This window comes from Eubalaena glacialis, chromosome 19 (assembly GCF_028564815.1).
Source record: "Eubalaena glacialis isolate mEubGla1 chromosome 19, mEubGla1.1.hap2.+ XY, whole genome shotgun sequence".
Taxonomy (NCBI): Eukaryota; Metazoa; Chordata; class Mammalia; order Artiodactyla; family Balaenidae; genus Eubalaena; species Eubalaena glacialis.
Window position 1 is genome coordinate 7,849,712 of NC_083734.1, and position 124,917 is coordinate 7,974,628.

General features: G+C 50.3%; 1 protein-coding gene and 1 pseudogene across 1 annotated transcript; one reads left to right on the forward strand and one right to left on the reverse strand.

Annotated features, from left to right (window-relative positions):
* The first annotated feature begins 12,662 nt into the window (after nt 1-12,662).
* LOC133080451 (myosin-13-like) lies at nt 12,663-120,615 on the forward strand. Its single transcript, XM_061176352.1, is given in 42 exon segments — nt 12,663-12,866; nt 17,330-17,473; nt 17,559-17,715; nt 19,540-19,567; nt 20,361-20,472; nt 21,516-21,608; nt 23,436-23,499; nt 23,591-23,689; nt 23,794-23,897; nt 26,656-26,820; nt 29,466-29,549; nt 30,261-30,410; nt 30,529-30,699; nt 31,636-31,945; nt 35,485-35,558; nt 35,654-35,741; nt 37,704-37,821; nt 49,593-49,620; nt 49,622-49,717; nt 50,812-50,948; nt 52,907-53,198; nt 55,322-55,467; nt 55,575-55,665; nt 56,577-56,646; nt 56,713-57,041; nt 59,045-59,171; nt 59,258-59,376; nt 61,073-61,269; nt 61,602-61,750; nt 61,753-61,784; nt 62,172-62,244; nt 62,247-62,333; nt 112,793-112,877; nt 112,879-112,915; nt 113,694-114,002; nt 114,083-114,286; nt 115,896-116,021; nt 116,323-116,493; nt 118,598-118,702; nt 118,797-118,815; nt 118,818-118,888; nt 120,352-120,615. Coding segments are annotated over 42 exon segments (5,529 nt in total).
* LOC133080497 (UBX domain-containing protein 4-like) lies at nt 14,481-16,126 on the reverse strand (annotated as a pseudogene).
* Nucleotides 120,616-124,917: the final 4,302 nt, after the last annotated feature.

Below are 124,917 nucleotides of genomic sequence, written 5' to 3' on the forward strand. Positions count from 1 at the left end.
GTGGGGAGAAGGTTTGAACTCTTTCTGTTGTTACCAAGAGCCGAAAGGAGGATCAAACATCCTGAAGTTACAGAGAGCCAGATTTCAGTTTAAAGCAAGAAGTATCTTTGGCCTGCAGAAACTACCCCAAATGATTTTCCAAAATTTCCAAAAGGGAAAAAAGTCATCTTGAAGGCATTTGAGTAGGCTGGACAACACATTTGCAAGAATATCGCTGAGACAACTCATGCATCATCTAGGCAGTAAAAGTAGGAGATACTGGATTCTGAGTCATGGTTAGAGCTATGGGCGGAAGAAGAAAAATCTCCACCTCAACACACGCAGTGACTTGAATCCCAGACGGAAAGTCTTGTTTTTCTAAGAGACATAAAGGTGTAGTTTGACCATGAGTCATTGTAGTCTTTCCCCAACTTCAGACTTCATTCTTATACTACTATCACAAATTTTGCAATACCCATTTAAGACCAGTACTGCTAATTCACTTAATATTTTGATTTACCTTGATTCCTTTTTCTTCTTAGATGTGTTTTTCAAAGTTACCCTATATGCTTGCTATGAAAGTCTGGACCGTCTATCTCAGCATCAGCTGAGACATTTAGATATTCAAAATCTCAAACTCTACTCCAGATCTGCTGAATCAGAATATCTATTTCAACAAGATTCCCAGTTGGATTCCTATGCCCACCAAAGTTTGAGAAACACTGCTTTATATCACTACTATAAACAGATATTTCACTGTCTCTAAGTGGTTAGCACATATTATTCTATTTTATTCTAACTTTCTTCACATTTTCACAAAATATTATCTCTAAACTTGGGATGCATCTTATAATCAATGAAAGGAGTACTGTAATTAGCAGGGTGTTTTCCTTTATTAGTGGGACACAAAATAGGTTATCTTACAATCGATGGCATCTTACATTTTGCTAAAATAAGGTAATAGACTTTAAGATAACTATTAAAATTAAGAAATAGTTGCCTAAAATCATTTTGTATTTGACCATTGGGACTATGCCATGGTTTTGGAAAGAGTGGCTTTATAAAAGCAAAATAATGCTCCCAAACATCACTGTGTTTGAGGCCCTTGAGAACAATTCAGTTTCCTCAGTCCCAACCACAGAGATTCTGTTGCAGATGATTTTGATGTGGATCAACTTTCAACACTTTGGGTAGCAGGCTGAACACTAAGTCAAGCTAAATGACATCAGATCATAAACTTGCAGCCTGATGAGATTCCCTCACACTATAGTGCAACCATTCTCAAACTGTGGCCCATGGATCCTTGGAGATTCCTAAGAACTCTTCAAGAGGTACATGAGGTCAAAACAATTTTCATAATACCCAGATGCCATGTGCTTTCTTCACTGTGTTGACTTAATGATGCAAAAGCAAGGATGGATAGAAGATCTGACACTTTATTACAAATCAAGACATGGCACCAAGCTGTGCTAGTAGTCATAGTATTCTTCACAGCCATACACTGACAGTGAAAAAGAATTTTTTTTAATTTAAAAAGCCAGCTTCGGGACTTCCCTGGTGGCACAGTGGCTAAGAATCCCCCTGCCAATGCAGGGGACACGGGTTCGAGCCCTGGTCCGGGAAGATCCCACATGCTGCGGAGCAACTAAGCCCGTGAGCCACAACCACTGAGCCCGTGTGCCACAACTACTGAAGCCCGCACGCCTAGAGCCCGTGCTCCGCAACAAGAGAAGCCACCGCAATTAGAAGCCCGCGCACCGCAACGAAGAGTAGCGCTCGCCGCAACTAGAGAAAGCCTGCACGCAGCAACAAAGACCCAACGCAGCCAAAAATAAATACAAATAAATAAATAAATATTTTAAAAATCCAACTTCATTGAAAAATGACCTAAAATTTGCAGCAGTGGAAAGTATTAATTTGATTACATCTCAATTTTATCCACATCTTTATAATATTCTACATGATCAAACAGGAAGTCCATGAAAAGCACTCCTTTTGCACACTGGACTTTGACATTTGTCTCAAGGAAAAACACATGTGAGGGAGGGGCAAGATGGCGGAAGAGTAAGACGCGGAGATCACCTTCCTCCCCACAGATACATGAGAAATACATCTACACGTGGAACTGCTCCTACAGAACACCCACTGAACACTGGCAGAAGACGTCAGACCTCCCAAAAGGCAAGAAAATCCCCACGTACTTGGGTAGGGCAAAAAAAAAAGAAATAACAGAGACAAAAGAATAGGGACGGGACCTGCACCAGTGGGAGGGAGCTGTGAAGGAGGAAAGGTTTCCACACACTAGGAAGCCCCTTCGTGGGCAGAGACTGCGGGTAGCAGAGGGGGGAAGCTTCGGAGCCACGGAGGAGAGCGCAGCCACAGTGGTGCGGAGGGCAAAGCGGAGATTCCCGCACAGAGGAGCGGTGCCGACCAGCACTCACCAGCCCGAGAGGCTTGTCTGCTCAGCCGCCAGGGCGGGCGGGGCCTGGAAGTTGGGGCTCGGGCTTCGGTGCTAGCCGGGAGGGAGTCCGGGAAAAAGACTGCAGCTGCCAAAGAGGCAAGAGAATTTTTCTTGCCTCTTTGTTTCGCGGCGCGCAAGGAGAGGGGATTCAGAGCGCCGCCTAAACGAGCTCCAGAGACGGGCGCGAGCCGCGGCTATCAGCGCGGATCCCACAGCAACAGGGACGCAGAGGGAAAAACGGAGAGATTCCCGCACAGAGGCTCGGCGCCGAGCAGCACTCACCAGCCCGAGAGGCTTGTCTGCTCACCCGCCGGGGCGGGCGGGGGCTGGGAGCTGAGGCGCGGGCTTCGGTCGGATCCCAGGGAGAGGACTGGGGTTGGCTGCGTGAACACAGCCTGAAGGGTCTAGAGCACCACAACTAGCCGGGAGGGTGCACGAGAAAAAGTCTGCAGCTGCCGAAGAGGCAGGAGACTTTTTCTTGCCTCTTTGTTTCGCGGCGTGCAAGTAGAGGGGATTCAGAGCGCCACTTAAACGAACTCCAGAGACGGGCGCGAGCCGCGGCTATCAGCGCGGACCCCAGAGATGGGCATGAGACGCTAAGGCTGCTGCTGCCGCCACCAAACAGCCTGTTGGCGAGCACAGGTCATTCTCCACACCGCCCCTTCCGGGAGCCTGTGCAGCCCGCCACGGCCAGGCTCCCGTAATCCGGGGACAACTTCCCCGGGAGAGCGCACGGCGCGCCTCAGGCTGCTGCAACGTCACGCCGGCTTCTGCCGCCGCAGGCTCGCCCCGCCTCCTCCGTACCGCTCCCTCCCCCCGGCCTGACTGAGCCAGAGCCCCCGAATCAGCTGCTCCTTTAACCCCGTTCTGTCTGGGCGGGGAACAGACGCCCTCAGGCGACCTACATGCAGAGGCGGGTCCAAATCCAAAGCTGAACCCCGGGAGCTGTACGAACAAAGAAGAGAAAGGGCAATCTCTCCCAGCAGCCTCAGAAGCAGCGGATTAAAGCTCCACAAACAACTTGATGTGCCTGCATCTGTTGAATACCTGAATAGACAACGAATCATCCCAAATTTAGGAGGTGGACTTTGGGAGCAGGATATATTAACTTTTCCCCTTTTCCTTTTTTTTGTGAGTGTAGATGTGTATGCTTCTGGGTGAGATTTTGTCTGTATAGCTTTGCTCTCACCGTTAGTCCTAGGGTTAGGTCCGTCCGTTTTTTTTTTGGCTTAAAAATTTTTTTTTCCCCTAATAAATGTTTTCTTAATAATTTTTTCCTTATTTTCTATTTTAAAAAAAATTTTTAATAAGTTTTTTCATATTTTTTATTTTAAAAAATTAAAAAAATTTTTTTCTTAATAAATTTTTTCTAAATAATTTTTTTCTTATTTTTAGTATAAAAAATTAATAAATCTATTTTTAAAAATTAAAAAAAAATTTTTTTCTTAATAAATTTACTCTTAATAATTTTTTTCTTATTTTTTATTATAATTGCTTTATTTTATTTTATTTTATCCTCTTTTTTTCTTTCTTTCCATTTTTTCTCCCTTTTATTCTGAGCCGTGTGGATGAAAGGCTCTTGGTACTCCAGCCAGGCATCAGGGCTGTGCCTCTGAGGTGGGAGAGCCAACTTCAGGACACTGGTCCACAAGAGACCTCCCAGCTCCACGTAATACCAAACGGTGAAAATCTCTCACAGATCTCCATCTCAACATCAAGACCCAGCTTCACTCAACGACCAGCAAGCTACAGTGCTGGACACCCTATGCCAAACAACTAGCAAGAGAGGAACACAGCCCCATCCATTAACAGAGAGGCTGCCTAAAATCATAATAAGGCCACAGACACCCCAAAACACACCACCAGACGTGGACGAACCCACCAGAAAGACAACATCCAGCCTCATCCACCAGAACACAGGCACTAGTTCCCTCCACCAGGAAACCTACACAACCCACTGAACCAACCTTAGCCACTGGGGACAGATACCAAAAACAACGGGAACTACGAACCTGCAGCCTGTGAAAAGGAGACCCCAAACACAGTAAGATAAGCAAAATGAGAAGACAGAAAAACACACAGCAGATGAAGGAGCAGGGTCAAAACACACCAGACCTAACAAATGAAGAGGAAATAGGTAGTCTACCTGAAAAAGAATTCAGAATAATGATAGTAAGGATGATCCAAAGTCTTGGAAATAGAATAGACAAAATGCAAGAAACATTTAACAAGGACGTAGAAGAACTAAAGAGGAACCAAGAAACGATGACAAGCACAATAAATGAAATTAAAAATACTCTAGATGGGATCAATAGCAGAATAACTGAGGCAGAAGAACGGATAAGTGACCTGGAAGATAAAATGGTGGAAATAACTACTGCAGACCAGAATAAAGAAAAAAGAATGAAAAGAACTGAGGACAGTCTCAGAGACCTCTGGGACAACATTAAACGCACCAACATTCAAATTATAGGGGTCCCAGAAGAAGAAGAGAAAAAGAAAGGGACTGAGAAAATATTTGAAGAGATTATAGTTGAAAACTTCCCTAATATGGGAAAGGAAATAGTTAATCAAGTCCTGGAAGCACAGAGAGTCCCATACAGGATAAATCCAAGGAGAAACACACCAAGACACATATTAATCAAACTATCAAAAATTAAATATAAAGAAAACATATTAAAAGCAGCAAGGGAAAAACAACAGATAACACACAAGGGCATCCCCATAAGGTTAACAGCTGATCTTTCAGCAGAAACGCTGCAAGCCAGAAGGGAGTGGCAGGATATACTTAAAGTGATGAAGGAGAAAAACCTACAACCAAGATTACTCTACCCAGCAAGGATCTCATTCAGATTTGATGGAGAAATTAAAACCTTTACAGACAAGCAAAAGCTGAGAGAGTTCAGCACCACCAAACCAGCTTTACAACAAATGCTAAAGGAACTTCTCTAGGCAAGAAACACAAGAGAAGGAAAACACCTACAATAACAAACCCAAAACATTTAAGAAAATGGGAATAGGAACATACATATCGATAATTACCTTAAATGTAAATGGATTAAATGCTCCCACCAAAAGACACAGACTGGCTGAATGGATACAAAAACAAGACCCATATATATGCTGTCTACAAGAGACCCACTTCAGATCTAGAGACACATACAGACTGAAAGTGAGGGGATGGAAAAAGATATTCCATGCAAATGGAAATCAAAAGAAAGCTGGAGTAGCAATTCTCATATCAGACAAAATAGACTTTAAAATAAAGACAATTACAAGAGACAAAGACGGACACTATATAATGATCAAGGGATCGATCCAAGAGGAAGGTATAACAATTGTAAATATTTATGCACCCAACATAGGAACACCTCAATACATAAGGCAAATACTAACAGCCATAAAAGGGGAAATCGACAGTAACACAATCATAGTAGGGGACTTTAACACCCCACTTTCACCAATGGACAGATCATCCAAAATGAAAATAAATAAGGAAACACAAGCTTTAAATGATACATTAAACAAGATGGACTTAATTGATATTTATAGGACATTCCACCCAAAAACAACAGAATACACATTTTTCTCAAGTGCTCATGGAACATTCCCCAGGATAGATCATATCTTGGGTCAGAAATCAAGCCTTGGTAAATTTAAAAAAATTGAAATCGTATCAAGTATCTTTTCCGACCACAACGCTATGAGACTAGATATCAATTACAGGAAAAGATCTGTAAAAAATACAAACACATGGAGGCTACACAATACACTACTTAATAACGAAGTGATCACTGAAGAAATCAAAGGGGAAATCAAAAAATACCTAGAAACAAATGACAATGGAGACACGACGATCCAAAACCTATGGGATGCAGCAAAAGCAGTTCTAAGAGGGAAGTTTATAGCAATACAAGCCTACATCAAGAAACAGGAAACATCTCGAATAAACAACCTAACCTTGCACCTAAAGCAATTAGAGAAAGAAGAACAAAAAAACCCCAAAGCTAGCAGAAGGAAAGAAATCATAAAGATCAGATCAGAAATAAATGAAAAAGAAATGAAGGAAACAATAGCAAAAATCAATGAAACTAAAAGCTGGTTCTTTGAGAAGATAAACAAAATTGATAAACCATTAGCCAGACTCATCAAGAGAAAAAAGGAGAAGACTCAAATTAATAGAATTAGAAATGAAAAAGGAGAAGTAACCACTGACACTGCAGAAATACAAACGATCATAAGAGATTACTACAAGCAACTCTATGCTAATAAAATGGACAACCTGGAAGAAATGGACAGATTCTTAGAAATGCACAACCTGCCGAGACTGAACCAGGAAGAAATAGAAAATATGAACAGACCAATCACAAGCACTGAAATTGAAACTGTGATTAAAAATCTTCCAACACACAAAAGCCCAGGACCAGATGGCTTCACAGGCGAATTCTATCAAACATTTAGAGAAGAGCTAACACCTATCCTTCTCAAACTCTTCCAAAATATTGCAGAGGGAGGAACACTCCCCAACTCATTCTACGAGGCCACCATCACCCTGATACCAAAACCAGGCAAAGATGTCACAAAGAAAGAAAACTACAGGCCAATATCACTGATGAACATAGATGCAAAAATCCTCAACAAAATACTAGCAAACAGAATCCAACAGCACATTAAAAGGATCATACACCATGATCAAGTGGGGTTTATTCCAGGAATGCAAGGATTCTTCAATATACGCAAATCAATCAACGTGATACATCATATTAACAAATTGAAGGAGAAAAACCATATGATCATCTCAATAGATGCAGAGAAAGCTTTCGACAAAATTCAACACCCATTTATGATAAAAGTCCTGCAGAAAGTAGGCATAGAGGGAACTTTCCTCAACATAATAAAGGCCGTATATGACAAACCCACAGCCAACATTGTCCTCAATGGTGAAAAACTGAAACCATTTCCACTAAGATCAGGAACAAGACAAGGTTGCCCACTCTCACCACTATTATTCAACATAGTTTTGGAAGTGTTAGCCACAGCAATCAGAGACGAAAAAGAAATAAAAGGAATCCAAATCGGAAAAGAAGAAGTAAAGCTGTCACTGTTTGCAGATGACATGATACTATACATAGAGAATCCAAAAGATGCTACCAGAAAACTACTAGAGCTAATCAATGAATTTGGTAAAGTAGCAGGATACAAAATTAATGCACAGAAATCTCTTGCATTCCTGTATACTAATGATGAAAAATCTGAAAGTGAAATTAAGAAAACACTCCCGTTTACCATTGCAACAAAAAGAATAAAATACCTAGGAATAAACCTACCTAAGGAGACAAAAGACCTGTATGCAGAAAATTATAGGACACTGATGAAAGAAATTAAAGATGATACAAATAGATGGAGAGATATACCATGTTCTTGGATTGGAAGAATCAACATTGTGAAAATGACTCTGCTACCCAAAGCAATCTACAGATTCAATGCAATCCCTATCAAACTACCACTGGCATTTTTCACAGAACTAGAACAAAAAATTTCACAATTTGTATGGAAACACAAAAGACCCCGAATAGCCAAAGCAATCTTGAGAACGAAAAATGGAGCTGGAGGAATCAGGCTCCCTGACTTCAGACTATATTACAAAGCTACAGTAATCAAGACAGTTTGGTACTGGCACAAAAACAGAAATATAGATCAATGGAACAGGATAGAAAGCCCAGAGATAAGCCCACGCACATATGGTCACCTTATCTTTGATAAAGGAGGCAAGCATATACAGTGGAGAAAAGACAGCCTCTTCAATAAGTGGTGCTGGGAAAATTGGACAGGTACATGTAAAAGTATGAAATTAGAACACTCCCTAACACCATACACAAAAATAAACTCAAAATGGATTAAAGACCTAAGTGTAAGGCCAGACACTATCAAACTCTTAGAGGAAAACATAGGCAGAACACTGTATGACATAAGTCACAGCAAGATCCTTTTTGACCCAGGTCCTAGAGAAATGGAAATAAAAACACAAATAAACAAATGGGACCTAATGAAACTTAAAAGCTTTTGCACAGCAAAGGAAACCATAAACAAGACCAAAAGACAACCCTCAGAATGGGAGAAAATATTTGCAAATGAAGCAACGGACAAAGGATTAATCTCCAAGATTTACAAGCAGCTCATGCAGCTCAATAACAAAAAAACAAACAACCCAATCCAAAAATGGGCAGAAGACCTAAATAGACATTTCTCCAAAGAAGAGATACAGATTGCCAACAGACACATGAAAGAATGCTCAACATCATTAATCATTAGAGAAATGCAAATCAAAACTACAATGAGGTATCACCTCACACCGGTCAGAATGGCCATCATCAAAAAATCTAGAAACAATAAATGCTGGAGAGGGTGTGGAGAAAAGGGAACACTCTTGCACTGTTGGTGGGAATGTAAATTGATACAGCCACTATGGAGAACAGTATGGAGGTTCCTTAAAAAACTAAAAATAGAACTACCATATGACCCAGCAATCCCACTACTGGGCATATACCCTGAGAAAACCATAATTCAGAAAGAGTCATGTACCAAAATATTCATTGCAGCTCTGTTTACAATAGCCAGGACATGGAAGCAACCTAGGTGTCCATCATCGGATGAATGGATAAAGAAGATGTGGCACATATATACAATGGAATATTACTCAGCCATAAAAAGAAATGAAATGGAGGTGTTTGTAATGAGGTGGATGGAGTTAGAGTCTGTCATACAGAGTGAAGTAAGTCAGAAAGAGAAAAACAAATACAGTATGCTAACACATATATATGGAATCTAAGGGAAAAAAAAAAAAGAGGTCATGAAGAACCTAGTGGCAAGATGGGAATAAAGACACAGACCTACTAGAGAATGGACTTGAGGATATGGGGAGGGGGAGGGGTGAGATGTGACAGGGTGAGAGAGTGTCATGGACATATATACACTACCAAATGTAAAATAGATAACTAGTGGGAAGCAGCCGCATAGCACAGGGAGATCAGCTCGGTGCTTTGTGACCACCTAGAGGGGTGGGATAGGGAGGGTGGGAGGGAGGGAGATGCAAGAGGGAAGAGATATGGCAACATATGTATATGTGTAACTGATTCACTTTGTTGTAAAGCAGAAGCTAGCACACCATTGTAAAGCAATTATACTTCAATAAAGATGTTTAAAAAAAAAAAAAAAAAAAAAAAAAAGAAAAACACATGTGCAGTTGTCTGAGTTGCAAGATGAACCAGCCACTTGATTCATGAAGCACCATTTTTACTTGAAAGAATGACTAACGGACAAACTATTGTTTCTCAGACTTGTATATCTGGCAGACAGTTTCTCAAAAAGCAGTGAAGTGTGTTTATCCTTTCAAGGAAAACTACTGAAAGTATTTTTTACTAATGATATAGTTGAGTTTTCAAGCAAAAATTAAAATTTTGGAAGACTTGTATCTACTATCATTAGCTTGACAACGTCCTAATATTTGAATTTTCTAATGAGATCAGTACTGATATTAATGATTGTGATTTTTTATACTGTATAATGAAACGTGCCAATATTTGGAAGTTCTGTATAATTCAGTGAACAATATTTTCCAAATGATCAATGTATGATGTTTACACATGGGTAAAAGTTTCATTCAAAGTTCAACACAGACCAACAGATCATAATGTTTGTTGATATGGTTTCAGATTCCACATTGCAACTAGCCTTTAAGGAACTACCACGTGTCAAGTTTTGGTATAGTATCTAAAAAGAATATCTGCAAAAAAAAAAAAAAAAAAAAAAGAATATCCGCAATTATTTGAAAGGGCAATTAAAATACTCTTTCCTTTTCCAAATTATATATCTGTGAAAGATTTTCTATATCTACTTTAACCAAAAAACAAAAAAAACCAAAAAACCATACAGCAACAGACTGAATACAGAAGCAGGCATGAAAATCCATCCATCTTCTACTCAGCAGACATTAAAGTGAGTTGCAAAAATGAAAAACAATGGTACTCTTGCCACTAATTTTTTTGTTTTGGAAAATATAGTCATTTTCATAAAAATATGTCATTAATGTTAACATGCAATGAATTTGATAGGAATTTTAAATGAATTAGATTTTCTCAATTTTGACTTCTAATATCATAAATATTGGTAGATATGACCTGCATAAACCAAACTCACTGGGTTCTCAATGATTTTTAAGAGTGTGAAGGGGTTCTGATAAAACAAAGTTTGAGAACTGCTGCTGTCATAAAACTCACTTAAGCCACAAAAGTAGGGACTATCTTCACAGATGAGGAAACAATATGGATGAATTCTTCCTCTCCACCAGGCAGTAACTGAGAAAATTTAAACCGCATGAAGCCTGCAAGCCAGAGGTCCTCTTTGTGGTGCTATATTGAGTTCCAATCTCTTAACTATGAAAACTTAACCACGAGCACACAGATGGTTCAGCAGAGCCGCTGGCCAAAGTAAAATCGAAATGCAACTTATCCTGAATAAGATCCAGAGGGAAGCAGTTGCTCCTCTTTCTGTAGGACTAGATCCCCCCAGAATCTCAAGGAGGGATATTGAAACAACAGTCAGTTACCAATGAAGAGTAATTTCATAAAGTGTAAGATTGAGGGCGGGGGAAGTTCCAAGAGACAACCATAAAATGTTCAATTTTCCCACTTTTAATAGGAAACATAAAAGGCTTTATTCAAAACATATGAACTATTTCTTAAGAGAGATATGGGGATACATGTGTGTAATTGAACTCCATTTTATGGTCACTTACAGAAGAATGTATGGAAAAGAAAAAGCAGAGAAAGAAAGGGATAAGGGGAAGAGTTGTGGGGAAAAGAAGTAGAGGGTCAGGAAGGATACGGGAAGAGGTCCAGAGGGAACAGGAAAAGCAAATGCAGATGAGGAAAAGGAACCAGAAAAGTCACACAACCTGCAGGGGCCTTAGAAATGAGCTAGGCTTGCTTCTTCATTTTAAGTGAAATTAGTGGCCCAAAGAAGTTAAGTGGTTTGCCCAAGTTCAGTGCTGGGACTTTAAGCCAAATTTTCTAGCTTCTAAGCAAGGAAAACACATAAAGAGAAGGTCTGTGAAAGGGGATGGTTTGGAAAGAAGTGACGGGAGGGATGAGCGGGAGGGTGGACAGAGAGAGAGAGGCAGAAAGATACATAAACACACCATACACGCACATGCACACACACACACACGCTAAGCAGTGAGTTCTAAAGCAGGTATTTAATTAAACACTGTTTGTCACACCCCGACACTGCTACACATAACTAAAGTTTGGAGACCCCTGCCTTAAGCCCAGTACTTCTCAACTCTACTATGCCTAGAAATCACCTGGAGATCTTGTTAAAGTGCAGATTCTGGTTTTGTAATGCGGGGTGGTTCTGAGATTCTGAATGTCTAACAACTCCTCGGTGATGCTGATGCAACATGTTCAAGGACCACTCTTGGAGTCAGAAGGCCCTACACCAGCAGTTCTCAGAGTGTGGTCCCTGGACCACAATGATGAATTCACCATCAGCTGATGAATGCACCACCAGCATTGCCTAAGAACTTGCTAGAAATGCATATTCTCAGGCCCCATCCCATACCTACTGAATCAGAAGCTCTGGGGGTGAGGCCCAGAAATCTGTGTTTTAACAAGCTCTCCAGGTAATTCTGGTGCATATTAAAGTTTGGAACCATTGCACTAGGCCATAATGTCTCCTATCACCTTGTTGCCTCTAATTGGCTAAACAAGTGTGGCAGTACTTTATGTTCAAGTCATTACTTTTCACTGGGCTATCTGAACTTTCTACTAGGAATTATCAACATTCCAGTAATTCTTTTCAGACACCCTTAAGATTTGGGAATGACACCGAGATCATGAGGCTCAAATGTGATGTGTAATTAAGGAAGTATTTTCTGAGGCCTCCTTTATTAGGCTCAGCTTGGCTTCCTCTAATTGGTTTAGACTTCCACACCTGGAGCTGGACTAAGAGATGTCCCCTCAAACTTTTTTCTTGGAGTAAAATATCCCCTTTAGCTCACCCCCACTTGCCCACTCTAGGCCCCTATACCAGGTCCTGGATTCCTCAGAACGTAGGTTAATCCCAGGAACTTTTGAATCTGGCCCCCTGTCTGAATGGAAATAACAGGATGGAGCTCCCCAAAGCTCCAGACTCAGCAGCCCTGGTCTTCCCAGCCCCTGCAGTCATGAGCGCTGATGCAGAGATGGCCATTTTTGGAGAAGCAGCTCCCTACCTGTGGAAATCAAAGAAGGAGAGAATCGAGGCTCAAAATCGCCCATTTGATTCTAAGAAAGCTTGCTTTGCAGTGGATGATAAGGAATTTTATGTGAAAGGTATGATCCAGAGCAAGGAAAATGACAAAGTCACAGTCCAGACCCTCGACGACCGGGTAAGTGTTGATCTCAGATGTCCTTGCTAACATGGGCATCCCCCTTTGCCTTTGGAGTAGAATAGTAGAAATTGCATATGCTGGTCCATAGGAATCTGAAGATAGAACAAGACTCACATTGATCTACTCTGAGTGAAGTCGCAGGTAAAAACTGCCATGGCACATACCTTTGCTCTGGCTCTTTCCTTCGAGGACTTGGGCTTTGAGAGTTTTTATGATGTTTGCTTTGGAGAAAGGGGAAGGTGGTGGTGGAAGAGTTTGGACTGTTTAAGGGAGAGATTGATACAGATTGCTGCTGGATGGGCGAATATACCAAATAGAACTCTCTAGGCTGCAGAGTGACTTACAGAGGGAGCGCCAGAGGCAATGCCTAATTTAATGCAGAGAATTACAGAGCACCATTCAATTCAATCCTTACTGGACACGCACCATGTCTAGGTCACAGTGTCTATCACTTTGAAAATATGAGCAAATCTCAGTCCCGCTTCCCCAAAGTTTATCATCTAGTGTAGGAATCAAGAGTACATGGTGGGTATGGGGACTTCCCTGGTGGCACAGAGGTTAAGAATCCGCCTGCCTATGCAGGGGACACGGGGTCAATCCCCGGTCCCAGAAGATCCCACATGCTGCGGAGCAACTAAGCCCGTGCACCACAACTACTGAGCCTGCACTCTAGAGCCCGCGAGCCACAACTACTGAGCCTGTGCACCACAACTACTGAAGCCCGTGTGCCTAGAGCCTGTGCTCTGCAACAAGAGAAGCCATGACAATGAGAAGACCGTGCACCACAACGAAGAGCAGCCCCCGCTCGCCACAACTAGAGAAAAGCCCGTGCGCAGCAAGGAAGACCCAACGCAGCCAAAAATAAATAAATAAAATAATTTTTTTAAAAAAGAGTACGTGGTAGGTATGAATCGCAGTTCACAAATTCAAGCATACAAGACAGATGACGATGATGATGATGATGATGATGATTGTTATTATTAAACTTAACCTCTGGTGTCAGCCTCTTTTCACAGGGCCGGAAATAAATTTTCTGGAGTTACTATTGGGGTCCCCTCCCCAGAGCCATGCCACATTTTCAGTAATACCACATGGGGTGTCACTGCCCCCCTGAAGGATGTGCTAAGAAACAAGCCCCAGTTTCTTTCTTTTTTTTTTTTTTGGAAAAGATTTTTTTTATTCAGTGTTTAAGTAAGATTAAAAACTACAAGATTTTGCTTGCAGCTGATGAGCAAGAAGAGAAAAGTTAAACCCAAATTATCATCTGATTGGCTAGTTAAAACGCTCTGACTCAAGATCAAATTATTCAGTGACACACCAGTTACTTTGTGTGGGCTGAGGAGTTCTGGAGCAAAACAGCCCTAAACAAAACATATCATCTGAGAGCACAGGGCTAATGGGCATATGAAATACTAAACAAGAAAGCTGATAAAGGGAGGCTGTCGCAGACCTTTTGTTATTTTAGGCTTCTAGCAGTTGGTTACCATATACAAGGACCTAGCAGCCAGTTATTTTATCTCTTGACTTATCTGAGGTTAAACAACTTTAACCCACTAAGCAGGAATAAAGAGACACTTTGTAGATGAGTTGGAAAACATAAAGCAATCCCACTTCTCCAGTAGAATTTTAGTTGAATTAAATCATAAGAGAAACAATGATTACTGCACATATTGTACTTGTCACACTACATCTGTTGAGTAGAATTTCCATTCCAAGTGTTGTTTTCATCTTCACCATCGTCTTGAGTCCTCAATCTGTATATCTTGCCCTCCTTTTTAAAGTCTTCCCCCCGTTTCTCCAGCACTCTTTTTCTGACTGGTTCCCTTTTTTCTGAGTTGCTAGACGATGCAAGGTTTGAGGATTCCAATGATGCTGCTCTCACCGAGGTCTGTGCAGGAGGAGGATTACTAAATAAGAAGTTGCTAATCAATCTCCAGATGGCAAGGTAAAGTACTGTCCCCAAGAATGTCCAAAAGTCGCCACTGGAAGAATGTACCATGGATGTAGTTGGTCTTCCCGCTGGCAACAGTACCACTGAAGCACTTGGGGCAAGTTCCAAATCCAGTAATTTTTTTATAATCTTCTTTGGTAAATTCCCTCCTGGGAAACATTGTTGCTAATGAAAAATTACCGTAAGTGTTGCCAACAGTCTGTGCAGCAAACTGCCTTGCTTCTTCTAGAGGAGCATCAGAAGGGAACTGATTTGTGAAGGAAGAACCATCAGGAAGACGGAATTGAATTCTCGCAACACTGCTTCTTTCTTTTGTGGAAGAGTCTCTCTTGACTTCCATTTCTGCCTGTTTGGCCAGCAGGGCAGCAGCTTTAGCAGCTTCTACTTCTTCCTTTGTCTTTGCAAAACGAGCAGCTCTCTCTGCACGGTCCAGTGCAATCTTCTGTTTTATACGCTCTCGAGCTGCCCTATCTTCTGCCTTTTCTCTGTTTCTTTCCTCTAACATTCTTTTTGTTAATTCTTCTTCTTGCTTTCTTTTATAATCCAACATTTCTTTTCCAGTTTTCCTCCTCTCAATTTCCTTCTTGATCTCTCTCTGTTCTTCCTCTTTACTTTTCTCTTCTCTCCTTTCTTCAAGTTTTTTGGTTAGTCTTTCCACTCTGACGGTGAGCTCCTCTGTAGGTCTCTGATTTGAACATCCACCAGACTCTGGAGACACGGTGGCCTGGCCTGAAATTTCTCCTCCTGTTGCAGAATCTGACTTTGTATCAGAAGTGGGTGGTGTCTCACAGAGCTCTACATTTCTGGACTGACAGTTTTCAGAAGTGTTGTTATGATCAAATGAGGTGGATGGAGTAGAGACTGAACTTTCTCACTGGCCACTATTTGCCACTGATATTTCACCTTTTAACGAGTGCATCTGCCGGACTTTGTGCATTCTGGTAACAAGTTCATCTGCAGGAACACTTCCTGCTATTACTTCCAAGGGAATTCCACTGTCTCCAATAAAGAAACTGGATGGAACACACTACAGGATAGATCTGTGAAAATTGTAGGCAGGCTTCACTTTTGGTATCGATTTTAATAGCAACAAAACTGAAGATGCTTCTGTCACTTTCTCATCTTCCCAACTTACAGCCATCTGTGTAGACTGCTATCATCACCTGCCACGAACACCACGAAGACCGCGCCGCTCCTCTTGGCCGACGCGATGGCGGCCGGAATGGCGCCCTGGAACCACAGCATCGCTGCCCTCGGGCACAGGCGCTCGCTCGGTGTGTTGCCGCCTCGGTCCCGGAGCTGGCCCCGCCCTCTCCGTCGTTGGCCCCCACGGCCCGCCTCCGGCTCCGCACCGGCGCGCAAGCCCGTCAGCGGCCCCCAGGACGCGCGCAAGCGCGCAGGCCGAGGCGCGCCCCGCGACGCATGACGCCACGCGTCGCCGTTGGCACCGCGCCTCCGTCTTTTGTCTCGTGGGCAAGTCGGTGCGTGCGGGAGCCCGGGAGACCGCAGGCCCTGCAGTCCCGGAAGCGGAAGGAGCGCCCCAGTTTCTGAACCTTCAGGACACACAGATTTTTCCATCTTCCTTATGCTATTTTGGATGTCTCTCTCTCTCTCTAGTGTAGGGCAGTGGGGCAGAAGGGCTTCCTTTCCTCAAGAGATTTGGTCTATATCAACAAATCTCCTCCCTTTTATCTTTTCGATAAAACCCTCAAAGCTCTTCGAGGATTCGGGCTTTTGGAAAACAAACGCTAGAAAGGCTTACAGGCTCTGTCGCTTTTATGCCCTATTTTCTACCTTTCCTGAGTAATGGAGTGCCAGTTGTATGCTTAAAGGGGAGGGAAAGCAGAGAGGGGAAAATTAGGTAATAGTCTCAAAATACTGTTCAGGCATGGACCATGCTTCAAGTCCAAATGTTTTAACTCTTAGGGCAGCGGTGCAAGGAATTCTGGAAGCCTTGAAAAGACAGGGGAGAGCAGAAACAGGTCATGGAAGAGGTGGCACTTAAGAAGAGCTTTGAAGGTTGCTAGATGTAATTTCAATGTAGATATATTCCAGACAAAGGGACCCACATGAGCAGAGGTATTGAGGTGGAGATGCACAGAATACACTGGAAGAGTTTTTTCCAATATTCCAAGCTTGATCTCGTTGCAGCACTCATAGCAAATGGGGTAAACAGAGGCAAGCTGCTGTGGCCTTGGCCATCCTGAGTTCCACCTGGCCACCCTGAGGCTGAAGGGCTCTATAACTTTGCACACCTGTAACCCTCTTCTGGCACACAGAATGGCATGCTGACTTGGGGGCATCAGACCAGAATTGGTTATACAGTTTGACCAGTCTTAGATTTATCAAGAACAGTTATTTACGGATCATCTCTGGGCACAGAAATGATCCATAAAGTTAACCACGGTAATGGGGTAATCTCACCACAATATCTCACCATTTTCACCCCACTGGTAGGTCACCACATCGGCTCTCCCACTCATCATGTGATTTTCCTCTCAATATCCAGACACTCACTCCGAACAGTGACCAAGTCTTCCCCATGAACCCTCCCAAATTTGACAAGATCGAGGACATGGCCATGATGACCCACCTACACGAGCCAGGAGTGCTGTACAACCTCAAAGAGCGTTACGCAGCCTGGATGATCTACGTGAGTACCCTTCAACCTCTCTTTATTCCATTTCCTTCTCTTAGTAAAATCAAGATCCATAGGTTGAATTTTCTGATTTTCTCAGACCTACTCAGGCCTCTTCTGTGTCACCGTCAACCCCTACAAGTGGCTGCCGGTGTACAACCCTGAGGTGGTGACGGCCTACAGAGGCAAAAAGCACCAGGAGGCCCCGCCCCACATTTTCTCCATCTCTGACAACGCCTATCAGTTCATGTTGACTGGTGAGTAATTTCTTTAATCCATATTTTAAAAAATAGTTTTAGTGAAGTATTCAAGTCCTTTAACTGCACTGGTTCTTAGTTAATTACTCAAGCCCTTCACCGGCTTTGGTCATCCAAATGGTGCAATGACCAAAGTGACCTCAGAAGATTCAGAGGATGTCAGGATGGAAAGCCAGGGGCGCAGTATCTTCCATTACCAGTCACGGTTCTTAAGCCAGAGCTTGGGACTGAAGCCACACTAAGTACATGCTTCTCTGGGGGTGGATGTGAAGCACAAGGAGATGTGCTGCCCCCACCTCCAAAGAAACCCCCAACAGGAACACACTTGGAAGAGAGACTATATTAGTAGCCACTTAGGAATGCAAAGTTGGAGAAATGGGCACAGCAACTTCCCTTCACCTGTTTTCTCAGGCTCCCTCTTTCTCCTCCTTAAATTTCCAGAATAGCAGATGAAATAGCAGAGATGTGGTAATACTGTCACCCTGTCATGCCTAACATCACTTCGGTCTGTTCAACTTTCACCTGATTTTACTTGGTGCAGAGAAAGGAAGTAGAAGCAAGCATCTGAGATCTGAAGATGCTTAAAAGTCATCCAGGACAATGTTGCCCAAACTTCAGCCATTCCAATTTCACATTCGCAATCCTGGCCATTTCTGCACATTTAAAATCTTTCCTTATAGTGACTGAAGTTCCGTCCATTTCAAAAAGGAAGAATAGGGAATTCCCTGGCGGTCCAATGGTTAAGACTCTGTGCTTCCACTGCAGGGGACACGGATTCGATACCTGGTCAGGGAACTAAGATCCCACATGCCACGTGGCGTGGCCAAAAATAAAAATAAAATAGGAACCGAACAAATCTGCCCTTTGATCTGGAGGAAAACTATTTTTTTAAAAAAGGAAGAATAATATCACTATTAGTATTAGTTTCTTAGGACTGCCGTAACCAAGTACTACACACTGGGTGGCCTAAGCAACAGAAATGCATTGTGTCACAGCTCTGGAGCCTGGAAGTCTGAGATCAAGGTGTCAGCAGGGTTGGTTCCCTCTGAGGGCCGAGAGGGAGAATGTGGTCCAGGCCACTCTCCCAGCTTCCGGTGGTTTGCTGGCCATCCTTGCCATCCCTTGGCTTATAGAATCATCACCTTGATCTGCACTTTCATCTTCACATTGTGTTCTCATCTGTCTCCAAATTTCTCTTTTTATAAGGACACCAGTCATATTGGATTAGGGGCCCACCTACTCCAGTATGACCTCATCTTAACTAATTACATCTGCAATGACCCTATTTCCAAATAAGGTCACATTTTGAGGTACTCGGGGTTAGTTAGGGCCTCAACATGTTAATTTGTTGGGGGGAACACAATTCAACCTATAACACTCTTGTAAATGGAAAACCACGGTCACTATCCACAAGTAGAAAGTAAAGGTGAAAGAAAAATGCAATGACAACAAATCAGTGTTCATAAATTCTAATTAGAAGCTGTGGCTTCTTACAAGTTCTAAGTCTGAGACTTGCTTTCTTTGTTGAAAAGGGAGATGAGAAGGTGCTATCGAGGAGGTAAAGATCTGTGAACACGAATAACTTCCACACTGTGGGACTCACCGTTCACTTCCCATGCTGCCCACGTTACACATCCAGCATTTGGGAAATCTGCACAAATTGTCTCAAAGAAGGTTAGACATGCCCAAATCATCACACCACTAGTTAATGGCAAAGCCAGAACTAGAACTCATGGGCTCTATCTACCCCCAATGTTGCCTGATTTGTATATCCTGCCTATATGTTGTTTATTTATTCTGTCCTGCTTCCTTCTGCATTTCTAGATCGAGACAACCAGTCCGTCCGCATCACATGAGTAACCTGTGTCTTTGCCGTGATGACTTGGGAGGGGCTGTCCATCCCTTCTGCTCTCCTTTAGCTCACTTACTTTTTAAAAAAAATTTATTTGATTGAAGTATACTTGATTTACAATGTTGTATTAATTTCTGCTGTACAGCAAAGTGATTCAGTTATACATATATATTCCTTTTCAGATTCTTTTCCATTATGTTTTATCACAAGGTATTGAATATAGTTCCCTGTGCAATGCAGTAGGACCTTGTTGGTTATGCATTCTGTATCTAACAGTTTGCATCTACTCATCCCAAACTCTCCTCCATTCCCCCTTTCCTTGGTCCCCTTGGCAATTACAAGTCTGTTCTCTATGTCTGTGTATCTCACTTTATTTTATTTTATTTTACTTTATTATATTTTATTTATTTTTGGGTGCATCGGGTCTTAGTTGCAGCACTTGGGATCTTTTGTTGGGGCGCGCGGGCTCTTCACTGTGGTGCACAGGCTTCTCTCTAGTTGTGGCGGGCGGGTTTTCTCTTCTCTAGTTGTGGCACGCAGGCTCCAGAGTGCGTGGGCTCTGTAGTTGTGGCACGCGGGCACCAGAGAACGTGGGCTCTGTAGTTTGTGGCACGTGGGCTCTAACTGAGGCGCGCAAGCTCAGTAGTTATGGCGTGCGGGCTCGGTTGCCCCGCGGCATGTGGGATCTTAGTTCCCTGACCAGGGATTGAACCCGCGTCCCTTGCATTGCAAGGCGGATTCTTTACCACTGGACCACCAGGGAAGTGCCTCTCACTTACTTTTAAATCAACAGCGGAGAATCCAGGGCTGGGAAGACAGTGAACACCAAGCGTGTCATCCAGTACTTTGCAGCAATTGCGGTCACTGGGGAGAAGAGGAGGGAGCAGCGTCCGGGCAAGATGCAGGTGAGCAGCTTCCTGCACCTGGAAGGCTTGCTGGAATAAGTATAACTGAAACCCCAGGTGAGCACCAAGTGTCTGCAGGGCTTTGTGCTCAGCAGAGATGCACAGCACGAGGTCCTGCCCCAGGGGGTGTTTACGGGGCAAGGCAGGAAATGGCTCCACCTTGTGGACTCGGGCTCTAGCACCAGCTCCATCAGCAACAGCCGAGTGACCTTGAACAACTCCACATCCTCCTTTGGCGAAGGAACGGTTTAGGCCAGTGGTTCTCAAACTGCAGTGCACGTCAGAATCACCAGGAGGGTTCGTTAACAACGGATTGCTGGTCCCCAGGCCCAGAATTTCTGACTGAAATTCCTATCTCACATTCAAAATCCTGGCATGTTGCATTTCTGTCATGTTCCCATTGTTCATGCCCTGTCCAGGGATCACACTTTGAGAACCACTGGGCTGGACAGTAGTTTCCAAACAGCTCTGAAGTCAGAAAGGCAAGCAATCATGTGGGGAAGGGGGAAAGGTGAAAACTCTGCTTTCTATAAGTGGATTTCTACGTAATAATTCTCACAAAATATTTTATGCAACTTAAAAATTTTTTTGAGAACCACTGATTCTATCATATGGGTCACTTTCATTGCTCACAGTCTATTTCTACTTCTGAACCCGAATATCTGTATAAATGGGTCCTGGTGCATGCAGGAACAGAGGTCTATATTTTACAAATCCATGATTTATAATAAAATGTTATCAGAGAAGAAAGGCCATCTGGGAGATTGAGATGTAGCGGGTAGGGCTCCAACCTGGAATCTCATGTGGCCAGAAGCCACTTTGATGCTGTGCTAAGACCCCTTCTACGATGGGACCTTGAAGCCTCCTTGGGTGGGGTGGGGATAGGCCTGTGGGTACTCAGCACAACTGTACCTGCCACCAGCCTGAGCTGGGCGACATCTCTCCCTGGGCCCTTCCCAGAGCATCCACACTTTTGAGTCACTGGGAAGTTACTTCAGAAGACGTCCAAAGTCCTCTCTTTTCCTCTTCTCACTTATTATTAGGGAACCCTGGAAGACCAGGTCATCCAGGCCAACCCCCTCCTGGAGGCCTTTGGAAATGCCAAAACCGTGAGGAATGACAACTCCTTGAGATTCGTAAGACTCAGTCCAATTGTCAATGACCCCCAGAAAGAAAACCCTCTCCTCCAATGCTGAATATGAAAAATGGCCACATAAACTAGGATATACCTGGCCTTAGTCTACCCCCAAGCGCTTCAGATCAAGCTGCCCAACCGGGATATTCTGATAACCCTTCAAAGAACATTTTGTCTTATTCCCAGCCGAAGGAAGATTTAGCTGTCCTTCCTCGACTAATCAGCATCACCTCAGAGCATCCTGAAGTCACAATGATTCAAGATTCAAATTCCACAAGTACAAAATGACTTCTCTATGCTAAAATTGGCCTCTTCAGGTGGAAGCATTTTAAAATACATAAGTCCATTGAACAGTATCCACTGACTTATTAGCCATGAAAACCTTAGTGTGTAGTTAGCAGATCTGACCTTCTCCAAGTCAGGAGGTGCTGGGAGGAGGGAAAACCTGGTGGAGGCAGCAGAGCTCAAAAACTGGGAAGAAATTGGGCTTCCCTGGTGGTGCAGTGGTTGGGAGTCCGCCTGCCAATGCAGGGGACACGGGTTCGAGCCCTGGCCTGGGAAGATCCCACATGCCGCAGAGCAACTGGGCCTGTGAGCCACAACTACTGAGCCTGCGCGTCTGGAGCCTATGCTCCACAACAAGAGAGGCCGCGATAGTGAGAGGCCCGCGCACCGCGATGAAGAGTGGCCCCCGCTTGCCGCAACTGGAGAAAGCCCTCGCACAGAAACGAAGACCCAACACAACCAAAAATAAATAAATAAATAAGTAAATTTTAAAAAGAGAAGATGACTACTATCTTAAAAAAAAAAAAAACCCAAGCACTCTCTAATGACTTTAAATGGAGTATAATCTAGAAAAATATAAAAAAAAAAAAAATTGGGAAGAAGTTGATACTGAAGATATTGAAGGATATGTCCCATCCTTCAACGTTTCACTTAGGATTAGCTCAACCAAAGAGGCATTTACTTCCAACCCTGGCAAATAAACAAGTATCCAGTCTCCTATCTAATTTCACTGGCCAGTAGAGCAAGTACCCAGAGGCACTTCCATTCAGCAGCTAGAACTCCTGAAGAGCGAACACATAATTCACATAAACCTCCACTGGTCCTTCATTAACTCTTCTTAGGCTTCATTCAGAAAATACTGAGAATACTACTGAGTACGTACTACATTCCAGGGTCTGTGGGTGAACAAGCAAGGCAATATTTTTGCTCTCAAATTGGCTCACAGAGTGGTAGCGACCAATTAAGCGGATGATGTAAGAAGGGAGTATACACACACACACATATACTATATATAATTTCACCCCTCACTCCCCAAGATTGGGGGAACCCAAGTGCTGAGTGGGTCTTTTGGGAGCCAGGAGGCCTGGCCTGGGAGCTAGGTTTGCATGTAGTAAGTAGTAAGGAAAACTGAGGCAAGAAATCTCAGAAGTAACATCCAGAGGCAAAAAAGAAGTCAGATAGTCCAACCAGGTTATCAGTTCAAAGGTGTTACAAAGAGTTTGAGCAGGATAAAGACCAAGGAGACAGTCAGGTGTGAGGTGGTCCCAAACAGAGACTTGAGAGGGAGCCTGTAGGCATCCCCAGAGCTGTAGGAACAGGGCCAGGTGCTTTGGGCAGAGCTAAGCACCAAGACCTGAGTCTTGGCTGAGCCGGCGTGGGGACCAGATGCCAAGCAAACAGAGAGGAGGAAGGTCCTCATGCTTCTGGCATCACCTCCTCCGTGATCCTACACATCCCACCCATCCTCCGTAGTACCTAACAGAAGCTGGCTACAGTACCATATAAAGAAAATAACTGTGTTTTTCAATCTGTCTTTGGACAGGGGAAGTTCATTCGCATTCACTTTGGAGCCACAGGAAAGCTGGCGTCAGCGGACATTGAAACCTGTGAGTCCAAACACTCTATCTGGTACCTTGAATTTGGCCACAGAGGCATCTCCTGGGGACCCTAAAATCACATCGTTTTTTGTTACCTTAGATCTCTTAGAAAAATCCAGGGTGACATTTCAGTTATCCCGTGAGAGAGGCTATCATATTTTTTACCAAATCATGTCAAACAAGAAGCCGGAACTTATCGGTAAGTTCCTTGGTTATCATTCTCATCTTCCAAATCGATCACATTGGAAAAAAACTCAGAGTCAGTTGGGCATAAGATGCTAAAGGGATCCTTCTGCTTCACAGACCTGCTTCTCATTTCAACCAACCCCTTTGACTTCCCCTTTGTGAGCCAAGGAGAGGTCACCGTGGCCAGCATTGATGACAGTGAGGAACTGTTGGCCACTGATGTAAGTATTTTGTGTGTTTATTTACTTAAGTAAGGAATTGTTGAATTTATGAACTGAGAGGTACCCGTGATCTCAGGAGGAAGCTGGGATGCAGGGATGCTCAGTGATCAGACCCAAGAGCTCAGAGAATTAGTACAGATCACACCCCTCCCCCACTTGGTTCCATTTCAGAAGATTCCAGAAATGGGAATATAGAAAGTTCTCCAAAATAGGCCTTCAGTTCCATTCTCCAGCTTTTTAGAGTAAATGTTTGCATGGATAAGGTCCTTAAAGTTTTTGTTGGAAGTTTTCAGGGTACAAAACCATCTACATGGTTCTTTAAGAAAATCTAGAAAATACAGAAAAGTCTAAAGCAGGAGAAACACAGTCCCGCTCTGCAGCAGCCGTTCCATTCCTCTGGCTACCTGCCACCTCGGGCTCACAGTAGGCACCCACCTCCTCAACACACCTGTCAGGCCTCTGGCCTTTAGCTTTGGGGAGTATCTCCAGGGTCAATAACTATAATATTAACTAAGTGCATTGAGCACTTACACATGCTAGGAACTGAGAAAAGAGCTTTGCCTCAACAAAACCTCTGGGATCAGCACCACTGTTAGCCCCGTTTCACAAAGGTAGAAGCTGAGTCTTAGAAAAAAAACACACAATTTGCTCGAAGACAGTTTGTAAACGACAGTCTGAACCCAGATCTGCCCAACCCCAGAACTTGCATTTTTAACTAAAATACACCATCTCAGTGCAATTAATCTCTACCCCTGCTGGCTCTGCCCTCAAGGAAGCTGTAAAAGCTTTTGGAAAGCGGTCTCGCCCAACACCCCAGGGGCTCCTGCCCAGGGCCCAGCTCCCTGGCCTTCATTTTGTGACATTTCCAGGTGATGCTAATTGTTTTAAGGCAAGGAGAAAATGTTCATGATCAGATAAACTTCATTTGACATTAGTCTGGCTATTATAAATTCTTAACCAGCTTTCCCCAGTCTTTACCAACTGGGGAGGAGGGTTAGTGACTGATACAAGGCCTCCAGCCACCCTCCCCCACCCCTCGAAAGGCCCTCCTAAGGAATTCTAAAACTCCCCGAAGTATCTCAGGTCCTCACCAGAGATCTCTGCCATCAGGGCCGCTGTTGTTCCTCCCTCCCACGGAGCTTCTCCAGGGTGATGGTTTATGGCCAGATGGAGGGGGATGGGTGCCTCCGAGTGACTGCATTCTCCAGAAGGCTCCCCCGCAGTCGCGCTCTCACCTGCTTCCTTTCAGCACTTAGCGAAAGAAAGTTCTTTCTCTGTTTACCCGCAGCCGCCCGTTCCTAGGACACAGATATGCATCAGCTGGGATGGGATACGGATTCAGGGCCTCAGAATCTCTCCTCCCCTCTGTCAGCTCCTGGCATGGACTCTCCCTCCCCCACAAGGGGGCGCCACCCCAAGAGTGCCTCATGCTTCAATACCATGGTCCGTCCCGCCAGCTTACCTGACACATCCAGACGTGTTTCAACTCCACCCCTGGGCATTGCTTAGGCTTGGGCTGCATTCCCTGCTACACAATCATATGTATACCCCAGAGAAGGGTTTTCCAGTTTAAACCATTGTGGTAGAACAAGAGGTTATAAAACCAAATCAGCATCTGCTATAGGCTTTGAAGTGACCCAGCGCTGCTCCGGTCCCCTTTTTATCACATCCTCCCTGCAGGGAGGTCCCTCAGAACCTCAGTTCTTCACCTAGAAATTTGGAAAAATCTGCACACCTATAAGGTTCTCATAGGGACTTAATGAGATAACATAGGGATGGTGCTGTCGACTTAAAAAATATTCACAACCTAAAAGTTGAGAGTTATGTTTTATTTGGTGGGAAATTTTAGGAGTTCAAGCCCAGGAGGCAGCATCTCAAGTAACCCTGAGAGAACTGCTCTGAGGGGGCGAGGGGGGAGCCAGGTTATACAGAAGTTTTGCCACAAAGGGCAGGTAGTCTGAACATCAAAAGATTACTGTTAATGAAAGAAAACCAGCAATCCCAAGTTAAGGAATTTATTAGCACTTTTCTATGTGTGGGAAGATGCAAGAGTCTGAGCTCACTGAAATCATTCCTTTGATATGCACCTCAGCCATCTGGGGCCAGTATCCCGTGTTTCACATCCTGAGTTTCCTCAGGGCTCACCTGGGGAGTGGCTGCCGTCTGATGGCTCCTAGATGGCACGTATTCTCTCCTTCCTGAGTTTCCTCAGGGCTCACGGCTCTCGTTGGAGGGCTGCAATCGCTGATGACTGACATCCTTTGTTTACTGATATGGCAGGAAGTATTCCATTTCTCAGTGCCTACCCCCCTACCTAGCTCCTTTCTCATTTGAAAAACATCTTCCCTTCCAGTTCTAATAGTCTACGGTGCTATATTATCTCCATGCTGAACTACACTGTAATTCCTGGGTTGCGATGCAAGGTTCGCAAGCTCTGGTATACTGCCCGTGAAAGTACATCCTCCCAGCATCACACAATGTTTCCCAGTGTTCTCGTCCAGAAAACAGTGCCCACATCTATGCACAGTGAGAAAGGATTAAAATCAGATTATTCACATTTTCTTCCCATACTCTTCACCCACCCACACAAACATGTTCAATTAAGACATGGTTTTTAAGCCCTAACTTGTCATACCCCACCTGTCATGCACTTACTGGGGTAAATGCTGTCTCACGTGCTATACAAAATGCCAGGGAAAAGCAGCATTTGGGTCCCTGAGGCCTGCTGTGACGGCTGTCCTTTTTTTCTAATTCCCAGAATGCCATTGACATCCTGGGCTTCAGCTCAGAGGAGAAAGTTGGGATCTACAAGCTCACAGGCGCCGTGATGCGTTACGGGAACCTGAAATTCAAGCAGAAACAGCGGGAAGAGCAGGCAGAGCCAGACGGCACCGAAGGTACCACATCTGGGAAGGGGACAGAGGTTTGACTCTCCCCCCTGCGTTCACGTGTGGACTGGACCACAGGAGATAAACTTTGTGTTCATCTCAAGAGCTGCTCTTGGAAAACCATGCAAACTGAATTTGGGTTGTCCAAAGCTTTTGGAACATGCGCTGGGGAAGTCCATTCACTTGGTCAAGGAATCATTTAGTGGAGATTCCTTAGAAAACGAGAGCATCGCCTCGTAAGTGAATAATTGCTGTCCACTGTCTCTCACCATCAGTTTACCTGTTATTTTAGGGCGGACATTTATGAGAGGTTACGGTGAGTGAATTTCCCTTTCTTTCTGTGCTTACATATCATTATTAATATCCAGAATATTGTCCTGATCACTGAGCCTAAAATAAGAACCTTGGTTAGGCAGCTATTAATTGAGGTGAATAAATTAATTAACCTAAATTAATTAATTAGCTGCCAATTTAGGTGGCAGCTAAATTTCTCCCTCCTATCACTTTCTCTCCCGCCTCCTACATCTGTTGAACTGACCCTGAACCAAGGACTGGTGAACAAAGCTTCCTCCCCATGACTCTCACCTGGATGATCTCACCACCTGCCTCTGCCTCATCCCAAAGAGGCCTGGAAACAGAGTAGAGGGCAGTGTAGGGGCTGACCAACGGCCAGACCCACCGCCATATACCCTGCATGCCTCATGCCTGTAGTACTTCATCTTACAAGCTCCCAGAGTAAAAGGCTGGCTCATCCCTAAGAATTCTACCTTTTGATAACATCCCCACACTGCATGAAGCAGCGCGTCTGGCACCCCAGATGATAAGAAGGAACAATAGCCAGGAATTAAAGGCCAGGAATTAAAGGCCAGGAAAATATACATGACTTTATCAGTGTCCATAAAGGCTCTCCTGATCAGGTTAGGTTTGTCCAGGATGGTCTCCCTTGTTATTAACTCAAAGTCAGCTGATTAGTAACCTCGTCATGGGAGTGATATCTCATTACGTTCACAGGTTCCACCCACACTCAAGTGAAGGGGATTATACAGGAAATGTACACCCACGGGTGCATTGTCCTCCCAATGGTGCATGCGAAGTAACGGGAGAAAAATTCAAAGTGTTCAGAGCAGGGAGCACTTCTGATTGGGGTAATCAGGGAAGGCTTCCTGGGGGAGGTGGGGACATTGACTTGGACTTTGAAAGATGGGTAGGATTCTAAAAGGTGGGGGGGAAGGCAGTCTAAGCAGAAGAAATGATGAGCAAGGGGGCTAAGGAAGGGATGTGATGGGGACAGAGAAGCAGAGAGTGGTCCACTTTGGCTACAGAAGACGATATGTGTAGTGGATTTGTAAGAGATGGGAATTAAAAAAGCGATTATTTTGGCATCGGTTTGGAAAGGCCTTGAGTGCCAGGATAAATGGTTTAGAATGTATGTGATAGACACCAGAAGCCGCTGACGCTCCAAGCAGCAGCAGAGTATGTGTGACAGCCTGGAATTAATCTGTCTGTAGTCATGCTCACCCAGAGTGTGGAATGTGTAGGAAAAAAATGTATCCGGCTCCTCAGCACAGGCAGACCATATGGATATGTATCACGGCAAGGTCCCAGACCCTCTTCCAGCCCTGGCAGCCACGTGTTCAGTGTTTAGAAGCAGAAAGAGCCTGGCAAAGGGGAAAACGGTGGCTGTAACCGGGGCCTGAGCTCCTCTGATGATGCTACCAACCCAAGTCAGTGTTTGCTGAGTCCTTACTATATACCAGGACTGCTTCACAGCCACCCAGTAACATAAGTGCTGTCACTGTCCCCCAGTTGACAAATGGCAAGACTGAGGCATAAAGGAGCAAAGCCTAAATTTGAACCCAGGCTCTTTGCCACTTTACTATCCTACAGTCTTAGAAACCATAGAGATGCAAGCTATTTTTAAGGTGAAATGAGCAGGACTTAGATGCCTTTCTCAACACTGCATGTCAGGGGTGAAAAAGAAGGATGTACCACCCCAAGCTTTCAAGTTTAAGTAACCAGAAGAATAATGGTAAATGGGCAAAGTAGGAAGAAGGGATGGTTTGAGCAAAGAGTAAAACACACAATTGGTCTCTTACTAAGTCCTTAACAAACACTGCACTGGATTTTTATTAACTTGGCTCCCGAACCAGCAATGAGGCAACGGTCCCAACCAAGGAGGAGCTCTCCTTGGGAAGCAGCATTTCTCCACCTTTTCTATGAGCTCAATGCAGGCAGCCCGGTCCATCCCACAGTCAACTGAACTCCTAGTGAACTATATGAAATTGCCCATATTCAACTGAGCTTGACCATCTCCAAATACTTGCAGGTGGGATGAAGGTTTCGTACTTCTCTCTCAGCTATTAGCATGGCACCTTGCAGAAACTAGGAAGGTGCTTAACTTATATTAACTGTCCAGATGGTACTTCCTTTACTCATATACCATGTTGCTGTATTATCAGACTCCAACAATACTATGTAACAATATGTTTTTTAATGAAATTTAAATATCAGTAAGTCAAGATCAACCTATTTCTAAAGATTGTATCTAGAAGGCAAAGTGAAAGTTCTCGAAAACCCAGGACCCTGGATTATGGGGTTGAAACTCCATTAGTCAAGTCCAGGCCTGGGGCGTGTAGGAAAACATAAAAACATCCAAAAGGGTTATAGAAAATACTTCTAGGAGGACCCAGGGCTGAAAGGCCTGTGCTGTCCAAGGGTGAAGGTTGGGAACGAATATGTCACTAAAGGGCAAAATGTCCAGCAGGTAATGGAGATGCTCTGAATCCGAATGACTCACGTATTTTGCTATTTGAACCGCCATCCTAAAGTTCTTTCGGTTGCAGGAATCAGAAACACATATGAAACTGGCTTCAGCATGAAGGGGGAATTCATTCTTAGGCCCCAGGGGTAACTCAAGGAGTGCCTTGGGTGCCATGAGGGTCTGGAGCCAGGAAGTGAAGAGCCCTCCACAGCCAGGCAGCCTCTCTCCAGCTCCTTCTTGGGGCGCCGTGGGCTGTCTTCTCTCTCCTGCTCTGCTGTGTTCTCACTAGGTGGATAAGCTTTCTCCACCTCTCCTGCCCGTGGCCACCCCAGAACTCCCAAGTTTACATCTCCGTGGTTCCAGCCTCACCCTGAGACTGAGACCAGCATCCTTTGATCCCAATTTCAAATTCTCAGGAGAGACACTCTGTTTAGCCCAACTTGGACCAAATGTCCACCTCTGGTTCAATTAGGTGTGGCCGGGGCTAGAGTCACGTGTTATAACCAAGGTTGGTAGAAAACGATCTTTGTAAATGGGATAGACCTCATGGAACTGAGCAGATGTCTCAAGATAGATTTAATATTAGACTGAAATATATGAAACTGCCAATCTCCAGCTGCTTTTGACTTTCAAGACGTGAACTTTGTATGTTTCAACTTAATACAATCATAAAAACATTAATTTGAGGGTTGAGTGGATGTTCTTTTTTTCAAGGTGACCAATTCGGTGGGTGCTCTGGCCAAAGCCATCTACGAGAAGATGTTCCTGTGGATGGTCACCCACATCAACCAGCAGCTGGACACCAAGCAGCCCAGGCAGTTCTTCATCGGGGTCTTGGACATCGCTGGCTTTGAGATCTTTGATGTGAGTTGTTTGCATCAATGACAAGCCTCAAAGCACCCTTCCGCTTTGTGTCTGCTTTGCTGAGTCTCCACTGGATTTTCCAAACTCACTCAAACTCTTTGGTATTCGAAATACCCAGTTCAACAGCCTGGAGCAGCTGTGCATCAACTTCACCAACGAGAAACTGCAACAGTTTTTCAACCACCACGTGTTCGTGCTGGAGCAGGAGGAGTACAAGAAGGAGGGCATCGAGTGGACGTTCATCGACTTCGGGATGGACCTGGCCGCCTGCATTGAGCTCATCGAGAAGGTAGAGAAACGCTGCTCTCCAGGGACAGCTCCATCTTGGTTGGACCACCACCTCTTTGCTCTAACTCTTCTCTGCTAATAGATTGGCTCCCCTAAACCCACTCCCCCAGGCTCTGAGCCTTCAGATAGCTGAATTCCCTGTGCAGGAAGGGTAAATGTTTGGAAAGCACACAGAATCTATTCAGACACTTAAAGAGGTGTGTGGGTGATTAAGATCCAAGGGCTCAGTTATCCCTGAGAATGTGCATGGAGCCCAGGGGTGACTGGGCACAAGGTCTGGGAGGGTCCCAAGGGCAGGAGCTTCTGTCCCCATTGGGCTGGCGTGTGTCCCCCTATCAGTATGTGGATGTGTTCTCCAACCCGGAAGCTCTCAGAACCACCTACAATTGGGATTTTATGGAGGCTTCCTCATGTAGGCACGATCAATCATTAACTCCATTTCCAGCCCCTCTCCCCTCTCTGGAGGATGCGGGGAGAGGACTGAAAATCCCAAGCTTCTAATCATGGCTTGGTCTTCCTGGTGACCAGCCCCCATCCAGGAGCGCACTCAGAGTCACCTCAACAGAACAAGAGATGCTCCTAGTACCCTTATCACTAAGGAAAATTACAAAGGCTTTAGAAGCTCTGTGCCAGGAACCAGGGACAGAGACCAATATACATATTTTCTATTACCTCACAATGAGCTACCTTTATATACATGCAATTCCATTCCATGCTCTTTTGTTCAACAAATACTAAATTAGCACCTACCATATGTCGAGCACTGTTCTGTCATCGCACCAAACAGACCAACAGCCTTGTTCTCACAGTGCTGACATCCCAGTGTTCCTAGTAACAGAGTGACAGCACCAAAGAAGTTGTCCTTGCCTCCTACAGGTGATGGAGTCATTGGGATGTACTAGTAAATGCTGAGGATAGTCTGTTATCCTCCTTCCAGCCTATGGGCGTCTTCTCCATCCTGGAAGAGGAGTGCATGTTCCCCAAGGCCACAGACACTTCCTTCAAGAACAAGCTGTATGACCAGCACTTGGGCAAGTCCAACAACTTCCAGAAGCCCAAGCCTGCCAAAGGCAAGGCTGAGGCCCACTTCTCGCTGGTTCACTACGCGGGCACCGTGGATTACAACATCGCCGGCTGGCTGCACAAGAACAGGGACCCCCTGAACGAGACCGTGGTCGGGCTGTACCAGAAGTCTTCGCTGAAGCTGCTGTCCTTCCTTTTTTCCAACTATGCTGGTGCAGAAGCAGGTGAAATTTTTTTTTAATTCCCCCTGTGGAAACTCTGTGTAATTACTCGTAACTCATGAAGAACCAGTAGTTGGACATGAGCTTCAGGTTGAGCTTGATTTATTTGTCTGTCTCTGATCTCTGTTTTTCTTTCTCCTACTTCTATTCTTCCTCTTCCTTAAGAGATTAAGCTCTAACCATATGACCCAGCAATTCCACTCCTGGGTATATATCCAAAAAAAAAACAAAAACACTAATTGGAAAAGATACGTGCACTCCAGTATTCATAGCAGCATTATTTACAATTGCCAAGGTATGGAAGCAACCTGAGTGTCCATCACCAGATAAATGGATAAAGAAGATGTGAGATATATATATATAAAATGGAATATTACTCAGCCATAGAAAAGAATGAAATTTTGCCATTTGCAGCAACATGGATGGACTTGGAGGGCATAATGCTAAGTGAAATAAGTCAGACAGAGAAAGATAAATACTGTATGATATCACATATATGTGGAATCTAAAAAATACAACCAACTGGTGAATAAAACAAAGCAGACTCACAGATATAGAGAACAAACTAGTGGTTACCAGCGGGGAGAGGGAAGGGGGAGGGGCAATACAAGGGTAGGAGGGAAAAAGAGTGATTATGGGATTATATGAAATCATGTTGTGAAACTTGTGAAAACTGTAAAGCACTGTAGAATTTAAAGAAATTTTCATTCAATAAAAAATAAATTAATTTTTTTAAGTCGAAAAAATAATTTTTTTAAAGAGATTGAGTTCTATGGAGGTGAACAGGGCCTCCCAATAGACACAGTAGCCAATACCACATTCTTTAATAGTTTTTTTTTACTGAGATATAATTCATATAGCATAAAATTCACCCTTTAAAAAATTCAGTCGTGGGACTTCCCCGGTGGCGCAGTGGTTAAGAATCCGCCTGCCAATGCACGGGACACGGGTTTGAGCCCTGGTCCGGGAAGATCCCACATGCCGCGGAGCAACTAAGCCCCTGTGCCACAGCTACTGAGCCTGCGCTCTAGAGCCCGCGCTCTGCAAGGAGAGAAGCCCACGCACCACAATGAAGAGTAGCCCCCGCTCACCACAGCTAGAGAAAGCCCGTGCACAGCAACGAAGACCCAACACAGCCAAAAATAAAATAAATAAATTTATTTAAAAAAAAATTCAGCGGTTTTTGCTATATTTATGGGTTGTGCAACCACTACCACTACGTAATTCCAGAACATTTTCATCACGCCAGTAACCCTTTAGCAGTCACTTTCCACCTGCCTCCTTCCCAGCTTGTGGCAGCTGCCAAACTACTTTCTGTCTCTATGAATTTGCCTATTCTGGATGTTTCATATAAGTGGAATCATACACTATGTGGTCTTTTGTGTCTGGCTTCTTTCACTTAGCTTAACGTTCTTCAGGTGTCCATGTTGCAGCAAGTGTCAGCAATTCATTTCTTTTTATAGGTGAATAATATTCCACCGTGTGGATCTTACACAATTTTGTCTATCCACTCATCAGTTGATGGACCTTTACGTTTTCTCCACTTTTGGGTACTATGAATAATGCTGCTATGAACATTTTATAGAAGTTTCTATGTGGACACTGTTAATTCTTTTGGGTACATACCTAGGAATGGAACTACTGAATCATATGGTAACTCTATGTTTAACTTTTTGAGGAACTTCCAGACCATTTTCCCAAATGGCTGCACAAGCCAGTATCACTTGTTAAGATTACCTATATATTTTTTAAGTAATTTCCAGAATAAGGTTTAAAAATTATGGACTATTTTAAATGCATTAATTTAACAAATTAATGCTTTTAATTCATGCAATATAATCATTCATTAGATAATTTTTTACAGTTAATGTCTAGTGTATTGGGCAGTATAATATAAAAATGGGCATAACTTTAAACTTGAATGATGAACACCATCTTCTTCAAATCTAATTAGGGCATCTCTGTAACTGTATTGCATAACCTCACTTAGCAATGATGCCAGGACTCTAAACATAAGCTCCTGTGTAGGCATGAACCTGGGGAAGTGGCTTTCCTGCCTCTCCTCCCCACCCAAACACATGGTCATGCTAGACCCTGGGGACAAAGAGGGTGGAGTGAGAGGAGGGTGGGGGAAATGAGACATGAAATTTCCCCAAGGGCTGAATCTTGATTACATATCAGAAGCTAAATCTGAAATTGAGCCATTCAGAAAAAGTAGACCCAATATCACCGATGCCACATTAAACTGGGTTGTTCCTTCTAGACAAGAAAAAAATTGACTTGTAGAATATTCTGAGAAACTTCAGTTGTATTACTTTCAGTTACTTCCTCATGAAGAGATAAACAGGGACTCAAGAATTTCTAAAAGGGACACTTATGAAAGAAACCACACTCACCAAGAGGAACATCTCAATCTTGCCAACTATTCAGTTGGATTTCATGTCTGGTGTCTAAAGGAAAAGATTCTCCTTGGATACAGAGAGTCTAAATTATACTCCCAGTTAAATGCCACCCATATCCCACCCCACTCCGTTCCCACAGTGATAAAAATCAGTGTTCCCAAATCTGAGTAGTTTAGAGGAATTTTAAGAATCAGAATACAGAAATGAACAAACCAAAAAACCTCAGTTCTCCTATGTCAAAAGAAAACCAAACTTTCACTTCAGGGTTTGGAGGAAGCGGTTTAGAAAGGCCACCACTGACAAAACGGTGCACTGTTAGTGGAGATGTAAATTTGTGCAGCCACTACAGAAAACAGTATGGAGATTCCTTTAAAAATTAAAAATAGAACTACCATATGATCCAGCAATTCCACTTCTGGGTATATACCCAAAGGAAATGAAATTACTATCCCAAAGAGATACCCCCACGTTCATTGCAGCATTATTTAGAATAGCCAAGACATGGAAACGATCTAAGTGTCCATTGATGGATAAATGGATAAAGAAAAGGTCATATATAATGGAATATTATTCAGCCATAGAAAAGAATGAAATCTTGCCATTGGCAACAGTGGACCTTGAGGGCGTTATGCTATGTGAAATAAGTCAGACACAGAAAGACAGATCCTGTATAATCTCACGTATATGTGGAATCTTAAAAAACCAAACTCATAGAAACAGAGATCAGATCTGTGGTTGCCAGAGGTGGCGGGTGAGAGGTGGGAGAATTGGGTGAAAGGGGTTAAAAGGTACAAACTTCCAATTATGACATAAATAAGTTCCGTGGTTGTTAAGTACAGCATGGTAACTGTAGTTAATTACACTGTGCTGTATATTTGAAAGTTGCTAAGAGAGCAGAGCTTAAAAGCTCTCATCACAAGAAAAAGAAACTGTAAGTGAAGGGATAGATGTTAAGTAGACTTAATGCTGTGATCATTTTGCAATATATACATATATCAAATCATTATGTTGTACACCATAAACATATACAGTGTTTTATGTCAGTTACATCTCAATAAAACTGGTGGGGCAGGTGGGTAGGAAAGGCCACCACTGTGTCCTCAGGACTCACTGGACACACCCTCTTGTGTCTGTCTCCAGGCGACGCCGGGGTGAGCAAGAAGGGTGGGAAGAAGAAGGGCTCCTCTTTCCAGACCGTGTCCGCTGTGTTCAGGGTTTGTTTTTTGGCAACTTCCACATGCGGTTGTATTTCTGCCCAGTGCAACGGCGTTTGCTAAGGTTAATGTGCTTCTTCTGGTTTGTGTCTCAGGAAAATTTAAACAAATTGATGGCCAATTTAAGGAGCACTCATCCTCACTTTGTGCGATGTCTGATTCCCAATGAGACCAAGACTCCTGGTGAGTAAGAATCCATCAGAACAGGACTCCCTGAAATGTATGCAAAATTCTGTGGGTGTGGGTGTGGGTGCACACGTGAGTATGTACATGTGTCTGTGTGCACGTGCATGTGTGTTTCCCTGAGGACAGGATCATGATAGCCTTTATCACTTCTCAGTCTATGAAATAGGGCTGCCAGATTTAGCAAATTAAAAGAGACGCCCCATTAAATTCGAATTTCAGATGAGACAATGAAAAATTTCTTAGTATAAATATGACCCATGCAATATTTGGGATATACTTATACTAAAAAAAAAAAAAAAGGATTTACTGTTTCTCTGAAATTCAAATTCAACTGGGCATCCTGGGCATATTTTATCTGGCATCCCTACTATGAAATTATATCCAAAATATTATGTACATATATAGGTACATTAAATCCATACCTTTCATAAGATTCTTAAAAACCTTTCCCCCCAAAGTGAAGAGCCACTATATTTGGCAAATAATCAGCTTAGGTGTTCCATAATAAAAACAGCATCAATAACAACTGTCTTCTGAGCCTAATGCAGTCCCATTATTATGTTATCTCTACTGTTTACAACAGTTGACTGCAAGATAAGCATAATCATCTCCATTTTATAAATGAGAAAACTGAGAGTCAGAGACCAGATATATAGACATAGAACACCATGTGGTACAGTAGACCTTTAACCATCACCAATCCTGGATTCACAAATATGGCTGAGTTTCAGGGCCATTTGTCACAAAGGAAAGAACAAACCATCACACAGACTGGCTACGAGGCAGCTCTCTCACCAGCCATGCTGTTGAATCCCAAAGGCTGGGCTTCTGGCATCAAGGTCCTGCTTCAGCAATGTTACAGGAGAGCAGAGGAATTAGATGATCAAGGAAAAGACCCCAGCCCCACCTATTACTACCCAAGGGACCGCAGCTGAGTCCTTTAGCTTCCTGGTCTATAAAAGGAGGATTAAAATGGCATTTTCTTTATGCATTCACTTAGTTATTAATTCATTTATTTATTGAGTGAGCGCTTATAAAGTGTTGGCTCATTTTGTAAATATTAACTCATTTAACCCGCCTTAGAGGGCTGTTGTGAGAATTAAATAAGCCAGTACACGTAAAGCATTTGAAACAGGTCCCATCACAAGAACAAAAAAATTGTAACTATGTATGTTGACAGAGGTTAACCAGACTTATTGTGGTGATCATCTCAAAATATATACAAATATCGAATCAATATGTTGTACACCTGAAACTAGTAAAATGTTATATGCCAATTACACCTCAATGTTTTTAAAATGCTGGTAGATAGCACTACAACAGTAGTTGTAGGTGAATTTAAATAAACTCTGTCAGTTCATGATTAATGAGGTAGACCAAAATATGTAAGAGTGCATGCAATATAATAAATTATATGGTCAGTCTGATCAATAGATCTCAAACACAATACTCTCATGATAGAGAAGACTTCTTTGTGTATTCCCATGAAACTCTTACAACTGATTATTTATTAGGCCACCAAGGAACTAATAAAATAAAATAAAACAAAAGAAAATAGGGCCAAACACATTGTGAACACTCAGTAAATGTTGGCTGTCAATTATAGTAATAATAATATGACTATTATTATCATAAGAAGAATAATAATTATGAGAAGCATTTCTAGATGGAGACAACCATTCCATCTTCATCATGGTCAAGGGCCATGAACAGGGCAAAGATTAATATATTGGTTTTTAGTCCTATGGTTATGGGGTGCTAGAGTCTCCCCAAGGCATTGAGATTATTTCTACTGTGAGACTGTAGGCAGGGTCCAGCCTCCATCCCCATCCCTCTGGAAAGGAACTGGCCTCAAACCTTCCCACTCAAGTCTGGGCGTGTTGGGGTGTCTCGTTGTGCCCAGATAACCAAAGGAAACAAGGAAAAAGCCAAACACGCCCCGGGCCATTCTCTCCCCAGGCGTGATGGACCAGCACTTGGTCCTGCACCAGCTGCACTGTAACGGGGTCCTGGAGGGCATCCGGATTTGCAGGAAAGGGTTCCCCAGCCAGATCCTCTATGTTGACTTCAAACAGCGGCAGGTCACCTGTCTTTGCAGCTCTCTCCTTTTGAGGGTACCTTTTGCATTCCCCACAGGCACTCCTGGAGCTGGGTGTTTGGTGAGCTCACAAGCCTGTCAGGGTTTCCCTGGGATTCTTGACTTTTTTTTTTTTTTTTAATAACCTTAGTGAGACCTTTTATTTATTCGTTTTTTCGGTTATGATTTTTTTTTTAACATCTTTATTGGAGTACAATTGTTTTACAATGGTGGGTTAGTTTCTGCTTTATAACAAAGTGAATCAGCTATACGTATACATATATCCCCATATCCCCTTCCTCTTGGGTCTTTCTCCCACCCTCCCTATCCCACCCCTCTAGGTGGTCACAAAGCACCAAGCTGATCTCCGTGTGCTATGCGGCTGCTTCCCACTAGCTATCTGTTTTACATTTGGTAGTGTATATATGTCCATGCCACTTTCTCACTTCGTCCCAGCTTACCCTTCTCCCTCCCCGTGTCCTCAAGTCCATTCTCTACGTCTGCAAAGACCTTATTTTTTAAAATTTGTTTCCAGTTTTATTGAGATGTAATTGACACACAGCACTGTATAAATTTAAGGTTTACACCATAATGATTTCACTTGCATATATCATGAAATCATTACCATAATAAATGTAGTTAACATGCCTCGTCTCATGTAAGATACACGCCCCCCCCAAAAAAAACCCAAAAAACAACAAAAATTTTTTTCTCTGTGATGAGAACTTTTAGGATTTACTCTCTTAACAAGTTTCCTATACACCACACAGCAGTGTTAATGGTAGCCATCATGTTGTACATTACATCCCTAGTGCTTATTTATCTTATAACTGGAACTGCGTACCTTTTGACCACCGTCATCCAATTTCCCCTCCCCCAACCCCCCCAACCTACGATAACCGTAAATCTGACCTCTTTTAATATGGGTTGGGGGGGGGGTTGGTTTTGTTTTTTCAGATTCCACATATAAGTGAGATCATAGAGTATTTGTCTTTCTTTGTCTGACTTATTTCACTTAGCATAATGCCCCCAAGATCCATGCTTGTCACAAATGGCAGGATTTCTTCCTTTTTATGGTTGGATAATGTTCAATGTCTATACATATCATGTTTTCTTTATCCATTCATCTGTTGATGGACACTTAGGTTGTTTCCATTTTTTAGCTATTGTAAATAATCCTGCTGTGAACTTGGAGGTGCAGATATCTTGTCTGCATAATGTTTTCTTTTCCTTTGGCTATATTCCCAGGAGTGGGATTGCTGGATCATATGGCAGTTTAATTTTCCATTTTTTGAGGCGCTTCCATACTCTTCCAAAATGGCTGTACCAATTTACAGTCCCACCAACAGTGCAAAAGTGTTCCCTTTTCTCCACACCTTTGCCAGCATTTGTTATTTCTTGTCTTACTGATAATAGACATCCTAACAGGTGTGGGTTGGTATCTCATTGTGATTCTGATTTGCATTTCTCTAATGATTAGTGATGTAGAGCATCTTTTCATGTACCTTTTGGCTATTAATATATCTTCTTTGGAAAACTATCTGTTTGGGTCCTTGCCCATTTTTTAATCTGATGGTGATGATTTTGCTATTAAGTTGTATGAGTTCTTTACATATTTTGAATATGAACCCCTTATCAGCTACATGGTTTGCAAATGTTTTTCCCACTCAGTAGGTTGTCTTTTCGGTTTGTTTGCTGTGCATAAGCTTTTTAGTTAGATGTACTCTCACTTGTTTATTTTTTACCTTGTTGCTTGTGCTTTAGGTGTCATATCGAAAAAGTAATTTCCAAGACCCATGTCAAGGAGTATTTTTTTTTTAATGTTTTCTTCTAGGAGTTTTATGGTTTTGGGTCTTAATGTTTAAGTCTTTAATTCATTTTAAGTTAATTTTTGTTGGTGGTGTAAGATAAGGGTCTAGTTTCATTCTTCTACCTGTGAATATCCAGTTTTTCCCAGCACCATTTATTTAAGGGGCTGTCTTCTCCATTGAGTATTCTTGGCCCACTTGTCAAATATTAGTTGACCATACATGAATGGGTTTATTTCTGGTCTCTAGATTCTGTTTCATTGGTCTATGTGTCTTTTTTTATGGCAATACCATGCTGTTTTGATTTCTATAGCTTTATAATACAGCTTGAAATCAGGACGTGTGATACCTCCCTCTTTGTTCTTCTTTCTTAGGGTTACTTTTGCTATTTGGGGTCTTTTTTTTACTTCTTTTAAAAATGTCATTGGACTATTGATAGAGATTGCCTTGAATCTATAGATGGCTTTGTGTAGTATGGAAATCTTTTTTTTTTTAAACATCTTTATTGAAGTATAATTGCTTTACAATGGTGTGTTAGTTTCTGCTTTATAACAAAGTGAATCAGTTATACATATACATATGTTCCCATATCTTTTCCCTCTTGCATCTCCCTCCCTCCGACCCTCCCTATCCCACCCCTCTAGGTGGTCACAAAGCACCGAGCTGATCTCCCTGTGCTATGCGGCTGCTTCCCACTAGCTATCTATTTTACATTTGGTAGTGTATTTATGTCCATGACACTCTCTCACCCTGTCACATCTCACCCCTCCCCCTCCCCATATCCTCAAGTCCATTCTCTAGTACGTCTGTGTCTTTATTCCCGTCTTGCCACTAGGTTCTTCATGACCTTTTTTTTTTTTCTTCTTCCTTAGATTCCATATATATGTGTTAGCATACTGTATTTGTTTTTCTCTTTCTGACTTACTTCACTCTGTATGACAGACTCTAACTCCATCCACCTCATTACAAATACCTCCATTTCATTTCTTTTTATGGCTGAGTAATATTCCATTGTATATATGTGCCACATCTTCTTTATCCATTTTTCCGATGATGGACACTTAGGTTGCTTCCATGTCCTGGCTATTGTAAATAGAGCTGCAATGAACATTTTGGTACATGACTCTTTTTGAACTATGGTTTTCTCAGGGTATATGCCCAGTAGTGGGATTGCTGGGTCGTATGGTAGTTCTATTTTTAGTTTTTTTTTTTTTTTTAACATCTTTATTGAAGTATAATTGCTTTACAATGGTGTGTTACTTTCTGCTTTATAACAAAGTTAATCAGTTATACATATACATATGTTCCCATATCTTTTCCCTCTTGCATCTCCCTCCCTCCCACCCTCCCTATCCCACCCCTCTAGGTGGTCACGAAGCACCGAGCTGATCTCCCTGTGCTATGCGGCTGCTTCCCACTAGCTATCTATTTTACATTTGGTAGTGTATATATGTCCATGCCACTCTCTCACCCTGTCACATCTCACCCCTCCCCCTCCCCATATCCTCAAGTCCATTCTCTAGTAGGTCTGTGTCTTTATTCCCATCTTGCCACTAGGTTCTTCATGACCTTTTGCTTTTTCCCTTAGATTCCATATATATGTGTTAGCATACTGTATTTTTTTTTCTCTTTCTGACTTACTTCACTCTGTATGACCGACTCTAACTCCATCCACCTCATTACAAATACCTCCATGTCATTTCTTTTTATGGCTGAGTAATATTCCATTGTATATATGTGCCACATCTTCTTTATCCATTCATCCAATGGTGGACATCTAGGTTGCTTCCATGTCCTGGCTATTGTAAACAGAGCTGCAATGAATATTTTGGTACATGACTCTTTCTGAGTTATGGTTTTCTCAGGGTATATGCCCAGTAGTGGGATTGCTGGGTCGTATGGTAGTTCTATTTTTAGTTTTTTAAGGAACCTCCATACTGTTCTCCATAGTGGCTGTATCAATTTACATTCCCACCAACAGTGCAAGAGGGTTCCCTTTTCTCCACACCCTCTCCGGCATTTATTGTTTGTAGATTTTTTGATGATGGCCATTCTGACCGGTGTGAGATGATACCTCATTGTAGTTTTGATTTGCATTTCTCTAATGATTAATGAGGTTGAGCATTCTTTCATGTGTCTGTTGGCCATCTGTATATCTTCTTTGGAGAAATGTCTATTTAGGTCTTCTGCCCATTTTTGGATTGGGTTGTTTGTTTTTTTGTTATTGAGCTGCATGAGCTGCTTGTAAATCTTGGAGATTAATCCTTTGTCAGTTGCTTCATTTGCAAATATTTTCTCCCATTCTGAGGGTTGTCTTTTGGTCTTGTTTATGGTTTCCTTTGCTGTGCAAAAGCTTTTAAGTTTCATTAGGTCCCATTTGTTTATTTGTGATTTTATTTCCATTTCTCTAGGAGCTGGGTCAAAAAGGATCTTGCTGTGATTTATGTCATAGAGTGTTCTGCCTATGTTTTCCTCTAAGAGTTTGATAGTGTCTGGCCTTACACTTAGGTCTTTTTTTTTTTTAATTTATTTATTTATTTTTGGCTGTGTTGGGTCTTCGTTTCTGTGCGAGGGCTTTCTCTAGTTGTGGCAAGTGGGGGCCACTCTTCATCGCGGTGCGCGGGCCTCTCACTATCGCGGCCTCTCTTGTTGCGGAGCACAGGCTCCAGACGCGCAGGCTCAGTAGTTGTGGCTCACGGGGTAGTCGCTCCGCGGCATGTGGGATCTTCCCAGACCAGGGCTCGAACCCGTGTCCCCTGCATTGGCAGGCAGATTCTCAACCACTGCGCCACCAGGGAAGCCCTACACTTAGGTCTTTAATCCATTTTGAGTTTATTTTTGTGTATGGTGTCAGGGAGTGTTCTAATTTCATACTTTTACATGTACCTGTCCAATTTTCCCAGCACCACTTATTGAAGAGGCTGTCTTTTCTCCACTGTATATGCTTGCCTCCTTTATCAAAGATAAGGTGACCATATGTGCGTGGGTTTATCTCTGGGCTTTCTATCCTGTTCCATTGATCTATATTTCTGTTTTTGTGCCAGTACCAAACTGTCTTGATTACTGTAGCTTTGTAATATAGTCTGAAGTCAGGGAGCCTGATTCCTCCAGCTCCTTTTTTCGTTCTCAAGATTGCTTTGGCTATTCGGGGTCTTTTGTGTTTCCATACAAATTGTGAAATTTTTTGTTCTAGTTCTGTGAAAAATGCCAGTGGTAGTTTGATAGGGATTGCATTGAATCTGTAGATTGCTTTGGGTAGTAGAGTCATTTTCACAATGTTGATTCTTCCAATCCAAGAACATGGTATATCTCTCCATCTATTTGTATCATCTTTAATTTCTTTCATCAGTGTCCTATAATTTTCTGCATACAGGTCTTTTGTCTCCTTAGGTAGGTTTATTCCTAGATATTTTATTCTTTTTGTTGCAGTGGTAAACGGGAGTGTTTTCTTAATTTCACTTTCAGATTTTTCATCATTAGTATATAGGAATGCAAGAGATTTCTGTGCATTAATTTTGTATCCTGCTACTTTTCCAAATTCATTGATTAGCTCTAGTAGTTTTCTGGTAGCATCTTTAGGATTCTCTATGTGTAGTATCATGTCATCTGCAAACAGTGACAGTTTTACTTCTTCTTTTCCGATTTGGATTCCTTTTATTTCTTTTTCTTCTCTGATTGCTGTGGCTAACACTTCCAAAACTATGTTGAATAATAGTGGTGAGAGTGGGCAACCTTGTCTTGTTCCTGATCTTAGTGGAAATGGTTTCAGTTTTTCACCATTGAGGACAATGTTGGCTGTGGGTTTGTCATATATGGCCTTTATTATGTTGAGGAAAGTTCCCTCTATGCCTATTTTCTGCAGGGCTTTTATCATAAATGGGTGTTGAATTTTGTCGAAAGCTTTCTCTGCATCTATTGAGATGATCATATGGTTTTTCTCCTTCAATTTGTTAATATGATGTATCACGTTGATTGATTTGCGTATATTGAAGAATCCTTGCATTCCTGGAATAAACCCCACTTGATCATGGTGTATAATCCTTTTAATGTGCTGTTGGATTCTGTTTGCTAGTATTTTGTTGAGGATTTTTGCATCTATGTTCATCAGTGATATTGGCCTGTAGTTTTCTTTCTTTGTGACATCTTTGTCTGGTTTTGGTATCAGGGTGATGGTGGCCTCGTAGAATGAGTTGGGGAGTGTTCCTCCCTCTGCAATATTTTGGAAGAGTTTGAGAAGGATAGGTGTTAGCTCTTCTCTAAATGTTTGATAGAATTCGCCTGTGAAGCCATCTGGTCCTGGGCTTTTGTGTGTTGGAAGATTTTTAATCACAGTTTCAATTTCAGTGCTTGTGATTGGTCTGTTCATATTTTCTATTTCTTCCTGGTTCAGTCGCGGCAGGTTGTGCATTTCTAAGAATCTGTCCATTTCTTCCAGGTTGTCCATTTTATTGGCATAGAGTTGCTTGTAGTAATCTCTCATGATCGTTTGTATTTCTGCAGTGTCAGTGGTTACTTCTCCTTTTTCATTTCTAATTCTATTGATTTGAGTCTTCTCCCTTTTTCTCTTGATGAGTCTGGCTAATGGTTTATCAATTTTGTTTATCTTCTCAAAGAACCAGCTTTTAGTTTCATTGATTTTTGCTATTGTTTCCTTCATTTCTTTTTCATTTATTTCTGATCTGATCTTTATGATTTCTTTCCTTCTGCTAGCCTTGGGGTTTTTTTGTTCTTCTTTCTCTAATTGCTTTAGGTGCAAGGTTAGGTTGTTTATTCGAGATGTCTCCTGTCTCTTGAGGTAGGCTTGGATTGCTATAAACTTCCCTCTTAGCACTGCTTTTGCTGCATCCCATAGGTTTTGGGTCGTCGTGTCTCCATTGTCATTTGTTTCTAGGTATTTTTTGATTTCCCCTTTGATTTCTTCAGTGACCACTTCGTTATTAAGTAGTGTATTGTGTAGCCTCCATGTGTTTGTATTTTTTACAGATCTTTTCCTGTAATTGATATCTAGTCTCATAGCGTTGTGGTCGGAAAAGATACTTGATACGATTTCAATTTTCTTAAATTTACCAAGGCTTGATTTGTGACCCAAGATATGATCTATCCTGGAGAATGTTCCATGAGCACTTGAGAAAAATGTGTATTCTGTTGTTTTTGGGTGGAATGTCCTATAAATATCAATTAAGTCCATCTTGTTTAATGTATCATTTAAAGCTTGTGTTTCCTTATTTATTTTCATTTTGGATGATCTGTCCATTGGTGAAAGTGGGGTGTTAAAGTCCCCTACTCTGATTGTGTTGCTGTCAATTTCCCCTTTTATGGCTGTTAGTATTTGCCTTATGTATTGAGGTGTTCCTATGTTGGGTGCATAAATATTTACAATTGTTATACCTTCCTCTTGGATCGATCCCTTGATCATTATATAGTGTCCTTCTTTGTCTCTTGTAATAGTCTTTATTTTAAAGTCTATTTTGTCTGATATGAGAATTGCTACTCCAGCTTTCTTTTGATTTCCATTTGCATGGAATATCTTTTTCCATCCCCTCACTTTCAGTCTGTATGTGTCTCTAGGTCTGAAGTGGGTCTCTTGTAGACAGCATATATATGGGTCTTGTTTTTGTATCCATTCAGCCAGTCTGTGTCTTTTGGTGGGAGCATTTAATCCATTTACATTTAAGGTAATTATCGATATGTATGTTCCTATTCCCATTTTCTTAAATGTTTTGGGTTTGTTATTGTAGGTGTTTTCCTTCTCTTGTGTTTCTTGCCTAGAGAAGTTCCTTTAGCATTTGTTGTAAAGCTGGTTTGGTGGTGCTGAACTCTCTCAGCTTTTGCTTGTCTGTAAAGGTTTTCATTTCTCCATCAAATCTGAATGAGATGCTTGCTGGGTAGAGTAATCTTGGTTGTAGGTTTTTCTCCTTCATCACTTTAAGTATATCCTGCCACTCCTTTCTGGCTTGCAGAGTTTCTGCTGAAAGATCAGCTGTTAACCTTATGGGGATGCCCTTGTGTGTTATTTGTTGTTTTTCCCTTGCTGCTTTTAATATGTTTTCTTTATATTTAATTTTTGATTGTTTGATTAATATGTGTCTTGGCGTGTTTCTCCTTGGATTTATCCTGTATGGAACTCTCTGTGCTTCCAGGACTTGATTAACTATTTCCTTTCCCATATTAGGGAAGTTTTCAACTATAATCTCTTCAAATATTTTCTCAGTCCCTTTCTTTTTCTCTTCTTCTTCTGGGACCCCTATAATTCGAATGTTGGTGCGTTTAATGTTGTCCCAGAGGTCTCTGAGACTGTCCTCAGTTCTTTTCATTCTTTTTTCTTTATTCTGCTCTGCAGTAGTTATTTCCACCATTTTATCTTCCAGGTCACTTATCTGTTCTTCTGCCTCAGTTATTCTGCTATTGATCCCATCTAGAGAATTTTTAATTTCATTTATTGTGTTTTTCATCGTTGCTTGGTTCCTCTTTAGTTCTTCTACGTCCTTGTTAAATGTTTCTTGCATTTTGTCTATTCTATTTCCAAGATTTTGGATCATCCTTACTATCATTATTCTGAATTCTTTTTCAGGTAGACTACCTATCTCCTCTTCATTTGTTAGGTCTGGTGTGTTTTGACCCTGCTCCTTCATCTGCTGTGTGTTTTTCTGTCTTCTCATTTTGCTTATCTTACTGTGTTTGGGGTCTCCTTTTCACAGGCTGCAGGTTCGTAGTTCCCGTTGTTTTTGGTATCTGTCCCCAGTGGCTAAGGTTGGTTCAGTGGGTTGTGCAGGCTTCCTGGTGGAGGGAACTAGTGCCTGTGTTCTGGTGGATGAGGCTGGATCTTGTCTTTCTGGTGGGCACGTCCACATCTGGTGGTGTGTTTTGGGGTGTCTGTGGCCTTATTATGATTTTAGGTAGCCTCTCTGCTAATGGATGGGGCTGTGTTCCTGTCTTGCTAGTTGTTTGGCATAGGGTGTCCAGCACTGTAGCTTGCTGGTCGTTGAGTGAAGCTGGGTCTTGATGTTGAGATGGAGATCTCTGAGAGATTTTCGCCGTTTGGTATTACGTGGAGCTGGGAGGTCTCTTGTGGACCAGTGTCCTGAAGTTGGCTCTTCCACCTCAGAGGCACAGCCCTGATGTCTGGCTGGAGCACCAAGAGCCTTTCATCCACACAGCTCAGAGTAAAAGGGAGAAAAAATAGAAAGAAAGAAAGAAAGAAAGAAAGAGGATAAAATAAAATGAAATAAAATAAAGCTATTATAAAGCAAAGCTATACAGACAAAATCTCACCCAGAAGCATACACATATACACTCACAAAAAAAGGAAAAGGGGAAAAATTAATATATCCTGCTCCCAAAGTCCACCTCCTGAATTTGGGATGATTTGTTGTCTATTCAGGTATTCAACAGATGCAGGCACATCAAGTTGTTTGTGGAGTTTTAATCCGCTGCTTCTGAGGCTGCTGGGATATATTTCCCTTTCTCTTCTTTGTTCGCACAGCTCCCGGGGTTCAGCTTTGGATTTGGACCCGCCTCTGCGTGTAGGTCGCCTGAGGGCGGCTGTTCCCCGCCCAGACAGAATGGGGTTAAAGGAGCAGCTGCTTCGGGGGCTCTGGCTCACTCGGGCGGGGGGGAGGGAGGGGTACGGATGCGGGGCGAGCCTGCGGCGGCAGAGGCCGGCATGACGTTGCACCAGCCCGAGGCGCGCCGTGCGTTCTCCCGGGGAAGTTGTCCCCGGATCACGGGAGCCTGGCCGTGGCGGGCTGCACCGGCTCCCGGGAGGGGCGGTATGGCGAGTGACCTGTGCTCGCACACAGGGTTTTTGGTGGCGGCAGCAGCAGCCTTAGCGTCTCCTGCCCATCTCTGGGGTCCGCGCTGATAACCGCGGCTTGCGCCCGTCTCTGGAGTTCGTTTAGGCGGCGCTCTGAATCCCCTCTGCTTGCGCGCCGCGAAACAAAGAGGCAAGAAAAAGTCTCTTGCCTCTTCGGCAACTGCAGACTTTTTCCCGGACTTCCTTCCTGGCTAGCTGTGGTGTGCTAACCCCTTCAGGCTGTGTTCACGCCGCCAACCCCAGTCCTCTCCCTGCGATCCGACCGAAGCCCGAGCCTCAGCTCCCAGCCCCCGCCCGCCCCGGCGGGTGAGCAGACAAGCCTCTCAGGCTGGTGAGTGCTGGTCGGCACCGATCCTCTGTGCGGGAATCTCTCCGCTTTGCCCTCCGCACCCCTGTGGCTGCGCTCTCCTCCGTGGCTCCGAAGCTTCCCCCCTCCGCCACCCACAGTCTCTGCCCGCAAAGGGGCTTCCTAGTGTGTGGAAACCTTTCCTCCTTCACGGCTCCCTCCCACTGGTGCAGGTCCCATCCCTATTCTTTTGTCTTTGTTATTTCTTTTTTCTTTTGCCCTACCCAAGTACGTGGGGAGTTTCTTGCCTTTTGGGCGGTCTGACGTCTTCTGCCAGCATTCAGTGGGTGTTCTGTAGGAGCAGTTCCCCGTGTAGATGTATTTCTAATGTATCTGTGGGAAGGAAGGTGATCTCCGCGTCTTACTCTTCCGCCATCTTCCGGTTATGATTTTTTTTAAGTTTTTATTTTATATTGGAGCATGGGTGATTAACAATGTTGTGTTAGTTTCAGGTGTACAGCAAAGTGATTCAGTTATACATGTATCTATTCTTTTTCAAATTCTTTTCCCGTTTAGGTTGTTTCATAATATTGAGCAGAGTTCCCTATGCTATACAGTAGGTCCTTGTTGGTTATCTGTTTTATATACAGCAGTGTGTACGTGTCAATCCCAAACTCCCTAACTATCCCTGCCCACTCCCGACCCTAACCTGGGATTCTTTCGCTGGGGAGATGACCCTATGCAGAGGGCTGGGCCGGCCCCAAGTGATTCCAAGGTCAGCTCCCAGACCACTCTCGCCTGACTGTGACTCCAGACGAGGGCTTCTCAGCCCCTACACTATGGACATTTGGGGTTAAACGATCCTTTACTATGGGGGCTGTCCCGTGTGTTCGACCATTTTAGCAGCATCCCTGGCTTCTGCCCGCAGTTGCCCGTAGCAACCACACCTCCTCAACCTCCAGAAATCACCCAGTGTCCCCTGGGGGCCAAATTGCCCCCAGTTGAGAGCCCCTGCTCTAGACCAGGGCTCTCCTCCCAGCTGCCATCTGGGCCCATAGGTCCAGGCCTTGTCCAGGGGAGTGGCGGGAAGAGGACCCTCTAGAATGACCGTTAACCTGCAGGTCACAGCTGATTTCAAGGCTCTTTTAAGTCAGATAAGAACCATTTCCTCTGAAAGCACCATTCCAGCCATGCACCCGGTGGGCCTTCCTTCCATTCTGTTTCTCTCCCTCCTGCCACAGCCCGCCTGCCTAAAATCAACCCCTAGATTCCCCTCTGCCAGACTAGTCGCTGTATAATATTCCATTTCCTCCTAAGGCTAGAGCAGGAGAAGGTTCTAGAAGCCCTGGTCTCAGGTATGGAGCCTTTCTCAGGAGATGAATCCATCTGGGAAATTTTGTCCCTCAGCTGAACCCTCTACCGTCGCCAGCACTGCCAAGCTGGTGGGGGGCTCTAGGTAGATGCCAGTCCTGACCTGGCTGCCCAGTGCAGGGAGCCAGTGAGAGTCAGGCGTCTCCTTGGCTCCCGTGTGCTGGGCCGGCTGCTGGCACAGCCTTTCCCCTTAGCTGCCTCCCAGACTCCATCCTGGGTCCAAGGGACGCCACCTCCTCCGGCCCCAGCCTTACCCGTGCGACAGGGGAGGCTGTGGCCTCTCAGCCTGGGTCACCGCAGAGTGACTGGGCTGGGCCCCCTCAGGGCTCTGAGGCCCCTGGGCGGGAGCTGGGAGGAGGAGGAAATGGCAGCACCTCAGGGAACCGCAGGGCCAAGGACCCTCCTGGCTCTGCCCAGGGCTGTGCGGCCAGAGGCCCTCCTCCAGACAGCTCACACCCAGGCCCCAAAACTGACCCCCACCCTCCCTCATCAGGTACCGGATCCTCAATGCCAGCGCCATTCCCAGAAGGGCAGTTCATTGATAGCAAAAACGCCTCCGAGAAGCTTCTGAACTCCATCGATGTGGACCGAGAGCGGTACAGGTTCGGCTACACCAAGGTGCGCACGGGTGGGGCTGGGACGACCCCCACCCCGGGTAACCCCCAGCCCTGGGCTGCTCGTGAGCTGATGGGAGGAAATGGGTCTCTTTCCCATTCCGGTCAGCCTGACCATCTCTTGCCCAGTAGCCCCGGCCAATGGAACTCTGTGTCCAGGTATAGGAAGCTCTGTCTCTGTGCTGGTTTTAAGGGTCTAGAGGCTTAATTGGAAGCCAGAGCCCCACCAGCAACAGAAAAAAGCGATGGGGAGCAGAGAAAGAGCGCTCCTAAAGGGGAGAAGGAGCCCAAGAGATCAGAAAGTGTAGGGAAGAGTTCCAGGGACAGAGAGGGCTTGAGAAGAATTATAACCAATAAAAACGATCACCATTTTTGAGCACATGTGCGTTGAGGCCTGTCACATGCCTTCTATACACATTTCACCGAATCCGCCCAATAACCTGAGGGTGATAAGGGTGGTACTTACTTCATGGGGTTACTGGGAGGCCCCCAGAGGACAAGAAACTTGCTCAAGGTCACGTGGATAGTGGGTGACAAAGGCCAGCTGCAAATCCTGGCCTGACTCCAAAGCTGTATGTCCAGAAGAGGGCCAGGCTGGGGTCGGGGGGCAGCATCGCATCAGGAAAGATCCCGCTGCCCCCAAGGGGCCCCCAAGGGTGCCCTGTTTCCTTGGAACACCACAGGGGCAGAGGAAGCCCTGCAGGTGTGGGCAGTGCGGGGAAGGGCCCCAAGGGTGGGACCGGCCTCCTCAGATGGGCAGAGACAGAGTAGGACCGGGTGGCAGAGGTGTCTGTGAGTCTCTCCCCATGTGGGCCCAGTTGCACCTGTAGTTACTTTCCCGCCTCATCCTTGCTTCCTGCATGTGAACTCCATCAGAATCAGTCTGCATGGGCTGGTGGGGCCTGGAACATACCTGGAACAGGACACAAGAGGGGCTCCTGTGGAGACCAGAGCCTCCGAACACCAAGTCCTGAGTGCCAGATGGCTGCTGGTGCCAACCCAGGGCTCTGAAGGCCACGGGCTGGGGTTGGGGAGAGACAGCCTCCCTCGAGGGCACCTGCTGAGGATGAAGCAGGGCTCGTCCCTCCTCTAACGCAGGTGTTTTTCAAAGCTGGGCTCCTGGGACTCTTGGAGGAAATGAGGGACGAGAAGCTGGTGACCCTGATGGCACGCACACAGGCCTTGTGCCGGGGGTACCTGATGCGGGTGGAGTTCAAGAAGATGACGGAGAGGAGGTGACGCAGACCCTCGCCTCCCCGCCCTCTTCCTTGGAGCTGACTATGGCTTCCTGCTCTTGTCTTGAGATATTAATTTACTCGGTCACCCCTTTAACCCACACTTACTGAGCCGCAGTTCTGTGCTGGGGCCTCTGCTTGGCACTGGGGATGCAGAAATGAGCCCTGGCCTCCAGGAACCCATGGAGGAGCAGGAAGCAGACACGTGCATGGTTAGTTTTAACGCCTATGACAAGCGCAATGTCAGTTATATTCGGGGCGGTGGGGGGACTCGTTGGGGTTGGCATGAAGGGGTCAGCAAGAAAGAACTTTCTGAAGGAGGCTTTGCTTGGCCTGAGAAAAGGTGGCCTGGGGGGAAGGAGACCGACAAGCAGGTCACATGACTGGAGCGAGGAGTCGAGGTCCCCACATGCCACATTAAAGAGCCCAGGTTAAATCTTCTAGTTGATGGGGAGCCATGGAGGAGACAAGTGAGAGGACCAGGTTTACAGCTCAGAGCGGCCACTCTGGGGGACGTCCCTGGTGGTCCAGTGGTTAAGACTCTGCACTTCCACTGCAGGGACCATGGGTTCGATCCCTGGTCGGGGAACTAAGATCCCGTGTGCTGCACGGCGCAGCCAAAAAAAAAAAAAAAAAAACCACACACACACACACACACATACTCAGAGAGGTTGCTCTGGCAGCTACAAGAAGAGCAGGCCTGAGGGCACAAGAGGGGCCAAGACCAGGTTGTAGCAGAAGTCCAAATAAAAGATGACAAGGACCTGAATTAGGAAACAGATCATTGGGGAGAGGAGGGGAGGCAATGAAGAAAGCTTGAAGGGCCTTATTCCTTCAGTAATTCAACAGGAGGAACAGCAGCTCTGATGGCTGGTCCTGTGTGGGAATGTCAGGGAGAGGGGAATTTGATGGAAGCACCTTCTCCCGATTCCCCGATATCCCATACAGCTCTACCGTTGTCATTGCCATAACGCGCCACCATTACATATTAGTCAAGAATACCTCCCAGGCATCTGTCCCGGTGAAGGGAAAGGAAGCCAGCATGGAAACGAAAAAAGTCTCAGAGAAGGGACCAGTTTAATGGAAAGAAAAGCAAGTTTTCAGGTTCACGTGAGCTTGATATGAAGCTGTGGAGGATGAAGCTTAGGAGACAGTGTCGGTGTCACTGGGACGTAGGCTACAGTCTAAGTTCGGAAAAAAGATCAATCCTAGAAAGGCAAGAGTCTGGGAGGTGACCAGTGGGCTGGAGACAGGTCCTAGGTGGACATCAACACTTCAGCAGGAATCAGGAGCGCATATGGCAAAATACAGTGAAACAGGAAAACTGTCTTATCAGGGAATCAAGGGCAGAGGATTGGGATTGACATATACACACTACTATATATTATAAAATAGACGACTAATAAGAACCTACTGTATAGCACGGGGAGCTCTACTCAGTATTCTGTAATGACCTATATGGGAAAAGAATCTAAAAAAGAGTGGAGATATGTCTATGCATAACTGATTCACTTTGCTATACAGCAGAAACTAACACAACATTGTAGATCAACTATACTCCAATAAAAATTCATTAAAAAAAAAAAAGGTGAGCGTTAACAACTCAAATGTGGGAGAAAGACCCAATAAAACAGGAATGAAAGAAGGTCATCTCATTGTAATTAGAGGCCACTGACAACCTTAGGCTGAGCATTTTCAGTAGGGTAGTGGGGGCGGAAGCCAGGTGGATGGGAGACCCTCAGTGGCCCTGGACCCTCGCTCACCTCCCAAATTTGCATGTGCTGTTTCCTCTGCTCTTCATTTGCAGAAGGGACCCTGGAGTCCATAGGATCTGCACAGCTTGGCTGTACCTCCTTCCCCCCTGGCCGGGAAGGGTGAAGGTCATGGGGCCTGGGGGGCGGGGGAGTGGAGACTGGGCCTTGCTATGGTCCATTAACCCCAGTCCTAATGATGCACAGAGAGTCCATCTTCTGCATCCAGTACAACATCCGATCTTTTATGAACGTCAAGCACTGGCCCTGGATGAACCCGTTCTTCAAGATCAAGCCCCTGCTGAAGAGTGCAGAGGCCGAGAAGGAGATGGCCACCACGAAGGAAGAACTTGAGAGAGCCAAGGAAGAACTGGCCACGTCTGAGGCTCGTCGGAAGGAGCTGGAGGAGAAAATGGTGTCCCTGCGGCAGGAAAATAATGACCTCCAGCTGCAGGTCCAGTCTGTAAGTATCTCCCTGAGACCAGGAGGCCCCACCAGTGTCTAGTCAAGAGACAGTAGTGCCACTCAGTGGGCTTACAGAGTATTGCATGACTACCTGCCAGGGAAAGAGGCCAGCCCGGCTTAGTGGACTCAGAACACTCTGGAAAACACATCTGCAAAGTGAGTTTCTGCTCACTCCGATTTCTCCCTGTCCTCCGTAGCGGAGCGAGATGGATTCTGCTGTGGGCATGAGGGGGATGTGTCTGTCATCAGAATAAAAAGCTGTCAAGAACGCACCAGGTCTTTTTAAAAACTGTAAATAAAAAGAAATCACTGCAAGTTCCCTGGTTGCCTAGTGGTTAGGATTCCGGGCTTTCACTGCCGTGGCCTGGGTTCAATCGCTGGTCGGGGAACTGAGATCCTGCAAGCCGCACAGCGTGGCAATAAATAAATAAATACATTTTTTAAATTAAATCATTCAATTCAATGTAGAAAGAGTAATTTTCTATACGTGATTTTCAAGAAAATAATTATACTCTAAAAATGCTTTATATATACGTAATTCACAAATTACTGTTCATTTCCTTTACAACAAATATAAAATAAGATAAAAATGCTTTAAAGATATGCATTTTTTATCAAAGAAATAGAGAAAATGAAACCATACAACCAGTAGGTAACACTCTGGCAGCATAATGGTCTCTTTTCACAGAGTTAAGACATTTAGCGTTTGCCCTTTTTAATAAACCCCCAACATTTTACTGCTTGCCTTTTACTGCTCCCCTTTTCACCTTCCCAGTCAGTACGTGCAGCTATTAGGAACCCTTTCCCAAGCACAGCGGGCAGAACAAGTTTCGGAATCAGATCTCTGGGTTTACATCCCAGATCCCCCACTTGGGAGCTGTGTGACCTTCGGCAGGTGACATCCCTTTTGTGCCTCAGTTTTCTGTAAAATGGGCACAGCAATAGTAGCCACCTCGCAGGGTTGTTGGGAAGATCAGGTGAGTTCATGCTTGTACAATGCCAGCACACAGCACACGTTCAACAAACACAGAGGCTATTCTCACCAGGCTCTTTTCATCCTTTACCTCGAAATGTGTGTCCAGTTCTTACAATACTCTGGTAGGAGAAGACATAGTCCCATTACGTTTACGAGCATAATCAGCTAATCCTGGCCACTCCAAGAGACTCATTACAGAGTCTTCTGGGACATGTATGTATTAAGTGATGACAAAATCACTTATTTTTGTCTATTTGGAGTTTTCAGTTCTGTGGCTTGAGGAGGCGGGGCTAAGGAGACACAGGGTGCACTTTTCTGTTGAGAGTCTACAAAGGTAGTCACGTTTGGGAACTATTAGTTAGCTTGTGAAAGCACAGAGTAGATGAGTTGTTTTTCAACTCCTGGTAGAAGGAAGAGTAAAATGGCTGGAGGGTATGCGTGGAAAGCTCCGCACGTAGAGGGTGTTCAGTAAAATGTTAGCTGCTAGTATCATCATCACCATGACGATCATCATCATCACTAGCGTCCACTTGTAGGTCTTTGGGTTCCGAAAGCTCCAATCCTGTTCTAACTTTGTTAAAAGTGAGTTCCATTGGTGGCCACAAAAATTACCATCCCCCCCCCCATCACGTTACATTTTTGTTCCTGATATAAGAGCCAGGATTGAAGTTTCCAGGTTTCACTCCCAACCGTGGCTAGAATGTTTCCAGATCGCTGCAACTGTCCTGAGGCCAGAGCAGGTGAGCTCCTCCCCAGCACCTTCTCTTCCCCCGATACACACACATTCTTTGCCTAAATCTCCCCACGGTTGCCTGGTGTAGGTAGGGGAGAGGAGTGATGGTGTGTAATCTAGACCTTCACAGGCACAGCTGGTGCACCGCCCACCCATAAAAGCCCCATTTGTTCCTGTCTGGGCAACGGCATGTGCCCACTGGGCACCGTGTTTCCACCGGGAACATGGCCTGGAACAGGCCCAGTGGGCATCAGCCGAAAGAGGCACCAGGAGGCCTCTGAGGGAGCCAGCCTTTGCTGGAGGAGAGAAGATTGGGGGAGGCAGGGGGCGTGTGCTCGCTCCTGGGGCCAGAGGCGTGCAGTCACACCTGTGGGAGCCCAGGGAGGCTGCCCTGGCTGAAACGTGAGCTCGTTTCCCAGCAGCAACTCAACCCCCCATGTCTTCCCAGCTTGAGGGCTGCTTAGAGCAGGAGAAGAAACTGTGGGCCGACCTGGAGCGAGAGAAGAGGAAGCTGGAAGGAGACCTGAAGATGTGCCGGGAGTCCATCATGGATCTAGAAAATGACAGGCAGCAAGTGGAGGAGAAACTGAAGAAGTAGCTCTTTCATCTTCATCCCTGTGTTTGAGCCCCAAAGCCAGCTTCCGCCTTTAAAAGGCTCATGTTTCAGGTTATTTTAAATATGTGTACATATCTATTTGCAGGAAGGAGTCGGAAATCAGTCAGTTACAGACCAAAGTTGATGACGAACAAGTTCACAGTCTGCAGTTACAGAAGAAGATGAAAGAACTGCAGGTAAAGTGTCAACACCTTCCCCACCAGGGAAATCCCCGTGTCAACAGCACCCACTCCACGCTGTTTGCCCTGGGTTTCTTTTGCTGCTTCTTTCTCCCTCCTCTTGGAGCTGGAGAGAATGTCTTGTCCTTCCTTCTATTTTTTGAAATTACTATTCAAATTTTCTAAGTTGCACATACATAGATTTCCTTGAAGATAATGAAAATATTACCAATAAGGCTAAATATTATTGATAAGGGTGCTCTTCCATCTTCTCGGAAGTTCCGTGCATCCTTCTGGATCTCTTGCTATGGATTTATGTACACACTTAAGACCCGAAGAAAAAATATATAGGAGATATACATACATAAACAGAAAAATATAAAGGAACAAGAATATTAAATATATGTATATATAAACATCTACATAAAATATATGCATATGGGGAATTGCCTGGTATCCCAGTGGTTAGGACTCGGCACTTTCACTGCTGTGGGCCCAGGTTCAATCCCTGGTTGGGGAACTAAGATTCTGCAAGCCACACAGTACAGCCAAAAAAAAAAAATGCATATGTATATATACATAAAATATATATACATACAAATATACATTTAAAATATTATCTTACGGAGACTGTCATTCTGCAACTTGCTCTTTTCATGTAGCAATGCGTCCTGCACAGTTGTCCGTGGTAGACGTGAGTGGACATCTTACTGCTTCATGGTCTCCTAGACCGTGGACTCCATCATGGTTGATTTGGCCATTCCTCTACTGATGGACACTTAGATTGTTGCCAAGTTTTATCCCACAGATTTAATGTTATAATGTATTCTTGACTTCGTGATGCCCATCCCCATTCCCCCCCACTGTGCCCTCCCAAAGGGGGCTGCCGCCCGCCCCCCACAGCCTTCCTGGTCCAGTGACCCTTTCAGGCCCGCACAGAAGAACTGGAGGAGGAGGTGGAACCAGAACACACGCTCAGAAGCAAGATCGAGAAACAGCGTGCGGATGTGGCCTGGGAGCTGGAGGAGGAGATCGAGGCGGAGCGGGCCTCCCGCGCCAAAGCAGAGAAGCCCCGCTCGGACCTCTCCCGGGAGCTGGAGGAGATCAGCGAGCGGCTGGAAGAGGCCGGCGGGGCCACTTCGGTCCAGATTGAGATGAACAAGAAGCGGGAGGCCGAGTTCCAGAAAATGCGCAGGGACCTGGAGGAGGCCACCCTGCAGCACGAGGCCACGGCGGCCACGCTGAGGAAGAAGCACGCGGACAGTGTGGCCGAGCTGGGGGAGCAGATTGACAACCTGCACAGGGTCAAGCAGAAGCTGGAGAAGGAGAAGAGTGAGCTGAAGATGGAGACTGACGACCTGGCCAGTAACATCGAGACCATCTCCAAGTCAAAGGTACCTGATGCTTCTGCAAACGCTACGCAGTACATCCACCTGCCCGGTGGGCGTGTGTAGTTCACTGCCTCCAACTCAATGCATGTTCCAAACGGAAACCCTCTCCCCACTCCCACCTACTCCTGGTTCCCCAAATTCATTCAAGTCACCCAAACCCTGATCCAAAGATCTGCTACCACTCAAGGTCTCATCACCCATACAGTCTTTCCCGAAAGCTTCCAATCCGTCTGGCATTTTCTAGAACTAAACTCGTGGATGGATTGCACCAAGGAGCCTTGCTGGGCCCGCCACCTTCTTAGCCCACGATATTACTCCCGGGGAGGCAGAGCCAGTGTGACATTATGCATGACATCAGGGGTGGATCCAGGTTTTGTGGCGCTTGAAGCACATAAAATTCAGGAGAGGAGGGCCTCTTTAAGAAAAATGTACACAACATTATGAATACAAAATGAAGCATGAAAGTAAATATTTACTTAGAATGAGAAAAATGAGTCACAAATTACTGGTGCTTTGGAGACTCAGGTCATGGTCTTCTGAGAACTCTTCTGGCCATGTGCCGGAAATGCCTACCTAGAAATATATTCTTGTTTGCACCCAGCTTCCCATCCTCATCTAGAACCTTCTGCATTATCCGGGGCCCATGCAAAAGAGGGCCCTGAAGCTTAAACTTCACCCACCTCTGCATGTGACTTCCAAGGAAAGGCTTCCTCAGAAAGCAACCTGTGCTCCTGAATTCAAGAGCTACCCTCATTCCTGGGTGCTCGAGGCTGCACTTGGGCGGCTCAGCTGGGCTGGAAAAAGCAGTGACCCCAGATGAGGGGCCGTGGGCCTCCTGCAGAGGGTTGCCCAAAAGGTCGGGGTGTCTGTGGAGAAAAGAAACAGGAGATTTGGATCAGAGAATTAAAGTGGCCTCCATGGTACCCCCTGCTGTCCTTGTTTAGGGTCTGGGTTCACACTGCCCGTGATTTCTCTTGATTTCTTCCTCACTCCCTGACTGCAACTCCTTTTTCTCTCCTTCTGATTTCCCCATTTTTCTGCCCTTCTTGGGGTTTGTCTCCCTCTAAGAAGTTGTGTTTGTATTCTCTCTCTCTCTCTCTCTCCCTCTCCCCAAGCCAGGCCAGGTTGCTGAGTTACAAGAAACCCCAGGATCACCCACATGCTGTGCCTATCAACAGCACCTCTTTACAACCTCCCTGTCACCACCACTGCTGTCTGCTTTCCGTTTTCAATTTTTAAATCCAGTGCCAGAGGCACTTTATATTGCTTTATATGTTTAAAGTTGGTGTAGCCTTTGATCTTTCTCCTTGTGAGTCAACATCCCTTGTCCAACTCCCCTGATTTAATTATTTCATGTTCATATGTCTTCTTCTCAAAGATACCCTAAGCTCCTTGAGGGTTTCCTTTGAATCTAATATCCCTTCCTCTCCTGCTGCCATCTCACACTTGGCAGTCTAAAGACGAATACATGCTTGATGTATTTATTTTATGTTATATGAGGTGAGAGGAGGAAGGAAGAGGTCTACAACATATATGAGGTTTTGAAACAGACTTCAAAAAAAATACAGGCCACCTAGAGGCTGTGGGGTGAATCCCCCCATGCCATCTCCTTTTTAATAATTAAATAAAATGCTCAACACCATCACCTGACTATATGGCTTGCACACAGGCATATCAGAAGGTAATATTATTCACATCAGTAAAATTACTATACTGTACGAAGATCCCATGGTTCCTTTGAGTGTCATCTTCTCAAAGGTTTGTTCACAAACCAGTAAATACTTATCTGTCAAAAGCTGATGTTCCAAGATATTGGTGATTAAGCAGCAATCACACATAAAAATAAAGAAAACCTGAAATGACCAATTTTTTAAACTGACCTTTATGTGTTCTGTATTTTTATTCTTATTTTACCTAATGAGAAGCTAAACTGTCGAACGGTTCAATACTGGGCACCAGGGGCCCATTTTTCCCATTCATGTGGGCTTTTTCTTTTCTTTTCAAAGAGTAATGTGGAAAGAATGTGCCGGACTGTGGAAGACCAATTTAATGAAATCAAGGCCAAGGATGACCAACAGACACAGTTAATCCATGATCTGAACGTGCAGAAGACGAGGCTGCAGACCCAAAATGGTGAGGATGGGCAGGGCCCGGTGGTCCCACTGGGCCGTGGGAGAGGGTGGTCCAAACTCTGCCGCGGGGCCATATCTGTTTGCCAGGGGAGCGGAGCCACCAAGTGGAAGAGGAGAAGGCTCTGATTTCACAGCTAACCGAAAGCAAGCAGGCCCTCACCCGGCAGCGGGAGGAGCTTAAGAGGCAGCTAGAAGAAGAGACCAAGGTAAGGATGGCTGCCTCTGCTTAGGAACGCAGAGTCAGGTAGAGCCTGAGAAGTCACAAGGCCGACTGGGGGCACTGCTGCATCATGAAGTCTGATGCTCCTCCTCTCTTCCTTGCAGTAGAAGGAACCTGTTCTTGGAGGTTACAGGACCTTGGCCTTGGATCTCCTTCTTGAGAGCTAGAAAACTCTACGAGGGTGCTCCATCCCCAGAGCTCCTCTCTTCCCCGCTGGAGGGGCTGATAAACTCCCCTCCCCAGCCAGGGGTATCCCCTCCCCATCACTGTACTAGCTTGGGCATCTCTGCCTCTGTGCATTCTTTCACTCTGCCCAGCAATTCATCCCAGCCCCTTGAAATGCCCTCCTCTTTCTCCTTCATCACTCTTTGTGTATCACCAGCTACAACACCCACATTTAAGCCCCCCTCCTCCAAAAGACCACATTTGGAGCACCCTTGGGACATTTGCATAAACATGAACACCGTTATCACCCTCTTGACGTCAATATCAAGATATTTATGTTTATAATTCATGTCTCCCCACTAATCTGTAAACTTCTAAAGGGCAAGAATTATTTTTCCCCGCTGTCACGGTAAACAGTAAGTACAGCACACAGAACAGTGCACACAGTAGGTGCTTAGTAAATGCTGCTGATGGGTGTTCGAGCACTAGAATAGGAATCCAGAAGTCCGCAAAACTGCATGAGTGTAATTCTGAGGTTACCATGTGCCAGCTAAAACTTACAGGGCAGTCTCTTAGAATTCCACCACGTTCCATCTGCCCCTTCCAAAAAAGAAGTGCTATATTTGTCTCCCATCTTCCTATTATAGGGTAGGGGTATTTGGTAGACTGGGTGGAGGCAGGGGGAGTGGAGAGAACCAGAACCTGAGAAGGTCCATTACAGGAGCAAGGCTGTCCTCTGGCCAGGATACAGCTAAGCTTTCCTTCCTGGGCAAAGTTTTGTTGTTTACTTGTGTCTTTAAAAGGATAAAAATGTATGAGTTATTGCACTGGGTTGACCAGAAAGTATTTTGTGACCATTATAATGAGAGCTACATTGTCTTCCCGACCAGGTGGGAGTGAGTGATGGAGGCCTCTGCGCATGTCCCCCTCCTGCTTGGGAAGAGGTGGCAGAGCTGTGGAAACGGCATAGCTCATGTCAGAGTTCCCGGGTGGGGACACAGCCCACTGGTGACACCAAAAGATGCTTTTGGGGTTTTCATGGTCACAGTACTCCATAACACTGCATTAAATAGTGAGAAAATTATTCCCTTTCCAATTCTACTTCAATTCTTCTGATTAAATAAGGAAAAGGTCTCACTTTGGATACCATCTCTCTAACACTGGTGTATCTTCCTCATTAAGACGCAGAGAGTAGGCCTCAGACACAGAGGCACAGCAGCAAAGTACTTCACCAGGAGGTGATAACACCGCCTTACCTCCATTGCATTTATTATGGTTATCTTCTGTTTATGGCAAATGGTAATGGTTTTCCATTTAAATAAATATATTTAAATATAATAAAGTAGTCAACTTTTTAAAAAATGAAGTAAATAAAACAGGAGATATACTACTACAGCAAAGTTTGTGAAGGCAGCAAGGGAGTGATTCAAGTTGGGAAACACTGGTTGAAACAAAAAGACCTTAACTTGGAAAATGGCCACACATTTTTGCAATTTGTCACCACTGTGATCCCGCAGGCCAAGAGCGCCCTGGCCCACGCCCTGCAGTCCTCCCGCCACGACTGTGACCTGCTGCGGGGACAGTATGAGGAGGAGCAGGAAGCCAAGGCCGAGCTGCAGAGGGCACTGTCCAAGGCCAACAGCGAGGTGGCCCAGTGGAGGACCAAGTACGAGACGGACGCCATCCAGCGCACAGAGGAGCTGGAGGAGGCCAAGCAGGGCCTCCCAGGTTACGGGAAGAGAGACGACCCTAAGACACAAGGGAAGGGACAGAGGACAGACCTTCTCTTCCTCCCCAGGCCTGTGAGTTTTCTTAAACACGCAGACCTGCTCTCCCTGCCCCTCTCCCAGGGTACTGCCCATGGCGCCTCCTAGGTGACTGCTTTGCCCATTTGGGGATTCTTCAGGTGACACTTACTGTCCAATCATCAAACTCTAGGTCTTATCAAATTCCAGTCCTTCATAGATGGCTCAATTCCCTTCTGATCGGATAATTACTTCTGAAATGGTCCACCTTTGTCAACAACAACAAACCTGGTTCTCTTAGGAAAAAACTGGCCCAGAGGCTCCAGGAAGCAGAGGAAAACACAGAGGCTGTGAGCTCCAAGTGTGCTTCCTTGGAGAAAACCAAGCAGAGGCTCCAGGGAGAGGTGGACGACCTGATGCTGGATTTGGAGCGGGCCAACACCGCCTGCGCCTGCTGGACAAGACGCGGAGGAACTTCGATAAGGTCCTTCCCACCGCTTGACGGTAGCCGCCATGCAAGACACGTGTGAGATGCACACCTTCGGGGCGGCCCTCGAGCATCAAGTCCCAGTGTGGACGGTTTGGGGCTTTGCGCTGTCTCTTTACTTTTGTGACAGTCCCTCCAAAATGAATTTTATTTTTCGTTAAAGTTAATTCAACTTACTTTGAGATCAACATATCTTTCAAGAATACAGCAGATCTCTGTAGTGATACCACAGTTTGGAACCCCTGAGTTTGGGGCTCACCCTGTTTCTTTGGTCCCTAAGGATAGAAGGGTCCAACCTTGTCATTGCTGATGGCCCTTGATGACAGGACTCATCCAAGTCCCTGGCCATTTCGGCTTCTCAGGTGTCCCTCAGTCACCTCCTAGGTCCTCGCAGGCTGGAAACAAAAACTGGATGAGAGTCAAGCTGAGTTGGAAGCTGCTCAGAAAGAGTCCAGGTCACTACTGAAAACTTCAAGATGCGCAATGCCTACAAACAGGTGGTGGATCGGTTAGAGACACTGAGACAGGAGAACAAAAATCTGCAAGGTGAGCTCTCCCCATCACAGGTATATGACAGCCCCCAGCTCTCTCCCATCACAGGTGTGTGACAACCCCCAGTTCTCTCCCATCACAGGTGTGTGAGAGCCCCAAGTTCTCGCCCATCACAGGTGTGTGACAGCCCCCAGCTCTCTCCCATCACAGGTATGTGACAGCCCCCAGCTCTCTCCCCATCACAGTGATGTGAAAGCCCCCAGCTGTCTCGCCATCACAGGTATGTGACAGCCTCCAGCTGTCTCCACATCACAGGTATGTGACAGCCCCCAGCTCTCTCCCCATCACAGGTGTGTGACAGCCCCCAGCTCTCTCCCCATCACAGGCGAGTGACAGCCCCCAGCTCTCTCCGCATCACAGGTGTGTGACAGCCCCCAGCTCTCTTCCCATCACAGGTGAGTGACCTCCCCCAGCTCTCTCCCCATCACAGGTGAGTGACAGCCCCCAGCTCTCTCCACATCACAGGTATGTGACTGCTGCTGGCTGTCTCCACATCACAGGTATGTGACAGACCCCAGCTCTCTCTCCATCGCAGGTGAGTGACAGCCCCCAACTCTCTCCCCATCACAGGTATGTGACAGCCCCCAGCTCTCTTCACATCACAGGTGCCTGACAGCCCCCAACTCTCTCCCCATCACATGTATGTGGCAGCCCCCAGCTGTCTCCGCATCACAGGTGCCTGACAGACCCCAACTCTCTCCCCATCACAGGTATGTGACAACCCCCAGCTGTCTCCACATCACAGGTGCCTGACAGCCCCCAACTCTCTCCCCATCACAGGTATGTGACAGCCACCAGTTTTCTCCGCATCACATGTATGTGACAGCCCCCAGCTGTCTCCGCATCACAGGTGCCTGACAGCCCCCAACTCTCTCCCCATTACAGGTATGTGACAGCCCCCAGCTCTCTTCACATCACAGGTATGTGACTGCCACCAGCTGTCTCCACATCACAGGTATGTGACAGCCCCCAGCTCTCTCCCCATCACAGGTGTTTGACAGTCCCCATCTCTCTCCCCATCACAGGTGTGTGACAGACCCCAGCTCTCTCCCCATCACAGGTGAGTGAGAGACCCAAGCTCTCTCCCCATCACAGGTGTGTGACAGCCCAGAGCTCTCTCCCCATCACAGGTGTGGGAAAGCCCCCAGCTCTCTCCCCATCACAAGGGAGTGACAGCCACCAGCTATCTCCCCATCACAGGAATGTGACAGCCACCAGCTGTCTCCACATCACAGGTGCCTGACAACCCCCAACTGTCTCCCCATCACAGGTATGTGACAGCCCCCAGCTGTCTCCGCATCACAGGTGCCTGTCAGCCCCCAACTATCTCCACATCACACGTACATGACAGCCAACAGTTTTCTCCGCATCACAGGTATGTGACAGCCCCCAACTCTCTCCCCATCACAGGTGTTTGACAGTGCCCATATCTCTCCCCATCACAGGTGTCTGACAGACCCAGGCTCTCTCCCCATGACAGGTGAGTCACAGCCCCCAGCTCTCTCCCCATCACATGTGAGTGACAGCCCCCATCTCTCTCCGCATCACAGGTATGTGACAGCCCCCATCTCTCTCCACATCACAGGTATGTGACAGCCACCAGGTGTCTTCACATCACAGGTATGTGACAGCCCCCAGCTCTCTCCCCATCACAGGTGTTTGACAGTCCCCATATCTCTCCCCATCACAGGTGTGTGACAGTCCCAGGCTCTCTCCCCATCACAGGTGAGTGACAGCCCCCAGCTCTCTCCCCATCACAGGTGTGTGACAGCCCCCAGCTCTCTCCCATCACAGGTGAGTGACAGCCCCCAGCTCTCTCCCCATCAAAGGTATATGACAGCCCACAGATGTCTCCGCATCACAGGTGCCTGAGAGCCCCCACCTGTCTCCGCATCACAGGTATGTGACAGCCCCCAGCTGTCTCCCCACCACAGGTGTTTGACAGACCCCATCTCTCTCACCATCACAGGTGGGTAACAGCCCCCAGCTGTGTCCGCATCACAGGTGCCTGACAGCCCCCAGCTCTGTCCCCATCACAGGTATGTGACAGCCACCAGGTGTCTCGTCATCACAGGTGCCTGACAGCTCCCAACTCTCTCCCCATCCCAGGTATGTGACAGCCCCCAGCTGTCTCTGCATCACAGGTGCCTGACAGCCCCCAACTCTCTCCAAATCACAGGTATGGGACAGCCACCAGTTTTCTCCGCATCACCGGTATGTGCCAGCCCCTAGATCTCTCCCCATCACAGGTGAGTGACAAACCCAACTCTCTCCCCATCACAGGTCCCTGACAGCCCCCAATCTCTCCACATCACAGGTATGTGACAACCACGAGTTTTCTCCGCATCAAAGGTAGGTGACAGCCCCGAGCTCTATCCCCATCACTGGTGAGCGACAGCCGCCAACTCTCTCGCATCACAGGTATGTGACAACCCCCAGCTGTCTCCGCATCACAGGTTCCTGACAGCCCCCAACTCTCTCTAAATCACAGGTATGGGACAGCCACCAGTTTTCTCGGCATCACAGGTATGTGACAGCCCCCAGCTCTCTCCCCATCACAGGTGTTTCACAGTCCCCATCTCTCTCCTCATCACAGGTGTGTGACAGCCCCCAGCTCTCTCCCCATCACAGGTGAGTGACAGCCCCCAGCTCTCTCCCCATCACAGGTATGTGACAGCCCCCAGCTGTCTCCCCATCACAGGTGTTTGACAGACCCCATCTCTCTCACCATGACAGGTGTGTGACAGCCCCCAGCTATCTCTCCATCACAGGTATGTGACAGCCCCTAAATCACTCCCCATCACATTTATGTGAGAGCCCCCAGCTGTCTCCGCATCACAGGTGACTGACAGCCCCCAACTCTCTCCCCATCACAGGTATGTGACAGCCACCAGCTTTCTACACATCACAAGTATGTGACAGCCCCCAGCTCTCTCCCCATCACAGGTTTCTGACAGTCCCCAACTCTCTCCCCATCACATGTGTGTGACAGACCCCAGCACTCTCCCCATAACAGGTGACTGACAGCCCCCAGCTCTCTCCCCATCATAGGTGCCTGACAGCCCCTAACTCTCTCCCCATCACAGGTATGTGACAGCCCCCAGCTCTCTCCCCATCACAGGTATGTGACAGCCCCCAGCTGTCTCCGCATCACATGTGCCTGACAGCCCCGAACTCTCTCCACATCACAGGTATGTGACAGCCCCCCGCTGTCTCCGCATCACAGGTGCCTGACAGCCCCCAACTTTCTCCACATCACAGGTATGTGACAGCCACCAGTTTTCTCCACATCACAGGTATGTGACAGCCCCCAGCTCTCTCCCCATCACAGGTGTTTAACAGTCCCCATCTCTCTCCCCATCACAGGTGTGTGACAGCCCCCAGCTCTCTCCCCATCACAGATGAGTGACAGCCCCCAACTCCCTCCCAATCACAGGTATGTGACAGCCCCAAACTGTCTCTGCATTACAGGTGCCTGACAGCCCTCAACTCTCTCCAAATCACAGGTATGGGAGAGCCGCCAGTTTTCTCCCCATCACAGGTATGAGACAGCTCCCAGCTCTCTCCCCATCACAGGTGTGTGACAGCCTCCATCTCTCTCCGCATCACATGTGAGTGACAGCCCCCATCTCTCTCCGCATCACAGGTGTGTGGCAACCCCCAGCTCTCTCCCCATCACAGGTGAGTGACAAACCCAGCTCTCACCCCATCACAGGTGCCTGACAGCCCCCAACTCTCTCCATATCACAGGTATGTGACAACCACGACTTTTCTCCGCATGAAACGTAGGTGACAGCCCCGAGCTCTATCCCCACCACAGGTGAGTGACAGCCCCCAAATCTCTCCCCATCACAGGTATGTGACAGCCCCCAGCTGTCTCTGCATCACGGGTGCCTGACAGCCCCCAACTCTCTCCCCATCACAGGTATGTGACAGGTCCCAGCTGTCTCCGCATCACAGGTGCCTCACAGCCCCCAACTCTCTCCCCATCACAGGTATGTGACAGCCACCAGCTCTTTTCATATCACAGGTATGTGACAGGCCCCAGCTCTCTCCCCATCACAGTTGTTTCACAGTCCCCATCTCTCTCCCCATCACAGGTGTGTGAGAGACCCCAGCTCTCTCCCCATCAGAGGTGAGTGACAACCCCCAGCTCTCTCCCCATCACAGGTGTGTGACAGCCCCCAGCTCTCTCCCCATCACAGGTGACTGACTGCCCCCATCTCTCTGCCCATCACAGGTATGTGGCAGCCCCCAGCTGTCTCCGCATCACAGGTGCCTGCCAACCCCTAACTCTCTCCCCATCACAGGTATGTGACAGCCCCCAGCTGTCTCCCCGTCACAGGTGTTAGACAAACCCCATCTCTTTCAGCATCACAGGTGTGTGACAGCCCCCAACTCTCTCCCCATCACAGGTATGTGACTGCCACCAGCTGTCTCCACATCACAGGTATGTGACAGCCCCCACGTCTCTCCCCATCACAGATGTTTGTCAGTCCCCATCTCTCTCCCGATCACAGGTATGTGACAGCCACGAGTTTTCTAAGCATCACAGGTATGTGAGAACTCCCAGCTCTCTCCCCATCACAGGTGTGTGACAGACCCCAGCTCTCTCCCCATCACAGGTGAGTGACAGCCCGCATCTCTCTCCACATCAAAGGTGTGAGGCAGCCCCCAGCTCTCTCACCATCACAGGTGAGTGACAACCCCCAGCTGTCTCCCCATCACAGGTGTGTGACAGCCCCCAGCTCTCTCCCCATCACAGGTGAGTGACAGCCCTCAGCTCTCTCCCCATCACAGGTATGTGACAGCCCCTAGCTGTCGCCGCAACACAGGTGCCTGATAGCCCCCAACTCTCTCCCCATCACAGGTATGTGACAGCCACTAGCTGTCTCCGCATCACAGGTATGTGACATCCCCCAGCTGTCTCCACATCACAGGTGTTTGACAGCCCCCAGCTGACTCCACATCGCAGGTATGTGACAGCCCCCAGCTCTATCCCCATCACAGGTGAGTGACAGCCCCCAACTCTCTCCTTATCACAGGTAGGTGATAGCCCCCAGCTGTCTCCGCATCACAGGTGCCTGACAGCCCCCAACTCTCTCCACATCACAGGTATGTGAAAACCACGAGTTTTCTCCGCAGCAAAGGTAGGTGACAGCCCCGAGCTATATCCCCATCACAGGTGTGTGACAAACCCCAGCACTCTCCCCATCACAGGTGACTGACAGCCCCCAGCTCTCTCCCCATCACAGGTGTGTGACAGCCCCCAGCTCTCTCCCGATCACAGGTGACTGACAGCCCAGAGCTCGCTCACCATCACAGGTATGTGACAGCCCCCAGCTCTCTCCGCATCACAGGTGCCTGACAGCCCCTAACTCTCTCCCCATCAGAGGTATGTGACAGCCCCCAGTTGTCTCTGCATCACAGGTGCCTGACAGCACCCAACTTTCTCCACATCACAGGTATGTGACAGCCACTAGTATTCTCCACATCACAGGTATGTGACAGCCCCCAGCTCTCTCCCCATCACAGGTGTATGACAGTCGCCATCTCGCTCCCCATCAAAGGTGTGTGAGAGCCCCCAGCTCTCTCCGCATCACAGGTGCCTGACAGCCCCCAACTCTCTCCAAATCACAGGTATGGGACAGCCACCAGTTTTCTCCGCATCACAGGTGCCTGACAGCCCCCAACTCTCTCCAAATCACAGGTATGGGACAGCCACCAGTTTTCTCCGCATCACAGGTATGTGACAGCCCCTAGCTCTCTCCCCATCACAGGTGTTTGACAGTCCCCATCTCTCTCTCCATCACAGGTATGGGACAGCCACCAGTTTTCTCCGCCTCACAGGTATGAGACAGCTTCCAGCTCTCTCCCCATCACAGGTGTGTGACAGCCTCCATCTCTCTCCGCATCACATGTGAGTGACAGCCCCCATCTCTCTCCACATCACAGGTGTGTGGCAGCACCCAGCTCTCTCCCCATCACAGGTGAGTGACAAACCCAACTCTCTCCCCATCACAGGTGCCTGACAGCCACCAACTCTCTCCAAATCACAGGTATGGGACAGCCACCAGTTTTCTCCGCATCACAGGTATGTGACAGCCCCCAGGTCTCTCCCCATCACAGGTGTTTCACAGTCCCCATCTCTCTCCCCATCACAGGTGTGTGACAGCCCCCAGCTCTCTCCCCATCACAGGTGAGTGACAGCCCCCAGCTCTCTCCCCATCACAGGTGTGTGACAGGCCCAGCTCTCTCCCCATCACAGGTGAGTGACAGCCCCCAGCTCTCTCCCCATTACAGGTGTTTGACAGTGCCCATCTCTCTCCCGATCACAGGTATGTGACAGCCACCAGTTTTCTCCGCATCACAGGTATGTGAGAGCTCCCAGCTCTCTCCCCATCACAGATGAGTGACAACCCCCAGCTCTCTCCCTATCACAGGTGTGTGACAGCCCCCAGCTCTCTCCCCATCACAGGTGAGTGACAGCCCTCAACTCTCTCCCCATCACAGGTATGTGACACCCCCCAGCTGTCTCCACATCTCACGTATGTGACTGCCCCCTTCTCTCTCCCCATCACAGGTGTATGACAGACCCCAGCTCTCTCCCCATCACAGGTGAGTAACAGCCCCCAGCTCTATCCCAATCACATGTATGTGACAGCCCCCAGCTATCTCCGGATCACAGCTGCCTGACAGACCCCAACTCTCTCCCCATCACAGGTATGTGACAGCCCTCAGCTGTATCTGCATCACAGGTGCCTGACAGCCCCCAACTTTCTCCACATCAGAGGCATGTGACATCCACCAGTTTTCTCCACATCACAGGTATGTGACAGCCCCCAGCTCTCTCCCCATCACAGGTGTTTGACAGTCCCCATCTCTCTCCCCATCACAGGTGTGTGACAGCCCCCAGCTATCTCCCCATCACAGGTGTGTGACAGCCCCCAGCTCTCTCCCCATCACATGTGAGTGACAGCCCCCATCTCTCTCCACATTACAGGTGTGTGGCAGCCCCCAGCTCTCTCCCCATCACATGTGAGTGACAGCCCCCATCTCTCTCCGCATTACAGGTGAGTGCCAGCCCCCAGCTCTCACCCCAGCACAGGTATGTGACAGCCCCCAGCTGTCTCTGTATCACAGGTTCTTGTCAGCCCCCAACTCTCTCCCCATCACAGGTATGTGACAGCCCCCAGCTGTCTCCCCATCACAGGTGCCTGACAGCCCCCAACTCTCTACAAATCACAGGTATGGGACAGCCAACAGTTTTCTCCGCATCACAGGTATGTGACAGACACCAGCTCTCTCCCCATCACAGGTGAGTGACAGCCCCCAGCTCTCTCCCCATCACAGGTGTGTGACAGACTCCAGCTCTCTCCCCATCACAGGTGAGTGACAGCAAACAGCTGTCTCCACATCACAGGTATGTGACAGCCCCCAGCTCTCTCCCCATCACAGGAGTTTGACAGTGCCCATCTCTCGCCCCATCACAGTTGTGTGACATATCCCACCTCTCTGCCCCTCACAGGTGAGTGACAGCCCAGAGCTCTCTCCCCATCACAGCTGTGTGACAGCCCCCAGCTCTCTCCCCATCACAGGTGAGTGACAGCCACCAGCTATCTCCCCATCACAGGTATGTGACAGCCCCCATTTGTCTCCGCATCACAGGTGCCTGACAGCCCCCAACTCTCTGCCCATTAGAGGTATGTGACAGCCCCCAGCTGTCTCGGCATCACAGGTGCCTGAGAGCCCCCAACTCTCTCCACATCACAGGTATGTGACAGCCACCAGTTTTCTCCGCATCACAGGTATGTGACAGCCCCCAGATGTCTCGTCATCACAGGTGCCTGACAGCTCCCAACTCTCTCCCCATCCCAGGTATGTGACAGCCCCCAGCTCTCTCCCCATCCCAGGTATGTGACAGCCCCCAGCTCTCTCCCCATCACAGGTGAGTGACAGCCCCCAACTCTCTCCCCATCACAGGTATGTGACAGCCCCCAGCTGTCTCTGCATCACAGGTGCCTGACAGACCTCAACTTTGTCCACATCACAGGTATGTGACAACCACCAGTTTTCTCCATATTACAGGTATGTGACAGCCCCCAGCTCTCTCCCCATCACAGGTGTTTGACAGTGCCCATCTCTCTCCCCATCACAGGCGTGTGACAGCCCCCAGCTCTCTCGCCATCACAGGTGAGTGACAGCCCCCAACTCTCTTCCCATCACAGGTATGGGACAGCCCCCAGTTGTTGCCGCATCACAGGTCCCTGACAGCCCCCATCTCTCTCCCCATCACAGGTGTGTGACAGCCCCCAGCTCTCTCCCCATCACAGGTATGTGACAGCCCCCAGCTGTCTCCGCATCACAGGTGCCTGACAGCCCCCAACTCTCTCTAAATCACAGGTATGGGACAGCCACCAGTTTTCTCTGCATCACAGGTATGTGACAGCCCCCAGCTCTCTTCCCATCACAGGTGTTTGACAGTCCCCATCTCTCTCCCCATCACAGGTATGTGACAGCCACCAGATTTCTCCGCATCACAAGTATGAGACAGCTCCCAGCTCTCTCCCCATCACCTTTCAGTGACAGCCCCCAGCTATCTCTGCATCACAGGTACCTGAAAGCCCACAAATCTCTCCACATCACAGGTATGTGACAGCCAACATTTTTCTACCCATCACAGGTGTATGACAGCCCCCAGCTCTCTCCGCATCACAGGTGCCTGACAGCCTCCAACTCTCTCCCTATCACAGGTATGTGACAGCCCCCAGCTCTCTCCGCATCACAGGTGCCTGACAGCCTCCAACTCTCTCCGCGTCACAGGTATGTGACAACCACGAGTTTTCTCCGCATCAAAGGTAAGTGGCAGCCCCGAGCTCTATCCCCGTCACAGGTGTGTGACAGCCCACAGCTATCTCCCCATCACAGGTGAGTGACAGCCCCCAGCTCTCTCCCGATCACAGGTATGGGACAGCCACTAGCTATCTCCGCATCACAGGTATGTGACTGCCCCTAGCTCTCTCCCCATCACAGGTGTTTGACCGTCCCCATCTCTCTCCCCATCACAGGTTTGTGACAGCCCCCATCTCTCTCCCCGTCACAGGTGAGTGACAGCCCCCAGCTCTCTCCCCATCACAGGTATGTGACCACCTCCAGCTCTCTCCCCATCACAGCTTCTTGACAGCCCCCAACTCTCTCCCCTTCACAGGTATGTGACAGGCCCCAGCTGTCTCCACATCACAGGTATGTGACAGATGCCAGCTCTCTCCCCATCACAGGTGAGTGACAGCCCCCAGCTCTCTCCCCATCATAGGTGTGTGACAGCCCCCAGCTCTCTCCCCATCACAGGTATGTGACAGCCCCAGCTGTCTCCGCATCACAGGTGCCTGACAGCCCCTAACTCTCTCCCCATCACAGGTACGTGAGAGCCCCCAGCTGTCTCCGCATCACAGGTGCCTGACAGCCCCCAACTCTCTCCACATCACAGGTATGTGACAGCCACTAGTTTTCTCCGCATGACAGGTATGTGACAGACGCAACTCTCTCCCCATCACAGGTATTTCACAGTCCCCACCTCTCTCCCCATCACAGGTGTGTGACAGCCCCCAGCTATCTCCCCATCACAGGTGAGTAACAGCCCCCAACTCTCTCCCCATCACAGGTATGTGACAGCTCCAAGCTGTCTCCCCATCACAGGTGTTTGATAGACCCCATCTCAGCATCACAGGTGTGTGACAGCCCCCAGCTCTGTCCACATCACAGGTACGTGACATCCACTAACTGTCTCTGCATCACAGGTATTTGACAGCCCCCAGCTCTCTCCCCATCACAGGTGTTTCACAGTCCCCATCTCTATCCCCATCACAGGTTTGTGACAGCCCCCAGCTCTCTCCCCATCACAGGTGAGTGACAGCCCCCACCTCTCTCCCCATCACCGGTGTGTGACAGCCCCCAGCTCTCTCCCCATCACAGGAGTTTGACAGTCCCCATCTCTCTCCCCATCACAGGTGTGTGACAGATCCCAGCTCTCTCCCCATCATAGGTGTGTGACAGCCCCCAGCTCTCTCCCCATCACAGGTATGTGACAGCCCCAGCTGTCTCCGCATCACAGGTGCCTGACAGCCCCCAACTCTCTCCACATCACAGGTATGTGACAGCCACTAGTTTTCTCCGCATGACAGGTATGTGACAGACGCAACTCTCTCCCCATCACAGGTATTTCACAGTCCCCACCTCTCTCCCCATCACAGGTGTGTGACAGCCCCCAGCTATCTCCCCATCACAGGTGAGTAACAGCCCCCAACTCTCTCCCCATCACAGGTATGTGACAGCTCCAAGCTGTCTCCCCATCACAGGTGTTTGATAGACCCCATCTCAGCATCACAGGTGTGTGACAGCCCCCAGCTCTGTCCACATCACAGGTACGTGACATCCACTAACTGTCTCTGCATCACAGGTATTTGACAGCCCCCAGCTCTCTCCCCATCACAGGTGTTTCACAGTCCCCATCTCTATCCCCATCACAGGTTTGTGACAGCCCCCAGCTCTCTCCCCATCACAGGTGAGTGACAGCCCCCACCTCTCTCCCCATCACCGGTGTGTGACAGCCCCCAGCTCTCTCCCCATCACAGGAGTTTGACAGTCCCCATCTCTCTCCCCATCACAGGTGTGTGACAGATCCCAGCTCTCTGCCCCTCACAGGTGAGTGACAGCCCAGAGCTCTCTCCCCATCACAGTTGTGTGACAGCCCGCAGCTCTCTCCCCATCACAGGTGAGTGACAGCCACCAGCTATCTCCCCATCACAGGTATGTGACAGCCCCCATTTGTCTCTGCATCACAGGTGCCTGACAGCCCCCAACTCTCTGCGCATCACAGGTATGTGACAGCCCCCAGCTGTCTCGGCATCACAGGTGCCTGAGAGCCCCCAAGTCTCTCCACATCACAGGTATGTGACAGCCCCCAGATGTCTCGTCATCACAGGTGCCTGACAGCTCCCAACTCTCTCCCCATCCCAGGTATGTGACAGCCCCCAGCTCTCTCCACATCCCAGGTATGTGACTGCCACCAGCTGTCTCCACATCACAGGTATGTGACAGGCCCCAGCTCTCTCCCCATCACAGGTGTTTGACAGTCCCCATCTCTCTCCCGATCACAGGTATGTGACAGCCACCATTTTTCTCCGCATCACAGGTATGTGAGAGCTCCCAGCTCTCTCCCCATCACAGGTGTGTGACAGACCCCATCTCTCTCCCCATCACAGGTGAGTGACAGCCCGCATCTCTCTCAGCATCACAGGTGTGTGGCAGTCCCCAGCTCTCTCCCCATCACAGGTGACTGACAGCCCTCAGCTCTCTCCCCATCACACGTATGTGACAGCCACCAGTTTTCTCCGCATCACAGGTATGTGACAGCCCCCAGCTGTCTCCGCATCACAGGTGTGTGCAAACCCCAGGTCTCTCCCCATCACAGGTGAGTGACAGCCCCCAACTCTCTCTCCATCACAGGTATGTGACAGCCCCCAGCTGTCTCTGCATCACAGGTGCCTGACAGCCCCCAACTTTCTCCACATCACAGGTATGTGACAGCCACCAGTTTTCTCCATATTACAGGTATGTGACAGCCCCCAGCTCTTTCCCCATCACAGGTATGTGACAGCCCCCAGCTCTCTCCACATCACAGGTATGTGACTGCCACCAGCTGTCTCCACATCACAGGTATGTGACAGCCCCCAGCTCTTTCCCCATCACAGGTGTTTGACCGTCCCCATCTCTCTCCCAATTACAGGTATGTGACAGCCCCCAGCTGTCTCCCCATCACAGGAGTTTGACAGTCCCCATCTCTCTCCCGATCACAGGTATATGACAGCCACCAGTTTTCTCCGCATCACAGGTATGTGAGAGCTCCCAGCTCTCTCCCCATCACAGGTGTGTGACACACCCCATCACAGGGGAGTGACAGCCTGCATCTCTCTCCGCATCACAGGTGTGTGGCAGTCCCCAGCTCTCTCCCCATCACAGGTGAGTGACAACCCCCAGCTCTCTCCCCATCACAGGTGTGTGACAGCCCCCAGCTGTCTCCGCATCACAGGTGCCTGAGAGCCCCCAACTCTCTCCCCATCCCAGTTATGTGAGAGCCCCCAGCTCTCTCCCCATCACAGGTATGAGACAACCCCCAGCTGTCTCGCCATCACAGGTGTCTGACAGCCCCCACCTCTCTACAAATCACAGGTATGTGACAGCCAACAGTTTTCTCTGCATCACAGGTATGTGACAGCCCCCAGCTCTCTCCCCATCACAGGTATGTGACAGCCACCAGTTTTCTCCGCATCACAGGTATGTGAGAGCTCCCAGCTCTCTCCCCATCACAGGTGTGTGACACACCCCATCACAAGGGAGTGACAGCCTGCATCTCTCTCCGCATCACAGGTGTGTGGCAGTCCCCAGCTCTCTCCCCATCACAGGTGAGTGACAACCCCCAGCTCTCTCCCCATCACAGGTGTGTGACAGCCCCCAGCTGTCTCCGGATCACAGGTGCCTGAGAGCTCCCAACTCTCTCCCCATCCCAGTTATGTGAGAGCCCCCAGCTCTCTCCCCATCACAGGTATGAGACAACCCCCAGCTGTCTCGCCATCACAGGTGTCTGACAGCCCCCACCTCTCTACAAATCACAGGTATGTGACAGCCACCAGCCCTCTCCCCATCACAGGTGAGTGACAGCCCCCAACTCTCTCCCCATCACAGGTATGTGACAGCCCCCAGCTGTCTCCACATCATAGGTGCCTGACAGCCCCCAACTCTCTCCCCATCAGAGGTATGTGACAGCCCCCAGCTGTCTCCGCATCACAGGTGCCTGACAGCCCCCAGCTCTCTCCCCATCACAGGTGTTTGACAGTCCCCATCTCTATCCCGATCACAGGTATGTGACAGCCACCAGTTTTCTCCGCATCACAGGTATCTGAGAGCTCCCAGCTCTCTCCCCATCACAGGTGTGTGACAGCCACCAGGTTTCTCCGCATCACAGGTATGTGACAGCCCCCCGCTCTCTCCACATCAAAGGTATGTGACTGCCACCAGCTGTCTCAACATGACAGGTATGTGACAGCCCCCAGCTCTCTCCCCATCACAGCTGTTACACAGTCCCCATCTCTCTCCCCATCACAGGTGTGTGACAAACCCCAGGTTTCTCCCCATCTCAGGTGAGTGACAGCCCCCAGCTCTCTCCCCATCACAGGTGTGTGACAGCCACCATGTGTCTCATCATCACAGGTGCCTGACAGATCCCAATTCTCTCCCCATACCAGGTATGTGACAGCCCCCAGCTCTCTCCCCATCACAGGTGTTTGACAGTCCCCATCTCTCTCCCGATCACAGGTATGTGACAGCCCCCAGCTGTCTCCCCATCACAGGTGTTTCACAGTCCCCATCTCTCTCCCCATCACAGGTGAGTGACAGCCCCCAGCTCTCTCCCCATCACAGGTATGTGACAGCCCCCAGCTGTCTCCCCATCACAGGTGTTTGACAGACCCCATCTCTCTCACCATGACAGGTGTGTGACAGCCCCCAGCTATCTCTCCATCACAGGTATGTGACAGCCCCTAAATCACTCCCCATCACATTTATGTGAGAGCCCCCAGCTGTCTCCGCATCACAGGTGACTGACAGCCCCCAACTCTCTCCCCATCACAGGTATGTGACAGCCACCAGCTTTCTACACATCACAAGTATGTGACAGCCCCCAGCTCTCTCCCCATCACAGGTTTCTGACAGTCCCCAACTCTCTCCCCATCACATGTGTGTGACAGACCCCAGCACTCTCCCCATAACAGGTGACTGACAGCCCCCAGCTCTCTCCCCATCATAGGTGCCTGACAGCCCCTAACTCTCTCCCCATCACAGGTATGTGACAGCCCCCAGCTCTCTCCCCATCACAGGTATGTGACAGCCCCCAGCTGTCTCCGCATCACATGTGCCTGACAGCCCCGAACTCTCTCCACATCACAGGTATGTGACAGCCACCAGTTTTCTCCACATCACAGGTATGTGACAGCCCCCAGCTCTCTCCCCATCACAGGTGTTTAACAGTCCCCATCTCTCTCCCCATCACAGGTGTGTGACAGCCCCCAGCTCTCTCCCCATCACAGATGAGTGACAGCCCCCAACTCCCTCCCAATCACAGGTATGTGACAGCCCCAAACTGTCTCTGCATTACAGGTGCCTGACAGCCCTCACCTCTCTCCAAATCACAGGTATGGGAGAGCCGCCAGTTTTCTCCCCATCACAGGTATGAGACAGCTCCCAGCTCTCTCCCCATCACAGGTGTGTGACAGCCTCCATCTCTCTCCGCATCACATGTGAGTGACAGCCCCCATCTCTCTCCGCATCACAGGTGTGTGGCAACCCCCAGCTCTCTCCCCATCACAGGTGAGTGACAAACCCAGCTCTCACCCCATCACAGGTGCCTGACAGCCCCCAACTCTCTCCACATCACAGGTATGTGACAACCACGACTTTTCTCCGCATGAAACGTAGGTGACAGCCCCGAGCTCTATCCCCACCACAGGTGAGTGACAGCCCCCAAATCTCTCCCCATCACAGGTATGTGACAGCCCCCAGCTGTCTCTGCATCACGGGTGCCTGACAGCCCCCAACTCTCTCCCCATCACAGGTATGTGACAGGTCCCAGCTGTCTCCGCATCACAGGTGCCTCACAGCCCCCAACTCTCTCCCCATCACAGGTATGTGACAGCCACCAGCTCTTTTCATATCACAGGTATGTGACAGGCCCCAGCTCTCTCCCCATCACAGTTGTTTCACAGTCCCCATCTCTCTCCCCATCACAGGTGTGTGAGAGACCCCAGCTCTCTCCCCATCAGAGGTGAGTGACAACCCCCAGCTCTCTCCCCATCACAGGTGTGTGACAGCCCCCAGCTCTCTCCCCATCACAGGTGACTGACTGCCCCCATCTCTCTGCCCATCACAGGTATGTGGCAGCCCCCAGCTGTCTCCGCATCACAGGTGCCTGCCAACCCCTAACTCTCTCCCCATCACAGGTATGTGACAGCCCCCAGCTGTCTCCCCGTCACAGGTGTTAGACAAACCCCATCTCTTTCAGCATCACAGGTGTGTGACAGCCCCCAACTCTCTCCCCATCACAGGTATGTGACTGCCACCAGCTGTCTCCACATCACAGGTATGTGACAGCCCCCACGTCTCTCCCCATCACAGATGTTTGTCAGTCCCCATCTCTCTCCCGATCACAGGTATGTGACAGCCACGAGTTTTCTAAGCATCACAGGTATGTGAGAACTCCCAGCTCTCTCCCCATCACAGGTGTGTGACAGACCCCAGCTCTCTCCCCATCACAGGTGAGTGACAGCCCGCATCTCTCTCCACATCAAAGGTGTGAGGCAGCCCCCAGCTCTCTCACCATCACAGGTGAGTGACAACCCCCAGCTGTCTCCCCATCACAGGTGTGTGACAGCCCCCAGCTCTCTCCCCATCACAGGTGAGTGACAGCCCTCAGCTCTCTCCCCATCACAGGTATGTGACAGCCCCTAGCTGTCGCCGCAACACAGGTGCCTGATAGCCCCCAACTCTCTCCCCATCACAGGTATGTGACAGCCACTAGCTGTCTCCGCATCACAGGTATGTGACATCCCCCAGCTGTCTCCACATCACAGGTGTTTGACAGCCCCCAGCTGACTCCACATCGCAGGTATGTGACAGCCCCCAGCTCTATCCCCATCACAGGTGAGTGACAGCCCCCAACTCTCTCCTTATCACAGGTAGGTGATAGCCCCCAGCTGTCTCCGCATCACAGGTGCCTGACAGCCCCCAACTCTCTCCACATCACAGGTATGTGAAAACCACGAGTTTTCTCCGCAGCAAAGGTAGGTGACAGCCCCCAGCTGACTCCACATCGCAGGTATGTGACAGCCCCCAGCTCTATCCCCATCACAGGTGAGTGACAGCCCCCAACTCTCTCCTTATCACAGGTAGGTGATAGCCCCCAGCTGTCTCCGCATCACAGGTGCCTGACAGCCCCCAACTCTCTCCACATCACAGGTATGTGAAAACCACGAGTTTTCTCCGCAGCAAAGGTAGGTGACAGCCCCGAGCTATATCCCCATCACAGGTGTGTGACAGCCCCCAGCTCTCTCCCGATCACAGGTGACTGACAGCCCAGAGCTCGCTCACCATCACAGGTATGTGACAGCCCCCAGCTCTCTCCGCATCACAGGTGCCTGACAGCCCCTAACTCTCTCCCCATCAGAGGTATGTGACAGCCCCCAGTTGTCTCTGCATCACAGGTGCCTGACAGCACCCAACTTTCTCCACATCACAGGTATGTGACAGCCACTAGTATTCTCCACATCACAGGTATGTGACAGCCCCCAGCTCTCTCCCCATCACAGGTGTATGACAGTCGCCATCTCGCTCCCCATCAAAGGTGTGTGAGAGCCCCCAGCTCTCTCCGCATCACAGGTGCCTGACAGCCCCCAACTCTCTCCAAATCACAGGTATGGGACAGCCACCAGTTTTCTCCGCATCACAGGTGCCTGACAGCCCCCAACTCTCTCCAAATCACAGGTATGGGACAGCCACCAGTTTTCTCCGCATCACAGGTATGTGACAGCCCCTAGCTCTCTCCCCATCACAGGTGTTTGACAGTCCCCATCTCTCTCTCCATCACAGGTATGGGACAGCCACCAGTTTTCTCCGCCTCACAGGTATGAGACAGCTTCCAGCTCTCTCCCCATCACAGGTGTGTGACAGCCTCCATCTCTCTCCGCATCACATGTGAGTGACAGCCCCCATCTCTCTCCACATCACAGGTGTGTGGCAGCACCCAGCTCTCTCCCCATCACAGGTGAGTGACAAACCCAACTCTCTCCCCATCACAGGTGCCTGACAGCCACCAACTCTCTCCAAATCACAGGTATGGGACAGCCACCAGTTTTCTCCGCATCACAGGTATGTGACAGCCCCCAGGTCTCTCCCCATCACAGGTGTTTCACAGTCCCCATCTCTCTCCCCATCACAGGTGTGTGACAGCCCCCAGCTCTCTCCCCATCACAGGTGAGTGACAGCCCCCAGCTCTCTCCCCATCACAGGTGTGTGACAGGCCCAGCTCTCTCCCCATCACAGGTGAGTGACAGCCCCCAGCTCTCTCCCCATTACAGGTGTTTGACAGTGCCCATCTCTCTCCCGATCACAGGTATGTGACAGCCACCAGTTTTCTCCGCATCACAGGTATGTGAGAGCTCCCAGCTCTCTCCCCATCACAGATGAGTGACAACCCCCAGCTCTCTCCCTATCACAGGTGTGTGACAGCCCCCAGCTCTCTCCCCATCACAGGTGAGTGACAGCCCTCAACTCTCTCCCCATCACAGGTATGTGACACCCCCCAGCTGTCTCCACATCTCACGTATGTGACTGCCCCCTTCTCTCTCCCCATCACAGGTGTATGACAGACCCCAGCTCTCTCCCCATCACAGGTGAGTAACAGCCCCCAGCTCTATCCCAATCACATGTATGTGACAGCCCCCAGCTATCTCCGGATCACAGCTGCCTGACAGACCCCAACTCTCTCCCCATCACAGGTATGTGACAGCCCTCAGCTGTATCTGCATCACAGGTGCCTGACAGCCCCCAACTTTCTCCACATCAGAGGCATGTGACATCCACCAGTTTTCTCCACATCACAGGTATGTGACAGCCCCCAGCTCTCTCCCCATCACAGGTGTTTGACAGTCCCCATCTCTCTCCCCATCACAGGTGTGTGACAGCCCCCAGCTATCTCCCCATCACAGGTGTGTGACAGCCCCCAGCTCTCTCCCCATCACATGTGAGTGACAGCCCCCATCTCTCTCCACATTACAGGTGTGTGGCAGCCCCCAGCTCTCTCCCCATCACATGTGAGTGACAGCCCCCATCTCTCTCCGCATTACAGGTGAGTGCCAGCCCCCAGCTCTCTCCCCATCACAGGTGTTTGACAGTCCCCATCTCTCTCCCCATCACAGGTGTTTGACAGTGCCCATCTCTCTCCCCATCACAGGCGTGTGACAGCCCCCAGCTCTCTCGCCATCACAGGTGAGTGACAGCCCCCAACTCTCTCCCCATCACAGGTATGGGACAGCCCCCAGTTGTTGCCGCATCACAGGTCCCTGACAGCCCCCAGCTCTCTCCCCATCACAGGTGTGTGACAGCCCCCAGCTCTCTCCCCATCACATGTGAGTGACAGCCCCCATCTCTCTCCGCATTACAGGTGAGTGCCAGCCCCCAGCTCTCACCTCAGCACAGGTATGTGACAGCCCCCAGCTGTCTCTGTATCACAGGTTCTTGTCAGCCCCCAACTCTCTCCCCATCACAGGTATGTGACAGCCCCCAGCTGTCTCCCCATCACAGGTGCCTGACAGCCCCCAACTCTCTACAAATCACAGGTATGGGACAGCCAACAGTTTTCTCCGCATCACAGGTATGTGACAGACACCAGCTCTCTCCCCATCACAGGTGAGTGACAGCCCCCAGCTCTCTCCCCATCACAGGTGTGTGACAGACTCCAGCTCTCTCCCCATCACAGGTGAGTGACAGCCCCCAGATCTCTCCCCATCACAGGTGAGTGACAGCAAACAGCTGTCTCCACATCACAGGTATGTGACAGCCCCCAGCTCTCTCCCCATCACAGGAGTTTGACAGTGCCCATCTCTCGCCCCATCACAGTTGTGTGACATATCCCACCTCTCTGCCCCTCACAGGTGAGTGACAGCCCAGAGCTCTCTCCCCATCACAGCTGTGTGACAGCCCCCAGCTCTCTCCCCATCACAGGTGAGTGACAGCCACCAGCTATCTCCCCATCACAGGTATGTGACAGCCCCCATTTGTCTCCGCATCACAGGTGCCTGACAGCCCCCAACTCTCTGCCCATTAGAGGTATGTGACAGCCCCCAGCTGTCTCGGCATCACAGGTGCCTGAGAGCCCCCAACTCTCTCCACATCACAGGTATGTGACAGCCACCAGTTTTCTCCGCATCACAGGTATGTGACAGCCCCCAGATGTCTCGTCATCACAGGTGCCTGACAGCTCCCAACTCTCTCCCCATCCCAGGTATGTGACAGCCCCCAGCTCTCTCCCCATCCCAGGTATGTGACAGCCCCCAGCTCTCTCCACATCCCAGGTATGTGACTGCCACCAGCTGTCTCCACATCACAGGTATGTGACAGCCCCCAGCTCTCTCCCCATCACAGGTGTTTGAAAGTCCCCATCTCTCTCCAAATCACAGGTATGTGACAGCCCCCAGTTTTATCCGCATCACAGGTATGTGAGAGCTCCCAGCTCTCTCCCCATCACAGGTGTGTGACAAACCCCAGGTCTCTCCCCATCACAGGTGAGTGACAGCCCCCAACTCTCTCCCCATCACAGGTATGTGACAGCCCCCAGCTGTCTCTGCATCACAGGTGCCTGACAGACCTCAACTTTGTCCACATCACAGGTATGTGACAACCACCAGTTTTCTCCATATTACAGGTATGTGACAGCCCCCAGCTCTCTCCCCATCACAGGTGTTTGACAGTGCCCATCTCTCTCCCCATCACAGGCGTGTGACAGCCCCCAGCTCTCTCGCCATCACAGGTGAGTGACAGCCCCCAACTCTCTCCCCATCACAGGTATGGGACAGCCCCCAGTTGTTGCCGCATCACAGGTCCCTGACAGCCCCCATCTCTCTCCCCATCACAGGTGTGTGACAGCCCCCAGCTCTCTCCCCATCACAGGTATGTGACAGCCCCCAGCTGTCTCCGCATCACAGGTGCCTGACAGCCCCCAACTCTCTCTAAATCACAGGTATGGGACAGCCACCAGTTTTCTCTGCATCACAGGTATGTGACAGCCCCCAGCTCTCTTCCCATCACAGGTGTTTGACAGTCCCCATCTCTCTCCCCATCACAGGTATGTGACAGCCACCAGATTTCTCCGCATCACAAGTATGAGACAGCTCCCAGCTCTCTCCCCATCACCTTTCAGTGACAGCCCCCAGCTATCTCTGCATCACAGGTACCTGAAAGCCCACAAATCTCTCCACATCACAGGTATGTGACAGCCAACATTTTTCTACCCATCACAGGTGTATGACAGCCCCCAGCTCTCTCCGCATCACAGGTGCCTGACAGCCTCCAACTCTCTCCCTATCACAGGTATGTGACAGCCCCCAGCTCTCTCCGCATCACAGGTGCCTGACAGCCTCCAACTCTCTCCGCGTCACAGGTATGTGACAACCACGAGTTTTCTCCGCATCAAAGGTAAGTGGCAGCCCCGAGCTCTATCCCCGTCACAGGTGTGTGACAGCCCACAGCTATCTCCCCATCACAGGTGAGTGACAGCCCCCAGCTCTCTCCCGATCACAGGTATGGGACAGCCACTAGCTATCTCCGCATCACAGGTATGTGACTGCCCCTAGCTCTCTCCCCATCACAGGTGTTTGACCGTCCCCATCTCTCTCCCCATCACAGGTTTGTGACAGCCCCCATCTCTCTCCCCGTCACAGGTGAGTGACAGCCCCCAGCTCTCTCCCCATCACAGGTATGTGACCACCTCCAGCTCTCTCCCCATCACAGGTTCTTGACAGCCCCCAACTCTCTCCCCTTCACAGGTATGTGACAGGCCCCAGCTGTCTCCACATCACAGGTATGTGACAGATGCCAGCTCTCTCCCCATCACAGGTGAGTGACAGCCCCCAGCTCTCTCCCCATCATAGGTGTGTGACAGCCCCCAGCTCTCTCCCCATCACAGGTATGTGACAGCCCCAGCTGTCTCCGCATCACAGGTGCCTGACAGCCCCTAACTCTCTCCCCATCACAGGTACGTGAGAGCCCCCAGCTGTCTCCGCATCACAGGTGCCTGACAGCCCCCAACTCTCTCCACATCACAGGTATGTGACAGCCACTAGTTTTCTCCGCATGACAGGTATGTGACAGACGCAACTCTCTCCCCATCACAGGTATTTCACAGTCCCCACCTCTCTCCCCATCACAGGTGTGTGACAGCCCCCAGCTATCTCCCCATCACAGGTGAGTAACAGCCCCCAACTCTCTCCCCATCACAGGTATGTGACAGCTCCAAGCTGTCTCCCCATCACAGGTGTTTGATAGACCCCATCTCAGCATCACAGGTGTGTGACAGCCCCCAGCTCTGTCCACATCACAGGTACGTGACATCCACTAACTGTCTCTGCATCACAGGTATTTGACAGCCCCCAGCTCTCTCCCCATCACAGGTGTTTCACAGTCCCCATCTCTATCCCCATCACAGGTTTGTGACAGCCCCCAGCTCTCTCCCCATCACAGGTGAGTGACAGCCCCCACCTCTCTCCCCATCACCGGTGTGTGACAGCCCCCAGCTCTCTCCCCATCACAGGAGTTTGACAGTCCCCATCTCTCTCCCCATCACAGGTGTGTGACAGATCCCAGCTCTCTGCCCCTCACAGGTGAGTGACAGCCCAGAGCTCTCTCCCCATCACAGTTGTGTGACAGCCCGCAGCTCTCTCCCCATCACAGGTGAGTGACAGCCACCAGCTATCTCCCCATCACAGGTATGTGACAGCCCCCATTTGTCTCTGCATCACAGGTGCCTGACAGCCCCCAACTCTCTGCGCATCACAGGTATGTGACAGCCCCCAGCTGTCTCGGCATCACAGGTGCCTGAGAGCCCCCAAGTCTCTCCACATCACAGGTATGTGACAGCCCCCAGATGTCTCGTCATCACAGGTGCCTGACAGCTCCCAACTCTCTCCCCATCCCAGGTATGTGACAGCCCCCAGCTCTCTCCACATCCCAGGTATGTGACTGCCACCAGCTGTCTCCACATCACAGGTATGTGACAGGCCCCAGCTCTCTCCCCATCACAGGTGTTTGACAGTCCCCATCTCTCTCCCGATCACAGGTATGTGACAGCCACCATTTTTCTCCGCATCACAGGTATGTGAGAGCTCCCAGCTCTCTCCCCATCACAGGTGTGTGACAGACCCCATCTCTCTCCCCATCACAGGTGAGTGACAGCCCGCATCTCTCTCAGCATCACAGGTGTGTGGCAGTCCCCAGCTCTCTCCCCATCACAGGTGACTGACAGCCCTCAGCTCTCTCCCCATCACACGTATGTGACAGCCACCAGTTTTCTCCGCATCACAGGTATGTGACAGCCCCCAGCTGTCTCCGCATCACAGGTGTGTGCAAACCCCAGGTCTCTCCCCATCACAGGTGAGTGACAGCCCCCAACTCTCTCTCCATCACAGGTATGTGACAGCCCCCAGCTGTCTCTGCATCACAGGTGCCTGACAGCCCCCAACTTTCTCCACATCACAGGTATGTGACAGCCACCAGTTTTCTCCATATTACAGGTATGTGACAGCCCCCAGCTCTTTCCCCATCACAGGTATGTGACAGCCCCCAGCTCTCTCCACATCACAGGTATGTGACTGCCACCAGCTGTCTCCACATCACAGGTATGTGACAGCCCCCAGCTCTCTCCCCATCACAGGTGTTTGACCGTCCCCATCTCTCTCCCAATTACAGGTATGTGACAGCCCCCAGCTGTCTCCCCATCACAGGAGTTTGACAGTCCCCATCTCTCTCCCGATCACAGGTATATGACAGCCACCAGTTTTCTCCGCATCACAGGTATGTGAGAGCTCCCAGCTCTCTCCCCATCACAGGTGTGTGACACACCCCATCACAGGGGAGTGACAGCCTGCATCTCTCTCCGCATCACAGGTGTGTGGCAGTCCCCAGCTCTCTCCCCATCACAGGTGAGTGACAACCCCCAGCTCTCTCCCCATCACAGGTGTGTGACAGCCCCCAGCTGTCTCCGCATCACAGGTGCCTGAGAGCCCCCAACTCTCTCCCCATCCCAGTTATGTGAGAGCCCCCAGCTCTCTCCCCATCACAGGTATGAGACAACCCCCAGCTGTCTCGCCATCACAGGTGTCTGACAGCCCCCACCTCTCTACAAATCACAGGTATGTGACAGCCAACAGTTTTCTCTGCATCACAGGTATGTGACAGCCCCCAGCTCTCTCCCCATCACAGGTATGTGACAGCCACCAGTTTTCTCCGCATCACAGGTATGTGAGAGCTCCCAGCTCTCTCCCCATCACAGGTGTGTGACACACCCCATCACAAGGGAGTGACAGCCTGCATCTCTCTCCGCATCACAGGTGTGTGGCAGTCCCCAGCTCTCTCCCCATCACAGGTGAGTGACAACCCCCAGCTCTCTCCCCATCACAGGTGTGTGACAGCCCCCAGCTGTCTCCGGATCACAGGTGCCTGAGAGCTCCCAACTCTCTCCCCATCCCAGTTATGTGAGAGCCCCCAGCTCTCTCCCCATCACAGGTATGAGACAACCCCCAGCTGCCTCGCCATCACAGGTGTCTGACAGCCCCCACCTCTCTACAAATCACAGGTATGTGACAGCCAACAGTTTTCTCTGCATCACAGGTATGTCACAGCCCCCAGCTCTCTCCCCATCACAGGTATGTGACAGCCACCAGCTGTCTCCACATCACAGGTATGTGACAGACCCCAGCTCTCTCCCCATCACAGGTGAGTGACAGCCCCCAGCAGTCTCCCCATCAGAGGTGTGTGACAGCCACCAGCCCTCTCCCCATCACAGGTGTTTGACAGTCCCCATCTCTATCCCGATCACAGGTATGTGACAGCCACCAGTTTTCTCCGCATCACAGGTATCTGAGAGCTCCCAGCTCTCTCCCCATCACAGGTGTGTGACAGCCACCAGGTTTCTCCGCATCACAGGTATGTGACAGCCCCCCGCTCTCTCCACATCAAAGGTATGTGACTGCCACCAGCTGTCTCAACATGACAGGTATGTGACAGCCCCCAGCTCTCTCCCCATCACAGCTGTTACACAGTCCCCATCTCTCTCCCCATCACAGGTGTGTGACAAACCCCAGGTTTCTCCCCATCTCAGGTGAGTGACAGCCCCCAGCTCTCTCCCCATCACAGGTGTTTGACAGTCCCCATCTCTCTCCCGATCACAGGTATGTGACAGCCCCCAGCTGTCTCCCCATCACAGGAGTTTGACTGTCCCCATCTCTCTCCCCATCACAGGTGTGTGACAGATCCCAGCTCTCTGCCCCTCACAGGTGAGTGACAGCCCAGAGCTCTCTCCCCATCACAGTTGTGTGACAGCCCCCAGCTCTCTCCCCATCACAGGTGAGTGACAGCCACCAGCTATCTCCCCATCACAGGTATGTGACAGCCCCCAGCTGTCTCGGCATCACAGGTGCCTGAGAGCCCACAACTCTCTCCACATCACAGGTATGTCACAGCCCCCAGCTATCTCCGCATCACAGGTGTGTGACAAACCCCAGGTTTTTCCCCATCACAGGTGAGTGACAGCCCCCAGCTCTCTCCCCACCTCAGGTATGTGACAGCCCCCAGCTGTCTCCGCATCACAGATGCCTGACAGCCCCCAACTCTCTTCCCATCACAGCTATGTGACAGCCCCCAGCTGTCTCCCCATCACAGGTGCCTGACAGACCCCGTCTCTCTCACCATCACAGGTTTGTGACAGCCCCCAGCTATCTCCCCATCACAGGTGAGTGACAGCCCCCAACTCACTCCCCATCACAGGTATGTGACATCCCCATCTGTCTCCTCATCACAGATTTCTGACATCCACCAGCTCTCTCCCAATCACAGGTGTTTCACAGTCCCCATCTCTCTCCCCATCACAGGTGTGTGACAGACCCCAGCTCTCTCCCCATCACAGGTGAGTAACAACCCCCAGCTCTCTCCCAATCACAGGTGTTTCACAGTCCTCATCTCTCTCCCCATCACAGGTGTGTGACAGCCCCCAACTCACTCCCCATCACAGGTATGTGACAGCCCCATCTGTCTCCCCATCACAGATTTCTGACATCCCCCAGCTCTCTCCCAATCACAGGTGTTTCACAGTCCCCATCTCTCTCCCCATCACAGGTGTGTGACAGACCCCAGCTCTCTCCCCATCACAGGTGAGTAACAACCCCCAGCTCTCTCCCCATCACAGGTGAGTGACAGCCCCCAGCTCTCTCCCCATCACAGGTATGTGACAGCCCCCAGCTGTCTCCGCAACACAGGTGCCTGACAGCCCCCAGCTCTCTTCCCATCACAGGTATGTGACAGCCCCCAGCTGTCTCCCCATTCCAGGTGTTTGAGAGACCCCATCTCTCTCACCATGACAGGTGTGTGACAGCCCCCAGGTATCTCCCCATCACAGGTGAGTGACAGCCCCCAACTCACTCCCCATCACAGGTATGTGACACCCCCATCTGTCTCCGCATCACAGGTGCCTGACATCCCCCAACTCTCTCCCCATCACAGGTATGTGACATCCAGTAGCTGTCTCTGCATCAGAGGCATGTAACAGCCCCCAGCTCTCTCCACATCACAGGTGTTTGACAGTCCCCATCTCTCTCCCCATCACAGGTTTGTGACATCCCCCAGCTTTCTCCCCATCACAGGTGAGTGACAGCCCCCAGCTCTCTCCCCATCACCGGTGTGTGATAGCCCCCAGCGCTCTCCCCATCACAGGTGTGTGACAGCCCCCAGCTGTCTCCGCAACACAGGTGCCTGACAGCCCCCAGCTCTCTTCCCATCACAGGTATGTGACACCCCCAGCTGTCTCCCCATTCCAGGTGTTTGAGAGACCCCATCTCTCTCACCATGACAGGTGTGTGACAGCCCCCAGCTATCTCCCCATCACAGGTATGTGACAGCCCCCAAATTACTCCCCATCACAGGTATGTGACAGCTCCCAGCTGTCTCCGCATCACAGGTGCCTGACAGCCCCCAGCTCTCTCCCCATTACAGGTGAGTGACAGCCCCCAGCTCTCTCCCCATTACAGGTGTTTGACAGTGCCCATCTCTCTCCCGATCACAGGTATGTGACAGCCACCAGTTTTCTCCGCATCACAGGTATGTGAGAGCTCCCAGCTCTCTCCCCATCACAGATGAGTGACAACCCCCAGCTCTCTCCCTATCACAGGTGAGTGACAGCCCCCAACTCACTCCTCATCACAGGTATGTGACACCCCCATCTGTCTCCCCATCACAGATTTCTGACATCCCCCAGCTCTCTCCCAATCACAGGTGTTTCACAGTCCCCATCTCTCTCCCCATCACAGGTGTGTGACAGACCCCAGCTCTCTCCCCATCACAGGTTAGTAACAACCCCCAGCTCTCTCCCCATCACAGTGAGTGACAGCCCCCAACTCACTCCCCATCACAGGTATGTGACACCCCCATCTGTCTCCCCATCACAGATTTCTGACATCCCCCAACTCTCTCCCAATCACAGGTGTTTCACAGTCCCCATCTCTCTCCCCATCACAGGTGAGTAACAACCCCCAGCTCTCTCCCCATCACAGGTGAGTGACAGCCCCCAGCTCTCTCCCCATCACACGATGTGACAGCCCCCAGCTGTCTCCGCAACACAGGTGCCTGACAGCCCCCAGCTCTCTTCCCATCACAGGTATGTGACAGCCCCCAGCTGTCTCCCCATTCCAGGTGTTTGAGAGACCCCCATCTCTCTCACCATGACAGGTGTGTGACAGCCCCCAGCTATCTCCCCATCACAGGTGAGTGACAGCCCCCAACTCACTCCCCATCACAGGTATGTGACACCCCCATCTGTCTCCGCATCACAGGTGCCTGACATCCCCCAACTCTCTCCCAATCACAGGTATGTGACATCCAGTAGCTGTCTCTGCATCAGAGGCATGTAACAGCCCCCAGCTCTCTCCACATCATAGGTGTTTGACAGTCCCCATCTCTCTCCCCATCACAGGTTTGTGACATCCCCCAGCTTTCTCCCCATCACAGGTGAGTGACAGCCCCCAGCTCTCTCCCCATCACCGGTGTGTGATAGCCCCCAGCTCTCTCCCCATCACAGGTGTGTGACAGCCCCCAGCTGTCTCCGCAACACAGGTGCCTGACAGCCCCCAGCTCTCTTCCCATCACAGGTATGTGACAGCCCCCAGCTGTCTCCCCATTCCAGGTGTTTGAGAGACCCCATCTCTCTCACCATGACAGGTGTGTGACAGCCCCCAGCTATCTCCCCATCACGGGTATGTGACAGCCCCCAAATCACTCCCCATCACAGGTATGTGACAGCTCCCAGCTGTCTCCGCATCACAGGTGCCTGACAGCTCCCAGCTCTCTCCCCATCACAGGTGTGTGACAGGCCCAACTCTCTCCCCATCACAGGTGAGTGACAGCCCCCAGCTCTCTCCCCATTACAGGTGTTTGACAGTGCCCATCTCTCTCCCGATCACAGGTATGTGACAGCCACCAGTTTTCTCCGCATCACAGGTATGTGAGAGCTCCCAGCTCTCTCCCCATCACAGATGAGTGACAACCCCCAGCTCTCTCCCTATCACAGGTGTGTGACAGCCCCCAGCTCTCTCCCCATCACAGGTGAGTGACAGGCCTCAACTCTCTCCCCATCACAGGTATGTGACACCCCCCAGCTGTCTCCACATCTCACGTATGTGACTGCCCCCTTCTCTCTCCCCATCACAGGTGTATGACAGACCCCAGCTCTCTCCCCATCACAGGTGAGTAACAGCCCCCAGCTCTATCCCAATCACATGTATGTGACAGCCCCCAGCTATCTCCGGATCACAGCTGCCTGACAGACCCCAACTCTCTCCCCATCACAGGTATGTGACAGCCCTCAGCTGTATCTGCATCACAGGTGCCTGACAGCCCCCAACTTTCTCCACATCAGAGGCATGTGACATCCACCAGTTTTCTCCACATCACAGGTATGTGACAGCCCCCAGCTCTCTCCCCATCACAGGTGTTTGACAGTCCCCATCTCTCTCCCCATCACAGGTGTGTGACAGCCCCCAGCTCTCTCCCCATCACAGGTGTGTGACAGCCCCCAGCTCTCTCCCCATCACATGTGAGTGACAGCCCCCATCTCTCTCCGCATTACAGGTGAGTGCCAGCCCCCAGCTCTCACCTCAGCACAGGTATGTGACAGCCCCCAGCTGTCTCTGTATCACAGGTTCTTGTCAGCCCCCAACTCTCTCCCCATCACAGGTATGTGACAGCCCCCAGCTGTCTCCCCATCACAGGTGCCTGACAGCCCCCAACTCTCTACAAATCACAGGTATGGGACAGCCAACAGTTTTCTCCGCATCACAGGTATGTGACAGACACCAGCTCTCTCCCCATCACAGGTGAGTGACAGCCCCCAGCTCTCTCCCCATCACAGGTGTGTGACAGACTCCAGCTCTCTCCCCATCACAGGTGAGTGACAGCCCCCAGATCTCTCCCCATCACAGGTGAGTGACAGCAAACAGCTGTCTCCACATCACAGGTATGTGACAGCCCCCAGCTCTCTCCCCATCACAGGAGTTTGACAGTGCCCATCTCTCGCCCCATCACAGTTGTGTGACATATCCCACCTCTCTGCCCCTCACAGGTGAGTGACAGCCCAGAGCTCTCTCCCCATCACAGCTGTGTGACAGCCCCCAGCTCTCTCCCCATCACAGGTGAGTGACAGCCACCAGCTATCTCCCCATCACAGGTATGTGACAGCCCCCATTTGTCTCCGCATCACAGGTGCCTGACAGCCCCCAACTCTCTGCCCATTAGAGGTATGTGACAGCCCCCAGCTGTCTCGGCATCACAGGTGCCTGAGAGCCCCCAACTCTCTCCACATCACAGGTATGTGACAGCCACCAGTTTTCTCCGCATCACAGGTATGTGACAGCCCCCAGATGTCTCGTCATCACAGGTGCCTGACAGCTCCCAACTCTCTCCCCATCCCAGGTATGTGACAGCCCCCAGCTCTCTCCCCATCCCAGGTATGTGACAGCCCCCAGCTCTCTCCACATCCCAGGTATGTGACTGCCACCAGCTGTCTCCACATCACAGGTATGTGACAGCCCCCAGCTCTCTCCCCATCACAGGTGTTTGAAAGTCCCCATCTCTCTCCAAATCACAGGTATGTGACAGCCCCCAGTTTTATCCGCATCACAGGTATGTGAGAGCTCCCAGCTCTCTCCCCATCACAGGTGTGTGACAAACCCCAGGTCTCTCCCCATCACAGGTGAGTGACAGCCCCCAACTCTCTCCCCATCACAGGTATGTGACAGCCCCCAGCTGTCTCTGCATCACAGGTGCCTGACAGACCTCAACTTTGTCCACATCACAGGTATGTGACAACCACCAGTTTTCTCCATATTACAGGTATGTGACAGCCCCCAGCTCTCTCCCCATCACAGGTGTTTGACAGTGCCCATCTCTCTCCCCATCACAGGCGTGTGACAGCCCCCAGCTCTCTCGCCATCACAGGTGAGTGACAGCCCCCAACTCTCTCCCCATCACAGGTATGGGACAGCCCCCAGTTGTTGCCGCATCACAGGTCCCTGACAGCCCCCATCTCTCTCCCCATCACAGGTGTGTGACAGCCCCCAGCTCTCTCCCCATCACAGGTATGTGACAGCCCCCAGCTGTCTCCGCATCACAGGTGCCTGACAGCCCCCAACTCTCTCTAAATCACAGGTATGGGACAGCCACCAGTTTTCTCTGCATCACAGGTATGTGACAGCCCCCAGCTCTCTTCCCATCACAGGTGTTTGACAGTCCCCATCTCTCTCCCCATCACAGGTATGTGACAGCCACCAGATTTCTCCGCATCACAGGTATGAGACAGCTCCCAGCTCTCTCCCCATCACCTTTCGGTGACAGCCCCCAACTCTCTCCCCATCACAGGTATGTGACAGCCCCCAGCTATCTCTGCATCACAGGTACCTGAAAGCCCACAAATCTCTCCACATCACAGGTATGTGACAGCCAACATTTTTCTACCCATCACAGGTGTATGACAGCCCCCAGCTCTCTCCGCATCACAGGTGCCTGACAGCCTCCAACTCTCTCCCTATCACAGGTATGTGACAGCCCCCAGCTCTCTCCGCATCACAGGTGCCTGACAGCCTCCAACTCTCTCCGCATCACAGGTATGTGACAACCAGGAGTATTCTCCGCATCAAAGGTAAGTGGCAGCCCCGAGCTCTATCCCCGTCACAGGTGTGTGACAGCCCACAGCTATCTCCCCATCACAGGTGAGTGACAGCCCCCAGCTCTCTCCCGATCACAGGTATGGGACAGCCACTAGCTATCTCCGCATCACAGGTATGTGACTGCCCCTAGCTCTCTCCCCATCACAGGTGTTTGACCGTCCCCATCTCTCTCCCCATCACAGGTTTTTGACAGCCCCCATCTCTCTCCCCGTCACAGGTGAGTGACAGCCCCCAGCTCTCTCCCCATCACAGGTATGTGACCACCTCCAGCTCTCTCCCCATCACAGCTTCTTGACAGCCCCCAACTCTCTCCCCTTCACAGGTATGTGACAGGCCCCAGCTGTCTCCACATCACAGGTATGTGACAGATGCCAGCTCTCTCCCCATCACAGGTGAGTGACAGCCCCCAGCTCTCTCCCCATCATAGGTGTGTGACAGCCCCCAGCTCTCTCCCCATCACAGGTATGTGACAGCCCCAGCTGTCTCCGCATCACAGGTGCCTGACAGCCCCTAACTCTCTCCCCATCACAGGTACGTGACAGCCCCCAGCTGTCTCCGCATCACAGGTGCCTGACAGCCCCCAACTCTCTCCACATCACAGGTATGTGACAGCCACTAGTTTTCTCCGCATGACAGGTATGTGACAGACGCAACTCTCTCCCCATCACAGGTATTTCACAGTCCCCACCTCTCTCCCCATCACAGGTGTGTGACAGCCCCCAGCTATCTCCCCATCACAGGTGAGTAACAGCCCCCAACTCTCTCCCCATCACAGGTATGTGACAGCTCCAAGCTGTCTCCCCATCACAGGTGTTTGATAGACCCCATCTCAGCATCACAGGTGTGTGACAGCCCCCAGCTCTGTCCACATCACAGGTACGTGACATCCACTAACTGTCTCTGCATCACAGGTATTTGACAGCCCCCAGCTCTCTCCCCATCACAGGTGTTTCACAGTCCCCATCTCTATCCCCATCACAGGTTTGTGACAGCCCCCAGCTCTCTCCCCATCACAGGTGAGTGACAGCCCCCACCTCTCTCCCCATCACCGGTGTGTGACAGCCCCCAGCTCTCTCCCCATCACAGGAGTTTGACAGTCCCCATCTCTCTCCCCATCACAGGTGTGTGACAGATCCCAGCTCTCCGCCCCTCACAGGTGAGTGACAGCCCAGAGCTCTCTCCCCATCACAGTTGTGTGACAGCCCGCAGCTCTCTCCCCATCACAGGTGAGTGACAGCCACCAGCTATCTCCCCATCACAGGTATGTGACAGCCCCCATTTGTCTCTGCATCACAGGTGCCTGACAGCCCCCAACTCTCTGCGCATCACAGGTATGTGACAGCCCCCAGCTGTCTCGGCATCACAGGAGCCTGAGAGCCCCCAAGTCTCTCCACATCACAGGTATGTGACAGCCACCAGTTTTCTCCGCATAACAGGTATGTGACAGCCCCCAGATTTCTCGTCATCACAGGTGCCTGACAGCTCCCAACTCTCTCCCCATCCCAGGTATGTGACAGCCCCCAGCTCTCTCCCCATCCTAGGTATGTGACAGCCCCCAGCTCTCTCCACATCCCAGGTATGTGACTGCCACCAGCTGTCTCCACATCACAGGTATGTGACAGGCCCCAGCTCTCTCCCCATCACAGGTGTTTGACAGTCCCCATCTCTCTCCCGATCACAGGTATGTGACAGCCACCATTTTTCTCCGCATCACAGGTATGTGATAGCTCCCAGCTCTCTCCCCATCACAGGTGTGTGACAGACCCCATCTCTCTCCCCATCACAGGTGAGTGACAGCCCGCATCTCTCTCAGCATCACAGGTGTGTGGCAGTCCCCAGCTCTCTCCCCATCACAGGTGACTGACAGCCCTCAGCTCTCTCCCCATCACACGTATGTGACAGCCACCAGTTTTCTCCGCATCACAGGTATGTGACAGCCCCCAGCTGTCTCCGCATCACAGGTGTGTGACAAACCCCAGGTCTCTCCCCATCACAGGTGAGTGACAGCCCCCAACTCTCTCTCCATCACAGGTATGTGACAGCCCCCAGCTGTCTCTGCATCACAGGTGCCTGACAGCCCCCAACTTTCTCCACATCACAGGTATGTGACAGCCACCAGTTTTCTCCATATTACAGGTATGTGACAGCCCCCAGCTGTTTCCCCATCACAGGTATGTGACAGCCTCCAGCTCTCTCCACATCACAGGTATGTGACTGCCACCAGCTGTCTCCACATCACAGGTATGTGACACCCCCCAGCTCTCTCCCCATCACAGGTGTTTGACTGTCCCCATCTCTCTCCCAATTACAGGTATGTGACAGCCCCCAGCTGTCTCCCCATCACAGGAGTTTGACAGTCCCCATCTCTGTCCCCATCACAGGTGTGTGACAGATCCCAACTCTCTGCCCCTCACAGGTGAGTGACAGTCTAGAGCTCTCTCCCCATCACAGTTGTGTGACAGCCCCCAGCTCTCTCCCCATCATAGGTGAGTGACAGCCACCAGCTATCTCCCCATCACAGGTATGTGACATCCCCCATTTGTCTCCGCATCACAGGTGCCTGACAGCCCCCAACTCTCTGCCCATCACAGGTATGTGACAGCCCCCAGCTGTCTCGGCATCACAGGTGCCTGAGAGCCCCCAACCTCTCCACATTACAGGTATGTGACCGCCATCGGTTTTCTCCGCATCACAGGTATGTGACAGTCTCCAGCAGTCTCCACATCACAGGTGAGTGACAGCCCCCAGCTCTCTCCCGATCACAGGTGTGTGACAGCCCCCAGATGTCTCGTCATCACAGGTGCATGACAGCTCCCAACTCTCTCCCCATCCCAGGTATGTGACAGCCCCCAGCTCTCTCCCCATCACAGGTTTTTGACAGTCCCCATCTCTCTCCCGATCACAGGTATATGACAGCCACCAGTTTTCTCCGCATCACAGGTATGTGAGAGCTCCCAGCTCTCTCCCCATCACAGGTGTTTGACAGTTCCCATCTCTCTCCCGATCACAGGTATATGACAGCCACCAGTTTTCTCCGCATCACAGGTATGTGACAGCTCCCAGCTCTCTCCCCATCACAGGTGTGTGACACACCCCATCACAGGGGAGTGACAGCCTGCATCTCTCTCCGCATCACAGGTGTGTGGCAGTCCCCAGCTCTCTCCCCATCACAGGTGAGTGACAACCCCCAGCTGTCTCCCCATCACAGGTGTGTGACAGCCCCCAGCTGTCTCCGCATCACAGGTGCCTGAGAGCCCCCAACTCTCTCCCCATCCCAGTTATGTGAGAGCCCCCAGCTCTCTCCCCATCACAGGTATGAGACAACCCCCAGCTGTCTCGCCATCACAGGTGTCTGACAGCCCCCACCTCTCTACAAATCACAGGTATGTGACAGCCAACAGTTTTCTCTGCATCACAGGTATGTGAGAGCTCCCAGCTCTCTCCCCATCACAGGTGTGTGACAGCCACCAGGTTTCTCCGCATCACAGGTATGTGAGAGCTCCCAGCTCTCTCCGCATCACAGGTGTGTGACAGCCACCAGGTTTCTCCGCATCACAGGTATGTGACAGCCCCCCGCTCTCTCCACATCAAAGGTATGTGACTGCCACCAGCTGTCTCCACATCACAGGTATGTGACAGCCCCCAGCTCTCTCCCCATCACAGCTGTTACACAGTCCCCATCTCTCTCCCCATCACAGGTGTGTGACAAACCCCAGGTTTCTCCCCATCTCAGGTGAGTGACAGCCCCCAGCTCTCTCCCCATCATAGGTGTTTGACAGTGCCCATCTCTCTCCCGATCACAGGTATGTGACAGCCCCCAGCTGTCTCCCCATCACAGGAGTTTGACTGTCCCCATCTCTCTCCCCATCACAGGTGTGTGACAGATCCCAGCTCTCTGCCCCTCACAGGTGAGTGACAGCCCAGAGCTCTCTCCCCATCACAGTTGTGTGACAGCCCGCAGCTCTCTCCCCATCACTGGTGAGTGACAGCCACCAGCTATCTCCCCATCACAGGTATGTGACAGCCCCCAGCTCTCTCGGCATCACAGGTGCCTGAGAGCCCCCAACTCTCTCCACATCACAGGTATGTCACAGCCCCCAGCTATCTCAGCATCACAGGTGTGTGACAAACCCCAGGTTTTTCCCCATCACAGGTGAGTGACAGCCCCCAGCTCTCTCCCCACCTCAGGTATGTGACAGCCCCCAGCTGTCTCCGCATCACAGATGCCTGACAGCTCCCAACTCTCTTCCCATCACAGCTATGTGACAGCACCCAGCTGTCTCCCCATCACAGGTGCCTGACAGACCCCGTCTCTCTCACCATCACAGGTTTGTGACAGCCCCCAGCTATCTCCCCATCACAGGTGAGTGACAGCCCCAACTCACTCCCCATCACAGGTATGTGACACCCCCATCTGTCTCCCCATCACAGATTTCTGACATCCCCCAGCTCTCTCCCAATCACAGGTGTTTCACAGTCCCCATTTCTCTCCCCATCACAGGTGTATGGCAGCCCCCAGCTCTCTCCCCATCACAGGTGAGTGACAGCCCCGAACTCTCTCCCCATCACCGTTATGTGACAGCCCCCAGCTGTCTCTGCATCACAGGTGCCTAAGAGCCCCCAAGTTTCTCCACATCACAGGTATGTGACAGCCCCCAGCTCTCTCCCCATCACAGGTATGTGACTGCCACCAGCTGTCTCCACATCACAGGTATGTGCCATCCCCCACCTCTCTCCCCATCACAGATGTTTGACAGTCCCCATCTCTCTCCCGATCACAGGTGTGTGACAGCCACCAGTTTTCTCCGCATCACAGGTATGTGAGAGCTCCCAGCTCTCTCCCCACCACAGGTATATGATAGCCCCCAGCTGTCTCCGCATCACAGGTGCCTGGCAGCCCCCAGCTCTCTTCCCATCACAGCTATGTGACAGCCCCCAGCTGTCACTCCATCACAGGTGTTTGACAGACCCCATCTCTCTCACCATCACAGGTTTGTTACAGCCCCCAGCTATCTCCCCATCACAGGTGAGTGACTGCCCCCAATTCACTCCCCATCACAGGTATGTGACACCCCCATATGTCTACCCATCACAGGTGCCTGACATCCCCCAGCTCTCTCCCCATCACAGGTGTTTCACAGAACCCATCCCCCTATCACAGGTGTGTGACAGACCCCCATCGCTCTCCCCATCCCAGGTGAGTAACAGCCCCCAGCTCTCTCCCCATCACAGGTGTGTGAGAGCCCACAGCTCTCTCCCCATCACAGGTGAGTGACAGCCCCCATCTCTCTCCCCATCACAGGTATGAGACAGCCCCCAACTGTCTCCACGTCACAGGTGCCTGACAGCCCCAACTCTCTTCCCATCACAGGTATGTGACAGCCCCCAGCTGTCTCCCCATCACAGGTGTTTGACAGACCCCATCTCTCTCACCATGACAGGTGTGTGACAGCCCCCAACTCTCTCCCCAACACAGGTGTATGACAGTCCCCATCTCTCTCCCCATCACAGGTGTGTGACAGCCCCCAGCTCTCTCCGCATCACAGATGAGTGACAGCGCCCAACTCCCTCCCCATCACAGGTATGTGACAGCCCCCAGCTCCCTCTGCATCACAGGTGACTGACAGCCCCCAACTCTCTCCAAATCACAGGTATGGGACAGCCTCCAGTTTTCTCCGCATCACAGATATGTGACAGCCCCTAGCTCTCTCCCCATCACAGGTGTTTGACAGTCCCCATCTCTCTCCCCATCACAGGTATGTGACAGCCACCAGTTTTCTCCGCATCACAGGTATGAGACAGCTCCCAGCTCTCTCCCCATCACAGGTGTGTGACAGCCTCCATCTCTCTCCGCATCACATGTGTGACAGCCCCCATCTCTCTACGCATCACAGGTGTGTGGCAGCACCCAGCTCTCTCCCTATCACAGGTGAGTGACAAACTCAGCTCTCTCCCCAACACAGGTGCCTGACAGCCGCCAACTCTCTCCACATCACAGATATGTGACAACCACGAGTTTTCTCCGCATCAAAGGTAGGTGACAGCCCCGAGCTCTATCCCCATCACAGGTGAGTGACAGCCCCCAACTCTCTCCCCATCACAGGTATGTCACAGCCCCCAGCTGTCTCCGCATCACAGGTTCCTGACAGCCCCCAACTCTCTCCAAATCACAGGTATGGGACAGCCACCAGTTTTCTCCGCATCACAGATATGTGACAGCCCCTAGCTCTCTCCCCATCACAGGTGTTTGACAGTCCCCATCTCTCTCCCCATCACAGGTATGTGACAGCCACCAGTTTTCTCTGCATCACAGGTATGTGACACCCCCATCTGTCTCCCCATCACAGGTGCCTAACATCGCCCAGCTCTCTCCCCATCACAGATGTTTCACAGTCCCCATCTCTCTCCCCATCACAGGTATGTGGCAGACCCCAGCTCTCTCCCCATCACAGGTGAGTGACAGCCCCCAGCTCTCTCGCCATCACAAGTGTGTGACAGCCCCCAGCTCTCTCCCCATCACAGGTGAGTGACAGCCCCCAGCTCTCTCCCCATCACAGGTATGTGACAACTCCCAGCTGTCTCCGCATCACAGGTGCCTGCCAGCCCCCAACTCTCTCCCCATCACAGGTATGTGACAGCCCCCATCTGTCTCCTCATCACAGGTGTTTGACAGACCCCATCTCTCTCAGCATCACAGGTGTGTGACAGCCCCCAACTATCTCCCCATCACAGGTGAGTGACAGCCCCCAACTCACTCTCCATCACAAGTATGTGACACCCCCATCTGTCTCCGCATCACAGGTGCCTGACATCCCCCAACTCTCTCCCCATCACAGGTATGTGACAGCCCCCATCTGTCTCCACATCACAGGTGTTTGACAGTCCCCATCTCTCTCCCCATCACAGGTTTGTGACAGCCCTCAGCTTTCTCCCCATCACAGGTGAGTGACAGCCCCCAGCTCTCTCCCCATCACCGGTGTGTCATAGACCCCAGCTCTCTCCCCATCACAGGTGTTTGACAGTCCCCATCTCTCTCCCCATCACAGGTGTGTGACACCCCCAGCTCTCTCCACATCACAGGTATGTGACTGCCACCAGCTGTCGCCACATCACAGGTATGTGACAGCCCCCAGTTCTCTCCCCATCACAGGTGTTCGACAGTCCCCATCTCTCTCCCGATCACAGGTGTGTGACAGCCACCAGTTTTCTCTGCATCACAGGTATGTGAGAGCTCCCGGCTCTCAGCCCATCACAGGTGTGTGACAGCCCCCAGCTCTCTCCCCATCACAGGTGAGTGACAGCCCGCATCTCTCTCCGCATCACAGGTGTATGGCAGCCCCCAGCTCTCTCCCCATCACAGGTGAGTGACAAACCCCAGCTGTCTCCCCATCCTAGGTGTGTGACAGCCCCCAGCTCTGTCCCCATCACAGGTGAGTGACAGACCTCAGCTCTATCCCAATCACTTGTATGTGACAGCCCCCAGCTGTCACCGCATCACAGGTACCTGACAGCCCCCAACTCTCTCCCCATCGCAGGTATGTGACAGCCCACAGCTGTCTCTGCATCACAGGTTCCGCACAGCCCCCAACTCTCTCCCCATCACAGGTATGTGACAGCCACCAGCTCTCTTCATATCACAGGTATGTGACAGCCCCCAGCTCTCTCCCCATCACAGGTGTCTGACATTCCCCATCTCTCTCCCCATCACAGGTGTGTGACAGACCCCAGCACTCTCCCCATCACAGGTGACTGACAGCCCCCATCTCTCTCTCCCATCACAGGTGTGTGACAGCCCCCAGCTCTCTCCCCATCACAGGTGAGTGACAGCCCCGAACTCTCTCCCCATCACAGGTATGTGACAGCCCCCAGCTCTCTCCGCATCACAGGTGCCTGACAACCCCTAACTCTCTCCCCATCACCGTTATGTGACAGCCCCCAGCTGTCTCTGCATCACAGGTGCCTAAGAGCCCCCAAGTTTCTCCACATCACAGGTATGTGACAGCCACCAGTTTTCTACACATCACAGGTATGTGACAGCCCCCAGCTCTCTCCCCAACACAGGTGTTTGACAGTCCCGATCTCTCTCCCCATCACAGGTGTGTGACAGCCCCCAGCTCTCTCCCCATCACAGGTGAGTGACAGCCCCGAACTCTCTCCCCATCACCGTTATGTGACAGCCCCCAGCTGTCTCTGCATCACAGGTGCCTAAGAGCCCCCAAGTTTCTCCACATCACAGGTATGTGACAGCCCCCAGCTCTCTCCCCATCACAGGTCTTTCACAGTCCCCAGCTGTCACCCCATCCTAGGTGTGTGACAGCCCACAGCTCTCTCCCCATCACAGGTATGTGACTGCCACCAGCTGTCTCCACATCACAGGTATGTGCCATCCCCCACCTCTCTCCCCATCACAGATGTTTGACAGTCCCCATCTCTCTCCCGATCACAGGTGTGTGACAGCCACCAGTTTTCTCCGCATCACAGGTATGTGAGAGCTCCCAGCTCTCTCCCCACCACAGGTATATGATAGCCCCCAGCTGTCTCCGCATCACAGGTGCCTGGCAGCCCCCAGCTCTCTTCCCATCACAGCTATGTGACAGCCCCCAGCTGTCACTCCATCACAGGTGTTTGACAGACCCCATCTCTCTCACCATCACAGGTTTGTTACAGCCCCCAGCTATCTCCCCATCACAGGTGAGTGACTGCCCCCAATTCACTCCCCATCACAGGTATGTGACACCCCCATATGTCTACCCATCACAGGTGCCTGACATCCCCCAGCTCTCTCCCCATCACAGGTGTTTCACAGAACCCATCTCCCTATCACAGGTGTGTGACAGACCCCCATCGCTCTCCCCATCCCAGGTGAGTAACAGCCCCCAGCTCTCTCCCCATCACAGGTGTGTGAGAGCCCACAGCTCTCTCCCCATCACAGGTGAGTGACAGCCCCCATCTCTCTCCCCATCACAGGTATGAGACAGCCCCCAACTGTCTCCACGTCACAGGTGCCTGACAGCCCCAACTCTCTTCCCATCACAGGTATGTGACAGCCCCCAGCTGTCTCCCCATCACAGGTGTTTGACAGACCCCATCTCTCTCACCATGACAGGTGTGTGACAGCCCCCAACTCTCTCCCCAACACAGGTGTATGACAGTCCCCATCTCTCTCCCCATCACAGGTGTGTGACAGCCCCCAGCTCTCTCCGCATCACAGATGAGTGACAGCGCCCAACTCCCTCCCCATCACAGGTATGTGACAGCCCCCAGCTCCCTCTGCATCACAGGTGACTGACAGCCCCCAACTCTCTCCAAATCACAGGTATGGGACAGCCTCCAGTTTTCTCCGCATCACAGATATGTGACAGCCCCTAGCTCTCTCCCCATCACAGGTGTTTGACAGTCCCCATCTCTCTCCCCATCACAGGTATGTGACAGCCACCAGTTTTCTCCGCATCACAGGTATGAGACAGCTCCCAGCTCTCTCCCCATCACAGGTGTGTGACAGCCTCCATCTCTCTCCGCATCACATGTGTGACAGCCCCCATCTCTCTACGCATCACAGGTGTGTGGCAGCACCCAGCTCTCTCCCTATCACAGGTGAGTGACAAACTCAGCTCTCTCCCCAACACAGGTGCCTGACAGCCGCCAACTCTCTCCACATCACAGATATGTGACAACCACGAGTTTTCTCCGCATCAAAGGTAGGTGACAGCCCCGAGCTCTATCCCCATCACAGGTGAGTGACAGCCCCCAACTCTCTCCCCATCACAGGTATGTCACAGCCCCCAGCTGTCTCCGCATCACAGGTTCCTGACAGCCCCCAACTCTCTCCAAATCACAGGTATGGGACAGCCACCAGTTTTCTCCACATCACAGATATGTGACAGCCCCTAGCTCTCTCCCCATCACAGGTGTTTGACAGTCCCCATCTCTCTCCCCATCACAGGTATGTGACAGCCACCAGTTTTCTCTGCATCACAGGTATGTGACACCCCCATCTGTCTCCCCATCACAGGTGCCTAACATCGCCCAGCTCTCTCCCCATCACAGATGTTTCACAGTCCCCATCTCTCTCCCCATCACAGGTATGTGGCAGACCCCAGCTCTCTCCCCATCACAGGTGAGTGACAGCCCCCAGCTCTCTCGCCATCACAGGTGTGTGACAGCCCCCAGCTCTCTCCCCATCACAGGTGAGTGACAGCCCCCAGCTCTCTCCCCATCACAGGTATGTGACAACTCCCAGCTGTCTCCGCATCACAGGTGCCTGCCAGCCCCCAACTCTCTCCCCATCACAGGTATGTGACAGCCCCCATCTGTCTCCTCATCACAGGTGTTTGACAGACCCCATCTCTCTCAGCATCACAGGTGTGTGACAGCCCCCAACTATCTCCCCATCACAGGTGAGTGACAGCCCCCAACTCACTCTCCATCACAAGTATGTGACACCCCCATCTGTCTCCGCATCACAGGTGCCTGACATCCCCCAACTCTCTCCCCATCACAGGTATGTGACAGCCCCCATCTGTCTCCACATCACAGGTGTTTGACAGTCCCCATCTCTCTCCCCATCACAGGTTTGTGACAGCCCTCAGCTTTCTCCCCATCACAGGGGAGTGACAGCCCCCAGCTCTCTCCCCATCACCGGTGTGTCATAGACCCCAGCTCTCTCCCCATCACAGGTGTTTGACAGTCCCCATCTCTCTCCCCATCACAGGTGTGTGACACCCCCAGCTCTCTCCACATCACAGGTATGTGACTGCCACCAGCTGTCGCCACATCACAGGTATGTGACAGCCCCCAGTTCTCTCCCCATCACAGGTGTTCGACAGTCCCCATCTCTCTCCCGATCACAGGTGTGTGACAGCCACCAGTTTTCTCTGCATCACAGGTATGTGAGAGCTCCCGGCTCTCAGCCCATCACAGGTGTGTGACAGCCCCCAGCTCTCTCCCCATCACAGGTGAGTGACAGCCCCCAGCTCTCTCCCCATCACAGGTGAGTGACAGCCCGCATCTCTCTCCGCATCACAGGTGTATGGCAGCCCCCAGCTCTCTCCCCATCACAGGTGAGTGACAAACCCCAGCTGTCTCCCCATCCTAGGTGTGTGACAGCCCCCAGCTCTGTCCCCATCACAGGTGAGTGACAGACCTCAGCTCTATCCCAATCACTTGTATGTGACAGCCCCCAGCTGTCACCGCATCACAGGTACCTGACAGCCCCCAACTCTCTCCCCATCGCAGGTATGTGACAGCCCACAGCTGTCTCCGCATCACAGGTTCCGCACAGCCCCCAACTCTCTCCCCATCACAGGTATGTGACAGCCACCAGCTCTCTTCATATCACAGGTATGTGACAGCCCCCAGCTCTCTCCCCATCACAGGTGTCTGACATTCCCCATCTCTCTCCCCATCACAGGTGTGTGACAGACCCCAGCACTCTCCCCATCACAGGTGACTGACAGCCCCCATCTCTCTCTCCCATCACAGGTGTGTGACAGCCCCCAGCTCTCTCCCCATCACAGGTGAGTGACAGCCCCCAACTCTCTCCCCATCACAGGTATGTGACAGCCCCCAGCTCTCTCCGCATCACAGGTGCCTGACAACCCCTAACTCTCTCCCCATCACCGTTATGTGACAGCCCCCAGCTGTCTCTGCATCACAGGTGCCTAAGAGCCCCCAAGTTTCTCCACATCACAAGTATGTGACAGCCACCAGTTTTCTACACATCACAGGTATGTGACAGCCCCCAGCTCTCTCCCCAACACAGGTGTTTGACAGTCCCGATCTCTCTCCCCATCACAGGTGTGTGACAGCCCCCAGCTCTCTCCCCATCACAGATGAGTGACAGCCCCAAATCCCTCCCCATCACAGGTATGTGACACCCACCAGTTTTCTCCGCATCACAGGTATGAGACAGCTCCCAGCTCTCTCCCCATCACAGGTGTGTGACAGCCTCCATCTCTCTCCGCATCACATGTGAGTGACAGCCCCCATCTCTCTCCGCATCACAGGTTTGTGGCAGCCCCCAGCTCTCTCCACATCACAGGTGAGTGACAAACCCAGCTCTCTCCCCATCACAGGTGCCTGACAGCCCGCAACTCTCTCCACATCACAGGTATGTGACAACCACGAGTTTTCTCCGCATCAAAGGTAGGTGACAGTACCGAGCTCTATCCCCATCACAGGTGAGTAACAACCCCCAACTCTCTCCCCATCACAGGTATGTGACAGCCCCCAGCTCTCTCCGCATCACAGGTTCCTGACAGCCCCAAACTCTCTCCAAATCACCGGTATGTGGCAGCCACCAGTTTTCTCCGCATCACAGGTATGGGACAGCCCCCAGCTCTCTCCCTATCACAGGTCTTTCACAGTCCCCAGCTCTCTCCCCATCACAGGTGAGTGACAGCCCCCAGCTCTCTCCCCAGCACAGGTGTTTGACAGTCCCCATCTCTCTCCCCATCACAGGTATGTGACAGCCACCAGTTTTCTCCGCATCACAGGTATGAGACAGCTCCCAGCTCTCTCCCCTTCACAGGTGTGAGACAGCCTCCATCTCTCTCCCCATCACATGTGAGTGACAGCCCCCATCTCTCTCCGCATCCCAGGTGTGTGGCAACCCCCAGCTCTCTCCCCATCACAGGTGAGTGACAAACCCAGTTCTCACCCCAACACAGGTGCCTGACAGCCCCCAACTCTCTCCACGTCACAGGTATGTGACAACCACGACTTGTCTCCGCATCAAAGGTAGGTGACAGCCCCGAGCTCTATCCCCATCACAGGTGAGTGACAGCCCCCAACTCTCTCCCCATCACAGGTATGTGACAGCCCCCAGCTGTCTCCGCATCACAGGTTCCTGACAGCCCCCAACTCTCTCCAAATCACAGGTATGGGACAGCAACCAGTTTTCTCCGCATCACAGGTATGTGACAGCCCCCAGCTCTCTCCCCATCACAGGTGTTTCACAGTCCCCATCTCTCTCCCCATCACAGGTGTGTTACAGCCCCCAGCTCTCTCCCCATCACAGGTGTTTCACAGTCCCCATCTCTCTTCCCATCACAGGTATGTGACAGCCCCCAGCTCTCTCCCCATCACAGGTGTTTCACAGTCCCCATCTCTCTCCCCATCACAGATGTTTGACAGTCCCCATCTCTCTCCCGATCACAGGTATATGACAGCCACCAGTTTTCTCCGTATCACAGGTATGTGAGAGCTCCCAGCTCTCTCCCCACCACAGGTATGTGATAGCCCCCAGCTGTCTGCGCATCACAGGTGCCTGACAGCCCCCAACTCTCTTCCCATCACAGCTATGTGACAGCCCCCAGCTGTCTCTCCATCACAGGTGTTTGACAGACCCCATCTCTCTCACCATCACAGGTTTGTTACAGCCCCCAGCTCTCTCCCCATCACAGGTGTTTCACAGTCCCCATCTCTCTCCCCATCACAGATGTTTGACAGTCCCCATCTCTCTCCCGATCACAGGTATATGACAGCCACCAGTTTTCTCCGTATCACAGGTATGTGAGAGCTCCCAGCTCTCTCCCCACCACAGGTATGTGACAGCCCCCAGATGTCTCGTCATCACAGGTGCCTGACAGCTCCCAACTCTCTCCCCATCCCAGGTATGTGACAGCTCCCAGCTCTCTCCCCATCCCAGGTATGTGACAGCCCCCAGCTCTCTCCACATCCCAGGTATGTGACACCCCCATCTGTCTACCCATCACAGGTGCCTGACATCGCCCAGCTCTCTCCCCATCACAGGTGAGTGACAGCCCCCAGCTCTCTCCCCAGCACAGGTGTTTGACAGTCTCCATCTCTCTCCCCATCACAGGTATGTGACAGCCACCAGTTTTCTCCGCATCACAGGTATGAGACAGCTCCCAGCTCTCTCCCCTTCACAGGTGTGAGACAGCCTCCATCTCTCTCCCCATCACATGTGAGTGACAGCCCCCATCTCTCTCCGCATCCCAGGTGTGTGGCAACCCCCAGCTCTCTCCCCATCACAGGTGAGTGACAAACCCAGTTCTCACCCCAACACAGGTGCCTGACAGCCCCCAACTCTCTCCACATCACAGGTATGTGACAACCACGACTTGTCTCCGCATCAAAGGTAGGTGACAGCCCCGAGCTCTATCCCCATCACAGGTGAGTGACAGCCCCCAACTCTCTCCCCATCACAGGTATGTGACAGCCCCCAGCTGTCTCCGCATCACAGGTTCCTGACAGCCCCCAACTCTCTCCAAATCACAGGTATGGGACAGCAACCAGTTTTCTCCGCATCACAGGTATGTGACAGCCCCCAGCTCTCTCCCCATCACAGGTGTTTCACAGTCCCCATCTTTCTCCCCATCACAGGTGTGTTACAGCCCCCAGCTCTCTCCCCATCACAGGTGTTTCACAGTCCCCATCTCTCTCCCCATCACAGGTATGTGACAGCCCCCAGCTCTCTCCCCATCACAGGTGTTTCACAGTCCCCATCTCTCTCCCCATCACAGATGTTTGACAGTCCCCATCTCTCTCCCGATCACAGGTATATGACAGCCACCAGTTTTCTCCGTATCACAGGTATGTGACAGCCCCTAGCTCTCTCCCCATCACAGGTGTTTGACAGTCCCCATCTCTCTCGCCATCACAGGTATGTGACAGCCACCAGTTTTCTCCGCATCACAGGTATGAGACAGCTCCCAGCTCTCTCCCCATCACAGGTATGTGACAGCCCCCAGCTGTCTCCACATCACAGGTGCCTGACAGCCCCCAACTCTCTCCCCATCACAGGTATGTGACAGCCACCAGCTTTCTACACATCACAAGTATGTGACAGCCCCCAGCTCTCTCCCCATCACAGGTGTCTCACAGTCCCCATCTCTCTCCCCATCTCAGGTGTGTGACAGACCCAGCACTCTCCCCATCACAGGTGACTGACAGCCCCCAGCTCTCTCCCCATCAGAGGTGTGTGACAGCCCCCAGCTCTCTCCCCATCACAGGTGAGTGACAGCCCAGAGCTCTCTCACCATCACAGGTATGTGACAGCCCCCAGCTCTCTCCGCATCACAGGTGCCTGACAGCCCCTAACTGTCTCCCCATCACAGGTATGTGACAGCCCCCAGCTGTCTCTGCATCACAGGTGCCTGACAGGCCCCAACTTTCTCCAAATCACAGGTATGGGACAGCCACCAGTTTTCTCCGCATCACAGGTATGTGACAGCCCCTAGCTCTCTCCCCATCACAGGTGTTTGACAGTCCCCATCTCTCTCCCCATCACAGGTATGTGACAGCCACCAGTTTTCTCCGCATCACAGGTATGAGACAGCTCCCAGCTCTCTCCCCTTCACAGGTGTGTGACAGCCTCCATCTCTCTCCGCATCACATGTGAGTGACAGCCCCCATCTCTCTCCGCATCCCAGGTGTGTGGCAACCCCCAGCTCTCTCCCCATTACAGGTGAGTGACAAACCCAGCTCTCTCTCCAACACAGGTGCCTGACAGCCCCCAACTCTCTCCACATCACAGGTATGTGACAACCACGAGTTTTCTCCGCATCAAAGGTAGGTGACATCCCCGAGCTCAATCTCCATCACAGGTGAGTGACAGCCCCCAGCTCTCTCCCCATCACAGGTATGTGACAGCCCCCAGCTGTCTCTGCATCACAGGTTCCTGACAGCCCACAACTCTCTCCAAATCACAGGTATGGGACAGCCACCAGCTCTCTCCCCATCACAGGTGTTTCACAGTCCCCATCTTTCTCCCCATCACAGGTGTGTGACAGCCCCCAGCTCTCTCCCCATCACAGGTATGTGACAGCCACCAGCTTTCTACACATCACAAGTATGTGACAGCCCCCAGCTCTCTCCCCATCACAAGTGTCTGACAGTCCCCATCTCTCTCCCCATCACAGGTGTTTGACAGTCCCCATCTCTCTCCCCATCACAGGTGAGTGACCGCCCAGAGCTCTCTCACCATCACAGGTATGTGACAGCCCCCAGCTCTCTCCCCATCACAGGTGTTTCACAGTCCCCATCTTTCTCCCCATCACAGGTGTGTGACAGCCCCCAGCTCTCTCCCCATCACAGGTGAGTGACAGCCCCCAGCTCTCTCCCCATCACAGGTATGTGACAGCCACCAGCTTTCTACACATCACAAGTATGTGACAGCCCCCAGCTCTCTCCCCATCACAGGTGTCTGACAGTCCCCATCTCTCTCCCCATCACAGGTGTGTGAGAGACCCCAGCACTCTCCCCATCACAGGTGACTGACAGCCCACAGCTCTCTCCCCATCACAGGTGTGTGGCAGCCCCCAGCTCTCTCCCCATCACAGGTGAGTGACAGCCCAGAGCTCTCTCACCATCACAGGTATGTGACAGCCCCCAGCTCTCTCCCCATCACAGGTGTTTGACAGTCCCCATCTCTCTCCCCATCACAGGTGTGTGACAGCCCCCAGCTCTCTCCCCATGACAGATGAGTGACAGCCCCCAACTCCCTCCCCATCACAGGTATGTGACAGCCCCCAGCTGTCTCTGCATCACAGGTGCCTGAGAGCCCTCAACTCTCTCCAAATCACAGGTATGGGACAGCCACCAGTTTTTTCCGCATCACAGGTATGTGACAGCCCCTAGCTCTCTCCCCATCACAGGTGTTTGACAGTCCCCATCTCTCTCCCCATCACAGGTATGTGACAGCCACCAGTTTTCTCCGCATCACAGGTATGAGACAGCTCCCAGCTCTCTCCCCATCACAGGTGTGTGACAGCCTCCATCTCTCTCCGCATCACATGTGAGTGACAGCCCCCATCTCTCTCCGCATCACAGGTGTGTGGCAGCACCCAGCTCTCTCCCCATCACAGGTGAGTGACAAACCCAGCTCTCTCCCCATCACAGGTGCCTGACAGCCCCCAACTCTCTCCACATCACAGGTATGTGACAACCACGAGTTTTCTCCGCATCAAAGGTAGGTGACAGCCCCGAGCTCTATCCCCATCACAGGTGAGTGACAGCCCCCAACTCTCTCCAAATCACAGGTATCGGACAGCCACCAGTTTTCTCCGCATCACAGGTATGTGACAGCCCCCAGCTCTCTCCCCATCACAGGTGTTTCACAGTCCCCATCTCTCTCCCCATCACAGGTGTGTGACAGCCCCCAGCTCTCTCCCCAGCACAGGTATGTGACAGCCCCCAGCTGTCTCCGCATCACAGGTGCCTGACAGCCCCCAACTCTCTTCCCATCACAGGTATGTGACAGCCCACAGCTGTCTCCCCATCACAGGTGTTTGACAGACCCCATCTCTCTCACCATGACAGGTGTGTGACAGCCCCCTAGCTATCTCCCCATCACAGGTATGTGACAGCCCCCAAATCACTCCCCATCACATTTATGTGACAGCCCCCAACTGTCTCCGCATCACAGGTGCCTGACAGCCCCCAACTCTCTCCCCTTCACAGGTATGTGACAGCCACCAGCTTTCTACACATCATAAGTATGTGACAGCCGCCAGCTCTCTCCCCATCACAGGTGTCTGACAGTCCCCATCTCTCTCCCCCTCACAGGTGTGTGACAGACCCCAGCACTCTCCCCATCACAGGTGACTGACAGCCCACAGCTCTCTCCCCATCACAGGTGTGTGACAGCCCCCAGCTCTCTCCCCATCACAGGTATGTGACAGCCACCAGTTTTCTCCACATCACAGGTATGTGACAGCCCCCAGCTCTCTCCCCATCACAGGTGTTTTACAGTCCCCATTTCTCTCCCCATCACAGGTGTGTGACAGCCCCCAGCTCTCTCCCCATCACAGGTGAGTGACCGCCCCCAACTCTCTCCCCATCACAGGTATGTGACAGCTCCCAGCTGTCTCCGCATCACAGGTGCCTCACAGCCCCAAACTCTCTCCCCATCACAGGTATGTGTCAGCCACCAGCTCTCTTCATATCACAGGTATGTGACAGGCCCCAGCTCTCTCCCCATCACAGTTCTTTCACAGACCCCATCTCTCTCCCCATCACAGGTGAGTGACAGCCCCCAGCTCTCTCCCCATCACAGGTGTGTGACAGCCCCCAGCTCTATCCCCATCACAGGTGAGTGACTGCCCCCAGCTCTCTCCCCATCACAGGTATGATACAGCGCCCAGCTGTCTCCGCATCACAGGTGCCTGACAGCCCCCAACTCTCTTCCCATCACAGGTATGTGACAGCCACCAGCTGTCTACCCATCACAGGTGTTTGACAGACCCCAACTCTCTCACCAGGACAGGTGTATGACAGCCCCCAGCTATCTCCCCATCACAGGTATGTGACAGCCCCCAAATCACTCCCCGTCATAGGTATGTGACAGCCCCCAGCTGTCTCCGCATCACAGGTGCCTGACAGCCCCCAACTCTCTCCCCATCACAGGTATGTGACAGCCACCAGCTTTCTACACATCACAAGTATGTGACAGCCCCCAGCTCTCTCCCCATGACAGGTGTTTGACAGTCCCCATCTCTCTCCCCATCACAGGTGTGTGACAGCCCCCAGCTCTGTCCCCATCACAGGTGAGTGACAGCCCTCAGCTCTCTCCCCATCACAGGTATGTGACAGCCCCCAGCTCTCTCCGCATCACAGGTGCCTGACAGCCCCTAACTCTCTCCCCATCACAGGTATGTGACAGCCCCCAGCTGTCTCTGCATAACAGGTGCCTGACAGCCCCCAACTTTCTCCACATCACAGGTATGTGACAGCCACCAGTTTTCTCCGCATCACAGGTATGTGACAGCCCGTAGCTCTCTCCCCATCACAGGTGTTTGACAGTCCCCATTTCTCTCCCCATCACAGGTATGTGACAGCCACCAGTTTTCTCCGCATCACAGGTATGAGACAGCTTCCAGCTCTCTCCCCATCACAGGTGTGTGACAGCCCCCAGCTCTCTCCCCATCACAGGTGAGTGACTGCCCCCATCTCTCTACCCATCACAGGTATGTGACAGCCACTAGCTATCTCTGCATCACAGGTATGTGACTGCCCCCAGGTCTGTCCCCATCACAGGTGTGTGAGAGTCCCCATCTCTCTCCCCATCACAGGTTTGTGACAGCCCCCAGCTCTCTCCCCATCACAGGTATGTGACCGCCCCTGCTCTCTTCCCATCACAGGTGCCTGACAGCCCCCAACTCTCTCCCCAACACAGGCGAGTGACATCCCCCAGCTGTGTCCGCATCACAGTTGCCTGACAGCCCCCAACTCTCTCCCCATCACAGATATGTGACAGCCCCCATCTCTCTGCACATCACAGGTGTGTGACAGCCTCCAGCTGTCTCCACATCACAGGTATGTGACAGACCCCAGCTCTCTCCCCATCACAGGTGAGTGACAGCCCGCAGCTCTCTCCCCATCACAGGTGTGTGACAGACACCAGCTATCTACCCATCACAGGTGAGTGACAGCCCTCAGCTCTCTCCCCATCACAGGTATGTGACAGCCCCCAGCTGTCTCCGCATCACAGGTGCCTGACAGCCCACAGTTGTCTCCCCATCACAGGTATGTGACAGCCCCCAGCTGTCTCCACATCACATGTGCCTGACAGCCCCGAACTCTCTCCCCATCACAGGTATGTGACAGCCCGCAACTGTCTCCGCATCACATGTGCCTGACAGCCCCGAACTCTCTCCCCATCACAGGTATGTGACAGCCCCCAGCTCTCTCCCCATCACAGGTATGTGACAGCCTCTAGCTCTCTCCCATCACAGGGGTGTGACAGCTCCCAGCTCTCTCCCCCAACAGGTGTGTGACAGCCCCCCTTCTCTTCTGGCCACCCCTCCACCATTTGGCCACAGCCTCCTCCTTCCCGATGCCCCACAAAATCCTCACATCTACTCAGTTTACCCTGAGACCCAAACTTCCGCAATGTAAGGCATAGTCCCAGCCAAGCCTTGTTCTCGAGAACAGAGGGCTCGCTCGGCTGCTAAGCGCTGTGCTCTTCTACAGAACATACCTTCCATGGATTCTGTCTCTACATGGCTTTGTGTCCTTCATTCTGTCACTAGATCCCTTAGGATCTCAGACCACTGACCTACAAAACTAGACCAGACCCAATGCCCTCGAAAGCCCCTTCTATTTCCGAGACCATGATTCTATGTGTTTTCTCCACAGTAGTCTCCCCCGTCCGCTGTGTGACCCGTTTGTGTACCGTGTGAAGGTTCAGGGTCATACAGGTGTTCTGTTGCTCCTCCCTATGCATCTTCAGGTGAGGCCACACACCTGTGTCTTGTCGACATCTCCCCCGAAAGGTTTCACTGTATTTGTCCTCTCCTATCTGAAGGTCATGAATGAATCACCAATCCCCAGATTCCCTGGCAAATGCCTGTGCTATCAGACAGAGCCTGTGAAAACAGCCTAAATCAAGCCTGTCCTTTGCAGAAGAGATTTCCGACTTAACCATGCAGATTACGGAAATGAGCAAGAATCTTCAGGAAGTGGAGAAGACCAAGAAGCAGGTGCAGCAAGAAGCCAGACCTCCAGGCTGCCCTGGAAGAGGTGGAGGCACGTGTCTGGGATGTGAAGGAGGGCGGGGCGCTGAGGAAGGGGACTGGACCACCCCCAGGGGCCCTTCCTGCAGGAGGCACTGGGGCTCCAATGGGAAGAATCCAGCCCCACCCCCGCCCTGGGGGGGGACCAGCTGCTCTCTGCTGCCTTGTCTCCTGGGTGTTCTCTAGTCCATCGTATTTCTCCTATTGAATAAATAAACTTGTTCATTATGTCCTCAACGTCTTCCTCTCAGAAAGCAAGAACTCAATCACCAAACATCCTGAGAGCCAGCTCAGAATCCCTTAGTTTTAACAGAGAGTTATACACAGTCATCTTTGGCTGTTGGGAATTCTGTGTGGTCCAAAGAGTGCAGTATCCTGATGTAATCACCAGCTGTGGCCAGTGAGGGGCAAATGCTTAAGAGGGTCTAGGGAAATTTGCACTATGCAGGATGACAGGAGAGCAGTTCCTCTGTCTTTCTCTGTCTTTTTTGAGAAGAGGTTGGCTCCTGACTTATGGTCACTATTTAAAAAGACACAGTAATCAAAATTTTTACTAATTGAAAACGATGCTCTGTCCTCCTCAAGACATAAGATTGTTAACAACAAAGCTTCAGTTCTAGTTTCATTACTAGTAACAATTTGGGAGCAAACTGTTTGACCTTTTTGAGTACTGTTCTATTTATTTGTAAAATGAGCCTAATTATACCCTTTTTATCATAATGGGGATGAAAAACCTCATTCAAGAAGGTGGCTGCCCCCGGCAATCCCAATCACTCCTTTACTTTTATCAGGGTTCCTTGAAGCATGAAGAGGGCAAGATTTTGCATGTCCAGCTAGAGTTGAACCAGGTGAAATCTGAGCTTGACCGCAAGATCACTGAGAAGGAAGAAGAAATCGAGCAGCTGAAAAGAAACAGCCAGCGGGCAGCAAAGGCCATGCAGAGCGTGCTGGATGCTGAGATCCGGAGCCGGAATGTTGCTCTGAGGCTGAAGAAGAAGATGGAGAGAGACCTCAGTGAGATGGAGATTCAGCTGGGCCACTCCAACTGCCAGGTGGCAGAGACCCAGAAACACCTGTGCTCAGTCCAGAGCCAGCTCAAGGTGAGTGCACGGCCCCTGGAGGACCTGGCAGGACCTCAGCCTGCCCTGGGCTCCGGTCTCACCCCTGGTTTCTCGTGAAGGACTCCCAGCTGCATCTGTGTGATGCCCTGAGGAGCAATGAGGACCTCAAGGAGCAGCTGGCCATCGTGGAGCGCAGGAATGGCCTCTTGCTGGAGGAGCTGGAGGAGAGGAAGGTGGCCCTGGAGCGGGCGGAGCGGACCCGTAAGCTGTCGGAGCCCGAGCTGCTGGAGGCCCGCGACCGCGTGCAGCTCCTTCGCTCCCAGGTGCGTCCGTCCTCACTCCACGCTGGGTCCACCCTGGAGGCAGGCAGGACCCAGGCTTGATGGAGAGGAGTTCCCACCGCTCCTTCCAGGCTAGTGGTCAAGACAAACTTTCATTAGGCCTAGTTCTTGGAATAACTTTGTCTCTAGATGGACAGATTGCTGAGCTTTCTTTTATCTGAAGATAAAAGATCATGGGGAAATCAGAGCAAGGCATGACGAATTATTGCATAAAAGGGCTGGAAAAGGCTTCACAGAGGCAGTAACATTTAAGCTGCAAGCTTAGAAAATTAGGATTGTCTTTTGAAATAATTACTTTTAGGAAAGTTAAAGAATTCCTTGTTTCATTTTTTATTTTTTTGGACCACACCACATGGCATACGGGATCTTAGTTCCCCAACCAGGGATCGAACCCGCGCCCTGTGCGGTCGAAACACAAAGCCCTAATCACTGGACCGCCAGGGAATTCCCCCAAAATTCCTTGCTTTAAAAACTATTTTTTGAATTAGCCAAAAAAATAGAAAAATACCAACCATATTGTTAGCATTTTGGGATCTCCTATTCTAGGCTCTTGTTTCTATACATAAATATGATATTTTTTGTAAACGTGATCAATCCTTTTGCAACTTTTTTTCATTTAACAACGTGTTGTGAACATATTTCTATATTTTAAAATAGTTTTCTATGATACAGTTTTTTAATGGCAGAAAAGCAGTCCATTTTAGTTGTGTATTATGGCACATTTATTTAATCAGTCTTCTACGGTTGGAAATTTTTAGACTGTTCCCAATAAAAATTTTTATGATTAGAAGATTGTATGACTAACTTCTTCATAACTAAATTTTCACATATATCCATGATTACTATTTCCTTAATATTCCTAAAAGTAAGTAAATTCCTGGAAGTATATATTCATGGTCAAAACAGCAAAGACATTTATGATATGTTGTAAATTGGTCTTTAACAAAGTTGTCCCAATTTTTACTCCCATGGGGAAAATAAGTGAGAGTGCTTAGCTATTATTTTTTTAAATCTTCACCGATTTTATGGTTGAAAATGCCTCATTTTAAAAATTCTTATTTCTTTGATTACTAATGAGGTGGAACATTTTGTCGTATTTGTTGGCTATTTGTATTTCTTCTGGTGTGTCTTAGCTATTTGTACTTTTGCCCTTTTTTCTTAATGATTTGTCTTTTTTACATATTAAGGAAGGAAATATTTTTTCAGTAATGCACATTGCAAATGTTTTCTCGTTTGTCATCATCCTAACAACTCTGTACAATGTTTTGATCATGAGAATTATTTTTCATTTCACATAGTTATGTCAACCATTTCCTTGTTCCAGCACCTTTAACTAAATAATTTATCCTTCCTCAAATATTTGAATGTCCACATTTATCATTTACTCAATTCTTTTATGTACAATTCTCGGGCTTGTTTTGGGATATCTGTCCTATCAAAAATGAAAGTCTTTTTAATTTTTTTCACCTGTGTGAAAAATAAGAAATGGAACGTTCTCGAGCTTGACTTCTTTCCCCACCCAACCCTCCCCCTTCCAATCGTTGCAAGTGTCCAAATGTAGCCCGAACCTCTTATGTAATTTTTCTTGTAGAACACGTGCCTGATAAATACCAAGAAAAAACTGGGAGCTGACATAGCCCAATGCCAGGCAGAGGTGGAGAACTCTATCCAGGAGTCCAAAAATGCAGAGGAGAAGGCCAAGAAGGCCATCACGGATGTGAGCTCCATTCTTTCTTATCAGAGATGCTGTCTGGAGCTAAGAAAGGGGCTTCTACGCCGGGACCTGCAAGTAGGTTTCCTCTCCTCACCCCTGCATTCAATCAGTGGTGGCTTCCTGGAGAGACGGAAGGAGACGGAGCCTCAGCAGAGGCAAAGTGGGAGGGGAGCCATGCAGCATCAGCGGTGGCTGCGGGAAGGAGGAAAGCATCAGCGTGCCTAGTACCAGCCTCACAGCACCCTCCGTGTGCCCGCATAGGAGGGGTGGGTGGCCCACTGATGCCTCCTGTGAACTTAACCAGGCGGCCATGATGGCCGAGGAGCTGAAGAAGGGGCAGGACACCAGCGCCCACCTGGAGCGGATGAAGAAGAACCTGCAGCCGACGGTGAAGGACCTGCAGCGCCGCCTGGACGAGGCTGAGCAGCTGGCCCTGAAGGGCGGCAAGAAGCACATCCAGAAGCGGGAGAACCGGGTAGGGCGGCGGGAGAGGGCCCTCACTCCCAAAGTGACACCAGTTCAGCCGCCTCCGGCAGAACCACAGCCCAGAAACTTAGGTGGCGGGGAATTGGGCACTGAGTCGACTGTAGGTTCAGTCTGAGCACCACTTGTGAAACTCCCTGTGAGCCAAACGTCCCCCCTACTTCTCCCTCTCCGGTCCCTACGCCCCAAGACACACACAAACCCACTTTCGAATGCGCATCCCTCGATGCCTACCATGTAATGACATGTCAAATGTTCACATTCTGTTTTTATACAGATTCAGATCTACATAAATGGAGGAGCAAACATACTTTACAATCATAAGATTACACATTTTGGTGTAATTTACATTTTGGACCAAGCTCCACTTTGATAAACAATGGCCCATCCTACATAAGATATGCAGTCTCCCTTCCCCTCCCACTCCGGGATCTCATACCCTTCCCAGATTTCCTAATTTCGAAACACAACTTGCAATTCTGCTGCCTTTCTCACTCCACCCTAAATGCAGGGTGATTGGCGCTTCCCCCAGGCTAACTCGCCAGCAAAGTGAGATCCACACACAGGACCGTCCTGATTTTTCTTTACCTGGGAGCGTATTTTGTAGTTTTTAGTTTCTTTGCTGGTGGTGCCCTTTGTTTCCTATACCCCTTGCTTTTCCCGCTGGACCCTGGATGGTTTGTTTTATTTGTTTTCTTAAACAGGCTGCATTACCCATGTGCAGTTTGGAGAAGGGCTCGGAGGGGGAGGATGTTGAACTGTTGTCCCCCAGAGAAGGGGCAGGAAAGAGGGAAAGAGGAGGAAGGGGAGGAGAAGAGAAGGAAACACCTTCTCCCAGCAGGAAAGACCCAAACACATTCTTCATGCCAGCCTCCCAAGGATGTGGTCACCAGCACCTGTACATTTTATATGTGAAACAATTTTTTGGCTAAAAACTACAAGGCTGTAGACACATGAGTAACAAAAGTAAACACCAGGGAAGTCAGAGCTCCCCCCAAAATTCTTTAAATGCTTATTTTTAATTATTCCCAGTCCTCTTCTATTAAAACAAACTTGGGCTTGTCCTTCACATGGACCCCTCCCTGGACGGAGGAACTAGATCCCATGCCACCCTCTTTGATACTTTGATTCCTGGGTTGGCAGGGAACCCTCCGCCAACCTCCCCTCTGGCGTAGTGAGGCACCTTGACTGTCCTCCAATCCCCAGCTGCCCAGTTACCTTAGTTCCATGAACCTTACAGGGGCCTAGAGAGAATTCCCAGGGAAGCTGATGGAAGACAGCTTCCCAGAGCCAGTGGGCGGGGCCTTTTCTGGAACAGTGCCCAGAGCTGCCTGTTCCACTGGTAGATTGCAAGGTTGATCCAGTGAGTCTGCAGGCCCAGAGCCGCCCTCTCTGTGGCTACTGGGATGCCCAGTGACTGGCTGCCACCTCCACCACTGGGCTCTCTCTGGATTGAGGAATCGGGCCCCAGGTGGTGACCTGCACTCTCAGTGGCTGCCCTGCCCCCTCACGACTTCAGGAAAGGCAGACACAGCTATGAAATCAACAATACCTGTGTAGTGCTTTATCATCAAAAAATACTTTCACAGACTTTGTCTCATTTGATCCCCACATTCAAGGCAGTTTGGGCAGGAATTATCATCACCATTCTAAATACACAGAAACTCATACTCAGTGATGACAACTGACTGACTTTGGATCGATCAGCTGGACTGGGGGCTGAAACACACCTTTGACTCTACCTGGCCCAGGTTCTCTCCATGACCCCTGCCACCTTCCTTGATCAGGAAGCCCTCACCGAGCTGCACGGCCCCAGAGGAGGCGTCACTTTTTTTGCAAAGCCTGGTCCGCTAGGCAAGGCGCGTGCACCTGGGGACGCTCCTGCCCAAAGACGGCGTCTCGTTGTCACTTGCACAAAGCCACGGCACGGACTCGTGGAGGCCTTGGGAACCACATATGTTCCTGAGCCCTAAGAGGAGACATCTGCGCAAAATATAATTAGAGCATCTTGAGTTTACCCTAAAACAACCGGCACATGAGTGGGCGAAAAAGCCTGGGAGGCGTGACCTGACCTCTGCGTTCTCTTCTGGGTGCAGGTGCAGGAGTTAGACAGCGGGCTAGAGGCTGAGCAGCAGGGGGGAGCCGAGGCCCTGAAGGGCGCGCACAGATACGAACGGAAGGTGGAGGAAATGACTTACCAGGTAGGCAGCGGCTCTCCTGCATGCCCCGGATCAGACCGGGCAGAAGCGGCGGGGGAGGGGGCCCAGGGCCCTGGCACCGACGCTGTGTTGGCAGGCCGAGGAGGACCGCAGGAACATAGACTCCAGGACCTGGTGGGCAAGCTGCAGGCCAAAGTGAAGGCTTCCAGGAAGCAGGCGGAGGAGGCCGTGAGTAGGGGGTCCCGGGGGCGCCCTGGCCCCCAGCAGGAGCCCGTCCGCGTTTCACAGCACCCACGGCAGCTGAGGCCTGAGTTTTCATTTGCAGGCCATAAGCACAAGCTCAGGACGCCTGCCCTTTCCCTCCCCGTCTGCATGATGCAAACCTGCCCCACCTCCACCTCCCCCTCCCCCTCCCCCTCCCCCTCCCCCTCCCCTGGGCCTCCTGCCTCATCAGTCCTGGCCCCGCCCCTCCATCCCTTCCCTCTGCCTCAGCCCACCTGGCTTTAATCCCACCCACACTGGCTGACTCCACCCACCCCCAACTTACTCAGAATTCCCTGCCCTGTGAGCTAACCTTGAACACCTGACCCTAATTCACATCATCCCATCTCAGCCCTGGCCCTGGCTTCTCCCACCTCCATCCTTCCCTGACCTCCCTAGCTCCCACCCTCCAGGTCATCCTTCTTTATCTGCCCTTGAGCAAACAGGTGAAACCAACAGTGAGGAAATAGTTTGGGCTGAAACCAACATTTCCCAAATATCTTCTGGGGACACTAGGTCTGGAGGATGTTAATAGCAGGAAGTTGGGGCAGCAGGTGGGGGGGAGGGGGAGGTATTTTACAGAAAAGAAATCGTTTGGGAAACTCTGGGTTACACAGAGTTGGATGGGTGGCTTTACTTCAAGGATTTCTCAGATTTTGCAGGTGATACGGGATGGACCCCATAGTGGAAAAGGCGCTCTAGATTGTAGCATTTCCCACCCTTTAATGGACCTTGGCATCTCTGTACCGGAGGCAGAGCCTCCCACAGGCCTAGCGTCCTGAGGAACAGAACCTGGGGGAGGCTGGCCTAGATAAAGGACTGAGGATGTGGCTTCCCCCCCGTCCTCTTTACTCCCCGCCCAAGAGCCTGGTGCTTCTGTCCTGACCTCTGGGAAGCAGATCTGAACTGGTTAAGTTGGGGGAGGATCAGTACAGTTGCAGCAGCACTGGCCAGGCTGGAGGGGCCCCGGGAGGCCGCCTTCATCAGAAACCCCTGGATGGCCCTCAGACTCATACAATGCCCTGGCTGCAGGCAGACAGTACTGGGAGCAGGCCCAGGGCGGGGGTGGGGCGGGGGGGGGGGTGCGGCTGCACCTTTGGTCTCTGACAGCTCCACATGCCTTGGGACACTTGGATTTCCTCCAAAGAGCTCCGGGGTTGGGGGGATGGCAGAGAGGCGGGGTGCAGGGGGACATGCAGGCATCCTGGGGGGCAGCAGACCCGCAAGGTAACGAGGCAGTGCACACAGTCAGGAGCCAGGGGCACCGTCTTCACCGCTGCAGAGCTCAGCTTTCCCTCCTCTGTCCTCAGGGAACTGGGGGCCCAAGCTCTCCTGGTTCCCCAGTTCCCCAGAGGCCATCAGGGACCGGGGGCCTCAGCGCCAGAGTGAGGGACTCCCTCAGCCTCCTGCCCCCTCCCCCTTCCGTTCAGGAGGAGGAGGCCAGCACGCAGCCGTCCAGGTGCCGGAGGGTCCAGCACGAGCTGGAGGAGGCCAAGGAACGGGCGGACATCGCCGAGTCCCGGGTCAGCAAGCTGAGGGCCAAGAGCCGAGACATGGGGGCCCAGGTGAGAGCAGACTTCCTCCCCAGACGTCCTAGGACCCAGGACCAGGCAGCACCCAGCAGAGTTTGGAGGGTGCCTGTCAGCGCATCTTCCCCGCTGCTGGTCGTGCATCCACGAATGTCACTGCTTTAGCCTGGACCCCCGTGGTTCCAGGCTCACGGGAGCAGTGCGGGACCAGGGGCCAGACCACCCTATCATCCCCGCCCCTCCCTGTTGCAAGAGGCGCTGCCCAAGAAGCCCCTGCTTTTGCGGGGATTCACCCCAACTCTGGGAGCCCGACTGGTTTGTTTTTACAACGCGCGAAGGGAGATAAAGCCACGCCTGAATATTTTTCTGAGGCTCCAGCATCTCCAGCTGCCCCCACTTGAAGACAGTGCCCAGCCTCACCTTTGGTTTAACTCATTTCCTGCGTAGGATTCTTTTTCTCCCCCGGAAGATGGAAGAATGAGCCCTTCCCAATGCCCGTTGCCATGGGACACCTCGGGAAAACGGAGAGGAGGTGTCGTGAGGAATAAATTCTCCTGGCTACTCGGATCCCTGGCTCTGCTGTGTTTATCGTCACCGTCCGTACCTCCTCCGTGGGGTGGTTTTCAGATTCTTGCCAGGCTTATTAATAAACTATAAAGAAAGTAAGGGATGTGAAAGCAGACCCTCCTGGCCCCGAGAAGGAAAGGTGGAAATCCAACCCATCGTGAGATAGATCACCAGCTCCCCAGCAGTTAAAAATAAAAACCCTTTCAGACAGTCATACCCCTTTTTCTGCCTAGGAACTCATAATTCTTTCCAATTCAGTTCCCCTAAATTTACAGACAGGAAAACTGGACCCAGCTAGACTAAGCACTCTGACTGTAGTTGTCTAGGGTGGTGGGAGACTAGACCCCAAGATCCCAGGCACCCCAAGCAGGGCTCTTTCCACCAAGCAGCTCTGCTTTTCCATCCCATCCCCCCCAGCGGCCGTGTCTCCACTCCTCTCAGACCACCCACAGCTCCCAGAACATCTTTGGAGGTAGTAGGCGCTCCTGAACCTGGGATTCATTCCTGGGAGGACAGATGCTTCGGGGAGGACTGCCTAGGGGCTGGCCTATCCTGCAAGCCCTGCTCCTCCTCTCCACGCACATGGATCCTTCCCCCGGTGCTTGAGCCAAAGGTGAGGGGCGCAGCTAGTCTCAGGGTCACTCCCAGATCCCAGCCAGATCTTGCTGAGTGCGATTATGTTGGCTTGCTTACCCTGAAGGGTAGTAAAGCAGCAGGACAAACAAGGACAGGATCAGAAGCCAAGACTAAATCTGAGCCTCGGCCTGACCACTTAGTAGCAACAGCTGTGTGGCCTGGGTTGGCCGCATACATTCCCTGAACCTGAGTTGCCTCAATGGTCAGACTGACCCGTGTGGTCAGGGGCATGGACTTCGGGTTCCAGCAAACCTGGATGGAATCCCAGTATTATCACATACCAACTGTGTGGCCGTGGGCAACTTAAGACTAACGGTCTGAGCCTCAATTTCCTTATTCTGTAAGGCAGAGATACCAATAAAAATCACAGCTTCCCTGGGACAGATGGGGGGTTGGGGTGTTGGCAAGGGGTGCAGGGTTTCTGGCTTACTATGTACCAGGCACTGAGATGCACTCTCCTCTAACATCTTAGATCGTCCCTTCTCTCTGGCCTTCTAGATCCTCCTTTCCATCTCATCCCCAGCCCACCCCTTGTGCCTTTGACACAGTGGGGTTGGAAGTTAAGGATGGGTGGCACCAGTAGTGGTGGCAGGAAATGATTCTGAGGTCGGGTGATCTCAGATGTCTGACATCACCATCACCATCATCACCATCATCACCGTTCTCATCATCACCATCCTCACCATCATCACCACTATCATCACCATACTCACCATCATCATGGCTAAACTTGAGGACTCAAAGAGTCATTAAAAATGATCTCTTCAATCTCCTCAATTTTACAGACAAGGAAACCAAGGCTGTTCTCAAAGTCCCCAGATACCAGATCCTAATCCTACATTTCTGCCACCCTACTGCATCGCCCTCCCAATAAAAGTAATACAATTTCAAATACACGAACAATTTTGTATGATGCTGAGTATTTATGGGACCGTTTTTCTCTTTTCCATCCTGGCCTCCCAACAAGCCCATCAGGAGGTCAGGCAGATATTAATAGCTTCATTTTCTAACGGGGTTGCAGATGGACTGTGGATTTTCCAATGCTGAGCGGGAGCTGACATGGCAGCTCTTCAGACTCACCGTACAGCACAGAGTCTCACACAGTGGCCTTCCCTCTGTGCGGGCGTGGGCTTCCGTGGTGAGAGCCCTGGGGGCCAACCTGCCGGCGTCCCGGTCTTGCCCTGCCATTCATAGCTGTGTGATTTGGAACAACTTACTTCATGACTTTAAGCCTCAGCTTCCTCACGTATAAAACGGGATGTAACAATGTACTTTAGAGGGTTATACTGAGAAGTAAGTGAGAATATGCAAGGAACGCCCTTGGTCTGGAGCCAGACACACAGTTTGTACCCTGGTAGCCTGTCATCATGGTGGGCAGAGGTAACACATGGTCTAAGGGCACAGGTGGAGTGTAAGACAAGGGTCCAGATGGGCTGGGGCTTTGACTGTGTCTCTAAGGAGCTTCCTCTGGTTTGAGGAGCTAACACACCATGCATTTGAGGGTCATCAAAAAAATTTCCTGTGGAATCACTCCTTTCTGACACCCCAACAAAAGCAGATCTGAATTCCGTGCGCTCAAACACTCCCCAGGTCACCTGGAGCTGCCTAGCATCTCTGCACTCACCTGGTCCCCCACCTCCCCACCCTGGGCCCCCAGATCTCCAGCACATCATACTTTCCAGGAGGCCTTGGGCAAGTAAGGGAATGTCTCTGAGCCTCAACATGGGGTAGGAAGTCCTGGAACTTCCTACCTCAGGATGAAGTTGTTGAAAGATTCCTGCGTGATGCTGTGCAAGAGATTTCCCCCAGAAATGCAGTACTGCGCAAATTGGAGATGTTTTACTAACAAGAATGATAATAATAATGATATCGTTGTTGTTGTCATTATTATTATTATCATTCAGCAGTGAAACCTAGCCACCAAACCTGGGCTTCGAGTTCTGGGGCCTGGGAGAACAGAACCTACCCGGACCCACAGGCCTCTTCAAAACAGAGCTTTGCTGCCACCTCCTGGCTATGGAAAGACATGCTTTTCATTTTGCAAATGACCTAGAGATTGCACCCCTGAAGTCTTGACATTAGACGTTCAGAGTCAGAGGTGTCCTTGGGAATCAGGATCATCCCATCCAGGCCCCTGGTTTTGCAGATAAGAAAATTCAGATTCGTGATAGGATCTGGTAACCCCACAGGATGAAGTGTCAGAGCCAGACGCCCAGGTCTCGGGGCTCCCAGACCAGGGCCCCCTCAACTGAGTGTCCGTAGAAGAGGACCCTGCAGAATCTGAGATGGAGGCCTAGGACCAGACAGGCAGCGAGTGGGCCCCAGTGATGGCCCTGGCAGCAGAGGGTGGGACCATGGCCAAGGGTCTTCTCCCAGACCTCACTCTCCTCACCCCAGGAACCACCAGGCTGGAAGAGAAGTGTTGGCCCCCAAGTGGAAGGCAGTGGACCTCCACAAACAGCCCTCTGCCCCTAGCAGGGGTGGGTGATCAGACCCCGGGTTTCTCTGGGATGAAGGTGGCCCGTGGAGGTTCCAAAAGTGAGTCTCTTGGCCCTTTTCCTAGGCCCATGACAAAGAATCAGGGCGTCCACTCCACAGTGAGATACCCAAGTCAAGACCTTTGCCATCTGATCCTTCACACCCCTTCCACCTTTCTCCTGTCCCAAAAGGGGTCGAAACAATGGGTTTCCTTGCCCTCTGGCCTTTGGGTGGATCCAGCCAACAGGGAGCTGAGACAGAAAAGCAAAGGGGAAGAGGAGAGAGAGGCCCTTTATCCCTCCCTGCAGGCAAAGGTCCCATTTCCTTCAGGCATCGCACTCCCCAGCCCTCACTGTGTCCCTCTCCAGTGACCGGTCCCCTCACCCTGCTTGCACCTGGAGCTCTGCCCTACCCCTGTGGCCTCCCTAAACCTGCCCACACCTCCCAAAAGAGTCTCTCCCTCAAACACCCCACACATTATGTTGATCTGAGTGTGTCGCCTGCTTCCTGCCGGAGCCCTGGCTGATACACACCCTACCCTGCACATCTATTTCCCTGCTCCACGGCCCTCCTATGGAGCGGGGCCAGCTGACCATGCAAAGCACCACTCCCTCGTTGCGGCCAGCGTACATCTCCAGGTCATAAATCCCATTCGGATCGCTAATGACCCATTCAGTTTCACTGCACACTTCAACTTGACACAGACCTCCCCTCAAATCAAGCTTTTAGGATTTCAACCAGGTCCCTTTTTTCCATTTAAACTCATAGCTCTTAAACCCAGGAAGA